At 56.3% G+C, this 139,676-nt stretch overlaps 2 protein-coding genes and 1 long non-coding RNA gene across 8 annotated transcripts in view; 1 reads left to right on the top strand and 2 right to left on the bottom strand.

The window, feature by feature from the left end:
• The window catches only part of SLC9A5 (solute carrier family 9 member A5), a 51,199-nt gene extending 8,716 nt beyond the window's left edge, over positions 1 to 42,483 (bottom strand). For 2 of the 3 annotated variants that reach the window (XM_008175593.4, XM_042852011.2), the window contains exons 1-13: positions 38,987 to 42,483; positions 25,955 to 26,257; positions 20,204 to 20,367; positions 19,969 to 20,047; positions 15,308 to 15,485; positions 12,192 to 12,412; positions 11,801 to 12,003; positions 8,950 to 9,039; positions 8,719 to 8,789; positions 5,688 to 5,817; positions 4,838 to 4,926; positions 3,215 to 3,341; positions 753 to 923 (exon numbers count right to left, since the gene is read on the bottom strand). In XM_008175593.4, the coding sequence (XP_008173815.2) occupies positions 753 to 923; positions 3,215 to 3,341; positions 4,838 to 4,926; positions 5,688 to 5,817; positions 8,719 to 8,789; positions 8,950 to 9,039; positions 11,801 to 12,003; positions 12,192 to 12,412; positions 15,308 to 15,485; positions 19,969 to 20,047; positions 20,204 to 20,367; positions 25,955 to 26,257; positions 38,987 to 39,140 (1,980 nt within the window). In that variant the 5' untranslated portion in view covers positions 39,141 to 42,483. The remainder of the gene's footprint in view (positions 1 to 752; positions 924 to 3,214; positions 3,342 to 4,837; positions 4,927 to 5,687; positions 5,818 to 8,718; positions 8,790 to 8,949; positions 9,040 to 11,800; positions 12,004 to 12,191; positions 12,413 to 15,307; positions 15,486 to 19,968; positions 20,048 to 20,203; positions 20,368 to 25,954; positions 26,258 to 38,986) is intronic. The other variant, XM_042852012.2, reaches the window with a different exon arrangement.
• A 23,777-nt stretch (positions 42,484 to 66,260) lies between these two features.
• On the bottom strand, positions 66,261 to 70,781 carry LOC101949389 (uncharacterized). Its single transcript, XR_255554.4, has 2 exons — positions 70,462 to 70,781; positions 66,261 to 68,909 (listed from the first exon to the last, which is right to left on the bottom strand). It is a non-coding gene; the product is annotated as an uncharacterized LOC101949389 (long non-coding RNA).
• Positions 70,745 to 133,460, top strand: FHOD1 (formin homology 2 domain containing 1). 4 transcript variants are annotated; one of them, XM_065567544.1, is made up of 25 exons: positions 70,745 to 71,010; positions 93,206 to 93,312; positions 94,165 to 94,229; positions 103,790 to 103,857; positions 105,903 to 106,008; positions 107,402 to 107,496; positions 109,754 to 109,865; positions 111,946 to 112,040; positions 112,310 to 112,453; positions 113,114 to 113,343; positions 113,815 to 113,922; positions 115,102 to 115,125; positions 117,503 to 117,556; positions 120,635 to 120,765; positions 121,817 to 121,933; positions 123,205 to 124,061; positions 125,479 to 125,631; positions 127,296 to 127,478; positions 127,958 to 128,077; positions 129,093 to 129,254; positions 129,453 to 129,643; positions 130,046 to 130,238; positions 130,323 to 130,485; positions 131,545 to 131,721; positions 132,438 to 133,460. In XM_065567544.1, exons 1-25 carry the CDS (start codon positions 70,834 to 70,836, stop codon positions 132,518 to 132,520), a joined length of 3,915 nt encoding a protein of 1,304 aa, XP_065423616.1. In that variant the 5' UTR covers positions 70,745 to 70,833; the 3' UTR covers positions 132,521 to 133,460. The 4 variants fall into 4 exon arrangements, with proteins under 4 accessions (XP_065423616.1, XP_065423617.1, XP_065423618.1 ...); XM_065567546.1 differs by lacking the exon at positions 70,745 to 71,010 and adding an exon at positions 91,384 to 91,667; XM_065567545.1 differs by lacking the exons at positions 115,102 to 115,125; positions 117,503 to 117,556 and having other exon boundaries at positions 70,746 to 71,010.
• The last annotated feature ends 6,216 nt before the right edge of the window (positions 133,461 to 139,676 follow it).

Below are 139,676 nucleotides of genomic sequence, written 5' to 3'. Positions count from 1 at the left end.
CATCTCCATCGTGGTTTCTGACAGCAGAGCATGTAATACAAATGCTGGAGAAGACAGCCCTGCTGGGACTGTGCCCCTCACTCCTCCAGGCAGCCCTGAGGCCGAAAGGAAGCCGATGCCATGCTGGAGTTCGCGAAGGGGAGAGGGCAGCAGCTTATCTGTGTCACTGCGAGGGCTGTTTCCGCGGAGGGGATGCGAACAGCCTTGGAGCCTTACAGGAGGGACAGGAATTGCCCCGTACACACACTGCACAGGAGTTTGCTTCAGCGTAACAGCCCCGGGAGGGTGTCTTTCCAGGTGCGGACACTGGCCGGCTTTGTGCGTGGATCTCATTGCCACAGATCCACCATCCGCTTCCTGGCCAATGGGGACAGATTTCCTGGGACTGGGGGCGCGGGACATTTGAAGAAGGGGTCCCATAAGGTCACTAGAACCATAGGAAACCGTTGGTGACACATAACTCTCCTAGTCAAAGGCCAGATTCACGGACGGAGCCGCTCACGCCTGGTACCGACTGAATGCACGGCTTGGCAGACGGGCCAGCCCAGAGCCGCAGGCTCACAGCACCTGAGCCAGGATCCCCAGGGCCTGCAGGCTGCCCGCTGTCCCGTGTGCTCTGGCTAACCCGAGGCTGGTTCCCACTCTGCTGCCAGCCGGGGCACAGTGGCTGGCGGGGCTCCAGTAGCAGAGGGAGGTTGGCCCACGCAAGACGGGTAAGGCAGGTGGGGCGGCGCCACCCCCGGGGAACTCACCTTTTTCCTGCCATCTTTCTTCAGCCTGGCCTTGCTCTTGGCGGAGCAGACGTTGTGCTTCGTGGACTTGAAGGTCTCCAGCCGCCTCTTCATGTTCTGCTGGAAGATCTCCTTGTCCTGCCGCTCTTGGGTACTCGGGGAGATGAAGTGGCGGCTGTAGCTGGCCTTGTACTAGCCGAGGGAGGAGGCAAAGAAACACAGATGGAGCCTCTGGGGAGGTGGGTGAGTGATTCATTCCGGGGCCGTGAACCGCTCGTCCCTCCCCACCCACCCCAAGGTGTCTGCCCGCTGTGGCTGGCTTCTCCACAGGCCTAGCGCTGCGTGCCCCTCGAGCCCGGCCCACGGCCGCACAGCACCGTCCCAGTGACGATGGAGAGGCGAGGACACAAGCTCCTCGGGCTGCCCTGCTCTGGGACTGTCATTCAGCGAGTGTTCACGCCCCACGGGGTGAGATGGCCAAAGACAAACCATCCCCCCCCCCCATTTCAGTGGGTGCCGTGCACCCCTTGGCAGCTTTGAAACACTCAGCTGTTGATGTCATCAGTTCTCAGGCACATTCTTAAAGTTGGGGCAAAGTTCATGCGCTTCGGCTGCAGCGGGACCTAGGCCCAGCAGCCCAGGGAGAGCTTGCGTGGCCGAGAGCGGGCAGGGGCCCCGAGATGCACCACGCTGGTTTTGTGTCCATGATGCAAGAGGTGAGGTGTCGGGCAGTGACACCGGGGAGGGGGGGGGCGTGTACGGGTGCCATAGGCTGCTGGCAGCGGGCGGGGGAGGGGGCCGTGCATGCAGGAACCATCGCCTGCTGGCAGCGGAGGAGCGGGGGGTTTACATCTGTCTGTCTGTGCCTGCGCTTTAGCCCCATGTCCTGTCACGGTGTGGCACTGCCTGCCATACTCTGCGATTCCTAAGGGCTGGCTGCGCTGGGGCATTCCTCCCTCCGGAGCACGGTGACTGTGGGCATCTGTCTACGCGGCATGACTTTGGGGGGGGCGTCTGCACTGCAGTGGGGGCAAGCCCCCCAGCCGGGGTACAAGCACTCACACGAGCTAGCGCACCAAGAGGAGCCGTGTGGACATTGCAGCTCAGGTCGGAGCAGCAGCCGGGACCTGCAGTCACCACACTTGGGGCAGGGCAGGGTGCAGACAGGGCAGCGGTGCCCCTGGGGCAGGGTGCAGACAGGGCAGCGGTGCAGACAGGGCAGTGGTGCCCCTGGGGCAGGGTGCAGACAGGGCAGCGGTGCAGACAGGGCAGCGGTGCCCCTGGGGCAGTGTGCAGACAGGGCAGGGTGCAGACAGGGCAGCGGTGCCCCTGGGGCAGGGTGCAGACAGGGCAGCGGTGCAGACAGGGCAGCGGTGCCCCTGGGGCAGGGTGCAGCCAAGACAGCGGTGCCCCTGGGGCAGGGTGCAGCCAAGACAGCGGTGCCCCTGGGGCAGGGTGCAGACAGGACAGCGGTGCCCCTGGGGCAGGGTGCAGACAGGGCAGCGGTGCAGACAGGACTGCGGTGCCCCTGGGGCGGTGTCCTTGGGCAGATTTCTAGTCAGAGCCAGAGTCTGCAGTGCCAAAAGCGGGAATGCGACGGGACCGGACGGCTCTTTGGAGCCGGGGCCCTGCAGCTGGGAGCAGGCCACCACCCCGACCTCTACCAACGCCCATCAGAGCAGTGGCACCCACGCCCCCGGCTAACGCAGCAGAGGGGAACGTGGGGGAGCGGGGCCAAAGGAGGTCAAACACTGGCTGTAACTTTGAAAAGTGCGGCCCTGACACATGGCTGGCCTAGGCCCCTGGGGAAGGGGCAGCCCCAGCAACCCACATTAGTAGCAGCAAGTTGCTCCCGGGACAAGGAGGAGGCCACAGCTCAGAGGGGTTTGGGAGAAAGCCTCTGGAAAATCGAACCAGGGCCTAGTGACTTGTACTGGGTTCAGAGCCCCTTAAGAACAACCAGCAGGTGGGACTGATGCAACCGCTCCTCCGTAGGATGGGGCCAGCTACGGACAGGCTTCTCCTGCGTCGGTCCCGATCCCTCCCCTTGCCCCAGGCCGATGCGGCTGCTCCGGGCACTACACAGGGCCTCTCCCTGTTTCATGTTTGGCTCTATTCCCCCTGTCCCAGGGATGGCTACTCCGCCTCCCTTGCCCGTTTAACTCTCAATGCCGCACCACCCTCCTGGGCACAGAGACACGAGCTGTGGGCGTGAAGCCCCGTCCAGCTCAGTGTTAAGCAAACTCCCAGGGCTCCGGGACCAGGCGATTCTGACTAGTTCTGCTCACCATGACCCTGGGAAAGGACACGCCCAAGGACCAGACTGGTGCATACAGCGAGTGCTCGCCCAGCACTGGGCCAGCGCCCTGCTCCGGTGAGAGATACCAGGAGTGGGGAGGGCTGGTTTCTATGTCCCCCCCAGTGTTTCCTACGGCTCCTGTCGGTGCTGCAGTGAGGTGGTGACAGGGCCCAGGAACGCTCACCCTCCTGCGCGGTTTGTAGAGGCTCCCGCATAACACATGGTGCATCACAGCATCTTCCTTATCCCTCCTGCTCCTCACGGTGTCGATGACCTGCAGATCCAGACATGCGCCGCTGCCGCTTTCCCTCCTGCGAGGGAGACATGGGCAGAGCTCTCAGCACCCCCGCTGGGGCAGGCGGGGCAGAGCCAGAGCGCGGGCGTCGCACGGTCAGTCTGCCAGCGCCAAGGTAGTGGGCGAGTTCTGTGCGCCTCCGGGCCAGAGCCATCACAGCGCATGGCCTGGGGCATCGGCAGAGCTCGCTAGCTCTCCACACTCTGAGCTCCCTGTTCTCCAGCCCCCCCCCGGCCAGTGCTCAGAGTTCGGCTCGGCCCTTCCGCAGGGAGAAAGCAGGTGTGCGTTTGTGTGCCTGTGCACACAGCCGGGGCACGTCCCGGCTCCTACACACTCAGGGACAGGGCTCATAGCCTGGACACACAGCCCAGAGAGAAGCAATTCCCTGAGTCACGGGTACCTAGCTCAGCTCTGCCAAGGCCAGCCGACACCTGGCCCCATGCGCCAGCTCCTCGCCCTCTCTGCCACCACCCAGCCTGCCCCGTCCCTCGCAGTGCAGGGAGTAGTCCCTGCTGCTGTCCCCCAGCCCCACCCCTCCCCGCCTCCCCCCATGCATACGGGGGCCAGAGAGCGACACTGCTCTGATGAACCTTGTCAGAGCCCAACCTTGCTCCAGCTGGAGCCCTGCTTCTCCCGTGCTCCCCATACCTCCCCAGTCGCCCCTCATCCCCCTGCCCCACACCTCTCCCATTGCCCCACTGAACACATCTCCCCCTGCCCCTTGTCTCGGCCCCTTTTCCAGGGAAAGATCGGTGGAGTGGAGAGGAGCCGGGAATGGGGTGGAGTGGGGGGGAGAACGTGGGAGAGGTGTGCGAGGAGCCGTGGGGGCGTAGCAGATATCAACGCTGGCTGACAGTGTGAACGCACCGTCTACACTTCCTCAAAACACCCTGGGAACTCACACGCCAAAAACGTTGTTAGCTTAATGACGCTCCCATTTTCTACCCTTGCAGCGCACTGAACCACCCGGAAGTCACCAGTTACGGCAGCTTCACCCGTACCAACCTCGGCTCACGGGCCTGACCACACTCACTCGCTGCCAACGTATGGCAGCGGCCACGGGACACAGCGACTGCCCACAAGCGCAGGAGAAACCCAGCCAGAACTCCAGCCCCCCCCCCTCCCGGTACCACTAGTGATGTGTCGGCAGGCGGGGTGCGGGAGGGAGATAGCTGGCGGCGGAGCAGAGCAGACAGAGCGTGTGTGAGCTCCGGGGTTTTTGAGGGTGGAGGCGTCGGAGCAGTAAGGGGGCCCTGCAGTACGCGATGCAGTGAAGAGAACGGCAAATCCCAACGCATGGCCTGCAGTCACCGCAGCACTCGATGCCCCAGAGGCGGCTGCAGATCTGCCACCCGGGGCAGGACACGGCAGCCGCAGCCTGGACTGTTGCAGGCGCATGGGAGGTTAGGGGGGGCTCCATTCCTCCCAGCAGCCACGCCTCTGCAGAGCCGGGGCGGGAGGACCGGGAGCTCCCAGGGCAGCACATAGCCCGGCCGCGGGCAGCGCACTCACAGGAGGTTTGTGACCGACGACTCCGACATGGAGGTCCTGCTGGGCATGGAGGGCAGCGTGAGCCTCGAGGCGGAGAGCACGTGACCACCCTAAAGGGAGCAAGAGACCAGAGCCGCGTCAAAGCCCCCGCCTGCGCTCTGGCAGCCCCCCGCAGAGCCGAGATGGGAGGTACCAGGGTTCTGCTGGCACCTTGTGTCCCTCGCCAGCCACCGAGTCGCCAGCTACCGTCTGCTGGCACCGCCTGCCCCTCTACCTGACCTGGGGGCTGGGCAGAGCTGGCTGCCAGGAGCAATTGCTAGGTGCCCTCAGAGATATTTGGCAGTTTGTGTTTTTTACTATTGATGGGCCACTCGGGGCAGTGCCCGGGGGCCCCGGCTGGGGGGGAGGCAAGCACTCGGGGGGCCCGGCTGGGGGGGGCAGCACTCAGGGGGGCCCGGCCGGGAAAGGGCAGCGCCCAGGGGTGGTTAGCCAGGGGGAAGGGGGCAGCGCTTGTGGGGGCCTGGCTGGGAGGGGCAGCACTCGGGGGGGCCCGGCCGGGAGGGGGGGCAGCACTCGGGGGGGCCCACTGGCCCCGCTTTCTACCCCTGGCCCCAGGCTCACAGGGGCTGCCACCTGCTCTGGCCCGACAAGCTGCGAAGGCCACGGCCCTGGCCGGGCTGCCAGCACGGGAGGACTGGCTGGCCTGGGAGCCGGGGCAGAGCTGGTCCCTGTGCTGGCGGGGAAGTGCCCCCAGCAGGGTTGGTTTATCCAGGAGAGCTGCAGGGGTCAGGCCCCGCCGTTCCCCAGCGGAGCGGCGATCTAGCTGCCGCCGGGCAGGGCGTGCGGTAGCTGCTGGGGGCTGCGCCCGTACCTGATCCACAAAGCTGATGGCATCGCGGATATTCAGCTTGCAGTAAACGTCCCAGATTTCGTCTTTGAGCCGATAGGCCGATTTCCGCATCAGGAGCTGGCTCAGGTACCTCTTGTCGAACTGCTCCCATCTGGCACAAGAGGGAGGAAGAGGTGGTGAGCTCCCCTGTGCAGGACGGCAGCCCCCTCGCCCCGGCACACCTGGGATCCCAGCCCAAGGGGCAGGTTAACAAAGCGTCTCCTCTAACGTTCCGCCACATTCCCCGGAGACAGGTCCAGCAGCAATCGAGCTGCGATTCCCAGTGGCGTGGGGGCGAGACTATTCCATGGGGGTGGGGGCAATGCTCATTCGGGGGCCGTGAGGGGAGGGGGTGGGGCGAGGGCAGCCCTGGCAGTCGCTGGCACGAGGAAACAGCTGTGCAGCCGCTGGGGGAGGAAGATCTGGCCGCTGGCGCGCGAAGCTGGCCAGGAGCGGCCCCCCATGCTGAGAGCACCACGACTCCGTATGGCAGGCAGGGGGCCGAGGGGCGGGAGGGCAGAGACAGAGTCCTGTGGGAGGGGGCAGGCAGCAGGAGGGGACCCCGCAGGGACTGCGGCGGGCGGGCGAGTGGGGCAGGGCAGGCTCTCCCGACCTGGACCCGCCCCCCATCAGGAAATGGACTCAGGGCTGTGGTGCCTCATGGGAACTGTAGCTCCAGAGCCCTCGTGCCCCACGTCATCCAGAGGGCTCGTGCCTGGCTGGACTCCACCTCCCATGGAGCCCCATGGTCTCTCCCCGTGGCCAAGCGCCACGGCACATCGTGGACTCTCACAGAGCATGGCAGAGGCCCAAGACTGGCGTGAGGGTGCACGCCATACGCTTTCTAAAAATATGTTTCTAAGTGTGACTATGATGTAACTGGAATATACTTCATGCAAAAGGTCTCTTGTAAGGTATCATTACAAAGCTTATAATCTACTGAGTGTGATCATCCGATTTGTATAAATGTACCACTCTTGTATCGGAAACTAGAAATATGAAATAGAACTCTGAGGGCCTAGTGTAATTATGCAAAGTGTGGGCCATTAATGGTAGTTTAGAATCTTGATGGCTCCCATTGACTAGAACAATTGACTGTAAATGGCTGTTTACCTGCACACCTGTCTGTACCTGTAGGCCAGCCTGTGGGTAATGAAAAATGGGGTCTTACAGTGACATGTGACCATGTCACCTGACACTGGAATCCATCTTAAACCTGGTGCTTTTCCATTTAGAAGGGGGGTGGGGACCCAGAGAGACAAAGGATTCCCGCCTTGTGCCAAAGCTATAAAAGGGGGTGGAGCAGGACAAGGGGGTTCCAGTCATGAGAAAACCCCTAGTTACCACCTGAGCTGGAACTAACAAGGACTGTACTGGGGAAAGGATTGGGCCCAGACTATGAAGGAATCTAGTCTGTGAAAGAAGCTTATTGGAACATCTCTGAGGGAGAGATATTACCCGTAATCAGTTTCTTAATGTATTAGGCTTAGACTTGCGTGTTTTGTTTTATTTTGCTTGGTAATTTACTTTGTTCTGTCGGATATTACTTGGAACCGTTTAAATCCTACTTTTTATACTTCATAAAATCACTTTTGTTTATTAGTAAACCCAAAGTAAGTGATTAATACCTGGGGGAGCAAACAGATGTGCATCTCTCTATCAGTGTTATAGAGGGCGAACAATGTATGAGTTTACCCTGTATATGCTTTATACAGAATAAAATTGATTTATTTGGGGTTTGGATCCCATTGGGAGCTGGCTGTCTGGGTGCTGGAGATAGGTGACCTGCTGAGCAGTTTTTGGTTAAAGTCAGCAGCTTTGGGGGCATAGACCTGATGCTGGGTCTGTGCTGCAGCAGGCTAGCGTGTCTGGCTCAACAAGGCAGGGCTCTGGAGTCCCATGCTGGCAGGGGAAACGGGCTCAGAGGCACTCAGCACATCAGGTGACAGTCCCAAGGGGCTCTGTGACCGAATCCATCACAATTGGCCCTTCCCAGCGGCCAGGCCTGGCGCTGAGCAGGGGCTGAGAGAGGAGGGCACCATGGATTTAAAAGTGTGCTGAGCAAGCCCATCTTGCATCTTCCTGGCTCCAAGGTCACAGTGCAAGAAGCCGGGAGGTCAGGGCGGGTGTCAGGGTTGGGGGCTGGGTAGGCAGGGTTGAGGCTGGGACCACAGTGGGTGGAGAGATGAGGAAGTTGGGGGATGGGGCGGGGAGAGAAGGTGGTTGGAGCTGGGGTGGGCGGGGAGAGGAGGAGGTTGGAGCTGGGGTGATGAAGAGGTCGGGGCTAGGGCGGGGTGGGTAGAGAGGCAGTTCGGGGTCAGGTTCAGAGCGGATGGGCAGATGAGGGGGTCGGTGTTGGGATGGGGATGGGTGTGGGTGGGGCGATGAGGGTGTCAGGGGTTGGAGCAGGGGTGGGGTGGTCGGGGTGATGAGGGTGGGGAGTTGAGGTTGGCGGGCGTTGGGGTGGGGGTGGTTGGGGAGATGAGGGTGTCAGGGTTGTATGGGGAGAGGAGGAGGTTGGCGTGGGGGTAAGGCAGAGTGATGAAGAGGTCGGGGCCAGGGCGGGGTGGGCAGAGAGGCAGTTTGGGGTCAGGTTCAGAGGGATAGGGAGATGAGGGGGTTGGGTGACATGCCACACGAGGAGGCCGGGGTGGGAGGGGGCGAGCCCCCCCCCGGGCAGGCGCTGTTGGCTCTCAGGATGTGATCGCAGGGACTGGAAGGCCCGAGACCTGCTGGGCTGCACTGTTCCCCTCAGTCCCAGGGAGCAGGGCCGTGGCGGGGCCCTGGGGCAGAGAGCAGCGCTGGGCTGGCCTGCCTCCCACCAGCCTCACGTTGCCCCTCTCAGGCCTGCAGAGCGAGGGGTCCCCACTCAGTGCCCCACAGCTGGCACGTTGCCATGTGCATGGGCCCAGGGAACACACAGGGCCAGAGCACGATGGGGGAGGCAGCCGTGGCGGGGGGCCCAGGAGCAGGCAAGGGGGGGCAGAGGCCTCCAGCACACGTGGGCACTCACCTGTCTCGCCAGTAACGGTAACCATGGTGACCGACCACATCCTCTACCGCTGCCAGAATGTGGTCAAAGGCCTTGGAAAGAAAAAACACAGTGAGTGAGTGCTGGGGGGGGTCCGAACTGGCGCCCCATCCCTGCTGGAAATTGCCCCTGCCAAAAGGAGAGCTGGGGCAGGGCCCGTGGCACGCAGCGCTGGGGAGACGCCGGCCGTCCCGGCTTGGCCCCACTACCTACGTGCTCGTGCAGTTCCTCGTTCAGCGTCGGCTTGTGATGGTCGCTCCGCTTCACCTTCAGCCACTTCACCAGTGGCTTGATGGTCAGACCCTGAAACGGCAGAGCAAGGCTCCATGGGCACCGAGCCAGCCCCAATTCCCCCCAGCCTGGGCGGCAGCTACCCTGGGCCTTTGTCACTCCGCTCTCCCCTCCTCTGAGCGCTTCCCTGGGGGAGCCCGCCGAGCCATCCGCCTCAGTACACAGGCAGACGGGGCTGCTGGGCCAAGAAAGGAGGTGCTGCCCCAAGGCCCTGGCACCAGGAGACACGTGCCTACAGCATACCAGGGCCTCGATGCCTCTCGCACGCCGGTGTCAATCAGAAGTGGCTCCGGTGCCATCCAAGTGACACTGGGGGCAGGGAGAGGAGAATTGGGCCGTATGGCAGGGGCAGGGACCTCAGTATGGGCTGATGTGCTGAGCTCCTTCAGAAGCTGCCGGCTACAAGCAAAGCTGACAGATGCCTGGTTTCTCGGGCAGGGACGAAGCCCTTGTTAGAGTGGCGGCTGGAGCAGAGCAGGGGAGGGGGCGCTTGGGACCGGCAGCCCCCAGGCAGGCAGGCTGTTAGCTACCAGCCGGCGCAGCGAACCACCCAGTCATTCAAAATCCCGGAGAAGTGCAGGGGAAGCAGAGACCAGGGCACAATGCTCGAGGCAAGGGAAGGGGAAACCCCTGCATGGCTAGACATGATGGAACAAACATGCTGGGGCTAAATCCACCCCGGGGCAATTCCAGCAAAGGCAGCGGAGTCACACCGGGGTGGGCTCGACCCACTGACGTCAAGGCGATGAGGACCAGTCTCCACAGGAAACACAGAACTGCGGCAGTGAGCAGCGCGGGTTTACAAAGCACACAAGTCTCGCCAGCCTGGCTCGGTTGCTGGCTTTGGCGCGGGGCTGTCGGAGTTCCGTACTCGTGTTTCACGAGAGCGAGTGAGAACGTGCCTCACTGAACGCTACCTGTACACCATCTCTATTGTCATGGCTAGGACAACCTGTGGCTGAAGATGTACAGCACCTGGCACCGTGGGGTCTAAGCTCAGACAACACTTAGGATGCAGCCTGTGAATTCAGCACCAGAGGGCTTCCCCTCTCCCTTCCTCCACGGGGCGGGAGGCTCCATCCTGCCCTGAGCCGGCTGGTTCTGTAGCATCTGTTGTATTGCATGCTGGAGAGCACCGGTGCCCCATGCCCGTGTCCAGAAGCAGAATGCAGCAGGAGGCTCCCGTCTCCCAGAGGGACTGGCCGCCAAGGACTGGCAGAGTAAAGACCTCCAGCCTCAGAAACTTGCCAGATTTCCAGAGATGCCTCAGCACCTGTCGAGGAGTGGGAGTCTCCCCAGTCGGACCATGGGGGGGGGGCACAGAGCAGGCCTGGCACACCCGGGGCGGGCAGAGAGCAGCACAGGGCAGGGCACACCCGGCCTGGCACGGCCGGGGAGGGGCAGAGAGCAGCGCACACCCGGCCTGGCACACCCAGGGCGGGCAGAGAGCAGCCCAGGGCAGGGCACACACCCGGCCTGACCAGGGACTTCGCCTCGCCAGCATTTTCACAAGGTCACAGTGCCACCTAGTGGCCACGCCTGAGTCTCACCCTGGGGACCGTGGGGGAGAAGCCCAGGGCCCATGTTGCTGTGTCTGCACGTGCAGGTGGATGGGCTCTGGTCTGGCCTGCTCACAACTAACCCAAACGACCTCACACACGTGTGCCGGCGGCACCTGCCCGAGCTGCAGGGTCTGACACCTGACTCCAAGGCCCAGGCCTGAGCAGACCCGCCCACAGCCGGAGAACGAGGGCCGCTCACTAGTACTCACGAGCAGCACAAGGGGAGGCACCGCTGGCACCGTGAGCACTGCTGCCCACCGACCGTCTGGCCTCGCCCTGCACTGCACGGACCAGAGCCTGCGCAGGGAAAGCAGACGGGGGCCTGGCCAGCAGGGGGGCCGGGACTCACAGGTACAGCTCTCCACTCCCCTCCGGCCCCCAGCTCTGTGCAGGCTCTGCCTGGCAGGGCCATGTGGCCCGGAGCTGCCCTGAAGGGGCAGGGGCAGGAAGGGGCTCTGTCTGGCGGGGGGGTCAGCACTTCCAGGGGGTAGCCTCCCCCCTCGCAGTCTCTGCCAACGTCCCCAGCAGCAAGAAATCCCCCTGGCGAATGTAGGGGAGTCCTGCTGCTGCTGATAATACTGGGGGGAGGGAGGGGCGGGGGGGCTAAGAAAACAATCCCCCATTGGCGACCCTGCCTGGCAACCTTGGAGCAGCTTCTCCTTAGGCTGAACTGGGTGGAAGTGCCAGGCAGCAGAGCGAGGGGGGAAACGCGGGGGGGGGGGGGTGTCAGGCACCAGCCAGCTCCCCCTTTAGTAGCCGAATGCCTTTTGCTCCCTCTCCTGCTGCCCCCTGGCTCTGCGCCCCAGGGCTAGTGCGTGTGCCCAGCCTGCGTGCCGGGGCCAGCGAGAGGAGCCGGCTGCTGCCAGGCAGAGCAGGTGGGCGGGGAGCTCCCAGCCCCGTCTCTCTAAGGCAGGTTTTGACTAAGAGGGAGAAGCAGCTGCCCCACTCAGAGAACTGCTCTGGGCCCTGCGATGCCCCAGAGGGGGCAGGGCTATCTGCCCATATCCCAGCAGCCCCCTGCTCCAGTCCTCCGAGTCCTGGAGTGCTACCTCCAGCCTCCTCCACCCCAGGTCTCGTACCTCCCCATGAGCTGCCTCCGATGCCAACCCCCTGCAGCTGGGCAGGAGCACCACCGCTAGCCCTGCTCTCCAGCACAGAGCCAGCCTGGAGGTCTGGTGTGGTTGTGGGCGGCCGGGCCCTGCCTTGCTGACCTGCACGAGGACGGTGAAGAAGACCACCACAATGGTCGTTGCCACGAAGTAGTCCTTGGCTCGCACCTTGTCTCCGTCCAGCAGGATGACCAGGGCAAAGGCGACGGCCCCCCGCAGGCCCCCATACGACATCACCACCTGGTCGATGCGGTCCAGCGGCGTGAGGCGGAAGCGGTTGAGCACCCAGGTCTGGAGGACGACACCTAGGGGCGAAGGGGAGGGATGCGGATGAGGGCCTGGCCCGGGTGCGTGCTCTGCAGGATGCAGCCGGGGACAGGGCTCTTACAAACCCTCTGCAAGCGCCCCCCGGTCCCACCCCTGGCAGATTCCCCCACATCCCGGGGACAGGGGCTGAGAGCTGCAGACAGCACAGGACAGGAGAGCGACTGACCCACGGCCCGGAAGAGCAGGATGAAGAGCAGGGTGCCCAGCACCAGCGCCGTGTCCCACGCCCACTTGGAGGTGTCCACGGCGGAGATGCCCAGGAACATGAAGATGACGGTCTCGGAGCTGCTGGCCAGCGTTTTCATGGTGTACTTGACAGTGGTGCGGGATTTCCGGGAGATGTTGGCTTCCACATATTTCTTACAGCAGATCCCACAGAAGGTGACCCTAGAGGACGGCAAGAGCTCGGGATAGACACAGGCAGGGCCATGCTGCCCCTGGACACAGCTGCCCCCCCCCACTCCCTTTGCACTGGCGGGCGAGTGCCAGGGGCCCTGGACGCTCACTGTGACGAAGTGGGACTGTTCTTAATGTTTCCTCTGAATACTGTGTAGGTGCCTCAGTTTCCCCTATGCATTTCTTAAGTCTCCAGTGTGCATAAATGGCCAACAATCTGTATCCTAGCAACAAATGGCCAGGGCGCTCCCGTCTGACTGCGAAGTGGGGGTGCGGGACCCTCTGGCTTCCCCAGGACCCCCCCTGGGCGGACTCACTGTGGGAAGCGCACAGAGGGGCATATGCTGAATGCTCCAAGGAGAGACCCAGGAAGGTGAAGCTGTGGGAGCTTCTTACCCTGAAGACAGTCTGCTCCATGGGAGAGGAGGCTCCCCAAAGTCCTGACTGGCTTTGTGGGGAGCAGTTCCAGAGCATCGCCCGGGGGCTCCGTGACACTCACCACAGTGGGACCCACCTCTCCCGGGTCCCCCGCCTGCTGCTCTCACTCAACTGAGCCAGAGGGGCCGAGTCTGCGTGTGCAGCAGGGGAACCATCCCTTCCCCACTGGGCGGCCCCAGCCGTTGCTTGGGCGGTGCTCCCGTCCCATGTGGCAGCCTGCAGAGCCCTGTGCCATGCGATAGTCACGCCCGTCTCATGTCCAGCTCCAAGGTGCTGCTGTCCAGCATCGTGTGGCTGCCCACGTGCCCCGGCAGACAAAGGCCTGGCCATGGGATCTAGAGACAGGGCATACAGCACCTGCGGCGTGTCACAGACAGCGTCAGTGACTCACCAGACACCCGGTGCAGAGCTCAGCGGCCCACGCCCAGAGAGGAGGACAGCAGAGCCCACCAGCACACCAGGGTTCGCAAACTGCCCGTGGTTCTCCACATACCGTGCGCCAGGCGTGCCAGCTACCGCGGCTGCTCTGCCCTCTGGGCTCTGAGAATGGACAGAGTCAGCCTCACCCGCCACCACCCTCTGCCCGCCCCCAGCTGCTGGAGCTCCAGCCTCAGGCCCTAAAGCGAGGCTGGGCAGAACTGGCTTCTTCCTAAAGCCCTCCTGCTTCCCCCGGAGCACTGCCTGCCCTCCCCTGCCCTGCCCCGGGGAGAGCCCCTCGAGCCCCCGAAGGGCCAGCTCTTCAGTGGCAGCTACAAATGGCCCTTCCTCATTCAGTTGCAGCTTTCTCCAGGCTCTGCCAGGGCCCTTACGTGGTTCTCACTTACGTGGTTCTCCCTACGCGCGGCCTGGGCCCTGGAGTTCCTGCTCATGGCCAGTGACTGAACAAAGCGAGAGGGAAGCGGCCGGATCAGACCCTGGGGCACTTGGCTCCAGGATGTTCCCAGACATGGGCTGGGCAGAGACCGCCGTACACGGAGCCCCTCGCGGACGGCAGCACCCCGGGCAGTGCCTCCAACAGGCAGGTCTCTGGGTCCAGGGAGGTTCTGAGCTGGTCAATCCGGGGGCGACGCCTGGAGAGCCCCTCACAAGCAATTAACCCGTCTATTGGGTGACTGGGTCAGTGCCATTGTCTGGCCTGGCTGAGCCGGTGGCACAGGCCGGAGTTAACCCTTAGTGCTCCAGAGAGCTGGGCCCACTCCAACAATCAACAGAGATCCAGGATATTCACAGTGCTCAGACTCTGCCCCGCGCTTCACACGAGACCTTAGACGAAGAGCTCAGAGGCTGCAGGTCATGGCGGGGGAGGAAGGGTCACTGGGGTCTGGGCCAGGGCAGCGGGGTGGGGGGGCAGAAGGCGGCTCAGGCTTTGTCTGTCAATGGGGTTAAAATAAAACTGGAGAAACCTCCCCCCTCCTCCCAGCACAAGAATCTCATCTGTCACTGGGGCCCCTGGACTGACTCCGCCGCTGCGAAAATTTCCATCCCGCCCCAGTGCTCAGAGACCCCTCCCCCACCCACGGCACTGGGGCTCCTCCAGCCCCCCACACCTCTGCCTGGCTCTGGCAGGGGCTCAGCTGGGGGCTGGGCAGCGCCTGGCACAACTGCGCCTGCAAGTTGGGATTGAGGAGCAGCGTGAACAGGGTGAGGGTTAGTGTCGGGATTCAGGCGCACCAAGGTTTGGAGGGGGCCACGAGTCAGAGCTGAGAAATACCATGAATAGAGGGGGCTGCGGGGGGGGGGGAAAATCGAGGAGCAGTGTGAATGGGAGGGGGCTGCAGGGGGGGGATCGAGGAGCAGTGTGAACGGGAGGGCTGGGGGGGGGATCGAGGAGCAGTGTGAACGGAAGGGGGCTGCAGGCAGGGATCAAGGAGCAGTGTGAATATGAGGGGGCTACGCGGGGGATTAAGGAGCAGTGTGAACGGGGGGGTGCGGGTCGGGAGTGAGGAGCAGTGTGAAGGGGAGGGGGCTGCGGGCGCAGATCGAGGAGCAGTGTCAAGGGGGGGGCTGCAGGTCGGGAGTGAGGAACGACATGAAGGGGAGGGGGCTGGGGATCGAGGAGCGACGTGGAGGGGAGAGGGCTGCAGGTGAGGAATGAGGAACAGTGTGAACAGGAGGGGGCTGCGGGTCGGGAGTGAGGAACGACGTGGAGGGGAGGGGGCTGGGGATCGAGGAGCGACGTGGAGGGGAGGGGGCTGCGGATCGAGGAGCAGTGTGAACAGGAGGGGACTGCGGGTGGGGAATGAGGAACAGTGTGAATGGGGGGGCTGCGGGTGGGATCCAGGAGCGACGTGAAGGGGAGGGCAGGGGCTGTGGGAATCTGCTCCCACAAGGATGCGCCATGCCCACCCCACGGGGCCCGGCATTCCTCCCGCGCAGGCTGGGGGAGGCCGGCTCTCGCCCGGAGAAGAGCCTGGCGAGGGCTGCGTGCGCCAAGCATGCGGTACTCACGCGAGGATGGAGGAGAGCGAGACCATCTCGGCGGCGAGGTACGCCATGTATGCCAGCAGGAAGACGAAGAGCGGCTCGATGATGCGCACGCGCTTGGTGAACCTGGTGATCAGCGCCAGCAGGAAGGCGAAGAGCAGCCCCACGGCCGCCCCCCCGAGGCTCACCACGAAGAAGGAAGCTGGGGGCACAAGAGCAGAGCCCCATGGAGTGAGTCTTGCTGGCTGCAGCCTTGGCAGAGGGCGGCTTGTACCTACCACCAGAGGGAGCCCGGAGACCTGCCCGCAGAGCCTGCCTTTGGAGCGGCCTCTACTGAACCCAGCTAACTGCAAAGGTCGGGACGCGCTGCACAGGGGCTGCTCGCTGTTCCTTACTGACAAATATGGAGAGATACCTGTCTCATAGAGCTGGAAGGGATCCCGAAAGGTCATCGAGTCCAGCCCCCTGCCTTCACTAGCAGGCCCAAGTACTGATTTTGCCCCAGATCCCTAAGTGGCCCCCTCAAGGATTGAACTCACAACTCTGGGTTTGGCAGGCCAATGCTCAAACCACTGACCCTGCTCCGCCCCCTCCCCAAGGTCCTGCCCTCACTCCGCCTCTGTCACTGCATTTTTAACAGGCACGTCGCTTGTCAAATAAACCCCCTTCGGAGGAAAAGTGATGTGCCCGTTCAAAATGCAGTGACAGAGGCGGAGTGAGGGCGGGGCCTTGGGGAGGGGGCGGAGCAGGGGCAGGAAGAGGCAGAGCCAGGGCGGGGCCTTGGGGAAGGGGGCGGAGCAGGGGCAGGGAGAGGTGAGGCAAGGGCAGGACCTTGAGGGAGGGGGTGGAGCAGGGGTGAGGGCGGGGCCTTAGGGAAGGGGGTGGAGCAGGGGCAGGAAGAGGAGGGGCACAGGCGTTACCCTCAGGGGGGAGCATCCCCGGGAAAAACTAAATGTCAGCACCTGTGTCTCCGACTCTCTCGCACTCTGGCCCGTGCGTGGACCGCGGAGTGCTGGCCTGGCACAGATATGGAAAGCCGGCGCACCCAGCGTAGTGAAATAGGGGACAGGGAGCAGCTCTCTCTTAGGACAGAGAACGAGGCCTGGGCCTCCTCAAGGGACACAGACCTAAGGCACGGCAGCGTCTGATGAGGAGGCCTCCAGCGGAGACAAAGGACCCCCCTGGGAACGTCTCGGTACTGCCTGGCGTGGCAGAGGGGGAGATATTGGACAGTCCACTGGGAATGAGGCGTTCACCTCCCGATTCCAAACGCCGCCTCCTCTGCCCGCCGGGGGAGGCAAAGGGGAGCTGCGGCCCCTCCCCAGGATCAAAGGCAGCCACCAGGCCCCGGGGAACAAAAAGCAAAACCTTCTCCTGTGCTTTTCCTGGGGGCCACCCCCTGCAGCCTCCACCCCCACTCCACCCCCTAGCTGCCAAACCGCCCGCTCACCCCCCAGAGCAGCTACGCAGACAGCCCACAGGGGCAAACCGAACATTTGGGGGCAGCAAAAATCAATGTAATTGAATCTATAAATAAATACCTCAGGAATTACAGGATTGGACAGGGGATCGGCGAGGGACGGGGTAGTCGGTGCTGCATAGGGTCACACACCCACAGATATATCCCAAGGTGCTAAACTATTAATTTTTAAGACTGTAAAAGGCAGCCAGAGACTGAACACCTTTCATAAGCATTTGTAAATATCCAACTCTGACGTTTCACTCCATATTCTTTATGAAAATACACCTATGATATGACGTAACTGAGATGTACTTTATGCAAGATGGGTCTTGTAAGAGATCATTGGAAAGGTTATAATTTACTGAATGCGATTATCCAAGGTGTGTGCCTGTAACATTTCTGTATCTGAAGTTAGGGATATTGACCAAGTATCTGTATTTCAGCTATGCTACTTTGGGTGACGCCACTGCCAACACTTCGGGTACAACAATGGAAAAGCCAGACAGGGCGGATGGCCCATCAGCGAGGACGATGGACTGTGAAAAGCTTGGACTTCCTGGGGACGCTCCACACTGCCCCTGACTCATGGACGCTGTGATCCTACAGAGTCAGGTGGTCTTGTCACCTGACACTAAACATTACCTGGGACTGCTTGTAACTTTCCACTGGAAGGGAAGGGGGGGGCTCAAGTTTGGGGAACAAAGGATTCCCGCCTTGTGTAAATCCTATTGAAGGGTGGGGAGGAAGGCACACGGGTCTCCTCCTCCTCTCCATGGCCTGTCTGCCCAAGAAGAAAGACTGGTAAAGCCGCTTGAAGGGAAGGCGGGGGGGGGGGGGGGGGGGGGCAGAGTCCAGGCTGAGATAGGGTCCAGTCTGAAAAGGAATAGAACTGGAACTCTGAACCACAGAAGCTTTGCAACCTGCCTAAAATAACATTTAGGGTGAGAATTTACGTTGTGTAACCTGTTTCTTAAGTCTATTGAGCTTAGCTTGCGTATTTTGGTTTATTTGGTCAGTTATCTGCTTGGTTCTGTCTGTTCTCTCTTATATTCACTTACAATTCACCTTTTGTCATTACTAAACTTATTTCTTGTTTATAATGTAACCCAGTTTCTGTAATTTCTAACAGGGAGGAGGGGGAGAAGTCGTGCACATCTCTCTTCACATTGAGGGAGGGGGCGAATTTTATGAGCTTGCGCTGTACAAATATTTCTATACAGCGCAAGACAGGGTTATTTCGGGTTTGTCTCCCAAAAGGGGGGTGCACGTGAGGGCTGGGGGAGCCCCTCACACAGAGCTGACTTCAGCAGAGTGTGGGTGTGTCAGTCAAAAGGCCGGCGAGCCTAATCCAGCAAAGCAGGGAGAGGGAGCCCAGGCTAACTGAGCAGGGGAGGCTCAGTGAAACCCCAGCACATTAGATGGCACCAGAAGGGGGGGGTCGAACCCATCACACCAACCAACCAAAACAAGCCCCCACCTATGGCTGGAGACCAGAGGCTGATGTTCGCTGCTGTATGATCTGTGAAATGGAACATGGGCACACGCTACAACAGGGCTGGGCAAACTTTTTGACTCAAGGACCACATTGGGGAATAGAGATTGTATGGCGGGCCATGAATGCTCACAAAATTGGGGTTGCGGTGTGGGAGGGGGTGATGGCTCTGGTTAGGGGAGCAGGCTCTGGGGTGGGTCTGGGGATGAGGAGTTTGGGGTGCAGGAGGGTGCTCTGGGCTGGGATCAAGGGGTTTGGAGAGCAGGAGGGGGATCAGGGCTGGGGCAGGGGTGCGGGAAGGGGTGCAGGCTCTGGGGTGGGGTTGGGAATGAGAGGTTTGGGGTGCAGGAGGGGGATCAGGGCTGGGGCAGGGGGTTGGGGCATGGGGAGAGGCTCAGGGGGTGCAGGCAGGAGTGCTGGAGTGGGGCCAAGCCGTTGGCAGTTTGCCCACCCCTGTGTTACAAGCTGGCCCCTCGCAGCCAGATGCTCGGGGCGGGCTGGGACTGGCCTCGTAACCTCAGCCGGCTCATCTCCTGACCAGAGCTCTGAGCCAGGCAAGCTTGGTTAAGGTGTGTTGGGCTTGTATAAAATCATAGAATCACAGAACTGGAAGGGACCTCGAGAGGTCATCTAGTCCAGTCCCCTGCCCTTCTGTCAGGACTGAGTACTATCTAGACCATCCCTGACAGGAGTTTGTCCAACCGGCTCTTAAAAACCTCCAATGATGGAGATTCCACAACCTCCCTAGGCAATTTATCCCAGTGCTTAACCACCCTGGCAGTTAGGAAGTTTCTCTGGCTTTTGGTCCCCATCCCCTGTCTGTCTCGGTCTGTCCATCCACAGAGCTCCTTGGGGACAGGACTGCCTATGGGGCAAGCGGCCTGGACACCGGGGCGCTGACAGACACAGCCAGCCAGCACGGACATCTGGCCAGGTCTATGCACAAAGCCAACGGTTAGCGGCTGCGCCCTGGCCGTCTCCCACGGAGCTGGCACCTGAGAGCCGCTTCTACAGCCTCCATTTAGGCTCACTTGACTCACCCAGTTTCTGGCTTGCAGCCACGAGAGCTGGGAGAGAGCTCCTGGGTCACATCTCCCCTGTCTGCCAGCCGGCCACGGCTGCTCAGAGTACGCGGTCCTGTCCAGTTTACACATCCCAAGCGATGGGACTTCCAGCACCTCCCCTGGGAAGCCAGTCCACTGCAGTCCCTTCCAATGGCACGGCATCTGCCCGGCTCACCCGCCTGCCTGTCCCCTCTCCTCACAGCCTGCTCCTCCAAGGCGGTTCCCATAAATAGCCCCCCGGACACACAGCGAGCTGGGAATGTCTGGTCCTTTCTAAGCCTGTCATGGTCTCTTAAGGACTTGGGATCTTTAAGCATTTCACCCTGGAGACCAGCTGTGTGCATTGCCCGGCACTCCAGCGAGCTGCCCAGTGGGTTGTACAGGGGCAGGGCAGGCGGGCGAGTCCTTTACAATGCCCTGGAGGGGACGTCGTCCTGTATGGCCCACCATGAACGCGTGACACAGGCTGTCAAAGCAGCCGCCCACCTGTCACCGGCCCCGGGCTGTATGGAGGGCACTTGTCTGCACGCAGTGCTCCCCAGTGCCAGCCAGTCTCGTCTCCCCAGCAGGGGGCGCTGGCAGCCACGCCCGCGCTACACACCCTCCAGCAGAGAAAACAGGCCCGGGCACAGCGTGGCTAACAGAGAGGGGCTGGAGACACACTCACCGACACCCTTCAGGTAGTCTGTGGCCTGGACATGCGCGGGGCCCATCTCCACAAAGGAGTTAAAGACTTTGTACAGCACCTGCAAGGCAAAGCAACGAGGTTAGCCCAACGCCTGGGCCCGATGGACCAACAGCCCCTTCTTGACTCTAGCCTGCGCTGTCCTGGGAAACGTGCGGATGTGTTTCTCCTTTTGGGCATGTGTTGCCTGCCCCTGCAGACCCTGGGCCGTACTCACCACGGTGACGGCGTCATTCAGCAGGGACTCCCCGAACACGATGATGAAGAGGGTCTCGTTGATGTGGACTTCCTCGAAGACGGCCAGCACCGCCACAGGGTCCACGGCCGAGATGAGGCTGCCGAAGAGCAGGAAGTCCATCAGGCCAGCATCCACGCCCGTGTCTGCCAGGACAGAAACACACCGCTCAGGGCACCTCGGGAGGGGGCGTGGACTGGGCCTCAACTTCCTATATCTCCAGCTGCACCCACCTCACGCTGCCCAGGGGAAGCAGACCAGGCTCCACGCCCTAAGGGCCCAGCCAGACACACCAGGGAGCGAGAGAAGCAAAGGAGGGAGCCCACCCGCCCCGCACAGAGCTGGGGGGGGTGCCTGCGCTGGGGAGGCCGCTATCATGGCACACAGAGCAAGGCCAGCCTGGCAGGCCCTGATAAACAGCCAGCCTCGTGTCTGCTCAGTGGTGACCATGGAGTGGGCAGGAGATGCCACGTGTCTGTCTCTGCACATCACGGCAGACAGGGCACAACGCGGGGCCCCTGCTGTCGGCAGCAGCTCTGCCAGAGGGCTCAGAAGGGACCCTCCCCTGTTCCTAGAGAAATTCTCCAGTCTCCATTTTGTCTGCGTGGTCTCAATTCTGAACAAGCAGGAGCCAGGCGACTCCAAGAGGAAATCTGCAGATCTGGAGTACCTCAGTGCTAACACAGGGTGGGTGAAAAGTTCAGTTAATTGGCAGACTGCCCAGGAGTGCTAAGATGGTGCCCTGGCAAAAGGCCCAGTAGGTGAGAGGGTTGGCAGAATCATACCTCTGAAGGCAACAGCAACAGTGAGCATGTGCAGAACGAAAGGGGTGACAGAAAGATTAACAGCCTCATCCTTAACTGACATGGGCCGGTTTGGGGCTGCTTCTTCTGGTAGCTGAAGATGAGGTGACGTGGGTTAGAACAGTATAAATACTGCTGTGCTGACAGGCAGCCAGTCAGTCAGGAGCCGGCGAGGAGAGCGATCGGGAGAAGACGGAGTAAGAGTGAGGAGCCAGCAAGAACTGCTGGAAAGGAGGTCGAAGAGCGGCTGCTGGGAAAGAGAGATCGCAGAGCAGACACAGGAGCAGAGCGAGAGAAGCTGCCGAGAGAACCAAGTGGCAACAACTACGAATGGCGAAACGGAGCTGAGGGAGAGTGAATTTGGAACACGAACAGCAGCTACAAAGTTGTGACGAGAGAGTCAGCGAGGAGTCCGGTGGCTAACACGGCTACCCTCTGATACTTGGAGAGTGACAGCTTAAAATCCTGAGGAGAACCCAGTTGGGAGAAGCTGCTTCAGCAGCAAGTAAAGAAAGATGCCAAAGGATTTACAAAATAAGTTAGTTTTATTATCAGCATAGTGTAGGGTAGTATTTAGTATTAGTGTGCGCACACGCACACTAATAAGAATGCATAAAATATTGTTATTAATTGAAATTTACTTATGTAAAATCTAAAGTATAATTGAAGAACTGCTGTCGATGATTGGTTACAGACTGGCCATTTGTAGAAAAGTGCTTCACTTGGAATCATTTGAACTGTATGCTATTGTGGTTTGAATGCTCTTTTAACTTGCAATAAGGGATGTGTGTCTTAATTAGGACTGTAGATTATATTGTTTTGGGGATTATTAGTTACAAGAATACTCCTGTGCCAGTCACTCTATCGGAAGATTACATCCGTGTCCTTCAAGTGTTTCCTTAACAACCTGGAGACCCAGACCCCAGGAAGAGCAGATTGAGGGGGGAATAGGGTGGTAGTTTTAGGGGCACCCCAGAGTCTAAATTTCAGGGTAACACCCTGGCAGAGCTGCTAGGAGCTGCCCTTGACTGGGGCGCTCCCTCTCTTCCACATCCCCATCCCCCTTGTCTGCCCACCCAAGCTTGCGGAGGTGCTGGAGCCTAGATGGGGTTCTGCTAGCAGTGTTGGGACCCCACCAGCTCCCTGCAGGAGGGCCAGGGCTGGTCCCTTCCCCCCAGCCTGGGGAGGATACCAGAGGAGGGGGTGGTGAGGAGGTTGTGGGCTGAGGGAGAGAGAGAATGAACGTGTGAAAACCTTGCCCTGGGGCCAGGGGGTGGCACTGGCTGGTCCTGAGGGCGCAGCAGCGTCGAGGAGTCACTGAGTAGCCTCTTGGGGAAAGGGGTGAGTGGCAGGGAGTGGGGGAGGACCATCTCTGGGACGGTGATGGCTCAGTCTGAGCAGTGACTGCCAGCCAATGCATCAGCCATGTCTGGGATGTGCTGCAGCTGCCGGTGGCCACCCAGAGCTCAGAGGCACATGGGGATGAGGGGTCGGATAAGAGGAGCTTCTCCACTAAAATCCCTGAGCTCCCCAATGGTGGGTGCGAACCCTCCCTGGACTTCGCGGAGCCTCCGGCTGCAGGGCCATGCTGGGAGTACGCAGCACCCCTGCCCTTGCCCAGTTTTATTCCTTTCTCATTCCCTGGTTTGGTGTTTGATGAACCCCCAGATCATTTCACGGTGTCAGAGGTGCTGAGCGAGAGGGAGCCTGGCGTCAGTCTGAGGTTAACTCCTGGGCTTGAAGTGAAACGCAGAGGCAAGGGGAGCATATAGAGCAGCAAACAGAGAAGAGCAAAGGCCTTTGTATGTATTTTATGAGCACAGTCAAAGCTTGACTAGCTCAAGAAGGGGGAAAAGCCAAACATGGATGACTTGCAAGCTCCATCCAGTCTGCAATTGCCAGGCAACATCGCAGACAACTGGAAAAAATTCCGACAGAGGTTTGAATTGCATTTAGCAGCCACAGGGGAAGAGGAGAAAAATGATAAAGCAAAATCCATCTTTTTGCATATTGTGGGGAGGAAGCATTGGATATTTATAACAACTTTAAATTTGAAGAAGATGAAAGCATGAAGTAAAATACTCACTACTTGAGGAGCACTGTGTGACATACTATACCTTGGGGGAGCACTCTGTAACTCTCCTATTCCTCATTTATAGAATTGTATGCCATGTGAGGAATCAGGGGAAAGTTTATGATCCGCTGAAAGTCATTGTTCTAGCTAAATATGTAGATCATTAGTGCATATAAAGTTATGAGATTGTGTAGTATGGTTGTCACTAAAACATGCTGTAAGTTGGGGAATCGGCAGATATTCGCTCCCCAGAGACAATAGCAAGGAAAGTAACCAGCGCCCGGGGGGGGGGGGATGTCAAACAACCATCAACAGCTATTGTCCAGCAAGGAGCTACAATGCGATGACTCACCTGCATGAGGCCACCCCAGGGGAATCGCTCAACCTTGCCTGGGGACTCAGCAATGCCCCCAGACATGTTTTCCAAGCACATGGACTGAGGGTATAACACAGAACACAGCGGCCCCAGACTGCACCTTTTCTTCTCTCCTCCTCCCACCTATGTGCAAGCAACAAGGATGCTGAGAAGACTGAAGATTCCAACAGAGGAGACTGGCCCAGGTTTCAGGGATGAAATGCAATATCCAGTGGGGTGAGAAAAACTGCATCATCTAAATGTTGCCCAGTCTAATAGGGTTGAGAGTTTAGACTGAGTGCTTCTATTTTGTTTTCTTTTGGTAACCACGCTGACTTTTTGCTTATCACTTATAATCGCTTAAAATCTATCTTTTGTAGTCAATAAATTTGTTTTATTGTTTATCTTTACCAATGAGTAGCCTGAAGTGTTTGGTAAATCTGCTCAGGTTTTTACAAAGACTGGTGTCTGTCCACTTCCTATTGATGAAGTGGTGAACCAAGTAATAAACTAGCACTGCTCGTCTTGAGCAGTGCAAGATGGTACAGCTGGAGGGTGCAAGCCGGGGAGAATTGGGCTGGTGCCTTTCTCTGTGTGATTCATGAGTGGCTCTGGGAGCATTCATGCAATCTAGCTGGGTGTAGGGCTTCACATCCCGCTGTGCTGAGTGATCACAGCGCCTGGAGGAGTTTGCTACTTGTCACTAGCAAAGCATTGTGAGAGACAGCCCAGGCTGGAGAGTTAAGGGGGCACAGCGGTCCCACAGTCCCAGGCTGCACCCCGGGGGTCCTGTCACATGCTGCCTGCCAAAGAGGAATGAGACCGTTGAGACAGACACATTTTGTACATGCATGCAAAACCGATGACACCAGAGAGCAATGTCACAGAATTAAGGAGCATCACTAAGTGAGTTGACAGTGTCTCTGGTCAGAGATAGAATCATTTGTGGCATTACAGACAGTGTGCTAAGAGAGAGACTGCTCTGTGAAGATTTAACTTTAGAAAAAGCAGCTCTCCGGACAGGTAGGGCAGCAGAAACTGTGAAAGCACAAGCCAATGCGCTGAATTCACCAGAAGGGGTTATCTGTGTAGTAAGTACAAAAGAATATAGCCAGAAAAGGTCAAATCAAAGCGTGGAACCACTCACTGTGAACACCACTGCTGGGGGGAGATTGGGTACAGCCAGCTACACATGTGTGTTGTCTTTGGGAAACTCTATCATAAATGTGGGGGAAATAATCATTTTGCAAAATGCTGCAGATCCCCAAAGCAGAAAAGTGACGTGTGTTAAGTTGAAGACAACCTGGTTGAGGACTTTTACACACATGTGCCGGGATGAGAGGGACTGGATACTGCCCATGACAGCGAATGAAACAATTATTCCACCGAAACTGGACACAGGAGCTCAGGTCACTATTCTGTCTGAACAGGATTATGAGAGACTGAAGATAAGACCAAAACTGGGACCAACAAACAAAGTAACTGGTTATTCTGGAACAAATATAGCAGTAAAGGGGAGGTGCATTGCTAGCATCAACCATAAAAACAACATGTATAGGCTCCTGTTCATTGTAGTGCCAAAGGACGCGACATCAATTTTAGGCCTGGCTGCCTCGGAAAAACTCCATCTGGTAAAACGGGTGCTCTCACTATAAGATCATACTGACGCTGGCTATGGGGCACTCTTTTGGGAATATCATGATCTGTTCCAAGGGTTGGATTGTTCCAGGGTGAATATACGATCCGGATGAACAAGCAGGTCCCTCCAGTTTCCATCCATCTAGAAAGGCAGGGCATCGGTGTCCCAGAACATTTTGCACTCTGTGCAAAATGCCATTTGCACTCCGTGATAAACTCAAGGCTGAGAGCAATGCAAGTAATACAAAAAAGGGAGGAGCCAACGGAAAGCGTGAGCTCCCTCGTCATTGTGGAGAAAAGCAACGGCCAGCTCCACATATGCTTAGATCAGCGAGACTTCAACAAGGTGAAAAAAAAGAGAGAACATTTCAAACTGCCAACCAGAGAAGAGATTATGGCTCAATATTTCAGCACGTTGGCTGCCTCCTCGGGATTTTGGCAGCTAAAATTAACTGAAGAAAGATCAAAACTATGCATATTGAATACCCCATTTGGAAGATACGGATTCTTACGCCTACCCATCAGCATAGCTTCAGCACCAGAAGTGGACCACAACCACACATCTGATTCATGAACATATTAGTGGTGTCAACACCTCAGTGGCACGCTTGGGAAGCACGGGGGTCGAGAACGCAGTGTAGGTGTGTGCGCAGCTCACCGCAGACTCGCTTGTGGGGGTTTTTTTTATTCTTTTCTCATCCCGGCATGTTGTTTAATGAACCCCCAGATCATTCCAGGCCTCCCAGGCGTGAGTGGGATGGCCAGTGGCATGGCCAGTTCAGTTACCATCCAACTCCGGCTGCCCTGCCACCGGCCCCACGTGTTACAAGAGAGGCAGATGTCCCGGGGTCCAGCTCACTTACCCATCAGCCCCGCTTGCTTCAGGCCCCAGAGGGCGGCTCCGGTGGCAAAGGAATTCCACAGCGTGCCAATCACCGCGTAGGTCAGGATTGCCCCGAGATTGTCAAAGAACAGCCGGCTAGGCATGAAATAGCCCGAGTCCAGGACGATGGGGGGCAGGAGGAAGAGGAAGAACATGCTGGGCTCCAGCTGGTACTCCGCTCTCTTAGCGATGGCCAGAACAATGCCCCCGAGGCCCAGCCCCAGCAGGATGAGGAGGCAACTCTCTGGGACCACGGACGTCACCTTCCTGGACAGCTGGAACACTGCAGGGCAGACAGGGACCAGGGCATCACTGCGGGGCCCCAAGCCCCAGCTTACAACACTCTGGGAGTGTGCCACCATCCCCAATGCACTGACACTGCAACAGGGCTTCCTCAAAGGACTACGTGGGCTCCAGGGTAATGAGGGATCATCATAGCCTGCCCCATGGCCATGTACGCACAGCCCAGCAGAGCACCAGTGTCCCAGAACATCCCAGCCTGCCCCATGGCCATGTACGCACGGCCCAGCAGAACACCAATGTCCCAGAACATCCCAGCTGCCCCATGGCCACGTACACACGGCCCAGCAGGGCACCGGTGTCCCAGCACATCCCAGCCTGCCCCATGGCCATGTACGCACGGCCCAGCAGGGCACCGGTGTCCCAGCACATCCCAGCCTGCCCCATGGCCATGTACACACGGCCCAGCAGGGCACCAGTGTCCCAGAACATCCCAGAAGCCCCATGGCCATGTACGCACGGCCCAGCTGGGCACCAGTGTCCCAGAACATCCCAGCTGCCCCATGGCCATGTACACACGGCCCAGCAGGGCACCGGTGTCCCAGAACATCCCAGCTGCCCCATGGCCATGTACGCACGGCCCAGCTGGGCACCAGTGTCCCAGGACATCCCAGCCTGCCCCATGGCCATGTACACACGGCCCAGCAGGGCACCGGTGTCCCAGCACATCCCAGCTGCCCCATGGCCATGTACGTACAGCCCAGCAGGGCACCGGTGTCCCAGCACATCCCAGCCTGCCCCATGGCCATGTACGTACAGCCCAGCAGAACACCAATGTCCCAGCACATCCCAGCCTGCCCCATGGCCATGTACGCACAGGCCAGCTGGGCATCAGTGTCCCAGGACATCCAGCTGCCCCATGGCCCAGCTGGGCACCGGTGTCCTGGCACTCTATGCAGCTGGCTATAGGGAACTCCTGGTTCATGCTCTAAAGAAGCAGAGATGTTTAAGTCCCTCTGTTCTTTCAGGCCCTCGTCTGCCGTGCTGAGAGTCAGTGGCGTGTTTATTATCTGACTTCTAGGTTCTTTCCATTTCCTGTTAACACGGAGTAATTCATTTTCCGTTATTTTCTTCCAATTTGTCACCTTTGGTATTGTTTAGAAACTGAAGACTCAATCGAGCAGTCTTCCTTGTTGTCCTGCAGGCAGCCCTCTGTTCACCCCAGTCACTTCCCTGAGGAACGGTCAGCGGGACTAACGCCCCCGTCGCAGAGAACGGACTGGCTCTCCAAGCAGCCGCAAGAGCTTTCTCTGTGGCAGCCTCAGCCAGCAAAGGGGACGCGTCTGACCGATTGCTGCAGAACACACACTATCGAATCCCCAGACAGCGGCGCGTAGCTTTCCCCCCGAGTGACTTCTGTGCAAAAAATACAACATGCAAAAAAGGTGCCAGCGTGGCACTGGATTGAGAGGGTATTTCTAAGTGATTTATTCCATTTAGGGTCTGGGACTGAATCTTAAACGGCTCCCAAACGGGACTGTTGGGCAAACGGCTCCTACTGCAACGCCAATCCGCCAGCTGTGTGACAAAGGCAAACAGTGTGCACGCAGCAAGGCCAGGCAGGATAGCAGGGTCCCCTTGGCGTCCCCTTTCTAGCAGGCCCATCTGGGACCTGCCTACCCTCCGCCGCTGTCAGACCCCAAGCCCAGACTCCTGCTACAGTACACAACGTTGCTGCATGCCGCTGACCTTGTCACACCCTCTGCCACCCAAGATGGTCTCCCAGAGCCTTTGAGCTCCGTGGCCTTTGCTCTGCAGCAGGGCATGGAGCAGGCTGGGATGTTCTGGGACACCGGTGCCCAGCTGGGCCATATGTACGTGGCCAAGGGGCAGGCTGGGATGTTCTGGGACACTGATGCCCTGCTGGCCGCTCGCACTGGCATGAGGATCCCGAGCCCCCAGCTCTGGCCCTGGCTGGGCGCTCGAGAAGGGCTCGCAGCAGTCGGTAGTAACAGGATCACTGAGCGAGCGGAGGCATCGTCAGTGAGCCAGCACTGCCCATCCGGACTCAGCCAGTCTCAGCTGCCTTGGGCCCTGCGGGTGGGATGGGACTTGCTGCCCCTGGCTGGGGCGTCTCTCTGGTAACATGGCACCTCCTCACACACACACACATGCTAACACAGTGGTCTCCCCATTACCAATCACTGCTGGGCAACCGTCTCCTGGCTGCAGGTCGATCACCAGTGCCACCCCAAAATGCAGGCACACAAGCCTGTGCCCCCTGTCTGCTGAGCGCTCACCCCCATGAGATCACGGGAACTCATGGAGAAACACGCTGTGGCCTGGGAAACCAAACGTTCCCAGCACTGAACCACCTCCCATCAGCACGCAGGCTGTGTGATCGTCACTCTCAGATGGGTTCAGGGCACATGGCCTCTTCCCCCTCCCCAGGGCCTCCTGCAGGACCTGCTGGAACCCCAAGGATTTCCCTCCCCACTTGGCAATTGTTGGGGGTTTGGTATTGGTGACTCAGTAGGGAGCGCTCTCCCCTTCAGTCAGTGCTGACCCCAATGCCCCAGCACGGTGCTAGAGGGTGCTATGCTACAGGCAGTCAGACGGGGGCTCAGTAGGGGGTGCTCTGCCCTCAGTCAGTGCTGACCCCAATGCCCCAGCACGGTGCTAGAGGGCGCTATGTTACAGGCTGTAGGTCGGGGGCTCAGCAGGGGGCGCTCTGCCCTCAGTCAGTGCTGACCCCAATGCCCCAGCACGGTGCTAGAGGGCGCTATGTTGCAGGCAGTCAGACGGGGGCTCAGCAGGGGGCGCTCTCCCCTTCAGTCAGTGCTGACCCCAATGCCCCAGCCTGGTGCTAGAGGGTGCTATGTTACAGGCTGTAGGGCGGGGGCTCAGCAGGGGGCGCTCTGCCCTCAGTCAGTGCTGACCCCAATGCCCCAACACATACCTACGGGATTGTGCTGCCAGAGGTGCAGGCTTTTGGAAGAGATGTAAAACTGAGTCATCTTCAGGATCATGTAGCCCGTTTCCTAAGACTGGGGCTACTAACCTCACTGTCTTGGCTAAATTCCAACCTGAGCAATTCAATTCTGTTCATCTGACTTCTCCCTGCAACTTTCATGACAGGCCTTAGTCTTCTTCACTGAATTAATCACAGCAAGAGACGCTTAGACAAAGACTCAGCCTATGCCCCAGACAGCACCCAGGGCCTGTCAGCACGGGGGTGCCTGGGAAAGACACCTCTGCACTGTAAGTGCTGTCAAGGGCTCCGGATGCAAGCTGGGTCCCGAAGGCAAGCAGGACCCGATGCTGAGGGTGATGCAGGCCGCTGCTAGTCACCAGACCTGATTCTGATTATCCATATAAACATCCCAGCTGCGTGAGAATCCTACTACGCTCGTGACCTCACTGACATCTTGTGGCAGTGAGTTCCGCAGGCTGAATGTGTGTTATGTGAAACGGTTACTTCCTTTCATCAGTTTTAAATATGTTTCCTCTCTGTTTCATTGGGTGCCTTTTGTCCACTCTGGGGTCTCTGCAGGGCTCCCTCCTTTTCTCCCCTCACACCTTTTCCCTAGGGGCTCTCACCCCTTCATCCAGCCTCAGCTCCCATGTCCATGCTGATGGCACACACATCTACTTTTCCATTGGTGACCTTTCTCCTTCCACGCAGTCCCACATCTCCCCCGCGGAGGTCTCACCAACTGCTGACTCCTCCCTCTCCCTTGCCCCACACGTCTAGGGCAGGTCAAGAGCTTTACACTTCTTCCTCCGCAATGTGTCTAAGAACTAACTCTCACCCCCACCCCGTGACAACCTGACCCAAATGCAGGTGCTCGGATCCTCCTAGCCTGTCAACCTGACCCCACATTCCCACGTGCTCGGGGCCTGACGCAGGCGCAAGGAGCTGGCTAGCACACATCGGTGCCTCAGTTTACCAATGTGTAACGTGCCTAGAGCAAACTAGCCATGGTGCTGAGGGAGAACCGAGGTGTGAAAAAACCTCACACAAAGTGCTAGCGTATTCATAGTGGGTTGTAGGCGGCCGTGTGCCACGCACTGTCACACAGCTACGCGTTGCACACCCGTTCACGGACGTTTTTATCCCTATCATGCTCACTCACCCAAAAAGTTGAGACTTGCCTCACATGTTCCACTCTAGCTCCTTCTCTACTATCTGGTGAGCCCCAGCCATGTGCTCGGCCTTGTAACAAGCACATAAAGGCGATGGGGAAGATCTAACTCTGCCACAGGCACTCATCCATAGATCTCCGGGCACTTCAAAGGAGGTCAGGCTGATTATCCTCATTTTACAGATGGGGGAAACTGAGGTACGGACAGGCGAAGCTATTTGCCCACGGTCACCCACAGGCCGGTGTAGGGTGACCAGATGTCCCGATATTCTAGGCTTTGTTTTATAAAGGCACCTATTACCTCCCATCCTTTGTCCCGACTTTTCATACTTCCTCTCTGGTCACCCTAGGCTAGTAGCAGAACGGGAAACAGAACTGAGGTCTCCTGAGGCCCAGGACAGTATTCTAGAGGGGCCTTACTCCTCCCCCTTTCATCCAGCTTTATCAACGGATTCCAAACTATAAAGACACATCACCACCACCCACACCGCCCAAACCGTAGCCTTCTCTGAGTGTCTCCTGCCACGCAGAGTAACAGCAACTCCGGGGCCTTCCTTCGGTCTCCCACGCAATTACCGACCCAGCCTAGCCTCATTTAGCTTGTACGGCCCAACCCTACAGGGCCTCTCTCTTCCTCCCGCAGTTCCTCTGCCCCTCTTCCTGGTCACGCTCCACCCTCCCAGAAGCGCAATCCCTCACCTTTGGGGAGATGTTTGGTCCCCGCATCCGCCGACGTCACTCTCCCCTGAGTTGTCGTTTCCTGTCGCAGGGTCTTAGAAACAGGGGCGCTGGCTCACAGTGGGGACGCTGGGTAAGGCGGCACAGCAGCTAAAGCCACCTGGTACCGGCGGGGTGGCTAAAGAAGGGGCAGGGGAGCAAGGGGACAGTTGGAGCCGCTCTCGCCAGCTGCAGTCTGCTGATTTTTTGGAGCCGCCCGGGTGGGTGTGGGGCTGAGGAGGACTGTGATGGAGGAGAGACCTGGGTGCCATGGACTAGCTCGGGGAGGGCGTGGCCTGACCGGGGGGGCGTGAAAGAATGAGCAAAGACATTGTGGGAGAGGTGAACAAATGGGTGTCCGGGGCTAGTATTACTGGACAGGTCCCAGGCCACGTGATAAGAGACAAAGGGGATAAGTAGAGAGGAGCAGAGATGGGCAGGGCCCACCAGGGGAGGATGAAAAGCTTGACCCTGAATCAGAGATGGATTAAGGTCTCCTGGGGCCCCCAGAACAAGAACCATGGCCCTACCCCACCCCTTCCGCCTGCGGCCTGGCCCCATTCCACCCCTTCCCCCGTGTCCCTACCCCTATTCCACCCCTTCCCCCGTGGCCCCTCCCCCGTTCCGCCCCTTCCCCAGTGGCCCTGCCCCCGTTCCCCATGGCCCCACCCCCGTTCCGCCCCTTCCCTTGTGTCCCCGCCCCTGTTCTGCTCATGGCCCCGCCCAGTTCCGCTCCTTCCCTGCAGCCCTGCCCTCCATCTGCTCCTTTCCACACCCCCCCGCCCGCCACTGCTGCAGTCCCAAGACCAGAGAAGCTCTATGCCCCCACCACAGCCCCGGGACCGCGGCAGGGAGTGAGAGCTCCTCCAGCCCAGGGGCTGTGGCAGGCCGAGATTTTTCCAGGGGGCCCAAATTGGCCAGGCCCCCTGATGAGGCCTGGGGGCAGAGACATGGTCAGGTCAGCGGGATGCCCGGAGGGACCGAGGGGGGCGTCCGGAAGGCTGCAGGGGAGGAGGCGGCAGAGGAGCGGTGCATTCTGGACACATTCGAGAGGCACTGGCTCATTCTCCCTAGCTGAGAATAGCTCAGAGAGCAAAGGCCGCCCACTCAACCGGCAGGAGCGTTTCCCGTAGAGCTGCACGGGGGCTGCAGCAGCAGCAACGTGACAGGCGGTGAGGGCACCGGTTATTTGGGGATCGCGCTGACTGGAACATGACCAAACCCACCGCCGGCCTTGTCTTGCTTTTTGGGCCCTTTCTCCCCCACACCCATTTCTCCTGCCCCTGTGTCCATGACTCCTGTTCTCTCTCTCTCCTGCACACAGGGTTCCCAGCCCTCTCTCCATCTCGTCTCCTTCCCTTCCATCCCTGAGCCCCTCCTCTGCCTTCTCCCCTCCTCCATTTCCCCAGGCCAGGGTCAGCGTCCTCGGAAGGTCCAGGAACTCCCTGGCACAAACACGGCACTGGTTGGGCTCTGTGCCGCTGCCCACTGACGTAGGACCCGGAGCAAACGCGCAAGCCAAGTTCATGAGGAGCATATGCCGTTGCTCACCTCCGGCACGGACAAAGCACCAGCCACAGAGCACTCAGGGAGGGGACATGGACAACAACCAGGCTCGCCCCAACTTTTAAAGCCCAGGGGCTTTGCAGTCACACGAGTCAGGCCCAAAGAGTGCCATGGGCTGGGGCTAGGGCGGGTTGTCTCTGGACGGGGGGGTTTAGTCGCAGTGCAGACACAAGCTCAGCTAGACAGGCCCGGAGAAGGCCGCGGCAAGGCAAGAGAGCTGGAAAAGGCCAAGCAAAAAGCTACCAGCATAAAGTGGAAGAATGTGACGGCTCCCTGCAACCCAGGGCACCCGCCCCTCTCTGCCTGGGGGCTCTGCTCTGGGCTCGTGGGAGATCCATTTCTGTATCTGGCTCCCCAGAGAACAGCTCTGGCCAGGAGACAGCCCTTCCTTCTGTGACTGCCGGTGACTGTCACACCGCTGTCGTGGGCTCTCCCTGGCACTAACTAGGGGCCTCACAGCAGCTTCCGCTAATGCAGACTATGGTGCCCACCTCCTGAGTGGGGCTGGCTGCACTGCCAGGGAGCTTGTGGGTGCTGGCTACTACCTACAAAGCCCTAACGTGTGTATGCTCGCCATCCCCCGGAGTAGCCTGCAGGAATCGAGACTAGCTGTGGTGGCAGAACATGTCCTCTTTGTCGCTCTCCTCAGTGGAGGAGGAACTGGGTACCAGCTCCTCAAGCATGTGAATGGTTGTTGCCTTAACACAGGGGTGGGCAAACTACACCCCGGGGGCCACATCCAGCCCTTCAGATGTTTTAATCCGGCCCTCGAGTTCCTGCCGGGGAGCGGGGTCCAGGGCTTGCCCCGCTCTGGCACTCCAGCCGGGGGCTTGCCCCGCTCCGCGTGTGCTGTGACTCCGCGCAGCTCCCGGAAGCAGCGGCATGTCTCCCCTCCGGCTCCTATCCATAGGGTCAGCCAAGGGTCTCTGCAGCTCCCATTGGCCAGGAACCACGGCCAATGGGAGCTGCAGGGGCGGCACCTGCGGACGGGGCAGCGTGCTGAGCACCTGGCTGCGCCTCTGCATAGGAGCCGAAGAGGGGACATGCCGCTGCTTCCGGGAGCTGCTTCAGGTAAGTGTCACCTGGAGCCTGCACCCCTGACCCCCTCCCACACCCCAACCCCCTGCCCTGATCCCCCTCCCGCCCTCCGAACCCCTCGGTCCCAGCCCAGAGCCCCCTCCTGCACCCCCAACTCCACCCCAGAGTCTGTACCCCCAACCAGAGCCCTCACCCCCCCCCCCCCGCACTCCTGCCCCAGCCCAGAGCCCCCTCCCACATCCTGAATTCCTCATTTCTGGCCCCACCCCAGAACCTGCACCTCCAGCCAGAGCCCTCAGCCCCTCCTGCACCCCAACCCCCAATTTCGTGAGCATTCATGGCCTGCCATTGAATTTCCATACCCAGATGTGGCCCTCGGGCCAAAAAGTTTGCCCACCCCTGCTGTGTGCCATGTGGCTGGATACTCCCTCCACGAGTGCCACAAAACCACCCACAACCTGCACAAACCAATGCAGAAATGCAAACTCCTTTGTAGTCATGGTGCAGCGATCGGGGGAGGGCGGAGAGCTCTAATTTTACACACAGAAAGCAGGAATTTGAGAAATTAAGGTTCCCACAGCAACTGTAACTTGGCCACCCGTAAATTAACTTCAGCGCCTAAGCACCATAGACAGCATCCAAAATACCGTGCAGCGAGGCCGATTTGCAGTTGCTATGAGAGCTCTGATACACCGGTGGTTAAAAAGGGAGAACGTTGCTGACATGAAACCACAGAAAAACCTCTGAAAAACTCCTACACCCAGGAAATAAGAAGTGCCAACCTAGTGAGCGACGTGCTCAAATGCCCGTGTGTGAGTGCTTGGCCTTGCACAGAAAGCTGGCCTTCAGAGACGAAGGACAGGACAACCAGGAGACTGTTTATTCATTGTGAAAAACCCTTTGGTTTTGTGCGACCTTGCCACAGAAATAATTCCGATCCGCCACTGTGGACAGACACGACAATTACAGTGCACAAATGCATCATTCCCAGAAAACTTCGGACAAGACAAGGAGCTCCTGCGACTTAAAAGCCTCCGAATGGAGCCCTGGCTTCAGCCTGAGCTCTGGCACCTCCAACGAATGTTGGAACAGGATGAAAATTCTCCACTGGACACAAGGCTGGTTGACAAGGATGACCCTTCTCCTCACAGATTTCAGTCCATTCTTTTGCCTGTACAATGTTAAGCATCCCGCAAGAATGGCAATGAGCACAGGTCCCTGAATGGGCCTCAGAAATTTCCGAAGTGGCCACCAGCGAGGAGCTTGCTCATAGACCGAGAAGTAATAAGACTTCCCCACACAGGCAGGTTCCGTGGCTAGACGCCGGTGTACAAGAGACCGCCTTTCCGTGTATTCCGGTGCTTGCGAAACGGGCCTGCGGCAGGGGAGCGGGGATCCGTGTGGGCTCTACCCACTGCAATAACTGTTTGGGGAGAAGACCTCTCGCTGTCAGTAGCACTTCAGCTATCACACACCAGGCCCGGGGGCCCTTTTACAGTGTCTCGGGTCGGGTACTTCTGAAAACAGCACTCTCTCTCCACCAGCCATGGTGGCGTTGAACCCTCGCGTAGCTAACTTGACATCATCAACTGGGGGACTCAGCTACCCTCTCCCCCCACCAAGGGAAGAGCAGAAGAACGAGTTGGCTGTTTGCTCACACTTCTCACGCAGATTTAACTCCCAGGCACATGCCTGACAAACATGCAGCCAAGGGATTCAGTTCCCGCCCCGGTTAGCAGAGCTGCAATTCTGCGGGGCCCGCGAGAGCCAGCAGCCGGGTAAGAGCGACGCTGGTGCTGCCCTTCAGGGCCCTGCAGCCACTCCTGAGCACCAGGAAGCCTCCCTGCCAGGGGCGGTTCTAGCTTTTTTGCTGCCCCAAGCACGGCAGGCAGGCTGCCTTCAGCGGCGCGTCTGCGGGAGGTCCCCGGTCCCGTGGATTCGGCGGCATGCCTGTGGGTGGTCCCCGGTCCTGCAGCTTCGGCATACCCGCCGCCGAATTGCCGCCGAATCCGCGGGCTGGCGGACCTCCCGCAGGCATGCCGCCGAAGGCTGCCTGACTGCCGCCCTCGCAGGGACCGGCAGGGCCTGCCGCCCCAGGTACGCGCTTGGAGTGCTGGTGCCTGGAGCCGCCGCTGCTCCCTGCTAGCAGAGCTAAGAGCCACCACATAGGCCACAACTGTATCCACCCAGCCGACAAGAGCTGCTAGCACATGCAGGCAGCACCAACCCCCGTCCAGAGGCAGCTGCCCCCAACAGGGAGCACAAGCTGCTCCTATCCAGAGCCACTCGGGCTCCATCTAGCTTCTCTCTCGTTCTACCTCAGTCACACGGAAACAGGACTCAGACCAGGGACAGGGAAGACTCCGTGGAGCCTGGTGTCACAATTCCAGGGCAGCTGCACCTGTATTCCCCATCTGGGGTCCCTTGAGGGCAGCCTCTTAAGGTTTCCAGCCCCCAGCTGCCCCCGCTCTGGGGCAGAGACCCGCAGGGGTTTTAAGGCTGTACAGCTCCCTGCATTACACTGGGCTATCCCCAGCAAGCCAGACTGCCCAAACAGGCGCTTTGCTGTCTCTCGGAGGACTACAAGCAGCATATCGCCAGCCCCTTCTCAGCAAACACGTCTACTCTTAAGGTGAAAGCATTACAGAGAAACCATATACAAAGAATAAAAGAACTCACAAGCATGCTAAAAGCTTACCAGAGGTCACCCTGCAGTCTTGTGGGGTCCTAGTAAGCCAGGGTCTTCCGACCCTTCCCCAAGAGTTGGGGCCCCCTTGGACAGAAGGTCCTGTCCAATCACTGGATCAGACGCAGGCCCTGAGTCAGTTTAAGCTCGGGCTATTGATCCAGAAGTCCTTTCCTTGTCTGGTGGCCTCTGGAGAATCCAGTTTGAACCAGTATGTGAGCCCGTCCAGGAAGGTGGTACCTTACGGGTGGGTTACAACCTGGCTGTTTTGCCTTAATCCCCAGACACAGGGTTTAGTCCCTAGAGGAGCTGTGCAAGCCCTCCCCCATGGAGCATAACACAATCACACAGAAACCATTCATTTTACACAACGGACCCCAGAGATGCAGCAAGGGGTCGCCCTATCTGTCACACCTGTATGGCGACTTCGCCTTCAATAAAGCAATAGCCTGATGAGCTTTTCCCTGGCTAAGTGTGTTTGAGCTCTGCTGGACCAGGGCAGATCTGGGCTCCACCACTGCTGAAGAGAACAGAACCTACTGTCATTTCCCTGGTACCACAAAAATAAAACCACGTCTTTACACATAATCTGGGAGCAACTGATCTAGCAGCCCCACACTTACCCTCCAGATGTGCCCCAGTTCATTGTCACCCTGCCCGAGGCCTGTATCACCAACACCTGCCCCTCCCTTACCATTCCCAAGGGGTTGGGACCCCCAGCTCCTCCTCCTCCTCCTCACCCAGTGCAGCAAGCGCTTCCCCTCAACCAATTCCTCTGTGCATGCCTGGGTCACCTCTTGCCTGGATTATCTTGACCTTTGTCTCTCGGGTCACTCTGCTTCTCACCTCCCCCTCGGTCATTCTGTGCAGAATGTGGCTGTAAGAATCCCCGTCCTCTCCTGCTCTCCAGCCACGTCACCACTACAGCCGCTGGAACGTTTCCAGTAGAACATCTCTCCACAGGAAAACACCCAGGCAATGATCCATATGGATCAATGTTGTCTAATTTTTTGACAAGAACATGTGAAAGGGTTTTCATTTGGTCATTTGAATATTCTGATTCAGGGCAAAAGGAAATTTCAGAATATCAGAACAGAAATTCTGAGCTTCAACCAGCTCTGGTCACCACCTTCTCGTGTCCCTCCATGACCTTCTTGTCTCACACTCACCCTCCTCATCCTCATGGCTCTACAGAATTTTTCTGCTGTGCCAAGGGCTCTAGTCCTCACCCAGGACGAGGTATGTGGTGCTCTCCCTTTCACGCCAGCTAGAGTCCACCGGGGAAGCGTCTTCCTAACCCTCATCAAGCCGAGCCTGCTTTATGGCGTGAGGCAGCATGCCATATATCGCTCAGATATTTCTATCCTATCTCATGTAACTGTGGATGTTCTCATTAACCCTCTTTGAATCCCGCCATGTTCTTGGCCTCAATGACATCTTGTGGCAATGAGTTCCACAGCTGGGAACAGTGTACAAATTTAACAGCTTTAATTTGGTGCCTTTGAATTTCATTGGGTGATTTGTTCTAAGGTGAATAGGAGCACCTGAGAGACTTCCTCTTGGTCAAAAAAAACGAGGAGTCCTTGTGGTACCTTAGAGATACAGACTAACACGGCTACCACTGAAACTCCTCTAGGTCATTCGTGACTCTGAGTATAGACCAGTCATAGGCCCTTTTATTCATCTCTCCTCTAAACTCTATTGCCCTAATCTATTTAACCTCCCTTCCCGCAGAAGTCTTTATATGCCACTAATCGCTAGAGTCCTGCAAATCTGCGGGTATCTGCAGACCATGGATGCGGCTCGGATGCGGATGCAGATTCTGTATCCGCACTGGGTTCTACTAATCACGTTTACTGCCCTTCGCTGGGCCCTTCTAGTCTGCTGTACCCTCTCTGAGGCAAGGTGACCGGAATTGTCGGCGGTTACCGGTGGTGCTCGGGTAGGACCCACAATGTGCTTGGCCCTGACAGGAAGACACAGCCCTGGCCTGACCAGCTCGCAGTCTGAGCACACGCTGTGCCAGGGGAGAGAGAGCAGGGCACTGCCCGGATCACGGCATTATGAGCTAGGCAGGATTATTCTTCAGCTCCTCCTTTTCCAATCCCTCACCCCATGTTACAGGAGAAAACAGGGGGGGCCCTCCCCCCCACAATGGGCAGGAAAGCCCCTGCCCGCTGCGGGTCACCCCGGGTGGGAAGCCCAGCGCCATCCCCTCTTCGTGCATCACCCTTCACACTGCTCAGTGGCCGGGTACCCCTTGGAGGCCTGCCGAGCTCCGCCGGCTGGGGGCGGGGGGGACAGGCACCGGGATGGGGGGGGCGACCCCCCCCTCTCCGGGCTCGGCGAGGGTTACAGGTGCCCGCGCCCCCCGAAAGCCGAACCCGCTGCAGGGCACCTCCCGGGGGGCGCGGCAGCCCGGTGCCCCCTTCCCCGGGACGCCTGGGTCCCTGCTCGGCCCGGCGCGGAGCCCGGGCGCTCCGGAGGGGGGCGGGACCCGGGACGGTGCAGGGGGGTGGCCGGGGCGAGGCCGCAGGAGAGAAGCGGCCGGGATCGCGGGGCGGGCCGGATCCCGGGCTGGGGGGGTGCCCGGGCTGGGGGCGTGCAGGGGGGGACTCACCGATCTTGGCCAGACTCGCCACCAGGATCCAGCCCGCCACCAGGCAGGGCGCCTGCACCTCCCGCCACTGCCAGCGGAGCAGCGGCGAGCCCGGGGCCGCCCCCGGCGGGCTCTCGGGGGCAGAGGCCAGCGCGGGGCCGGTGGGGGGCTGCATCGCGCCCGCTCCGCTCCGCTCGCCGAGCTGCGCCGGGCTGCGGCTTCCCCCGGCCCCGGGAGAGCCGGAGGGAGCGTCACGTGCACGTGGGGCAGGAACGCCCCCGCCCCCAGCCCCCCCAAGCTCCACACCTGCCCCTAAATCCCCCCCTTCCACACCTGCCCCTAAATCCCCCCAGCTCCACACTTGCCCCTGAACCGCCCCCCAGTTCCACACCCGCCCCCGAGCCCCCCCCCCGCGTTCCACACCTGCCCCCGAGCCCCCCCCCGTTCCACACCTTCCCCCGAAACCCCCAGACACCCCACCTGCCCCCGAACAACCCCCCAGTTCCACAGCCGCCCCCGAGCCCCCCCGCGTTCCACACCTGCCCCTAAATCCCCCCAACTCCACAGCCGCCCCCGAACCCCCCCGTTCCACACCTGCCCCTAAATCCCCCCAGCTCCACACTTGCCCCCGAAACCCCCAGACACCCCACCTGCTCCTGAACCCCCTGTCTCCACACCTGCCCCTGAGCCCCCCCCCGCTCCACACCTGCCCCCGAACCGCCCCCCAGTTCCACACCCGCCCCCGAGTCCCCCCCGTTCCACACCTGCCCCTAAATCCCCCCAGCCCCACACCCGCCCCCGAACGCCCCCCAGCTCCACACCTGCTCCCAAACCCCCCCAGCTCCACACCTGCCCCTAAATCCCCCCAGCCCCACACACACCCCTGAACCCCCTCTGCCCCCAGCTCCACACTTGCCCCCGAAACCCCCAGACACCCCACCTGCTCCTGAACCCCCTGTCTCCACACCTGCCCCTGAGCCCCCCCGCTCCACACCTGCCCCTAAATCCCCCCAGCCCCACACCCACCCCCGAACCCCCCCCAGCTCCACACCCGCCCCCGAACCCTCCTGTCTCCACACCTGCCCCCGAACCTCCCCCCAGCTCCACACCTGCTCCCAAACCCCCCCAGCTCCACACCTGCCCCTAAATCCCCCCAGCCCTACACCCGCCCCTGAACCCCCCCCAGCTCCACACCTGCTCCCAAACCCCCCCAACTCCACACCTGCCCCTAAATCCCCCGAACCCCCCCAGATCCACACCTGCCCCTGAACCCCCTGGCCCCAGCCCCACACCTGCCCCTGAACCCCCTGTCTCCACACCTGCCCCCAACCCCCCCAGCTCCACACCTGCTCCCAACCCCCCCCAGCTCCACACCTGCCCCTAAATCCCCCCAGCCCCACATTTGCCCCCGAACCCCCCCCCAGATCCACACCTGCCCCTGAACCCCCCGGCCCCAGCCCCACACCTGCCCCTAAACCCCCCTGGCTCCACACCTGCCCCTCAGCCTCTCCAATTCCCAGACCCCTGCCGGCCTTGGACCCCCACCTGCCCCTGAACCACCCCTTCAGCTCCACCCTGCCCCCTGAACCACTCCTGCCCCCGAATCCCCATCTGGTCCCCTGAATTCCCATCTCCTGACCTTTCCTAACCCCCCCACATCTGCTCCCTGTTAATCCCCACACCCGCCCCCAGTGACAAAGGTATCACTGGCCCCTTTCCCAGGCAGTGTGGTCAAGCGCTGCTATCCGGCCTTTCTCAGCATGTGCCTTTCAGAACCATTCCAGTGCCTTAGAGTAGCAGAGCATGGTGCTACACACCGCCCGCCCTATCACTCCTCCTCACCCCCTTTCGCCCTACAACTCGCCACGTCTGTCCATCTTCTCCCCGGCTCAACCTTCTTCCTCTTGGACCTATGGCCAGGGCTCTCAGGAACATAAAAATATAAGAACAGCCACACTGGGTCAGACCAAAGGTCCATCTAGCCCAATATCCTGTCTTCTGACAGTGGCCAATGAACAGAACAGGGAATCATTAAGTGATCCTTTCCCTGTTGCTCATTCCCAGCTTCTGGCAAACAGAGACTGGGGACACTGTCCCTGCCCATCCTGGCTAATAGCCATTGATGGATCCATCCTCCATGAACTTATCAAGCTTTTTTTTGAATTATGTTATAGTCTTGGCCTTCACAGCGTCCTCTGGCAAAGAGTTCCATGGACGGACTGTGCGTTGTGTGAAAAAATACTTCCTTTTGTTTGTTTTAAACCTGCTGCTTGTTAGTTTATTTGGTGACCCCTAGTTCTTGTGTTATGAGAAGGAGTAAATAACACTTCCTCAATTACTTTCTCCACACCAGTCATGATTTTATAGACCTCTCTCATATCCTCCCTTAGTCGTCTCTTTTCCAAGCTGAAAAGTCCCAGTCTTATTAATCTCTCCTCATACAGAAGCTGTTCTATACCCCTCATCATTTTTGTTGCCCTTTTCTGAACCTTTTCCAATTCCAATATATCTTTTTTGAGACCGGGCAACCACATCTGCACACACTGTTCAAGAAGTGGGCGTACCGTGGATTTATATAGAGGCAATATAGGGTGACCAGAAGTCCCGATATTATTGGGACAGTCCCAATTTTAAGACATTTGTCCCGCGTCCCGACTGCACATCGGTCTGGACACCCTTTGTCCCGATATCGGGGACCGCTCACCATGAATCACCGCCAAAGTCCCGGGGCTGGCGTGGCCGTGCTTCCTGGGACAGCTCCCAGCGGTGCTTCCTGGGACTTCCTGGCACCGAGGCGGAGGGGGTCTCCGCGTGTTGCACCAGCTCCCTCCTGCCCAATCAGAGGTGCAGGGGCGGGGCTTGCAGGCGCCAACAGCGGGCAGAGAGCTCTCTGCCCCCCACAACCCAACCTGACGATCCAGAGGGACCTGCCGGATGCTTCCCGGGAGCCGCCCCAGGTAAGCACCACCGGGACTCCCCACCTCGCCCCACGGCAGGTCCCTCTGGCTCTTAGGGTCAGGGCGGAGGGGCAGGTGGCTGTGTGCTGCCGGCACCTGCAAGTCCCAGTCCGCGGCTCCGGCAGTTCCCATTGGTGCCACAGAGCTCACGCTTGTCACGGACGCAGCACGTGGAGAGTCTGGAGACCCCCCTCACCGCTCTGACCCTAGGAGCCAGAGACCTCCCAGCAGGGCTGGTGAGTGCGGCCAGGGAAGGGGGCAGAGTGTGATGGAGTGCGTGTCTGGGAGGTGTGTGGGGGCTGCTGGGCTGTGAGGGTGTGGAGGGCGCTGGGCAGTGGGGAAGGTTTGTGTGTTTTGGGGTGCTAGACAGTGGGGGCCTGTTGGGGGGTGCTGGGCAGTGGGGGAGATCTGTGTGTGTCAGGGCACTGGGGGTCTGTGTGGGGCATTGTGTAGTGGTGGTGGGGGTGTGGGGAAAGGCACTGGGAGGCAGGGAGGAGAAATCTGTGCGTATTGGGAAACTAGCGAGTGGGGGGTTCTGTGTGGGGTGCTGGGCAGCTGTGGTGGGGCTGTGGGCGGGGGGGCGCTGGGCAGAGGTGGTGGTGTGCACAGCAATGTGCATTTGGGGTGGAAATGTGGGGAGGTTGTGGGGGGGCGCTGGGCATAGTGGATCCAGAGGGCGCTAGGCAGGGGAGCTGTGTGTCGCAGCATGGGCCCACCCCCAGCAGAGTGTGTGCAGACTGGTCCACCTAGCTCATGGCAGAGCCAAGGAAAGGAGGCACCTGCCTTCCACCCAGGGCAGGCCGGGGCTGAGCACGGCGAAGCTGCTGCCCAGGTCACTTACCCACACTGGCAAGCAGGGATCGCACCTGGCGTCGTACATCTGCCCAATGTACAGTCGGGCGCTATTTGTCCGGATAGTCTGGTAAAATTTAAAATTTGGTAGTGAAATAGAAAATGAGTCGATTGGGACTGTCCCATTAAACCCGATTGGGATCTGTTCTCTACTGGCAATTTTGGTTTTTCAGGTTGTTTTGAGGTGTAACACAATTTACAGGAGGGATTTGTAGTTTACAGTTCTGAACCACAGTGCATACCGTAGGACAAACTACAGTGGGCCCGTAATAACACGTAAGAAGCACAGAGACTGCGCGGTTCTTTTCAGTGGCTGGCTAGCTAACGGTCTTCAGCCGAAAACCTCAGCTGAAATGGCAACGGCAAGGGAGGAGCCAGCTACCAAAAAACAAAAAAGATACAGGACAGAATGGGAAGCCACTTACACCTGGATTCGGAAATCCTATGAGGGTGATTCAAAAGCCTTTGGTGAAGCATGCAGGAAGGAATTTACCATTTGCCATGGCGGTGAGTCTGATGTTAAGCATCATGCGGATTCAAAAAATCATGAACAAAACGCCAAGACTCACAAGAGCAATACCCTGGTCTCACATTTTTTCAGCAAGCCAAATGAATCCTTCAATAACAAAGTTATCGCTGTGGAGCTATCTCAAGTTTACCACACAGTAGTCCACCAGCACTCCTATCGCTCGTGTGACTGTGAACTTAAACTGGCACCTACTTAGTATCCAGATTCAACGATTGCGAAGCACGTCAGCTGTGGCCGGACTAAAGCGGAGGCATTGATGAAAAATGTGCTGTCGCCGCTCTCAACAGAATTTTTAAAAGACCTCAGCAAGCCAGACGGTCCCTATTTCTCAGTTGCCACAGATGGATCTAACAAGGGCAATGTGAAAACTTTCCCCTTATCGCTGAGATACTGGGCACCCGAACATGGGGTCCGAGATAAACTGTTAGATTTCTATGAGCAAAGCGAAGAAACTGCAGAGGCAATAAGCAACACTAGGGTTACCATATTTTAATTTTTAAAAAGGAGGACATTCCGTGGGCCCCGGCCCCGCCCCAACTCCGCCCCTTCCCCGCCCCCAGCCCTGCCCCAACTCTGCCCCCTCCCCTGAACACTCCGCCCCCTGCTCCTCCCCCTCCCCTGCTTCCCGTGAATCAAATGTTCGCGGGAAGCCTGAAACAGGGAGGCAGCAGGTAAGCTGGGGCGGGGGCTGGGGCTGGGGCGGGGTGTGGCGCGGCCCAGTCCGGCCCCCCTGGCCGAGCGGTTCCCTCTGCCGGCTGGCCAGCCCAGGCCAAGAGGCTCTGGCCCCGGCGTCTCCCGCCCAGCTCGGCTCGGGCCCTGGGGCGCCGGTCCCCGGCCAAGTGCCCGTGCCCCCGGCCAAGCACCGCGCCGGCCCCCGGCCCAGCACCGCGCTGGTCCCGCACCACCGGCCCCAGCCCCAGCAGCCCCGGCCAAGCACCGCCGGGCCCTCCCTCCCTCCCTTCCTATTTTTCCGGACATGTCCGGCTTTTTGGGATTTCCCCCCGGACGGGGATTTGAGGCCCAAAAAGCTGGACATGTCCGGGAAAATCCGGACGTTTGGTAACCCTAAGCAACACGTTATTTGAAAAACTTGCAACACACAAACTAGACCTAAACAAAATGTCTTCCTACAGTGCTGATAATGCAAACATGAATTATGGAAAGCGACAATCAGTGTACCAGAATTTAAAATAACAAAACGAAAATATCTTTCCTGCAAACTGCCCTGCCCATGTTGTGCACAATGCCGTGAAGCATGCTAGCAATACCCTACACGTTGACATTGACTCTGGTGATTAAGACGTTCAGTTATTTCAGCAGTTCTGCTAAGAGAGTAGCAGCATTGAAGGATATGTTTGACTTTGTGGATATGGAGTGCGCCACTTTACTGCGCCACGTTCCGACGCGCTGCTTGAGTCTTTTCCCAGCTGTAACCAGGCTTGTAAATACATGGCAGGCTGTGAAGTATCTCTACTTTGTATCTCTAGGCAGTGAGAAGTGCCCAAAATCTCTATGGATGCTGTTCTCGGACAGGGAAAATGGTGAACAAGGTGACGGGCCAAGCAAAGTTGAGGCTCATCTGTTTTTCCTCCAGAATGTCCTGAAAATCTTCAGTGATACTGTGCTCTGTTTGGAAAATGAGAGTATGACAGCATGTGAAGTGTACGCCATAATGAATACTCTGAGAATTCAACTTCAGCAACAGAAGAATGACAAATTCTTTGGCTCCAAAGCTGAAAATGCATTAACTGAGATGCTGCCTGTCACTGCTGCATGTCTCCAGAAAGACTTCATGACATTTTATGATGTGTCGATCCTATATTTGGAGAAATGGTTTGATTTTTCAACAACTGGCTACTTGTTCAAAACCCAGTGTTTGAACATCAAAGTTAATAGGGCATTTGAATACAAGGCTCTGTCTGCGGCTGTGACAGCTGTAAACCTCCAGAAAACAGTGGATCTCGATCAGCTCTATGATGAGTACTGTATCATCAGACATCAACTCCAAGTTGGAGCCTGGAAACTACCCAGTTGGGGAACTCTGGTCTCAAGTGCTGAGAAACAAGGACGGTAGCACTGAATTCCTGAACGTGACAAAGCTGGTGTCATACGTGCTCAGTATACCAGTCCGCAACGCATACACAGCGTGTGTATTTTCAATCCTGAAAGGTGCATGGACTGATGTCCGGAATCGAAGCAGCACAGACTTGGTGCGGAGTGAAACCCTTGTCAAAATGAATTTCCGGATGAGTTGCAAGGACTTCTCCAGCTTTGTGATTGCCCAGAAGCAAGTCAGGACTATGGCAAAGTCATCCAAGAAGTACTAGACGTCTGGCATGTCTGAGAGGTATACAAATTGGAAAGTTGATTTATTGACTGAATAAAAAACCCGGCCCTTTACCCCTGTTGTTTGTTTAGTGTATAAATAAATCTGTATGTTTAAATATGGATTACAGCTAAGTCTATAATTTAGTCGGGGGGGAGAAGGGGGGGTGACACTCACTGATTCGAGACCGCTGTGACTTAGTTTGCTTCAGCTGTGAGTGGCTGAAGCTGGGGCTGAAGGCGGGACTGGGGGGCCTCCCCTCTGTGACTGCGGCTGGGGCTGGAGCCAGGGCTAGAACTGCGACCCTTTGTTCCCTGCCCTGCAACTGGGTCTGACTTTGCAACCAGGATTCTTGCGCCCCTGTCCTGCGGCTTCAGCCGGGGGCTGGAGCCGGAGCCCTGTGCCCCTGGCCCCGTGGCTGCTGCTGGGGTCTGGGACTGGAGCTCGAGCCTGAGCCCTGTGCCCCTGGCCTTCTGCTGGGATCTAGAGCTGGGGCCACGGGTCTTTGCCCTGTGGCTTGTGGTGCAGGCTGCAGCAGGGGCCGTACACCCCTCTTGCAGCTTCCTAGGGCGGTGCGCCCCCTGTCATGGCTCCAGTCGGGGCTGTGCACCTGTGGCTCCCCCGCCCCCCGCTCGCCCAATGCGTCCTGATATTTCACTCTTGCAATCTGGTCACCCTAAGGCAATAGGATATTTTCTGTCGTCTTATCTATCCCTTTCTTAATGAGGCCCAACATTCTGTTCGCTTTTTTGACTGCCGCTGCACATTGAGTGGATGTTTTCAGAGAACTATCCACAATGACTCCAAGATCTCTTTCTTGAGTAATAACAGCTACTTCAGACCCCATCATTTTATATGTATAGTTGGGATTATGTTTTCCAATGTGCATTACTTGGCATTTATCAACATTGAATTTCATCTGCCATTTTGTGGCCCAGTCACGTAGTTTTGAGAGATCCTTTTGTAGCTCTTCGCAGTCTGCCTGGGACTTAACTATCTTGAGTAGTTTTGTATCATTTGCAAATTTTGCCACCTCACTGTTTACCCCTTTTTCCAGATCATTTATGAATATGTTGAATAGGACTGGTCCCAGTACAGACCCCCAGGGAACACCACTATTTACCTCTCTCCATTCTGAAAACTGACCATTTATACCTACCCTTTGTTTTCTATCTTTTAACCAGTTACCAATCCATAAGAGCATCTTCCCTCTTATCCCGTGGCAGCTTACGAAAAAGCATAAGAGCCTTTGGTGAGGAACTTTGTCAAAGGCTTTCTGAAAATCTAAGTACACTATATCCACTGGATCCCCCTTGTCCACATGCTTGTTGACCCCCTCAAAGAATTCTAGTAGATTGGTGAGGCATGATTTCCCTTTACAAAAACCATGTTGACTCTTCCTCAGCAAATTATCTTCATCTATATGTCTGACAATTTTGTTCTTTATTATAGTTTCAATCAGTTTGCCCGGTACTGAAGTCAGGCTTACCTGCCTGTAGTTGCCGAGATCACCTCTGGAGCCCTTTTTAAATTGTGGCGTCACATTAGCTATTATCCAGTCATCTGGTACAGAAGCTGATTTAAATGATAGGTTACAGACTACAGTTAGTAGTTCTGCAATTTCACATTAACTCTTGGGTGAATCCCATCTGATCCTGGTGACTTATTACTGTTTAGTTTATCAATTTGTTCCAAAATCTCCTCTAATGACACCTTAATCTGGGACAGTTCCTCAGATTTATCACCTAAAAAGAATGGCTCAGGTTTGAGAATCTCCCTCACATTCTCAGCCATGAAGGCTGATGCAGAGAATTCATGTAGTTTCTCCGCAATGGCCTTATTGTCCTTGAGTGCTCCTTTAGCACCTCTATCGTCCAGCGGCCCCACTGGTTGTTTAGCAGCTTCCTGCTTCTGATGTACTTAAAAATGTTTTTGCTATTACTTTTTGAGTCTTTGGCTAGCGGTTCTGCACATTCTTTTTTGGCCTTCCTAATGATAATTTTTACACTTCATTTGCCAGAGTTTCTGCTCCTTTCTATTTGCCTCACTAGGATTTAACTTCCACCTTTTAAAGGATGCCTTTTTGCCTCTCACTGCTTCTTTTACTTTGTTGTTTAGCCACGGTGGCACTTTTTTTGTTTCTCTATGTTTTTTAATTTGGGGTATACATTTAAGTTGAGCCTCTATTACGGTGTCTTTAAAAAGTTTCCATGCCGCTTGCAGAGATTTCACTTTTGGCACTGTACCTTTTAATTTCTGTTTAACTAACTTCCTCATTTTTGTGTAGTTCCCCCTTCTGAAATTAAATACTACAGTGTTGGGCTGCTGTGGTGTTTTCCCCACCACAGGGATGTTAAATTTAATTATATTATGGTCACTATAACCAAGCGGCCCAGCTATATTCACCTCTTGGACCTGATCCTGTGCTCCACATAGGACTAAATCAAGAATTGCCTCTCCTCTTGTGGATTCCAGGACCAGCTGCTCTAAGAAGCAGTCATTTAAGGTGTCAAGAAACGTTATCTCTGCATCCCATCCTGAGGTGACATGTACCCAGCCAATATGGGGATAGTTGAAATCCCCCACTATTATTGAATTTTTATTTTAATAGCCTCTCTAATCTCCCTGAGCATTTCACAGTCACTATCACCATCCTGGTCAGGTGGTCGGTAATATATCCCTACTGCTATATTCTTATTATTAGAGCATGGAATTACGATCCATAGAGATGCTATGGTACAGTTTGGTTCACTGAAGAGTTTTACTTCATTTGATTCTGCGCTTTCTTTCACATCTAGTGCCACTCCCCCATCAGCATGACCTGTTCTGTCCTTCCGATATATTTTGTACCCTGGTATTACTGTGTCCCATTGATTATCCTCATTCCACCAAGGTTCTGTGATGCCTATTATATCAACATCCTCATTTAATACTAGGCACGCTAGTTCACCCATCTTATTATTTAGACTCCTAGCACTGGTATATAAACACTTTAAAAACTTGTCACTTTTTTAGCTGTCTGCCATTACATGATGTAATTGAATGGGCCTTTTTTCATTTGACTGTTTCTCATCAGATCCTACCCATATTTTATCATCTTCTATCCTCTCCTCCTTACTAGGACATGGAGAATCTCCATTAGTAGATCCTCCCCTAAGGGATGTCTCTGACTGAACCACGTGCTCCCCTCCACCTGTCGGCTTCCCCCCAGCCCTTAGTTTAAAAACTGCTCTATGGCCTTTTTAATGTTAAGTGCCAGCAATCTGGATCCATTTTGGATTAGGTGGAGCCCATCCTTCCTGTACAGGCTCCCCCTTCCCCAAAAGTTTCTCCAGTTCCTAATAAATGTAAACCCCTCCTCCCTACACCATTGTCTCATCCACACATTGAGACCCTGCAGTTCTGCCTGTCTAACTGGCCCTGTGCGTGGAACTGGAAGCATGTCAGAGAATGCCACCATAAAGGTCCTGGATTTCAATCTCTTACCTAGCAGCCTAAATTTGGCTCCAGGACCTCTCTCCCATCCTTCCTTATGTCACTGGTACCTACATGTAACACGACCACCAGCTCTTTCCCAGCACTACACATAAGTCTAGCTAGATGTCTCGAGAGATCCACAACCTTCGCACCAGGCAGGCAAGTCGCCATGCGGTTCTCCCGGTCATCGCAAACCCAACTATCTAGGTTTCTAATGATCAAATTGCCCAATACTAATACCTGTCTCTTACTAATAACTGGAGTTCCCTCCCCCGGAGAGGTATCCTCTGTGTGAGAGGATACCACATCATCATCTGGAAGGAGGGTCCTAACTATGGGATCATTTCCCTCTGCTCCAGTTGGATGTTCTCCTTCCCTGGGACTTTCATCCTCCTCAACAGCACAGAGGCTGTCAGACCGGAGGTGGGACGTTCTACTGTGTCCCAGAAAGTCTCATCTGTGTACCTTTCTGTCTCCCTTAGCTCTCCAGCTCAGCCACTCTGGTCTCCAAAGCCCGTACATGGTCTGTGAGGGCCAGGGGCTCCTTGCACCGAATGCACACATACGCCACCTGCCCACAGCAATACATGCTGCATTGGGTGCAATAAACTGCATAGCCCCGACTCTGTCACTGGACTTCTGCCAGCATTCTCTTCTCATTCCTGCAGCTTGTTCCGTTGTTGTTCTTGTGTTTTTATCAGGGGGTGGTTTTGGCTTTAAGTTTACGGCTAGCCCCTTCTCAGACTTCCCCTCTGAACTCCCTTGCAAAACTCCTGTTAGCTGCTCCTGTTCGCTAGGCCACCCACATACCAGGCCCCAGCATAGAGGGCATAACTGGGGCTGGGGAAGAAGAGGGAAGGGGCATAGCCAGGGTGCACTGCACTCCAAATATTCACAGCTACCCACGGCTCCTAGACCAAGACAGAAATTTAAGCAGCCCTAAGGCTGCTCTAACTTACCCCGAGGCCCAGCAAACCCCAAGTGCCCCTGGGATATGGGGAGCACGTGCCCAGAGGTGGCTTAAAGCTGGGTGCTGGGAGAGAAGAGCTGAGAATCAGGGCCCAGGTCACTATAGCTTTCAGACAGGCTTTGTGAGTGCCAGTTGCTGACTCCACAAGGTGCTTTATCTCCTCTTGTGTCTGGGGCTTGGTCTACACTACCCCCCTAATTCGAACTAAGGTACGCAACTTCAGCTACGTGAATAACGTAGCTGAAGTTCGAAGTACCTTAGTTCGAATTAGTTCGAACTTACCTTGGTCCACACTCGGCAGGCAGGCTCCCCCGTCGACTCCGCGGTACTCCTCTCGGCGAGATGGAGTACCGCAGTCGACGGCGAGCACTTCCGGGTTCGACTTATCGCGTCCAGACTAGACGCGATAAGTCGAACCCAGAAGTTCGATTTCCAGCCGTCGAACTAGCGGGTAAGTGTAGCCAAGGCCTGGGAACGGGGCCCTTTGGAGGAGAGCAAGAGAGGACAACTCTCTCCTCCGGCTTGCTACCCTCAGCCTGTCAAGCTGGTCATTGGCATTGGTGATGTGCCAGACAGCTTAGCAGTGTGACAAGACCCACAGTGGGTGACACTCTTCGGATGGGCTGCTGCTCAGGGGCCCTTCCCCTGGGAAGTTCCTGGGTTCTCTTTGCTCCCTGATCTGGCCCAATTCACTCCACTGAGCAGAGGGAGCAGCAGAAATTTAACAGAAGCTGCCACCTCCCTGCCGGTTTACTCTTTTCAGGAAAGGGAAGTGTTACCCCGCAGAAGAGCCACTGAACCGCAGTACCTCTTCCTGTGCAACGCGGCGTGAACCATACCACAGCTGGCTGGGGCCAGGGGGAACAAAAATCCCATCCAACTGCAGTGCAACGCTGCCTGTTGCAAGGGCACAAGTAAGACTCACCCCTTGGTGGCTAGAATCACTCTTACAAAATGCATTGTCAGTTGCTGCAGCCTGACCTTACACCTCGTGACCTCGGGCCCGGGCAGCGTCGCCTTCACCAGGGAGTGTCGGGATTTGGATCCATTTTTCTACCTTTTTAATTGTTTCAAACATCAAACGTGAGCCATGGCAAGAATCTTTGCTGAAGACCTGGCTTGCCAGCGTGATGCATGGTGCTTCCCTGCTCACAGCGGCTCCAGCCGCCGGGGGCCCCTCGACCAGTTCTGAAAAAGAAAAGGTCGGCAGACCCCCCACCCGTTTATTACTGTGTCATTTTAATATGTGCTCACAACTCATCCCCATGCCATGACCAATCACAGCTGAAGTAGTACTAATGCAGCACTTAGATTGTCAAATACAGCCGTCACTGCTTCAAGTGATCAGTTTGGTGCAAGACCGATGCCTTGCTAGCATGAGTTAGCATCTTCCCATCCCTCCGTGGAGGTGCCAGGGTACACCTTGTTTCTTGCCTTCTCAAGCCAATGGAAAAGAGTCTCTTAACATCCTCACTTTTCCCATCTCTTTTCGTTTTGGATGTTCCACAGGCTTCAACAGACTTCCCGGATTGTTCAAGAGTTTACAGAGAAATGGCTGCGAGATGCTGTGATGGGGTGTTCACCCTGTACTTGCCCTGAAAGGGTTAAGGCAGATTGATAAGAGGGGGTGGGGGGTAATTAACCCAACAGGCCACAGTTGAGAGGAATCGGGGGCTAAGTAATCCCCTGACTGAGGGAGGCAGCCCAGCTGGAGAGGAATGAGCCGGGTTGGGTTTATAAGAACAGGACACGGGGGCAGAAGGGGGCAGCTGGGAAAGGCTGCAGTCACTCCTTAGGCGAAGGGAGGTGTGTTTGGCGGTTACAGGACAAGTAGTCCTTGGTTGTACCCTGGGAGTGGGGAGTTAGAAGGCTGGCAAACCTGGAGAGGGCTCAGGGAAAAGTGGTGAGTTAGTCCCCAGAATGGCCAGGAGGAGGCGCTATCCTACCAGTGAGTGGTGTACTCTTGTCACAGACACCATGTCTTGCAGCAGCTTCTCGTTAATGACTCCATGGATTACAAGAGCCGGTGATGCTGATAAACAGTAACAGGAGAAAACTGTGTGTGGTGTAGTAGTTTGCCATGTTTTTGAATGGAATAGTTGAGGCTGTTTTGCAGAGGGTATGTTGAAATGGGAAGAGTGACTGATAACAGTTTGAACCATAGGTGTGATTGGCCTGTATCTTTATTTGGTTTGGATGGCAACCAGTTCAGAGTATCCCTTGCACTCAAGCAACGACAGTGAGGGGGGGCTCCAGCACAGCATGCCCAGTCAACGCCGCACTTCTCAACAGACTGTTTTCAAAGTTTTAAACATCTGCAGAGATTCAAGTGGCAAAGATTCCCCAATAAGAAATCGACTACACACTGTCACATTCATACTTTCCATACGTCAACCACTTAGCAACGTTCCGCACCCCGGGCACTCATCTAACGGCAGAGCAAAGAAGTGGCTACAGCTTGTTCTAGCCTTGAATGGTTTGTTGTTGTCTAATGTTCTTTTGTGTTCTGCGAGAAGCCCCATTATTAATAAAGGAAGAAGGTCAAATTATTGTTGCCTTTTCTCTCAGCATTGCTGACATCATGTCCTAAGCCGGCAAAGTCTGCTTTCACAGGCTAGATAAGTCGCTTACAAAGCTTTTGAATGGTCATTGCCAAAAATACAGGCAGATTTTACAGTGTGTTTTATACACCCAGCACGGCACGTTTCCTCCGTAGCAGTTGCACAGCTGCCTGCCGCTCCGTGGTAGTGCTGAAGCCCATAGCACTGCACATTTTTTCTGCAGAAGTGGTCGGTGGCTCTCTGGTAGCACTGAAAGGATTCTGCTGCGAGCTTCCTCTGCAGCAGTGACAGACGTGCCTCCCTGCTCGACGGACTCACCAGAGCTATAGCGCTGAGAGCTTCCTCTGCAGCAGTGACAGACGTGCCTCCCTGCTCTACGGACTCACCAGAGCTATAACGCTGCAAGCTTCCTCTGCAGCAGTGACAGACGTGCCTCCCTGCTCTACAGACTCACCAGAGCCATGGCGCTGCGAGCGTCCTCTGCAGCAGTGACAGACGTGCCTCCCTGCTCTACAGACTCACCAGAGCTATAGTGCTGCGAGCGTCCTCTGCAGCAGTGACAGACGTGCCTCCCTGCTCTATGGACTCACCAGAGCCATGGCGCTGCGAGCTTCCTCTGCAGCAGTGACAGACGTGTCTCGCTGCTCTACGGAATCACCAGAGCCATGGCACTGCGAGCTTCCTCTGCAGCAGTGACAGACGTGCCTCCCTGCTCTACGGAATCACCAGAGCTATAGCGCTGCGAGCTTCCTCTGCAGCAGTGACAGACTTGCCTCCCTGCTCTATGGACTCACCAGAGCTATAGTGCTGTGAGCTTCCTCTGCAGCAGTGACAGACGTGCCTCGCTGCTCTATGGACTCACCAGAGCTATAGCGCTGTGAGCTTCCTCTGCAGCAGTGACAGACGTGCTCAGCAGCTGTGGAGTAGTGCCAGGGTGCCTGTCATGGGATGGGCAGGTTTCAATATTTCACCTTTTCTGGCCTGGGGGGGAGGGGGGATACTAATTGGCTGCTCTCTACTTTTAACAAAGCAGCAGCAGCCCTCATTCTTTAGACTTGCTTGGTTAATTTTCAGCCAACTGACTGGCAGATCAGCCAATACTGATCTGCCAGCTGCTGGTGGCCGTGGACCATGACGTGGAGAGCACTGGCCGAGGAGGGATTTTCCTCTGAAATCCTGACAGCAGTTCAGGGGAAGGTAGCTTTGCCCTGTGACATGCTAGTGCTAATGAGCTTGCACACTGGGCCCCATACAGGGCATGGCCACGTCTCCAGAGAGGCTGAGTGGCCAGTGTCATCAACAGGAGCTGTGGGCAGCTGCAGCTCTGAAAATCAGACTCTGGGTCTTCCCCAGCCAGGCGCCACCAAACCTCTCCCCTAGTTGGTCTCTGCAGCTGGCCTGTGTGACGAACTGGGCCTGTTCTTACTGTGGTCTGTGAATGCTGACAGGGGAGTGTGGCTAGGATAGTCTGCATTGGGGGATGGGAGTCTGCCCGAAGGCGAATACCTGAGCGTGTAACATGAGAACCCAGGAAGGGGTTGGAGGCCAGGTGACACCTTGGCCTGGGAAACTGAACAAAGGCGGTGGGAGGGGTCGCTGAAGGCAGAGTGCTGGAAGCGGGCTGGAGAGATGGCTCTGACCCCCCAAAGGGGGGTGGGCTGGGATGCCCTGGGACCCCAAGCTGGACCTAACTGAGGGGGGGCCCTGTTGTCTGTGCCTGCAAGACCTGTCTTGGACTGTATTCCTGTCATCCAAATAAACCTTCTGCTTTACTGGCTGGCTGAGAGTCATGGTGAATCGCAAGAAGCCGGGGGTGCAGGGCCCTGAGTCCCCCAATACTCCGTGACAACTGGTGGCAGCGGTGGGATCTACTGCACCCCGTGGACGGCGCTTCCTGCAGTAAGTGACTGGGGAGCAGTAAAACGAAGGGGGATTGACGGGGACCAGGCGTGCTGAAGAGTGAGAGAGAGACGGTTATTACCCCTGGGAGTGTGTGACCAGGGAGAAGGACTTTTGCAGTAACAGGGTCCCCCGGGGGGATCGCAGCGAGTGGTCCCAGGGGCGGAGGAGTCTGCAGCTCGACCCTGGCAGAGAGGTGGTGACCTCGAGAAGGGCTGGCACACTAGGGGTCTCCCTGGGAACTGTGGGGAGCTGTGAGCACACAGGCCAGTGAGTGGCCAGCAGGAAGATGTATGCCAAGCGGCTTAAGAGCGACCTGGTGGAGCTGTGCAAGCAGAGGGGGCTGCACATTGGGAGGCTCACCAAAGAACAGCTCATTGCCCGGCTGGAGGCGGAAGATCGCGCGAATGAACTGATCCCCGTGTCTCAGGGAAGCAGCCTGGCAAATGCAGCGCAGGCACCAGTGTCTGTCCCAGCTGGGAGTGGTCAGCCGGCTGCTGAGGGCTTCCCGAGACCCCTCCTTCCTATGCCTAGGGGAAGGGTGGGGAGGAGCCCAGCAAATACCGAGGGCGCCGTGACCCCCCCGGCCAGCAGGGGATCCTCCCGGCGACGTTCGGCATCCGTGGAGCGGAATTGGCTGGAATGGGAGAAAGAGCTAAAACTGAGAGAGCTGGAGGATCGTGAACAACAGAGACAGCATGAACGGGAGGAGAAAGAGAAACGGAGACAGCATGAAGAGAGACAGCGTCAGCATGAACGGGAGGAGAATGAGAGACAGCGTCAGCATGAACTGGAACTGGCGAGATTGAAGGGCAGCGAACCCCCGGCTGCGGTGAGTGAGGGGGGACCCAGGACTGCACGGAGCTTTGATAAGTGCATCCTGGCCCCACGCAAGGAGGGGGAGGACATGGATGACTTCCTGGAGGCCCTTGAGACGGCCTGCGAGCTGCACCGGGTTGATCTCGCGGACAGACTCTGGGTCCTTACCCCCTTACTGGACCCCAAAGCCGTGGCATTGTACCGCCAACTGGAAGAGGCAGAGAAAGGGGACTACGAACTGTTCAAAAAGGCCCTGCTACGAGAGTTTGGGCTGACTCCTGAGATGTACCGGGAAAGGTTCCGGAGTCAGGGTAAAACCCCTGAGATCTCATATCTGCAACTAGCCGTCCGCATGGAAAGATACGCCAGCAAGTGGGCTGATGGGGCCCAGACGAAGGAGGACCTGGTCAAACTGCTGGTACTGGAGCAACTGTATGAGCGGTGCCCATCCGACCTGAGGCTGTGGTTGGTGGACAGAAAGCCAGAGAACCCGCGACATGCAGGCCGGCTGGCCGATGAGTTTGTAAAGAGCCGGTCAGGAGATAACAGGGAGGAGTCCCAAAGGAACAGTCCCACCACAACGCAGGGAGAGAGTCACCATGGAACCTCCCCATGGGAAAATACAGAAAAACCCCATCAAAGGGGAACATCTGGCGTCAGGACCATCCGACCCACTCAAGGGGACCCATGGGACATGGGCTGCTACCACTGTGGCCAAAAGGGCCACATACGGGCCCAGTGCCCCAGGCTCAGGGACAGACTGAACAGACCGAACCCACAGAGGGTTGACTGGGTAGAGACCCAGCCCGGCGAGGGGCAGCATTCCCAGGGAAGGGGGGCTGGCAGAGTACCACCTGCTAAGGAGGGAGGAGAGCTCCAGGCCAGCTCCTCTAGGGGGCTGGATGCTCCAGACTCAGGGTTTTTGGTTTATACGGTGGGCGCGGGGCTGTCCCTCCGGAGAGAGTACCTTGTTCCCCTGGAGGTGGATGGGAGGAAGGTCAATGGATACTGGGATACGGGTGCAGAGGTGACGCTGGCCCGGCCCGAGGTGGTGGCCCCAGATCAGGTGGTGCCCAACACCTACCTGACCCTGACGGGGGTGGGCGGAACACCAGTCAAAGTGCCCGTGGCAAGGGTACACCTGAAGTGGGGGGCCAAGGAGGGCCCCAAGGATGTGGGGGTACACCCGTATTTGCCCACTGAGGTATTGATGGGGGGGGACCTGGAGAATTGGCCAAGCAACCCCCAAAGGGCACTGGTTGTGACCCGCAGTCAGAGACGGCGAGGGGCACTGCGCCCTGGCCTTGGGGGGGGTGCCTTGCCTGAGGCGCAGGACCCTAACCTGGTGGGGAGGGAACGCCCAGGGACACGGCTCAGGGAGGCTGCAGCTTCAGACCCAGCGGGCGAGAAAAAGCAGGTGGCCATCCCTGTCCCAGCTGCTGAGTTTCAGGCCGAGTTACAGAGAGATCCCTCCTTGCGGAAGATAAGGGACCTGGCCGACCTCAATGCGGTACAGACCATGGGACGAGGTGGCCGGAAAAGGTTCCTGTGGGAGAAGGGGTTCCTGTACCGAGAATGGGCTCCCCCAGGGAAAATGGAGTCAGGGGGGATCAGGAGGCAGCTGGTGGTACCCCAGAAGTATCGCCGCCAGCTGCTGTGCCGGGCCCATGACATTCCCCTCTCAGGGCACCAGGGAGCCTGGCGTACCCAGCAGAGGCTGCTACGGAGCTTTTACTGGCCTGGGGTCTTTGTTACTGTCCGACAGTACTGCGGATCCTGTGACCCCTGTCAGAGGGGGAGGAAGGCCTGGGACAAGGGGAAAACGGCTTTAGGACCCTTGCCCAGGATAAAGGATCCTTTCCGGAGGGTGGCCAAGGTTAAAAGGGCGGCTTTAAACCAAGAGAGCCCAAAGCACAGACCTCCAGACTGGAGCGCTGGGAGAAGACCACAGCCCAGTTGGAACCCCAGAGGTATGGGGGTGGGAAAAGGGCACAGGCCGCATAAACCTTCCCACATGCGAACTGCGAGGGCCATCAAGCACCCCCGACCTAAGGGGGGGCCTGAAACTGGAGGGGCCTGGTGTAATTCTCACCAAGGAATGGGAGGGATGCGGGGGCATCCATGGGAACGGGGGTAGGTTCAAACTTCCCCGGATCACTGGCTAAAGTGACCCTGCTCAGTTCGGTCTCGAAGGGGGGAGATGTGACGAACTGGGACTGTTCTTACTGTGGTGTGTGAATGCTGACAGGGTGTGTGAGTGCGGCTAGGATAGTCTGCATTGGTGGATGGGAGTCTGCCCGAAGGCGAATACCTGAGCGTGTAACATGAGAACCCAGGAAGGGGTTGGAGGCCAGTGTGACACCTTGGCCCGGGAAACTGAACAAAGGCGGTGGGAGGGGTCGCTGAAGGCAGAGTGCTGGAAGCGGGCTGGAGAGATGGCTCTGACCCCCCAAAGGGGGGTGGGCTGGGATGCCCTGGGACCCCAAGCTGGACCTAACTGAGGGGGGGCCCTGTTGTCTGTGCCTGCAAGACCTGTCTTGGACTGTATTCCTGTCATCCAAATAAACCTTCTGCTTTACTGGCTGGCTGAGAGTCATGGTGAATCGCAGGAAGCCGGGGGTGCAGGGCCCTGAGTCCCCCAATACTCCGTGACAGCCTGAAAGAGAGGTGGCTTATTCTTAGTGAGGGGCTCTGGTGTGAATATCTTGCAGGAAGGAAGTGGTTCTAATCTGGGGAAGGGAGGTGGGCAGTGGTGACCAAGCAGCCACGGCAGTACTTTGGGTAACACCAGGAGAGCAGAGGATGCTACTGTTTGACACTCCATGGAATGGCGGATTACAAAACAAAGCCTGTGAGGGCCCTGCGGCAGGACGACAACTCACTGGCGCGGCGCCTCCTGCTGGTCGTCCAGGGAATTAGCTCTTCTCCAGCTCGGGAGCGCCCTCTGCCGGCTGATGTCCCTCCTGGACCCCGGTGCCCTTTCTCTCGGGGTTCTGCCCTCTGCAGTATCCCCACAGATTCTGGGTCTCCCCACCCAGGGGAGCCCCCAACCCTCTATCCTCCCCTTGCCTCAGTGGCTACTGCCAGTCACCATCGAGCCCCCGCTCCCTGGGAGAGACGGCCGTCTATAAACCACTCAGCATCGGCAACGAGGGTTGGACCAACTGCCTCTGCTTATCTCTGGGCTGTCCCTCTGCAGCCCTAGTACCTTTCTGTGGGCCCTGAACTCGGCCTGCAGCCTGGGGCTTTGCTAAGCTGGAGCTCCCCAGCTCCCTCTGCCGTTCCCCAGCCCTGCTCCACCCTAGGAACCCTCCTCAGCTTCCCAGACAGCCAGGGTCTTCTCTCTCAATGAAGCTAGAGAGTGTCTCCTCTTGAGCTCCTGGCTCACAGCCCTTGTATAGGGCCAGCTGTGGCCTGATTGGGGTATGGCCTCAGCTGTGGCTGCTTCCCCAATCTGTCTTTCCCCAGCCACAGCCCTCTCCAGGGCTGCTTTTAATCCCTCTGGGCAGGAGTGGGATGATCACCCCGCTACAGGCCCCAAGGAATGACCACTGCAGCCAGGCTAACCTAATTCGGACCAGAGTGAAGGGGGCCTGTCACAGGGTAGCTGAGAGGGGGTCAGGCACACAGCCAAACTGTGACAGGGCCCCAGCAACCTCAGAGTGAGGGAGACGCCGGCTGACTCAGTAACCGGCTCTGCACTGGCCTGAGGGTGAATCAGGCCCACAGACCCCAATCTGAGTTTGCAGGGCTGGTTGTCAGACCCCCATCTTCCCACGGGCACACCGAGCACAGGAGACCCCGAAAAGCAAGAGTTCCACAGGGCCACTGCTACAAAGACCCTTCTTGGAGTAGAAGTAGGAACTCTGCTCAGGCAGCACCCAAGCCCAACCCTCAGGCACAAGGAAGATGAGCGCTGGGATATGGAGTTTGCTTAAAGTGTGGCCCCCCCTATTGCCCTGTATGGGGCTAGGCAGCCCTCCAGAGTATGCGAGATACAACCTCACAACGCTCTGCCCTCAGTCTTCAGGCTACTCTCACCTAAACTGTAGCTGCTCCATTTCCCAGACCTGAAGAAGAGCTCTGTGTAAGCCCCAAAGCTTGTTCTCTCACCAACAGAATTTGGTCCAATAGAAGATATCTCCTTCCCCACTTTGTCTCTCCAATAACCTGGGACCAACCCAGCTACAACACAACTGCACGGCTCATTAGTTAACAGAGACAGCTCAAGGAGGAAGAGCTGTTTGGGGATGAACAGGCCAAGGCTGAATGACGAACACTGCAGATGAATGGATAGTAGGACTGTGCGCGCTGAGCTGTGGAATGCAGCCACTCCTCTCTGCTGTCACACTATTACCGCAGTCATCTGTACGACAGGACCCTCCTCCTGGGCTGGGCTGGGGAGCCTCGCAATAAGTCTTGTGAGACTTTCCAGTGGCATGTCACAGCCCCCCAGTGACCAGCCAGCCAGTTACAGGATCCCAGCAAGGCCGGGGGGTGTGTGTGTGTGTTTCCTGTGCCAAGCAGCAAGGATTTGCAGAGGATTCTTTGCAGGGGGAGAAGGGCAGCCGCTGAACTCCATTCTCTGTCTCCGAGGCTGTTGTGTTGCCTACTCGCCCAAGGCTGTTGGCTCCCTGCCCAGCCGCAGCAACACACACCTGGTCTCCGCAGACAAGACGGGACACAAAGCTGCGTGGAAGCATCTAGTTACCTTTGTAATGTGCAAAGGTGCAGGGCTGTGCTTGTTCACCTGCCACAGGCCTTGGTTGATAGGTCCTTTATCTCCTCTGCTCCTTGTCCCTAGCAATGAGGGGCTGCTTCATTCCCCCGTATTCAGTCGCACTGGCCACTATAATCATCCCTACATCTTTCGAGGCTGCTCCTGGAGCTGCCCTGGGGGCCATTAACTCCCCTGTGCTTTTCCCCGGTCTCCCCTCGCCATAGACGTGCCTGCCTTGCAGTGAAACCCATCACTGCCTCACCTCAGTCCCCTCAGCCTTCCCCCCGCAGGCTGGAGCTGATGCCCTGGCCAGGGATGTGGTTAGTGTAAGCCCATGGGTGCAACTGCACCCACAGAAATCAGACCCCGATTAACCAGTGTGCACTTGCGCAGGGCCCCCCTCTCAGGTTTGGCCCAGCTGTCCCTCTGTCATGATGGAGGGGCGTCCGGGCCAAACTTGAGCGAGTGGCACCGGAACCTGGCGCACAGGGTCACAGCACTGCTCAGGTTTGGCACCTGCCATCGATAGGATGGGAAGCAACTGAACCAGGCCCAGATCCCACCCTCACCATCGCCGGTATCATCACACCAGGCCCAAGGTGCCCCGCCAGGCTGAGAGCCAGGAGGTCGGAGTGGGACCAGAGCGACCCCTTCCATTGGCAGCAGGGCTAGAGCTCAGGGAGAGGCAGCACCGGGCACAGGCCCCACCCGCAGTTCTGCACAGGGCAAATCCCCCTCATCACTGCAGGGAGGGCAGCAATCCCACAGGCCTGGGCCTGCTCTGCCTGTAAGGGGCCAGGACATAGGCAGTTTGGCCTCGCAGTCACCACTGGGCTAAGGTCTGCCCACTGGGGACAAGAGTCACGGGGCCAGAGAAGAAGGAATCGCCAGGCCAGGTCCCATAAACAAGGGTCGGAGTCAGGCTGGGGTCAGAGATCAGAGGCAGTATTGGGCTAGAATCGAGGTTGAAGTCAGGCTGGGAAGTCTGGCATTGCAGCAGGGCACGTCTGTGTGGCTGCCCAGACAACTTCCTTGGGCAGCCCCTGGGGTTAAGTAGGGGCACTTGGCCAATCGGAGGGCTGCAGGATACTGTCACTCTGGGTCTCTTGGCAGGTACTTCCTGTGGCACCTACTCTCCACAGTGCTCCCTGGGTGTGCCGCTGCATAGCCTCCTGGTAGCACTGTTGCCCCAAGCTCTGTACACCTGGGTTCCAGTCCTTGGGTCCTTATCCTGACCTCTAACGTGGCACCCATTGACTCAGGAGGCTATGTGCCTTAGCCTTCCAGCTAAGTCAATAATTAAAACTTCCCCCCATCTGGAATAACAAAAGTCTAACCCCACAAAGAGTTCTTTCATCCCACTTGGGCTCCTCTACAGCCCACCTTCGGGGCCCCTATGATGACTGTACCCCTGCAGTCACATGCTACTGTAATAATCTCAGTACAAAGTATGCCTTGGGAGGTTTCATTTGAAAACGAATAACTTGCTGGTCAGTGACATCATGGTGAAATGTATCTAACAACATTATATGCGAAGCTATGAACATAAGCTGAAACCATGGCTGACGTGTGTCTAGGAAGTAGGCGAACCTGTTTCTCAGAGACAAAGGACAAGTCCAGCCAGGTGTTATCAAAGCTGATGGGCAATTGTTTATCCCAGGGATCGGCAACTTTGGCCCGCCGCCCGCCAGGGAAAGCGGCTGGTGGACTGGGCCGGTTTGTTTACCTGCAGCGTCTGCAGGTTTGGCCGATCGCAGTTCCCACTGCCCGCGGTTCGCCGTCCCAGGCCAATGGGGGCTGCGGGAATGGTGGCCAGCACATCCCTCGGCCCACGCTGCTCCCCGCAGCCCCCCTTGGCCTGGAGTGGTGAACCACAGCCAGTGGGAGCTGCGATCGGCCGAACCTGCAGGTAAACAAACCAGCCCAGCCCACCAGCAGCTTTCCCTGGCGGGCCGCAGGACAAAGGTTGCCGATCCCTGGTCTATCCAGTGGCTATTCTTTGACAAGGAAAGGGGGCAGGAACAAAGAGATGTGACCTTAGCAAACATCAGCATAACACCTCTTCCCCACCAGACTCCATGTTTCCTTGCTCTCTGCTGGAGAGAACTTTTTCTAGGGGTCACTCTCAGGAAAATGCATTTCAAAGGGTGACTGAACTATAAAAGTGAGTGGCAAAAACATCCCAAGTTCTCTCTCCCTGCCCGTCTCTCTTTCATCCAAAACCAGCTGTTGGACATTGGGAACAGATCCTGGCCTGAGAGCTTAGACAGCAGTATTACTGGAACATGTGCTAAGGGACTTCACCTTGAATCAAGTCTAGGATGTTAAGTTTAGAAAGCCTTTTATCTTTGTTTTTCTTGTAACCATTTCTGATTTCAATGTCTCATTACTTGTACTCACTTAAAACCTCTCTCTTTGTAGTTCAATAAACTTGTTTTATGTTTTAATCAAAACTCAGCATTGTGAACTGTATGGGCAACTCCATTTAAAATGGCAAGCTGTTGTTTCTTGATTCCCTTAGACGGGCAACAGACCAAATATATCTCAGCTGTCCAGGAGAGGGCTGGGAGTGTGTTGGGGTCACTCTACAAGTAGTAACCAAGGCTGGTGGAAGCCAGAGCGTGACTGGTGTGTGCTGACAGGTTGCTGGGGTCAGAGATGCTGGACCAGGCTGTGGCTAGACACAGATGCTCAGGGTGTGACTTGCTTGCTGGAAGGCTTTTTGAGAGCGACTCAAGCTGGAAACTACACCAGCAAAGCATTGTGAGGCACCCAAGGTTACAGGGCACGGCTTACACCCCAGAATGTCATAGTTCCCTTTAAGTCTCTTTGCGTTGGGATTGAACGCTGACTACTAGGCTACTTCCCTGGAGTTTCCTGCTTGTTCTAGACCCAACTTCAGGGTTTTCCACAGAAGCCCAGCTCAGTCCTTGCTATTTCCCCCTCAATCTGATTTTTCTCAGTGCTTTTAAAAGGCCCAGCTGTTTTATCAGGCTGTCACCTGACCCCAGTTAGACTGGGACGATGCCAATTATGCCACAGGTGGGGCTGATGGAACAAGGATGGTTAGTCCAGGCCTCCTGGCCCTGCACTGGTAAAATAAGCACATCACACTGGGTACTGTTTCCCCATGTCCCATACTCACCTAGCAGCTGTGAAGAAGGGGATGCAGAGTGTTCTTCATTTTTTCTTTGGTAGATCGTGTGTTGTGCTCAGTATAGACACTGTTAGGAATTCATTGACAAAAACAGCGTTACTGCAGAGTTAAATTTGTCCAGTGGCATCTCGTGCCCTTCCAGAACATTGAGCTACTAGGATGATCAGGGGAATGAAAGGCCTGTCTTATGAAAGGAGACTGGAAGAGCTTGGCTTGTTCAGCCTAGCCAAAGGAAGGCTGAGAGGGGATCGGATTGCTCTCGGTGAATACGTCAGGGAGTAAACACCAGGGAGGGAGAAGAACTATTGAAGCTAAAGGACAATGCTGGCACAAGAACAAATGGATATAAACTGGCCATGACCAAATTCAGGCTGGGAATTAGAAGATTTCTAACCATCAGAGGAGTGCAGTTCTGGAATTGCCTGCCCACAGGAGTTTTGGGGGCAAACAACGTAATTCGTTTTAAGAGGAAGCAGGACAAATTTAGGAGTGTGATTGAATGACAGGGTTGCTTGTGATGGGAGGGGAGGGGCAGTCAGGGTCTGGTTTAGATCTTATGTTCCTAAAAGCTCATGCTTCAGGGTTCCAGCTGGCCACTGGCAGGAGACCGGAAGGGATTCCCCATCCAATGTAATATGGGGTGCGGGGGAGTTGATCTACTTTCCCTGAAGCCTATGACATAGATGAGACATTGGACAGCGTGGGCCAGGCTCTGAGGCAGCACCAAACATTCTCTCTCTCAGGTGCTTGGCTGGCTGGTTCTTCTTCACATGCACAAGGTCTAACTGCCATATTATCCCCGTACACTTTGTTATAGGGGGAGGGGAATAACGATCATGCTTTGAAGTTTTTGGCATGCGTAGTTACCAACAGGACCGGTGAAAGAAACCTCAGCTGTGGTCTATGTCCCAAACACTTAAGCATGTGAGAGAAGACTGGTGTGACTCTCTCCTTCTCCACCCCTCCCTCACCAACCCCTGCAACATATAGCCCCCCTTCCCTCCCACACCATGTCCCGTTCACCCTCCCCTTTCCGTCCCATTCAGTAGTTAGCAATTTGGTAGAATTTGTGAATGTTAAGAAAAGCTGTTTTATTTAGGGGGCTATATTCTGGGAACATCTCACTCAAATAGCCCCAAATTTGGATCACTAACCCTACCCTGTACCCCTGGGAACCACAGCAGATTTCAAGCTAAGCTGAGGAAGCATGCCAATTTTAGAACAATTAGAAGAATCGACCTTTAAACAGAAAAGTCTTCTCAGTCTTAACTGTATCAGAGCTGGTGTTCCACTATAATATTGTATTAAATTAATCATCAGCAAGGGCTGTGCTATATAGGGGGGGGATAGCTCAGTGGTTTGAGCATTGGCCTGCTAAACCCAGGGTTGTGAGTTCAACCCTTGGGGGGCCATTTAGGGAACTGGGGTAAAAATCTATCTGGGGATTGGTCCTGCTTTGAGCAGGGGGTTGGACTAAATGACCTCCTGAGGTCCCTTCCAGCCCTGATAGTCTATGATTCTATATCCAGATCCCCAGCACAGGCCAATCCTGAAAGCATAGGAGGCTCAGGGAGGCGTGAAGTGGCCTATTCATCTCAATGGCATGGTCTCCCTTGAATGAGAACAGGTGGAGAGGAATACAGCCTGAAAGAGAGCTCGGAGATAGGTGAGCTGCTCCATCAATCTCAGTGGGTGTCCTTATTGACTCCACCTCCTGGGAACGCCTGTGATATGCTTGTCCTCATCTTCTGACCTCAGTCTCAGCAGTGCGTTCTTGGTGCATGTTCCCAGCATGCCTGTTCTCAGCTCCCCATGCAGAGAGGAAGGGCTTCCCCCTTTGCCAGATCACATAGGGGACAGGGAGATGGGCTCAGACGCTTTCAGAAGGAAGAGGGCCCTCAAATCCTGGCTCACAGAGAGAGAAGGGCTTATACACCCCCTGGGGGACAGGGGATCAGATCCCACATTGAGGGGTGGTCAGGGAAAGTGGCTTAGACACTCCTAGGGGGACAGGAGTCCCTAGGCCCATCTAGGGGGAAGGGAGAGGGCTCAGACAATCGCAGAATGACAGGGACCCACTGATACCTTCTCATATGAGGGGGGGAAAGGGAGAGGGGAACAGACCATGAGAATGGCAAGGCCCCCAGATCCCTGATGGTGGGCGGGGTATAGAAAGGTGCTTAGAAACCTACATGGGAGGAATACAGCTGCTCTGCTTTAATACCCAAACACTGAATCTTTTCAAATATTTCTAGACTATTCCAAGTGAATACTTCAGCTGAATAGTACACCCTCTGCACACCCTACTGCCTGCGTTAGCAGGGGACTGAATGTGTAAGAACTGCTGCAGTGGAACAGACCAATAGCTCACAGGGTTAGGTCTCTTGTTGCCCGTGTTGGAAGTGCTGGGGGAAAGTGAAAACCTCTCTCTAATGAATCCGTTCAGTATCAGACAGTTTGGGGAGATTTCCTCCTGCGGCTGGTGCTGAGCAACTCACGTCCTGACTCAGGAAGGTTTAGAAGAGATACGACTATATTATTTCCTTACATTTTGGAGGCAGAACTCCAGGCATCCTTCCAGAAAGGCCCAACAGGCTCCTTGTCATCCCTTAGTCCAACCAACCTCAGCATTTTCTCATAGATCCTGATTCTCTAGCAGCTCTATTTACCCAGCACCCTTCGGTTTTCCTTGATCACTAGGGTGACCAGATGTCCCGATTTTATAGGGACAGTCTGGATTTTGGGGTCCTATTACCTCCCACCCCCATCCCAATTTCTCACATTTGCTGTCTGGTCACCCTATTGCTCACTCTGCTTTTGAGGGCTGCTTGCTACTTCTGTTCCACTTTGAGTTGTCCAAGCAGACTCTAGCATTCCATTACAGCGGCTAAGCCAGGGGTAGGCAACCTATGGCACGCATGCCGAAGGCGGCACACAAACTGATTTTCAGTGGCACTCACACTGCCCAGGTCCTGCCCACGGCTCCGGGGGGCTCTGTATTTTAATTTTAAATGAAGCTTCTTAAATATTTTGAAACCTTATTTACTTTACATACAACAATAGTTTAGTTCTATATTATAGGTTATATAAAGAGACCTTCTAAAAAGGTTAAAATGTATTACTGGCACGTGAAACCTTAAATTAGAGTGAATAAATGAAGACTTGGCACAACACTTCTGAAAGGTTGCCAACCCCTGGGCTAAGCCAATCTGTATTACACTATTCAGCCACTAGGTAGCACTTTGTGCACAATATCTGATTTAAACAAACCTCACCCAACCAGGCAGAACATTAAAGGAATGTATGAACACAGGTGGAGTGTATAAGCAAGCTCCGTAGCCAGTCTACAGCCGGTAGAGGAGCATGACAGGTGTCAGAAGTGAACTAAGAACAGAAACAGATGGAAAACAGCAAAGATTACAGACAGAAGGAACAGGATGCAGGATCTCATCAACATGCCACTCTTCAATGCCCCAGAGAATGTCACCTTCACAACAGACAAGCTGGAAGCAGTATTTTGCAAGATTTTGAATTGCAATCAAATTACACACACACAAAAAAAACACACACCACCCTGGAGATATACAGGTATCTACTGTATGCTATGGGGAAGCAAGGCAGAGAATATCTTTAAATCCTTTGACTTTACTGAAGACAGCCAAAAAGACAACTATGAAAGGGCTCTGGCGATGTTTGATGCATACTTTATACCTCAGAGAAATGGGGTTTATGAAAGAGCGTGTTTTCACCAAAGAATGCAAGAACCGGGAGGAAACGGTGAATGTTTTATAAGAGCTCTGCATGCATTGGCTTACAAAGACAAAAGCTTTGCATTCAGATTGTACGTGAGCAAAGGACCATAGACCAACACCCTATGATGGGCCTAGAAAGGTGGAAGAACTCGATGGAATATTTGGTGATATTGAACTTTTGACAGGAGATCCAGTACAACTAACCTTGAGACAATGCTGCACCATGTAGCGTACGTACACCTCACATGATTCCTATCCCACTGCTTCATAACGTGCAAACTGCGTTAAAGAGAATAGAATGATTGGCTACTGAGCCAAAAGCACGATGTGTCCCAGGGGTACCAGTTATAACGAAAAATGGAAAACTATGAATCCATGTGGCTCTTAAAAAGACAATGAAGTAGTTGGGGGGGGGGGGGGGAATGCTCCTAACACTGGCTGACTTGCTCCCCAAAGTGAAAAGAGATACAGTATGCTCCAAGCTGGATGCCTCAAAGGGATTCTGGCAAATTCCTTTAAACCACAGAAAGTGCTAAACTAATTCAATTTATCACACCCTTGGGGAGATTTTACTTTTGAGGATTACCAGTGCACCTGAAATTTTCCAAAGTAAGATGGCAGAACTACTAATGATCGCAGGAAGCCACAGAATCTCCTTCAGACCCTCATGCACCATCCAGACTTCTGTGATAAATGATTATTAAACCAAGAATCACAGACATTAGGTTCTTCCAGTTCCAAAGAACCAGACACACACTCCAGGTCATTTAGATTTCACCCAAACCCATGCTGGTAGCCAATCCTTTAGTAACTAAAATCTAAAAGTTTATTAATATACAAAAAAGGAAGAGAGTTATTAGAGGTTAAAATGAATCATATGCATTACAGGTGGTTTCAGAGGTTGTAGATCAGGTTAATAGCAGTGATGTTAAATCTGCCAGTTTGTAATAAGTGGCTCTGGTTCATCCCAAATATTGGGGTCCTCAGTCCATTGTTTTAAACTCTTCTTTGTTAGAAATCATAATCCAGAGATGTGGAGCAGGAAAGAGGCTAAGAAGTGACGTCACAGTCTCCACTTTTAGATCCTGAACCTATGTGCATGGAAAGTTACTGGCACAAACATGAAATCTTGGATCATCTGACCTTACATGCCATTGCTGAGTCATGGGTCACCCAGTGTCAGCATGCCTTCTCAGAGTACCTACTCAGGGGGGCTCACTGAAGAGCTGATTCTCCTTATGGGTCATAAACACATGGCTGACTAGCCTTGATGCAAATCTGTCTTGTGGGTGATATCCAGGAACAGAACACATTTGAGATACAAACACATAGCAAAACTTCATAACTTCAGATACAATGATGATATATGGATTTAAATAGGAAAATAATACTTAGCAGCCCATAACATTTTCATGGATACCTTACAACACATACTTGTATAAGATTTATCACAATTGTGCACCAATGGTGATACCTTTGTATAAAAAGAAAGACGACCATATGTCACAACCATCTCAGACAAGCCCACGCAAAGCCTGGAGGTTATGGGATGGAAGCCCTTGATGCACAGAGATTTCTTATGTTGATGTCAGAAGGAAGATCTGAACAGCTGGTTCTGAGACAAGCTTTGTCTGTATAGGCAAGTGTGTAACGAACAGGCTGGTGTGTGTATGCATGTACCTCTCATCGTTCCCCGGGCTGTCATGGGCCCTGCACTGCTAACAGATAGCAGAGATTCTCCATTAGCTCAGGCATCGGGGCCCTGTGCTTTGGTGCAGGTGATGGGGATTCTGCCCCAGCCACAGCTGTGAAGCTCTCCAAGTCGGTTGTGTGCAGCACAGAGGCACATGGCAGTTCCAAGTGGCTGTGGAACTGGCACAAGAGAGCTGTACCTCCCTGAGTTACTCCTTCGCCATCCCAGTGATCTGTTCAATGCAGAGAAAAGGTTGTTACAGAATAGAACAGGGTCAAATAAAAGTTGGCCACTGTAATTTGCATGTGTGAGTGACAGGGGTCAGACCCCGCCGCTGGAATTCCAGCCTGGGATTCCCCAGGTCCATGGAGCTGAACACAGGTGAGTGCTGGGGTACGCTTGCTGCCATGTGGGGCTCTAGGAGGCCTTTCCTCCTTGCCACCGCCATGCAGTTGTGTCAGGGTCAAAGGCTGGCAACAGCCAAGGGGCAGAAATCAGCCCTGTGTGCGCCAAAGGCCCCAGGACAGCACCGAGCATGTGAGTGGCCTGAGCAGTGCCCCATGGGGGTGTCAGTGCCATGTTCAGCCAGGCCTCACAAGAGCCACAGCTGTGCAGCTAGCACGCTGGCTTGTCAACAGAGAACTGCGGGCCAGGAAGGAGTCTGTTCAAATTCCAACACCCTCTAGTGGGCACATCTGGTGAGTAGCAACTTTAATGAGAGTCTTAGCCCCGGTGTCCTTTCTCTCCTAGCGCTGGGAAGGGCCAGGCCCCAGGCTGGCAACACGGTTCTGCCAGGGCTCAGCCCTGCACACAGGTGAGGGGACCTGAGCAGAGCCAGTGGCGCATGGCCAGACAAGGGGTCTGGGGAAGGCAACAGGTCCATCCTGAGCTAACCGCCCACAGTCCTGTACAGCAGCCCAGCTAGCACGTTTCGTGTACGCTCCATCACATGACCCCACTTGTGCACCCCTTACCCGCCTAGTGCCTATGGGGATGCTCACGTATCCCCTTCTCTGCTAACACCTGTGCCTCCCTCCTGCGCCCCTTCTCCTCCCCTTCCCCCTGCACCCCCTTAAACTCCCTCCCCCCTGCACCCCCTCAAACCCCCTCCTCCCCTTACCCCTACACCCCTTCCTCCCCATGCACCCCCTCAAACCCCTCCTCCCCTTCCCCCTGCACCCCTTCCTCCCCATGCCCCTTCTCCCTGCACCCCTTCCCCAGCCCCCTGCACCCCCTCAAACCCCCTCCTCCCTGCACCCCTTCCTCCTCATACCCCCCTCAAACCCCCTCCTCCCCTTCCCCCCATGCCCCCCTCAAACCCCCTCCTCCCCTTACCCCTACACCCCTTCCTCCCCATGCACCCCCTCAAACCCCTCCTCCCCTTCTCCCTGCATCCCTTCGAACTCCCTCCTCCCCTTCCCCCTGCATCCCTTCCTCCCCATGCCCCTTCTCCCTGCACCCCTTCCTCCCCATGCCCCCCTCAAACCCCCTCCTCCCCTTCCCCCCATGCCCCCCTCAAACCCCCTCCTCCCCTCATGCCCCCTTCCCCCTGCACCCCCTCCTCCCTGCACCCCTTCCCCTCCTCCTGTGCCCCTTCTCCTCTCTCCCCCTTGCAACCCCTCCTCCCCTTCCCCCTGCGTCCCCTCCTCCCCGCACCCCTTCTCCGCTGCCCCCCCTCCTCCCCATGCCCCTTCCCCAGCCCCCTGCTGCGCCCCTAACACTGCGCCCCTTCTCCTCTCCCCCCCGCCGCGCGCCCCAGGCACTTGGTGCAGCTGGTCCCCTACCTCCAGCAGCCGCACGTAGCTGGCCCGGCCCGGCCCGGCCCGGCCCCCGAGCCCTGCCCGCGGCGGGGACAGCCTGCTCCGGCCGCTGGGGAGCGCTGGGCCCCCGGGCGGGCTGCGCCGGACCCTGCGGGAGGGGGCGGCTGCTCCTCGGCGCGGGGCCCGTTAGCCGCAGCCAGACACCGCCTGCCCGGCAGCGCTGGCCAATCGGCTGCTCTGTAGTGGCCGGTTGTCCCGGTTACCGGCGAGCGATTGGCTGGGGGCCGTAGCCCCGCCCCAGGCCGGACGGCGGGGCGGGGCGCGGTCCCGGCCTTGCCCCGAGGCCGGCGGCGCGCGGGCAGTTGCGCCGGGTGGGCGCGCGGGGAGGTTGTGCCCATGGCGGCCGGGCCCGGCGCCGCGCTCTGCCGCCTGCAGTACCTGGACGACAGCGACCCCTTCTCGTGCGCCAGCTTCCCGGAGCCGCGCCGCCCGCCCGTGCACCCGCTGCCGGAGGCGCTGCCGCTGGGCGCGCAGCTGCCCGCCCTGCACCGCCTGCTGGGCGCGCCCCTGCCGGTGAGCGACGGCCGCGGGCCCCCGGCCTGGGGCGGGGCGGGGCGAGCGCTGGGTGGGGGCCATGCGGCGGCGGGGCTGGGGGAAGCTGCGTTGGGGGTGGGGCCTGTACAGAGGAGGGGCGGGGCTGGAGGAAGTGGGGTGGTGAGGGGGGCCTGCAATGGGTCGCGGGGGGCTGGGCTGGGGGGATGGGGCCCGCATGAGGTTGGGGGGCTGGGCTGGAGGAAGTGGGGTGGTGGCAGGGGTGTGGGCTCGGTGAGGAGGGCAGGGCTGGGCAGGGCAGGAGGAAGTGAGATGGTGTGGGGGGCCTGCATGAGGTTGGGGGGCTGGGCTGGAGGAAGCGGGGTGGTGGCAGCAGTGTGGGCTCGGTGGGGAGGGCTGGGCAGGAGGAAGTGGGGTGGTGAGGGGGCCTGCAATGGGTCTCGGGGGGCTGGGCTGGGGTGCGTGGAGCCTGCACTGGGGGTGGGGCCTGCACAGAGCACAGGCTGGGGCCCACATGAGGTTGGGGGGCTGGGCTGGAGGAAGCGGGGTGGGGGCAGGGGTGTGGGCTCGGTGAGGAGGGCTGGGCAGGGCAGGGCAGGAGGAAGTGAGAAGGTGTGGGGGGCCTGCAATGGGTCGAGGGGGTGCTGGGCTGGAGGAAGCGGGCTGGTGACGGGTCCTGCATGGTTGGGGGGGTTCTGTGCAGGGGGGGAAGGAAATGGGGTTAGGGCAGGGCCTATGTATGGGCTGGGCTTGTTGGGTGTGGACATCCCGATCTTGTGCAGCCCCCTAGCTTTCTCGGCACCTGAAGAAGTGGGTTTTTTACCCACGAAAGTTTATGCCCAAATAAATCTGTTAATCTTTAAGGTGCCACCGGACTCCTCGTTGTGTTTGTGGATACAGACGAACACGGCTACCCCCTGATACTTTACAGAGTGTGTAGAACTTCCCCATTTTCCCCATCCCTGCTTCACTAGGCTGGTGCAGGTTTGTGCCTTGGGCATAGGCTTTTGGTAGGAGCAGGCCTTGGAGCTGAGCCATTACAGCAAATTGTTTGGGCAGAACCGAGGAGGGACCAGGGGCTGGGCCAGTGAGGATGAGGTGGAGGGATTTGTGCCCTGACCTCTAGTAGCTGTTTCATAATTCATGGAGGAGTTGGTTGGCTTGTCCTTTGGTTGGTTCGAAACCTTTAGTCAGGTGAAATCAATTCAGACTGGATTTCTCATTTCCCATGGAGACCTGGTAGCATCAGACAACTGTACTGGGAGACATCGCTCCACAGCATCCAAGCTTAAATCCATTCGATAAACCCCCCATGCACACAAAGAATGGAAACGGTCAGCATAGGGTCTTGTATTTAAACATAGCCTATAGCTTGCCGGTTAGGGCCTGTGCCCGCTATTCCTGTGTAGCATAAACATTCCTCTAGCAGCGTATTCCTGGTTTAACCACCACAGTTTTAGCTGTATTCTGAAATGTCATCTCCAGTAGCACAGGGCCCCAACACCAAACGGATGCATTGACTGAGAACTGACTTGAAGGAAACAGTGATGTCTTCTGAGTCACCAGCACTGTTTCCTGCGCCATCTGGAGTTTATATAATGTTTCTGGTACGCTGAGGGTTCTGTTAACTGTGACTGAACAGGCAAAAGTGTCAGCCATTCAGGGTGCCACAATAGCTCTTACCCAGTCTGAAAAATCAGAGCTGGTTTAATGAAGAGTGAGGTCGAGCAGGACTTCTGGGCTGTCTTCACACTCTTGAATAGTGGCCTGCAACTTTTAGCTTTCCCCCTGGGCACAAGTGGGAGGAAACTCCTCGGAATGATCCTACTTCTCATAGTGCAGCACCCTTTGACTGCTCTTCAGTGTCAGCTGTGAGGATGAGCATCAGCTCCTCTTTTTTTTTTCCCATATGCAACCTTGGACACTTGGTGCGTTAGCTGCCTCATCTGGCGTTTCTATCCTGTTGATGGGGTGACAAAACCCCTGAACTACTGGCTAATGGGGCATGAGTGTTAACTCTCCACATGTAAATAGCTTGACAAAGGATTGCATTTTTCTTTGGAGAACCTATGTATTCTATGGTATGTTTCCTACAAAGTGCATCCCAAAATGATCCAGAGCTAGATGAGACAAGAAATTAAGAGGATAGGCAAAAAGTAGAGTCACAGCTTCAAAAATGGCAGAGGGATACAGTCGGAGCAGACGGGAGCTGCAAAGGAGGAGGCTCTTGGACCAGCATTGACAAGGTTGTGTGTGGTCACAGAGCAGGCTGATGCAAAGGGGAAAGGATCTGGGGTGGAGAGAAGAGAGGAGGTTTATGAAGTCTCCAAGCCAGCATGGATTTGTAAAGAACAAATCATGTCAAACCAATCTGATAGCTTTCTTCGATAGGATAACGAGTCTTGTGGATAAGGGAGAAGCGATGGATGTGGTATACCTCGACTTTAGTAAGGCATTTGATATGGTCTCGCATGATATTCTTATCGATTAAACTAGGCAAATTCAGCTTAGATGGGGCTACTATAAGGTGGGTGCATAACTGGCTGGATAACCGTACTCAGAGAGGAGTTGTTAATGGTTCCCAATCCTGCTGGAAAGGCATAACGAGTGGGGTTCCGCAGGGGTCTGTTTTGGGACCGGCCCTGTTCAATATCTTCATTAACGACTTAGATATTGGCATAGAAAGTACACTTATTAAGTTTGCGGATGATACCAAACTGGGAGGGATTGCAACTGCTTTGGAGGACAGGGTCATAATTCAAAATGATCTGGACAAATTGGAGAAATGGTCTGAATTAAACAGGATGAAGTTTAAAAAGACAAATGCAAAATGCTCCACTTAGGAAGAAAAAATCAGTTTCACACATGCAGAATGGGAAAAGACTGTCTAGGAAGGAGTACGGCAGAAAGGGATCTAGGGGTTATAGTGGACCACAAGCTAAATATGAGTCAACAGTGTGATGCTGTTGCAAAAAAAGCAAACATGAGTCTGGGATGTATTAACAGGTGTGTTGTGAGCAAGACGAGAAGTCATTCTTCCGCTCTACTCTGCGCTGGTTAGGCCTCAGCTGGAGTATTGTGTCCAGTTCTGGGCACCACATTTCAAGAAAGATGCGGAGAAATTGGAAAGGGTCCAGAGAAGAGCAACAAGAATGATTAAAGGTCTTGAGAACATGACCTATGAAGGAAGGCTGAAAGAATTGGGTTTGTTTAGTTTGGAAAAGAGAAGACTGAGAGGGGACATGATAGCAGTTTTCAGGTATCTAAAAGGGTGTCATAAGGAGGAGGGAGAAAACTTGTTCACCTTAGCCTCTAAGGATAGAACCAGAAGCAATGGGCTTAAACTGCAGCAAAGGAGGTCTAGGTTGGACATTAGGAAAAAGTTCCTAACTGTCAGGGTGGTTAAACACTGGAATAAATTGCCTAGGGAGGTTGTGGAATCTCCGTCTCTGGAGATATTTAAGAGTAGGTTAGATAAATGTCTATCAGGGATGGTCTAGACAGTATTTGGTCCTGCCATGCGGGCAGGGGACTGGACTCGATGACCTCTCGAGGTCCCTTCCAGTCCTAGAATCTATGAATAAATCAAGGCAAACTTTGACTTGGACTGGTCCCTGTAAGGAATGGGAACCAGCAGAAGTGTCTGAGGATGGGGTTGATGTGGTCATGCTTTGAATGTATGAGGAAATAGCAGCGTTCTGGAGAGCTGGAACGCTATGTGGGGGAGTGGCAGTAAGTAGATAAGGCAAGAGGTGCTGAAGGTCTGGTTGTGCGTGTTGTCAGAGGTGGAGTTGGGGATAAGCAGATCTGCAAGATAACAGTGACTGGCATATGTGTGCACATTGAGGCTTCAGAGGTTTCTGGAATGATTATCTGGGCCCTTCTGCAACGCAGGCTAAAATTAACTGGAAATTGTCTGGTTTCCTTCCCGGCACTCTTAAGTGGGTTATCTGGGAGGAAGCGGACAGGCGCTTGGAATGTTCTCTACTTTAGTGGGAGCAGGGCCCTGAACATGGCAGAAGGCTTTGTGTTCTTAGTGTGCAGTTATTTAGTCCGGCACTATTCAGAGATTCCAAGGCCAGAAGGAATCATTCTAGTCATCTAGTCTGACCTTCTGTAAACAGGCCTACGGCTGGTCTATGGGAATGAGCTGCTGGAATCTCAAATTGTCCAGCACACCATCGTTTCCATGTCCCATGGTATCTGTATAATTTGACTAATTCTGATCTTTGGTCTGCCTCGTCTGGGTCTGGATGCTGTAGCAGTCTTCTACTGGGGCACATCTGGCATGTGACGTGGTATGCTACCCGGCCTTGGGGGCCTAGATTAGTGAGCTACTGTCTCCTTCCAAAGTGGGGAGCTGGATTTGGGGAGTTCAGGCACTTTGTTTTGTATTTAAGTGGTTCAAAATTCCAGTGAAAATCAGTAAAAACCGAATTATAGCCTTTGTAAAACCTGGGACATTTTTGGTAAATGCCTTCCACATAGGGCATGGAAGGGGGTTAACATGCAGGTTGGGGTAGTGTGAATAGAGAACTCTGTAACTCAAAATGGAGACCACTTACGCTGTCCTATTCTGTGCTGCCCCACTTGGCAGCAGGGAGCTGTTTACCTTCTGTTAACAAAGAAACTACTTTGTGAGGCCAGCAGAAATAGCTATCCAGGTGAAACTTATTAACCAACAACCTGCTTTTCCTAGGGCAGTGAACAGCTAAGCGGGGAGTGCCTCGCCTCGCCTTTACTTGTTGGGGAGACGCGTGCAGTTGTCTGATCCAGAGCACAGAAAGGCAGAGATGGCATTAAGTGTCTGCTGGCTTTAAGGTGTCCCATCCGCAGTGGTACCACCATGCTTTTGTGAGGAACCCTTCCTTGGGATGCATGATTGTACCATGTCTTCTAAATGTCATTGTGTCTTCCCAATGTATTCAAAACTCTGGGGTGAAGATGAAAAAACACATTCAGTAAAACATCCCATAGATCTTCGTGAAATCTGAGAGGTGAACTAAAGAAATAAAACTGGGAAGAGTAAATAAGTGAGAGATGGAAAACAGGGGAGTTCAGTGGGGAGCACAAAATGATACACGGCTCGTTTACTGGTGATTCTAAACTTGCAAAGGTGCGATGGGCAACGAGAACAGCTTTCTGCTCCCATAACTAGCAGTGAATTGGCCTCCCAGTTAGAGGCTGGAGGGAGATCTCCGTCCTCTTTTTCTGGACACCACCCATTTTATTTGTGGGAAATGGTTCATGACTGGAGATGAGAGCGACGTGACATTGGGTAAGTACAAGGGAATGCATCTTAATGCTGCATTGTTCAAAACCCAGCCAAACGCTCAAGCAGCGGGAGGATAGCAAAATGCACAGAAAGGCCAGTGGAGGGGGAGGGGGAGGGGAACCTTGCAAGGTGCAGATTTTGGGATCCATTCAGATAAACACCCAGGGTTTAAATACTTATCTGAACTGTATTTGAAGCTCCATCCCTCAGTCAAGCTGGATGGCCATTCCTCCTCTTTCCCCATAATGCCTGGAACTATTCCAGCGGAGTTTGGCTTCCCCCACACTTTTTACCTTGGGGTGAGGGGCGAGCATTGGGTTTTCACTCATCTCCACTCTCATGTGAGCGGACAGCAAGCCTACTCTCCTCTCCTCTCCACTGTTTTTGTGGCACTTCCACCATCTCTTCCCTTCAAAGGTTTCCTTTTCTCTCTCCTTCCACTCAAATTCCTATTGCTGTTGTTTTTGTTTCCCCTGGAGGACCGGATTGCTTTCCCCCTGTGGCTCTAGGGGGCCAGATGATACTCCTCTCCCACCCCGTGATGGAGCAGTGCTTCTCTGGCTTCAGCCTGCCTTGCAGACAGGCCTTGTGTGGAGGAGTGCCAGGGACTGGGAGGAGCAGAGGCAGAGCAGGATGCGCTCAGTCAGTCGCTCCAAAGGAGAAGAGGACTCTGCCTGCTGCCCACCACTGCAGCAGTCAGCAGTAGAGGCAAGGGGAGCGTCTCAATGCAGGAGGGCGGGGTAGGCAGGCAGGAAGCACGGGCCAGATACATTTGACTCCCACATGAGCTTGGGAGCCTTGGCATGTGTGGATAACAGAACTTGTTGTTAAACCTTCCTCTGACCCAGACACGTGCCCTTTCATCCACATCTTCATTTTTCTTGGACTGAACCGATGTCATGTCATGAGACATTTTTTCAAGGGTGACTAAGTGGAGTTAATTTGGGAACAAACAACAAAAGCAATGCCTTACGAAGCAAACAGATCTCTGGCAAGGGTTTTCCTCTCTGAGCCGGACTCTGTGTGTAATAAGATCTTTTCTGTTGGACTGGAGGGGATGTTATAACGAGTGTGGCAGGAGAGATTTCGAGAAGGGATGTACATCTAAGTGGGGTAAGGAAGACTTGGAAGTCTGTCAAGGCTCATTAGGCTTTTTTAGAAAAATATCCCACAAGACCCTGGCAGTGATACTCTTCCCTTTGTCACATAACCTGAAATGTTGTCACTGTTGAGCTGTCTTCCAGGGTTTTCAGTTTCATGTGCAATAGTCCATTGTCCTTAGCAAACTCTGTGAAGGGCGGTAGGACTCTGCTCCATGATTGCATGAAGGGGTCAACTCGCTGGCGCTGCCTCATGGCCAGGCGTGGCAGCTCGCTCTCTGTTGGGGTCTCCTGCAGGTGGCTGCTCCATCTCTGCGGCAGCCTGCCTCTTCCTGTGCCATGGCTCTCCAGCCAGGTCACTTTAAAGCCTTTCCCCTTCTGGGCAGCGTCTGATCAAAAAGCAATTAACCCAAATAATTTGAGTTAGCAAGGGAGAGAGGGGTACGCCTCCCTCTCGGGGCGTGTGGGGATCTGGCCCTCCCTCCCAGGCAGTAGTTGTCTGGGAAGTTCCTGCCTTCCCTCAGCCTTTCCTCAAGGGCTAACGGTCTGTTCTTTCTCTGCTCTGCCCATGTCGGCTGTTCTGCTCCCCTTTTACTTCCCCCGCCCCCCCCAGCCTGTGCCTGCCCGGCAGGTGTGGCGGGGTGGGCCTGGCTCAGCCCAGAGCAGCTCCTTAACCCCTTGTTGACCAGTGTGGGGTTTCCATGCCCCATCACAGATTGCAACCCCCCTTTTTACCATATGCTGCCTTCATGTACTCCAGTCTTCTAGGTGTGCCTGCTGGAGTTTGTAAGCCCAGGGTGGACTCTTGAGCCCTACTAGCTGCCAGTATTCTGTCATTTGAGATCTTTGAGTTCTTATAGGGCCACAGGCTTGGCCTGGAAGAGCCATAATTTGTAGAGTGGCATCTTTTGGCAAGAAAGCAGCAGGGAGAGGGTGGCCCTGGGGCACCCTCCACCTTCCCTTGGAGGACAACCAGCGTTCTAAAGTGCTGGTTTTGGTCTTCTCTTTAATACCATTCTGGGTGCAACACATCCTCTCTGAGCAAGCAGTAGTGAAACCTCCAGTAGACTAAGCCTGTTTAACTTATTCACCGTCCGGGGAGGCAGTTAGGGGACAAGGAGCAGGGGGGGTTGGGGTCCCCGGGGGGGGGATTGGGGCAGGGATCTCAGGAGGGGGCAGTTAGGGGACAAGGAGCGGGGGGGGGGGGTTGATGGGTCGGGGGTTCTGAGGAGGGCAATCAGGGAGCAGGAAGTGGGAGGGGCCGGATAGGGGGCAGAGACCAGGCTGTTTGGGGGGTACAGCCTTCCCTACCCGGCCCTCCATACAGTTTTGGAACCCCAATGTGGCCCTCGGTCCAAAAAGTTTGCCCACCCCTGATTTAGACTGAAGTATGCAAGCAGGTCTGTCATTCTGATTCAGCAAATGCAAGCAAGTTGTCAACACCACCACTTGTTTCCATCTGTCAGTCAGCAAAGGATAAGTTACAATAACTAGTGACGCCAGAAAAAAAATACCGTGGAGATGCACCAGTGTGACAATCTTAGGAGCTCTCTACTGTTGTCTGGTATTTCCAGCCTTCATTTTAAAAAACAAACGGCTAGCCTTTCTGCTTGGGTAGAAAACCACTGTGACATAAAGCAATGCAGGGCCTTCTGACTCTGCAGGTGCACAGAATCAAACAAAGCCGCAGCCGTCCCATTCATCTCAGCAGGGAGTGAATTCTGAAACCCAATAATGACAGTTTAAATGTCAATATTTTAAACTATTTAGTGTTGATGGCCATAGCAGAAACATCCCCTTGGGTGCAGGGATTTCTTCAGAACCAGCTGGGGTGGCCAGGCGTGGAGCAAAGGTTGTGTTCTTTGTCTCTGTCCTGCGAGCCAAGTGCCTGTGGGCACTTGGGCATCTTGGGCATTGCTACTCGGCAATCACGGCATGGCAAACTTTGGGGATATATCTATATATATATCAAATGATAGGTCAGAGTTTCTTTAAATGCACTGCGGGGGTTGAAAAATAAGAGCATTGGTGGGGTCATTAATAGCACAGAAGAGCTGGAAATTATTGCTAGTTACTGAAACAAATCACAGGAGGTGGAAGTGACTTCTTCACACCTGTGCTGGATAAAAAGAATATTAATGGCATGTCCATGCAGTGTGCCTTTGTGTGATAGAGGACAAGCCAAAGGAGACTGGAATTATGGTGGAAAGCCAGTATCTAGACAGAAGTGAGACAGGTAGAGGGTAAAGTCAAGGTGATGCTCTTGGTGCTAGGAGGAGTAAATGGGTGAACCTTTAATAAGTTTTGGTAATGGAAAAGTACCCGGTGCTCAGAAAACAGTGACTCTTGTTCCAGTGTTCAGGAGGAGGCTGTAGGAACACCTGTATTAGGAAAGGGTTTTTAAATACTTGGGATATTGTAGCTTGCAGCTACATTTGGAAAAGTACAGGCTAATAGGTATGAGTCAGCTTGGATTTGTGAAAGGCAAATCATGTCCCAGATTTCTGTCTAAAATAACTATCCCATGAGGTTTCTGTTCCTAGATTCCACTATATACCCCTGATACTTGTAAGAAGCTTAGTCAGGTCCCTTACACGCATGGTTCCAGGTTTATTTGGGGAAAGGAAAAAGAGCAGAATTAGGCACACATTACATCAGGACCGCATCCAGCCTGGAACACGGGGGTCTGCCCTGTGCACTGCAGTCACTGTACACGCACCGTCGTTAGGCATGAATAGTTAGCCTTTTCTCCTGGGCCACCGAAATAGGGTAAAGAGCAAACACGGGGGCTAAAACCACCCTTGTTGTTTGGGCCTGCGTAGAGAAGTTATACCTCAATTTCTGTGTCCCAGATAACTCTCCCCTTCACAGCACTGATTAACTGGGGAGAGAATAAAATGATGTTTTTCCAGATTTGGGGCCAGTTTAACTAAACGTGTGTGTGTGTGGGGGGGGGTGTTGGTTTTTTTAAACTGATTTAGTTTAAAGTGGTGCTAGCCCCTGAATGGTCACTCTTAATTCACTTTAAGAGTGGCTGATTTTAGTTTAGCTTATGTCTATTCAATATTTCCTGTCAGAGTTTTACAGTTAGCAAAAGCGTGCGTGGAAATGCCTGCTCCAGCCACTTAGAGCTTCCTGATGGGAGAAGGCAACACCATTGTCCACCATGGAGTTTCCAGGGACAATTGGGGACACTTGAACCCCATAATCCAGGAGTTCTCAAACTGGGAGTCAGGACCCCTTGGTTATTACATGGGGGGTCGCGAGCTGTCAACCTCCACCCCAAACCCCGCTTTGCCTCCAGCATTTATAATGGTGTTAAATATATTAAAAAGTGTTTGTAATGTATAAGGGGGGTCGCACTCAGAGGCTTGCTATGTGAAGGGGTCACCAGTACAAAAGTTTGAGAGCCACTGCCATAATCTCTACTATCGCTCTCCCTAGTAAGACACCTGTGTGCTTGCAAAGCGTTAGCCTCCTTCCCAAATGGATATTATCACTTTAAACTACCCAGGCCATCCTGTCAGACTGGTAAAAGGGCCATGGTCAGAGCTTCGGCCCTAGGATTGACCTTCCCGTTTGCATCACTTGGCAGAGTCTGTGTGGTCCCCACACCCTAAGTGTCAGGTTTCAGTTATAGGGGTGGAGAACGGGGGTTTAAAACAAGCAGGGAAGTTCTTGTATTCCCTGTAGCTTGGCTGTGTTCAATATGCAGCATCCGTCTGTGCTCACGCTGGAGTGAGGTCTGCGTTCGTCTCTGCAGCAATAACAGGCAGGGCGAGTAGCTTCATGAAGTTCTGAAACCTTCCACTCGTGGCCGACTGGAAACTTGGAGTTCCATCTGCAGCTGCTGTGGGAAGACAGGGCGTGTGGGCTGGCTGGGAGAGGAGGCCTCACCATCCTGCTCTGAGCTGCTTCGAGCTCCATCTCTGTTGCAGCTGACTGTAACCTTTGGTCTCCCAGCTCTCATGATCACGCACCCCCAGCTGTTCCCAGGCCCCTGCTGACTGTAGCCTGTATCTGGGGGTGCGTGAACATCTTTGGATATCACCTTAGCCTATCAGAGGGGTAGCCGTGTTAGTCTGAATCTGTAAAAAGCAACAGAGGGTCCTGTGGCACCTTTGAGACTAACAGAAGTATAGAGAGCATAAGCTTTCGTGACCCACGAAAGCTTATGCTCTCTATACTTCTGTTAGTCTCAAAGGTGCCACAGGACCCTCTGTTGCTTCACACCTTAGCCTAGTGTGCCAGATCAGTGACCCCGTCGCTCCCTATCTGCCTCCTAGAAGAGGTTAGCAGGTAATTCCCCTGCCAGGATGTGTGACAGTGAGTGTGCCTCAAAAGCAATGTAAGACTTAGGCTGTGTTAAAAACAAGGTTTGTGAAGAATGAGAGAGTCCTATTACCAAAGAGAGTCCCCATCACAGAGCTAGTCTGATGCACCTTGGAAGCTAACCTACGTCGATACCAGTGTGGGATTGCTCCAGCCGGTCCTGGCCTCCCCAAGCCCTTAGCAGGGCAGTTTGTCAGAGATCCTTCATGGTATCAGGTGCCTGCTGCCAAATCCCCCTGGAGCTGGCCCAGTGGCACTTTCTCGGTTACTTTGCAGTCATGTGCAATCCTGCTCACGGCCTTTCCAGGCCTCTCCCCCGGGTCTGTTTCGTGTATGTTTTCTGTAGTCCTTTCCTATTGGAATCAGTGCCTTAGATGAAACATTTCCCGTGTTCTTCTGGATGTCTATCCACATAGTTGGTGCAAGGACGTGTCTTCGTACACCGGGATTGGATGTCCCATCCCTGCCACCCCTTCATGGCTGTTTCCTGTTCTAGTTTGCAGCAGCTCTTTGGGATGTTAATTGTTCCTGGCTTTAGGTGTTAATCTGAAGCCAGTTCAGTATCCCCTTGAATCCACGGTTAAAGTGACAGGCCATTTTAAGATTATTTCACAGGTGAGTTCTTGACAGATTTAAACTGAGCTCTCACACTGACTCGAAGTAGAGACATGGTTCTGTCCCCCGGATGCCTCTCCCCATTACAGCAGTGGGTGGCCCTCACCTGACTGCTTCCAGCAGTGTTACAACAGCATCTGGACTTCAGTATTTCTGGTCAGGGCTTTTGCTGCGAGTGTGTCCCAGAGCCTTGTCTGGGTGAAGGAAAGGAACCAAACCTAGACCCTGCCGTTTTCCCTGCCCTCTCGTGCAGGAATTCCCTGTCATGGGAACTGCCTGTAAAGGGTTCCCAGGACAGTGCGGCTCGTGAGCCGACTGGAACAGCATGTCTCTGTCCCCAAGGGTTAGCACTAGGAGACATGTGCCTGGGGTAGAATCCAAACCACGAACGCTGCGGGTGGGGCTGCATTCCTGCCACGCTCACATGAGAAACTGGCATCCGAGTTCCTGCAGCAGCTAGTAGGCTGGCTTGTGTAATTAGGCCCCCTGAAGCAGGCATGGACATTGATGTTAACGCACTGCGGGGTTGCTAGCGAGGCTTCCTGGGAAAAGCGGGGGGGGGGGCCTCCCCTGCTTACTCTGGGTCAGACGGGTGAGTTCCGTGTTTAGTTTACAGCCCAGGGGCTGGGATGCGAACCTGGAGCCGCTTACACCCCACAGTCTCCAGCACAACTCCCATAGTGACAGGGAGAGGTTTGCACAGAGATCGAGAGTCGAATATGGCCTTTATGTAGGAAATAAATCTCTTCATCGGCACCTCATTGTCACGTTCTGCATGGGTCAGTGGGAAATGCTTGGCTTAGGGTGACCCGCTATTTCTGTGCTCTGTTTCTCTTCGGCCCTCCTCCCCATCCTGCCTTTCTCAGTTACCCTCCCTCTGACCTGACTTTGTGTCTGCAGCAGCTCCCAATTTCCACCCCTCCCTTCTTCCCTGGGTTTCACTCCCAACCCCTTCTCCATTCCCTTCTCCGCTACCTTGATCAGCAAAGAACTAATTATTGCAGACATTTAATGGGTCCTCTCTACACATCAGAGTTAACACCCTAGTGAGAAGCTGGAGAGTTTGTACCGCTCAGGCAGACAGTACGGCATTGGCTTCGCTGGGTTCCCATTTGAATGAGTCTATACGCTTTCTGCAGAACCAGGAAGGGATAGAAACGTGCCTCGTTAAGTGAAAGCTGAGGTTCTGCAGAATCTGCATGTCGCGTGAGCCATACCAGTATTTCAGTGCGTCAGGTGACCCATGGGTTCGATACCCGCCGCAGAGTAAAGCCAAGGCTACATGGTTAATAGTAACACTCTTATAGCACGTTGTAAATGATTTGGGGACCCCAGGGATGCAAAATGGCATACAAACCACATAAGAATCCCATCAGCACCCAAGAGTGACGCAGCAGCATTGCCAGCCCCACATATTCACAGACCATTTGTCAGGCCTTAGAAATTATGAGATTGGCTTAAAAGTCACAAGACCTTTAAAAAAATGATACATTTGGGGCTTGCTTTGGCCTCTGGTTTTGAACCTTTGGGTTGCGCTGGAGTCACATTTTCAAGCTTTTCTCTGCAAAGAGGAGGGCTAGGAACTTACTTGCATTTTTAAATGAAAACTAAGATTGTCATGTCATCATCTGTAATCACTCCTGGAGCTGGGGCTTAATTAAAACAACAAATATTACACGGATCGCGACAAAATAGCTAGAGTTGGCAGCACTGCAGTTTAGGTTGGAACAAATCAGTTGAACTGACTGGTGGAATTGAAGTTGGCAGAAGGCCCCATCGCTTGCAGTGGAATTTGAGAAGTACCAGGGGAACACCCCCGAAGTGTTCAGTGGTTAGCTTTTATATCCCTCTAGCACTACATGAGTACATCAGTTGACAGGAGAGGAGAACAACTCCTCTTGAATCTCCACCACCACTTCCTTCCGCACCCACATGATCCTTGGCATTGCCTCCCCAAGTACAGGTCTGTCTCATCTTACGCTGGGGTTACGTTCCGCGGTCAGCGCATAAAGCGAAAGCCGCGTATAGTCAAAATTACTGAATGGCGTGCGGAATCGCCCGCACTACAGGTACAGTATTAAAATTGGTATTTTTCTCTCTTTTTTGGTTTTTGCCGACCGCGTAAAGCTGAAATCGCGCATGTTAAATACGCGTAAGATGCGACAGACCTGTACTGATCCAGCCTGATTCCTTTCAGCCGCATCACAGCTTGCAGCCAGTGGCAGCTGTTGACAGGTTACCAGATGCGACTCTTAGCCAAGAGGGGAATGATGGTCCCCGTGTGCAGATATTGTTGGGGGTCTGCCAGTTAGAACTTAGTCTCCAAAGAAGAACAACAAGGAGTCTGGTGGCACCTTAAAGACTAACAGATTTATTTGGGCATAAGCTTTTGTGGGTAAAAACCTCACTTCTTCGGATGCATAGAGTGAAAGTTACAGATGCAGGCATTATATACTGACACATGGAGAGCAGGGAGTTACTTCGCAAGTGGAGAACCAGTGTTGACGGGGCCAATTCAATCAGGGTGGATGTAGTCCACTCCCAATAATAGATGAGGAGGTGTCAATTCCAGGAGAGGAAAAGCTGCTTCTGTAATGAGCCAGCCACTCCCAGTCCCTATTCAAGCCCAGATTAATGGTGTTAAATTTGCAAATGAATTTTAGTTCTGCTGTTTCTCTTTGAAGTCTGTTTCTGAAGTTTTTTTGTTCAAAGATAGTGACTTTCAAATCTGTAATAGAATGACCAGGGAGATTGAAGTGTTCACTTACTGGCTTATGTATGTTACCATTCCTGATGTCCGATTTGTTCCATTTATTCTTTTGCGGAGGGACTGTCCGGTTTGGCAAATGTACATGGCAGAGGGGCATTGCTGGCACATGATGGCATATATAACATTAGTAGATGTGCAGGTGAGTGAGCCCTTGATGGTGTGGCTGATGTGGTTGGGTCCTCTGATGGTGTCGCCAGAGTAGATATGGGGACAGAGTAGGCAACGAGGTTTGCTACAGGGATTGGTTCCTGGGTTGGTGTTACTGTGTTGTAGTGTGTAGTTGCTGGTGAGTATTTGCTTCAGGTTGGGGGGTTGTCTGTAAGCGAGGACTGGCCTGCCTCCCAAGGTCTGTGAGAGTGAGGGATCATTTTCCAGGATAGGTTGTAGATCGTGGATAATGCGCTGGAGAGGTTTTAGCTGGGGGCTGTATGTGATGGCCAGTGGTGTTCTGTTATTGTCCGTGTAGGGCCTGTCCTGTAGTAGGTGATTTCTGGGTACCCGTCTTGCTCTGTCAATCTGTTTCCTCACTTCCCCAGGTGGGTATTGTAGTTTTACAAATGCTTGATAAAGACCTTGTAGGTGTTTGTCTCTGAGGGGTTGGAGCAAATTCGGTTGTATCTTAGGGCTTGGCTGTAGACAATGGATTGTGTGATGTGTCTTGGATGGAAGCTGGAGGCATGTAGGTACGTATAGCGGTCAGTAGGTTTCCAGTATAGGGTGGTGTTTATGTGACCATCACTTATTTGCACTCTAGTGTCCAGGAAGTGGATCTCTTGTGTGGACTGGTCCAGGCTGAGGTTGATGGTGGGGTGGAAATTGTTGAAGTCCAGGTGGAATTCTTCAAGGGCCTCCTTTCTGTGGGTCCATATGATGAAGATGTCATCAATGTAGCGCAAGTAGAGGAGGGGCACTAGGGGACGAGAGCTGAGGAAGCGTTGTTCTAAGTCAGCCATAAAAATGTTGGCATATTGTGGGGCCATGCGGGTATCAGTACTCATGAGTTCCAGGCTCCTAGTCTTGTGCCCCATCCACTAGGCCATGCTTCTTCCCCCCCCCCCCCGGCTATGGGAGGCACATTTTGGCAGAGGGCTTGTGATCCCAACTCTAGCTACATACTTCAGGCAGAGTGGTGAAAAGAACAGCCATTGTTGATGGAATCAGAGAGAGCGGGCTGAATGAGATCTTGAGAGGTCATCTAGTCCAGCCCCCTGCGATGAGACAGGACCAAGTAAACTTAGACCATCCCTGACAGGTTTTTTCCAACCAGTTCTTGAAAGCCTCCAATGACAAGGACTCCACAACCTCCCTTGGAAGCCTATTCCAGCGCTTAATTGCCCTTAGAGTTAGATGGTTGTTCCTAGTATCTAACCCTGCCTGCAAATTAAGCCCATTACTTCTTGTCCTACCTTCAGTGGACATGGAGAACAATTGATCACCGTCCTCTTTGTAACAGTTCTTAACATACTGTTATTAGGTCCCTTCTCAGTCGTCTTTTCTCAAGACTAAACATGTCCAGTGTCTTTAACTTTTCCTCATAGGTTTGGTTACCTAAACATTTTATCGTTTTTGTTGCTCTCATCTGGACTCTCTCCATTTTCTTTCCTAAAGCACGGTGCCCAGAATTGGATGCAGTACTCCAGCTGAGGCCTCTCAGTGCCGCATAGAGCAGGACAATTACCTCTCATGTCTCACATACGAGACTCCTGTTAATACTCCTCAGAATGATGTTAGCCTTTTTTGTAACTGCATCATATTGTTGACTCGTTCAATTTGTGATCCACTCTTACTAAGGCTATGATTATGTCATGGAGGCCACGGAAGTCACGGAATTTGTGACATTCTCTGTCCTGGGGCTGGAGCTCCCAGCCAGCACCACCCACACAGCTCTCAACCCCTGCCCCGGTGGGCAGCTGGGGGGATCCAGGAGCCCGAGCAGCAGTGGGTGCTGAACCCACCTACCCCTTTTGCCAGGGATATTTTTAGTGAAAGTCAGGGACAGGTCACGGGCTTCTGTGAATTTTTGTTTATTGCCTGTGACCTGTCCATGACTTTTACTAAAAATATCCGTGATAAAAACTTAGCCTTAACTATGACCCTTAGATCCTTTTAAGCAGTACTACCACCAAGTTTCAGAGTAGCAGCCGTGTTAGTCTGTATCCGCAAAAAGAACAGGAGTCAGGCAAATACTCACCAGCAACCACACACCACGGAACAAAAACACTAACCCAGGAACCTATCCTTGCAACAAAGCCCAATGCCAACTGTGACGGTGCTGCCCATGGGAGCCAGCTGAGATCACTCAATCAGGGTGAACTGCAAACAAAACGGGGCAGACAAACCCCAAACGCTGGCGGATATTCTAATACTTGGGTTTACCAAGCCAGCACAAAACAGCTTCTGTAGTACCTCACTGGTTACTCAGAAGTTCAAACAACACAGTTCCCTTAAAGTGCCCCGCCTCAGGCCTCCGTCCAGACACACATGTCAGATATGATGATGATGATGATAACTGAAAATCTTACTTCATCATATAAAAGAAAAGGTTCTTCCAATCCCAAAGGATCAGCCATATACCCAGGTTCAATTATAACTTAGATCTTACCCAGAATACACACTATAGTCAATTCTTATTGACTAAGCTAAAATTTATTAAAAAAGAAAAGAGAGAGTGTGTTGGTCAAAAGATCAATATACAGACAGACTTGAATTCAATTCTTGAGGTTCAGATGCATAGCAGAGGTGAGCTTGTAGTTGTCAAAAGTCCTTTTAGAAATAGTCCATAGGTTATAGTCCAATATCCATAGTCAGGGTGGCTCCAGTCAATGACTGGGGATCTCAATCCTTGTGGCTTAGGGTTTCCCCCTCTTGAAACCCAAAGCAGATCTGAGATCATATAGCATCATGTCCCAGGGTGGTTCTACATTTCCAGCAGCCTTTCCGCCTGAGAAAACAATAGGCTTAATTCTCCTTCTCTCAACCATCCTGGCAATTAACATTCATTAAACAGTTCGGATACAGGTTACCACAACCTTCAAAGAGACTTATAGACAATAATACTATTTCACTCAAGTATCATCATAAATGTTAATATTCCTTTTTGATCTTTGAATTAAAGTTATAGCAATAGCCGAGACTTGTTTGCTCACATCACAAGACCTGAGCAAACATGAGATCTCGTCTATTGCTATAACTTTAATACCCTTGAGATCTCTAACAATGCAGACTTGCATTTCAAAGCTCTATTCATTTACATATCTTCCTAACCAGTTTCTACAGTTCACCCCTGGGTCAGGTCAGTCTGAGTTAATTAACTCTTTCTGGCCCTGTCATCTTTCAATGAAATATTATTTTACACTCATAATGTCACACCAACTCTGTGTATTTTTCCTTCCTAAGTGTAGTACTTTGTACTTGTCTTTATTAACTTGTTGAATTCAGACCAATTCTCCCATTTGTCAGGGTCATTTTGATTTCTAATCCTGTCCTCCAAAGTGCAAGCGGCCTTCCCCAGCTCAGTGTCATCTGCAGATTTTATAAACACACTCTCCACTCCATTGTCCAAGTCATAAATGAAAATATTGCCTAGTACTGCACCCTGGATGTACCCCTGCAGGACCCCACTAGATAGAGCCTCCTAGTTTGACAGTGAACCATTGCTAACTACCCTTTGGGTACGGTCTTTCAACCAGCTGTGCACCCGTTACTAGGCCACATTTCCCTAGTTGGCTTATGAGAATGTCATGTGGGACTGCATCACAAGTGTCACTAAAATCAAAATATACCCTGTCTACAGCTTCCCAGGCCCACTAGGCCAGTGACCCTGTCAAAGAAGAAAATTAGGTTGATTTGACATCTGCCGCTGAGTTCCAGAGTGTGAACAGGCCCCTCATGTGGCTATCCTTGGTGCTCACCAATCATGCTGCAGCTATGGGCTTACTGGCAGTAGCTTGATGCCTTTGGCAGATAAGATCCGTTTGGGTCCGACAGCTTTCTATAGTGGCACGACAAGGCCTTGCCGTTCCTTGCCGAAGAGTGCTAGGCAAGTGCGCCCCGGTGTTGGCCTGTGGGCTGCATCCTGATGTTTCTGTGCTGCTTGGCACCTGGCAGAAAGAACAGTAGGTATGTCTCGGCACCGACCAGCCTCCTTAAAATCCAGTTGTACGGGTAGCAATAAGTCCAGATACTGCCATGAGGCAGTGAACGGTTTTAGTTTAGTGAACTTGGACTGTTCAGTGTTCAACTGAGATGCAGCCACAGATTTGCCAGTCTTATGTAGGGTCATACAGCTCACCCCTATAGATAATAGGTGTGAGGGACCAATGTGATCAACGAGTCTGACCTCCTATATAGCACAGGCCAGAGAATGTCACCCAATGTTCCTGCAACCAGTCCATAATGTGCAGCTGATCAAGGGCAGGTTATGTTCAGAGAGGCAGCCAGTCGTGACTGAAATACCGATAGAACCACTGAGCTAGCCTGTGTCTTTTTTTGCTCTTTTTGCCACACTGCCAATAGGAAGGAAGAAGGTGAGCGTGACTGGGTTCCAAATAAGCATGTAGAGCAAACATGCCAGGCCTAGCTCTATGCTTAGGGTATGTCTACACTGACAGAGTGTTTGCGCTGTAAGTGTCACCGGTGACAGGGAACCGGTGAAAGTAAAGCGCTGGTTTCTCCCCTCACTCAATTCCTCAGGTGCCAGAGAGTGTTGACACTACCAGCACTTCCATCGCGGATGAGAGCAGCGCTGTAGGGCACAGTGTCCCACACTGTCCCATAGTGCAGCTCTCTCGATAGGTCCTGTGGGAAGGGGGGGGTGAGCGGAAGGCATTCTGGGTCCTTGCTTAATGCCCCATGTTGCCCTGCTTCATGTCCCAGCAGCCCCATTACTTCCTTGTTTCTTTCGTGGCATTCCTCCCCCCCCCGCTGTCTGGCTGCTTTCCCTGCCACATCTACAAGCAAAGGGAAAGGGAGTTTCAGCTTCCCGGGGCTTACAGGGGGAGGGGCGGACGTCCGTTTACTTGGCGTCAGAGCAGCAGAGATGCTGGCCAGAGTGGTCACTTTTGGAACTGTGGGATATCCTTCGGAGGCCAAAAGGTGTTTACGCTGGTAGAACATGTCTTCATTTTCACAACAGCACAAAGGACTGTAGGCCTCTCGTGAAGGTGGTTTTCTTTTTGAAACTCAGAAGTTTCACCGCAAAAAGTCATTAACAAGTGTAGAGGCTCCCGCGGTTTTAGCACAAAACATGGACTTTTTGTGCTTTAAATGGTAAGTGTAGACACAGCCTTAGAGTTGCTCTGGCTAGGTTCTGGCGGTGTGTGCTGCCCACCACACACAGCACCGCTGAAGGGCTCTCGGAGCATTTAAAGAGATACCTACCTCATTCCTGTATACTGCTGGCTAGAAAAGATGCATTAAAATGTCCGCTTTTTTAGCGGGACCAGTGAACTCGACTGACAGGTCCTTCTCATAGTGACGACACTAACAAAGAATCAAACAGACGTAAATTGGCTTGTGACTTGCCATAGCAAGATACCAAGGCCAGTTAGGCCCTACCTTCCAAAGGCCGAGCGCGAGGGCACGTAGTTTGATCTGCAGCATGTGGGGCCGGACTTGCAAAGTATCCACTCCCTGATGTCAGTGCAGAGTGAACCTTCCAGACCACGAGAAGGAGCTGTGATGTGGGATTTCCTGTCCGGAAAGAGCTGACACCCAATCCCTTCAGGCTCCCCTTTTACCCATGGATTGATTTCGGTGTGTCAGCTGAAATGGATGTTTGCCGCCGGTTACTGGTTGAAATCGAATGCTGCCAAGTCTATCTGTTTTCCGGAGCCAGATCCCAGGGTGTTCTACCTCCTGCTTCCCCTCGGTCTCCTGACGGTATCCCAGAAGGAAGTGCCTTGTCTGTCACAATGTGGAGAGCTGGGGTTGGGCCCCTGCCCTTTCCACGGAGGGTGCTTTGCCCCCCCGCGAGGGTCTCTGTGACAATCCCTGACCCCAGAGCAAGAGTTCCTGTCAGACATATTAGTACAGAATTCAGAACACCAGCGTGAGATAAGCTGGGCCAAGGGTGAAGCTGGTTCCAGCTACGTGTCTGAGGGAGGTGGGCTGTGGGAGTCGGAGGAAGAGGCAGCGTTTGGGCAAGCGGCTCCAATTCTAGGCTGAACTGGCCGGGAGCTGCCCTTTCCCCTCGTGCTGTTCAGGAAGGGAGCCTCCTTACGGTGGCTTTTCTGACTTTCCTCCACAGAGCTGAGATCACCAGTCCCTGCTTGGCACTCTCCCCATCGCCCTGCTGGAAGGGGGCATCCTCTCTTGTAGGAGAGAGGGAGGGGTCTTACCGCTGTCCACCACAGAGATGGCAGGCAGAGCCTACCTGGCTTGAGGCCAGGGCCACGTGGCCGATCCCCTGGAGTGGTTGCATTGTGACTCAGGAGTGGCTGAACTTGTTGGTGTTGTGCTCCCCTGCTCGGAGCCCTGTATTTTGGGATGTGAATGCTGCACAGCCTGGAGGCTGTGATTTTCATGACAGGAAGCGGCCAAGCAGCGATGAGTCAGCGTGCAGGCTTTGTCAGGATCATGGTGATGGGTGAGTCACCAGTGCCTGTGTGTACTGGGGGTGTTTGCACATGTCCCTCTGCCATGACACCCTAGAGATGCAGCTGGCTGCGTCTCTAGGGTGTGTGTTGGAGGGATGGGTGGGGGAGAACTGCTAGCACCTAGTCGCTATTTAGGGGCTGGTACGGTGTCCTCTCCTCTCACCCCACTGCTGAATTGTCCCTGCCCCACGCTCCCCTCTATGGGTTGTCTTTATTCCCCTCCCCCTTTCTTTGGGGGCTCCTTTTGGGCCTCTTTCCTCACCTGCTGTCAGCTCCGTCACTGGGCTCCGTAGCTCCGTGCTCAAGCGCTGTAGAGATGAGGGGACCAGTGCATTTCACCTAGCTGCCTGCACAGGACCGTGAGCTAGCAACGGAAGCAGTGACTCCGAAATAGATTCGGGGGGAGGGTGGATAATCAGCTGAACGTGAGCTCCCAGTGGGATGCTGTCACCAAAAGAGGTAATGTGATCCTGGGGAATGGTGAGTAGGAGCAGAGAGGTTATTTTACCTCTGTATTTGGTGCTGGTGCCACCACTGCTGGAATCCTGTGTCCAGTTCTGGGGTCCATAATTCAAGACACATGTTGATAAATTGAAGGGGGTTCAAAGAAGAGCTCCAAGAATGATTAAAGGATTAGAAAACCTGCCTTCTAGTGATAGACTCAAGGAGCTCAAGCTATGTAGCTTAACAAAGAGAAGGTTAAGGGGTGACTTGATCCCAGTCTGAGTTGCTACATAGGGAACAAATAGTTAATAATGGGCTCTTCAGTCTAGCAGGGAAAGGTCTAACGCGATCCAATGGCTGGGTGTTGAATCTAGACAAATTCAGACTGGAAATAGGGCATACGTTTTTAAGCGTGAGGGCAATTAACTATTGGAACAATTTACCAAGGGCCCTGGTGGATTCTCTATCACTGACCATTTTTAAATCAGGACTGGTGGTTTTTCTAAAGGATCTGCTCTAGGAATGGTTTCGGGGCAGGTCTCTGGCCTGTGCATACAGGAGGGCAGACTAGATGGTCACAATGGTCCCTTCTGGCCTTGGAATCTCTGACTCTGGTGAGGGGAAGAGAAGACAGGCATGTGGAGAAATGGCCTGTGAAACCCCGAGCCCGGGGGATGGGATGGGACAGAATGCTGCTGCTGAGGGGACACGGAATAGGAGGTTCTGGACTCGTGAGTGACTTACACTCTGGCCCCCTAGGGCTGAACTAAAGTGCCTCCGTTAAATCCTCAGTGAGCTGTTTTCAAGGCGCCGCACGGCTGTGCAACCCCAGCAGCTGGGCGTGAGGGAATGGCTAGGGAGTCGCATGGTTGAGAGGCGGGGGCAGGTGGTCTGGGAGTCAGGACTCCTGGGTTCTACTCCTAGCCCTGCTGCTGATTGGCTACTTGTCCTCTACAAGTGCAGAGTGGCAGTATAGTTCTTGGGGTGCCTCACACAGACTCTGCTCCCCACGACCTCGCTATGCATTCCTCCCTCCCGGTAGCAAGCACCATCACTGATCTGTGGGGGGGCCTTGTGTTTGCAGCTGGCGGACTGTACACTGCAAGTCTCACCATCTGGCCAGTACCTGGATCTTGATCTGTCCCTGCTGGAGCAGAAAGATGAGCTGGAAGGATTCTACGAGGAGATCGGGTGAGTTGCTGGAGTCGCAGATCTACCTGTCTGAACTGAGCGAGTGGGACATGAGTCACTGTCTCCACTCAGGAGGCTGCCCAGCCAGACGACGTGACCCTGCTTCCCCCACCTTTGCCTTCTCCAGACGCCCCCATGGAGTGAGACGCTGATGCATGTTGCTCTTCCGCCTGCTCAGCAGGATGGAGCAGACAGTGAGAGGCCTGCGGGGGAGCAAGAATGGCTGGAATTGGGGCTGGGGCTGGTAGAGTCACTTGGGGGATTCACTCCTTTGCCAGCTACTTCCTGGATGTTAAACTGAGCCCCTGGGCCGAGAGCCTGGTGACAGGCCAGTTTTGGTCAAACTCTAGGGCAGTCTGTGGGGAGTGAGGGACCTTGGACTTGAGGTGCCTCAGCAGAGCTGTGGGGAGAGGTCAGGCCTGGAAAGCAGGAGCGGCCACAGATCAGGACAGAAGTACGCTGGAGGGGTGCGTGGAGGCCCCAGGACAGTGCTCCAAAGAGCTGCCCGTCCCCCCCAGTGTAACTGCGTAGAATTGGTTTCCTGTGGGTGGTTGTGATGATCTGGCAGGCCCCAGCAATAGCTGGGTGCTGCTGCTGTCAGTAACCTGTGGAAGTGGGGCATGGCGGGGGGAGGGTAGGAGCTGTTCTGGGGGAGAGGTGGCTGGCAGATCATTAGGGGATCTGGCTCTGGTGCTGAGTATGGAGGCAGGCTGGTGCCCATTGGTCGGCATGGGTCTGGGCCTTGCTGACTTGTAGGTTCCCGATGGCGGTGCTGTGAGCAGGCCCTGGCTGTCCGCGAGCGAGGCTATTGGTGACATTTGTGGTGACTTACCTGCATTCCTCTCGTTCCAGCAAAGGGCGGCGGCCAACTCTGATCCTGCGCACGCAGCTCTCCGTCCGAGTCCATGTCATCCTCGGTGAGTCCCTGATAGCCAAGGGCTCTGGGCCCAGTCCCTTCTGTATTCCCCAGGGCCTTTGCCTTTAACTGGCCCAAGGCCACTCGAGCCAGGAGCACGGTGACACAGGGCTGTGTGGGGCCTGGCTAATCTGGCCCGTGGGTTAATTGCTGAGTGCTCCTGGGGGCTGGCTCCCGGCTCCCTTTCACATGATCCTCTGAGCTCCAATGTTCTCTCTGGCTTCATGTCTCTGTCTGCCATGCCTGGGTTTTCCCAGCCCCTGTCACTGCCATGGCTGGAGATGAGCAACTGGGCAAGGAGGGGGGCAGGCTCTGAGGTGGCACGGAGCATTCTCTCTCGAGTGCTTGTCTGACTGGTTCCTGCTCACATACTCAGCATCTAGCTGGTTGCTACCACGTGGGGGGTCGGGAAGGAATTTCCCCCGGGTCAGACTGGCAGTGACCTGGGGAGGTTTCACCTTCCCCTGCGGCGTGGGGTGCGGGTCACTTGCCAGGATCATCTGGGATATCTCCCTTCATCCTTTCCCTGCCATGGCAGGGGCCTTGGGCACCTAGGTCCTTCCTGTTCTCTCCGTGTGGTGCGTAATAACCCGGTCTCCTGTGGGCTGTGATACTTGGGGGTTGAGTTCCGTGTGGGGGTGCTGGTGGGCTGTGCTGTGTAGGAGATCAGACTGGAAGACCTGGCCTTAAACTCTGACTCGGGTCATTGTTCCTCACTTGTCTCTTGGGGCTGAAGGGGTTAATTGTTTTCAGCACAAAGAGCCCAAGTACAACAATATTTTTGCCTGTGATACTGAAAACATGCCGCATGCTACAAATATTCCGGGTCGCTTAGGCAAGCTCTAAATATAGACTTGGAAAGTACAAACAACTGTCTCTCATGGCCAAGAACCCCGATGGAGGGTCAGGCATCCAGCATGGGAACCAGCATGGCTCCTCGGAACTGGGTGTCTCCCCGTTCCTGAGCTTGGTGCGGGGATCACGAGTATTGCACAGGGGGTGCTGTATTAATGAGATCTAGAGCGGCCGCCCCTTTGCTGCAGCCTGGGGCCCTCCTGCTGGCAGCCCGCGGGGAGCTGACATGGGGGGTGCTGCTCACTCGGCATGGGTCCAGCTACTAAAATGCATTCAGTCCTTTCCTTGCATCGCTCTTCCATGTGGCCAACGGCGGGAGGTAGGCCCGCACTGAGAAGACTTGCGCCCCTGCTGTTCTGTGCAATAGGAACCCAGGTGATACTGCTGAGTAGGTTACCGAGGAGCTCTGTCGGCCTAGACCAGCCTTTCCCAAACGGTGGGTCTCAATCCATTGGTGGATCCCAGAAGGGTTGAGTGGGGCTGCACATACCCTGGAGGCGCTGTCACTGCCCCTGGAGGAGTCTTTACCGGGACAGTGGGCCCAGGCTGGGAAGGTGGAGCATCCCCCTCTGTCTTTGTGCCTGTAGTGTCTAGCCTTTCCCTTCCCGTGTGCCTGCAGGTGTCTTAGGGACAGCCCCGCCCTGGGCTGCAGTGCCCTGTCAGCTAATTGTGCAGAGCCGCTGAGGTCAGGGCTCTGCTGTCTGTTGGGGCTTCCCAGGCTCTGGCCGGGTTAGGGTCCGCTCTGCTGTGTGTCTCTGGTGCTGGGACATTCCAGCAGCTGGAGGGGGCAAAGGTCACCTGAACGGCAAGTTAACCAAAAGTCCTAGTCAGCGGGGAAGGCTGCTGCTTGCCTCGTTAGAGCGTCTGACTGAGCCACCTCGGGATGCTGTGGAGATCAGCTGGACTGTGCTTTTAATAACTGCCTGTCAGACAGCAGGAATCAAGAGGCAACCAACATAGAAACTAACCCTAAACTAAACACCAAACAGCAGAAACTTGCCAGCAAGTTACAAAACTATGGATTGGATGAATGGACTATAAGGTGGATAGAAAGCTGGCTAGATCATTGGGCTCAACGGGTAGTGATCAACGGCTCAATGTCTAGTTGGCAGCCGGTATCAAGCGGAGTGCCCCAGGGGTCGGTCTTGAGGCCGGTTTTGTTCAACGTCTTTATCAATGATCTGGATGATGGGATTAATTGCACCCTCAGCAACTTTGCTGAAAGCAATGAACCCCTTCAGCCACTAAGCTGCGGGGAGAGGTAGATATGCTGGAGGGTAGGGATAGGGTCCAGAGTGACCTAGACAAATTGGAGGATTGGGCCAGAAGAAATCAGATGAGGTTCAACAAGGACAAGTGCAGTGTCCTGTACTTAGGACGGAAGAATCCCATGCATCGCTATAGGCTGGGGACTGTCTGGCTAAGCGTCAGTTCCCCAGAAAAGGACCTAGGCATTACAGTGGACGAGAAGCTGGATAGGAGTCAGCAGTGTACCCTCGTTGCCAAGAAGGCCAACGGCATATTGGGCTGTATAAGTAGGGGCATTGCCAGCAGATCGAGGGAAGTGATTATTCCCCTCTATTCGGCACTGGTGAGGCCACACCTGGAGTATTGTGTCCAATTTTAGTCCCCCCACTACAGAAAGGATGTGGACAAATTGGAGAGAGTCCAGCGGAGGGCAACGAAAATGATTAGGGGGCTGGAGCACATGACTTAGGAGGAGAGGCTGAGGGAACTGGGCTTATTTAGTCTGCAGAAGAGAAGAGTGAGGGGGGATTCGATAGCAGCCTTCAACTACCCGAAGGGGGGGTTCCAAAGAGGATGGATCTCAGCTGTTCTAGGTGGTAGCAGATGACAGAACAAGGAGCAATGGTCTCAAGTTGCAGTGGGGGAGGTCTAGGTTGGATATTAGGAAACACTATTTCACTAGGAGGTGGTGAAGCACTGGAATGGGTTACCTAGGGAGGTGGTGGAATCTTCTTCCTTAGAGGTGTTTAAGGCCCAGCTTGACAAAGCCCTGGCTGGGATGATTTAGTTGGGGTTGGTCCTGCTTTAAGCAGGGGTTGGACTAGATGACTCCTGAGGTCTCTTCCAACCCCAGTCTTGTATGATTCTACGAGTACAGCTATAAACCCCGCAGCTGCAGACACTGTACTGCAGGACATCAGCCCGACACCATGTCATGGGTGCATTGAAACAGCAGCGTTCACCAGTCAGCTCTGACAGCGATCAAGTGCAGGATTCCAGTCTGCGCTGGGCAAAGGCGTTGGTCTTGGCCAAACCAAACACATGAGCTGCACTGCTCTGGTGCAGCCATCCCTGTGGTCAGCGGGAGAGGAGCGTTAGCTAGAACCCTTGCTCCCTCCAGCCCCTGTTTGCAGAGGAACCTTCAGGGTCAGGGAGGGCATCAGGATCTTCCTTTCTTTAGCTGGAAACTGGACTTGTGACCCAGGTGTGTCAGGCATGCAACGTGCAAACCAGGCTGCTTACAGAGCAAAAGCTAGGCTGGCTGCTGTCTTTGCACACAGACTTGTCGGGGGGCTGGCTGCTGGAGCCTGCTGCAGGCAGACCGTGCCTGGCCGCTGCAGGGCTCCTAAACCACTTTCTGACTGTGATTCAGTCACACACTCTTGCCCTCTTCCTGACTCGCCTTTGCAGCACTTCCGCTGTAATCAGATTGCTGATGAAACCTTATTTACCTGGATACATCATGGTGTGTTTGTTGCTCTTTGGGGGATGCCTGTGAAACCCAAACTTTCTCCCAGACCTACCAGACGGGCTCTGGGGGAGACACCACTGAATGGGCCTTCTCTGGCTGCTGCTAGCAATGGTTATTTGCGTGGGGTCTGCAGCAGGCTTGGCGCTGCTGGCACAGGAAGTCGCGTTCGTTTTTCCTGTCCCTGACACATGCGGAAGGATGTGTCTGAACACCAAGTGCCTCCTTCACGTTCCTGCAGAGAGAGGAGATTTGCCTACCGCTCTAACCCAGGAGGCCTGGCGAGAGAACAGGCTAACTCTTAGATTAGTGGGGCGGGGGGGCTGAAATTTGGTTAACTTTTATTTTGCCAGCTTGGTCAGCAGCATGACCTGACTGTCTTCTCGGTGTCTCCAGACCTTCGCCCCTGGCATCTGCCTTGCTTCCAAGTTTTCCATTAGATCAGCAGGCACGGCAGGGCCCTCACCTCCTCAGAGTGCTGGGAATGCAGCATTTCTATTAGCTCCTGGCCTGCTGGAGATAGGTAGGGGATGGGGGAGAACCTCTCGGTCAGTCCCCTCGGACGCCACTCATGTCAAGCCCGACAGGCCGAGCAGTTTAGCAGTTGCTGCTTCAAGATGTATGTAAACCCCGTCCAGATCTCTAACCCCTCTCCCGCTCTGCTGGGTGTGTGAGGGAAGCAGGCCTGGCTCTACAGAGCACGGGGGTGAGGCTGTTTCTCAGTATCAACAGATGTGGGCTGTTTTCTGTTCCCCTTTATTGCTCCCCCTGTGCTGTTTGACTCCTCCTGTGCCCCAGGGCAGTGCCGCTCCCCTATCCCTGGAGGCCACTGCAAGTTGAGCCCATCTGTGCACAGGGTGAGGTCAGGGCCGTCCTTAGGATTTATGGGGCCCACTGCAGTATTGTTAAACTGGTGCCCCTGTGCTGAAGGCAGCCCGGGCTCGCATGTGTATTTTAGAGAAGGGGGGGGGGGGTGTCTTTTTGAAGGATGTCTGAAGGTCCAAGCATTTAAGACTAAAGATGAATCCTCAGATTGTGCATCTAAATATGCGAGGGTTTTTTCGAGATGTGATTTTATCATCTTCACCATCACGCTAATGAAATATTTTTAAAGCAGATTTTAAACTAAGGTCCTGTAGACTGACATGTTCTGAGTAAACAAGACCGTGATGCACAACTGTTTCCAGTCAGTAAATTCAGACAGTCTATGGGGGGGGGGGAGGGTTGGCAAATGCCTGTTCAATGGCTCCATTACCCCGTGAATGGCTCGCTAACAGTTTCAGTGTTGTGCTAATAGGTCTGGCAGGCTGGAGGCTTTTTCACTTTTAAGTACTAGATCCCCTCTGGAGGAAGACTGGGGAGGCTGCAGCAGCCAGCCGTGGTGGGAGCCTGCAGGAAGGGTCAGAACAGGGATAGGAAAAGGCAGAAGGGTGGACACTAAGACCCAATAGTGCCCCAAATTTTCGGGTGCCCAACACCAGGGGTTCTCAAACTGGGGATCGGGACCCCTCAGGGGGTCACGAGGTTATTACATGGGGGGTCATGAGCTGTCAGCCTCCACCCCAAACCCTGTTTTGCCTCCAGCATTTATAATAGTGTTAAATATATAAAAAGTGTTTTTAATTGATAAAGGGGGGTCGCACTCAGAGGTTTGCTATGTGAAAGGGGTCACCAATACGAAAGTTTGAGAACCACTGCCCTACGCAGCCTTATATGACTAAGGCCGGCCCTGGGGGTGGTGCAGGGGGGAGGTAGATGCTTTCTGCCAGTGCATGTTACCTTGAACATACCTGTCAGCCATCACCTGGCCCAACCTCCAGTGTGTCCAGGGCTAGCTGGGGTTCCTCCCACTCTGACTGACTGACTGCAGGGAGGAGACATTTCACCTACCCCCCCTAGTTTGTGTCTCAGCTGTGTAATGACAGCAGCAGGGCTCAGAGGGAGAAGGGGCCAGGGGCAGGAAAGCCGCCTCTTGGGTGTGAAAATCTGAGTGCTCTTGCTTGGGAAGGGCTATCCAGGGGCGCTCTCTTGCGGGGACTCCAGAAGAGGGGGGTGAAGGGGAGTGCGCCTTCCTCTTGGAGCATAGAAAGGGCTGTCTGGGGACTCGCTCCATAGGGCATGCAGATCTGCACCTCTTGTTCCTGTGCTCTGGTCTCCATAAGGCAGTGAGCCTTGTGCCGCTGATCCATCGCTCTGGGAGCTAAGAGGGATAATCAGATCTCATGTGGCAGGACATCAGCTGATTGTGCCAAGGGCCATGTACAGAATTGTACAGCTTGTCAGACGCGGCAGGAGAGGTTTTCACCTTTCTCGGACGCGTGAGTCTCTGAGCGCTCTAGGAGGTGGGATAGCAGACCAGCCGGAGCAGTGTCGGACGTGATGTGGTGGGTCCTGTGGTGCCTGGCTTTAGGTGTCTGCACTGTCCATCTGTGTCCCGCAACAATGACGTGGACCCTCTGTGCTGAGAGCAGACGGGCTTGATTTTCTGCAGTGCCTTCCGTCCCCGGGAGTGGGCGCCCAGCAGAGACTGTGCTGGCGAAGCGCTAGTGCTACTGTGCTGGGCCGCCGGGCCCCTGGCACAGCCTGAGACACTTAGCCCTGATGGGCTGTCAGCCGGGATTCTGCCATTGTGTCCTAGGAGTGTCACCGTCCGCCTGGCTGGAAAGAGCCCGCCCTCTCGGACTGCGGGGGAGAGCCAGCAGGGGCGAGCTACCTTGGGCTCCGGGCCAGGGGAGAGCAGGAGGCCATGCTTCTCATTGGAGTTCCTGTTTCTTCTCTGCGTAGGAAGCCAGGGGAGATATTTATAGCATTGTTCTGCAAAAAGAAAAAAACGAAAGAAAACAGGAAATTGGCAAGTTCTAGATAACCCACCATTGCCAGGCCGTAGCTGCTCCCTGGCTGCCAGGCCACGTGTCTGCTTCCCCCAGACCCCAAGGCTGACAGCAGGCCCCGGGGGCCACGGGCGCCTCTTAGTGCTCGAGGGAGGAGCCACGGCAGGGCCTGTCTGCAGCCAGGGGCTCCAGGAGCTTCGCGGGACCTTCCCAAACGGGCTGAGACTGAGCAGGGGCCCACACCTACTCCGAGCTGAAAGTAGCGGTTGAGAATGGAGGGAGGGAGCTCTTGTCTTAGCACCCTGCAGGTCCCGGGTTGGGAGCCGAGGTGGAGGGGAGGATGTGCCCCCCTGCGGGGGAGATTCGTAGCTCAAGTGCAGCTTGCTGCTGGGGGAAGGATCTTGCACTCTGGCTTAGAGCCCTGCGCGGGACTATTGTTTTTAATCCCACTACCACCTGCTCCCGGGTTGTTTCTTGCATTTTTATCCCGCTCCCACCTGCAAAAATCTTAGATCCCGCACAAGAGACAGATTCCCCCATTCCCCCCGAAGTTCATTAACATATTACAGGAGGCCAAACTGTGGCTTGCGAGCTGCATGCAGCTCTTTTACAGTTAAAGTGCAGGGCCCCCTGTTCTCTCCCCCTGTGTTCTCCACCTACCAGACTGCGGGGAGGCTCGGGACTTCTGCCCTGCAGCTGGGTGGTGGAGTTAGGGGCTTCTGCCAGAGATGACTGGTGCCTGCTGAGAGTGGGGGTACAATTTAAAGGTTTGGGGCCCCAAATAGCTTGAGTCACACCCCCCCCAGGCTGCAGGGCGGGGCCGCTGCTTTAGCTCCATGGGGAGAGCAGTGGCTCTCCCTGCAGCTTCCAGCTGTTGCCACTGTCTCTCCCCATGACCCCAGCAGCGGCCGTGCAAGGAGGAGGCCTGGTGACGCCATGTGACCAAGTAGGACCAGCAAACCTTGGCAAAAATCTGGGGAGGCACATGACTCCACATGCCCCTCCAATGTGTGTTGCCTCCAGCTTCTGTCCCGCGGCTTTAGGCCTGCAGGGAGCTGAAGCCCTGAGCCCTGGCTGGCACTTCCCATGGGGCTGAAGCCCTGAGACCCCCCTCCCTGTGTGGCTGGAGCCCCGGCAGGCGCCTCCCACAGGGCTGAAGTCCCAAGTCCCGGCAGGCGGGCCCCAGCTTTTTGTCATATGCGGCTCGGGCGGTCAGTAAGTTTGGCCACCCCTGGCATATTGTCTATATAAACGGAATTCAGACACAATTTTTACCACTAAAAGAATATAACAAATTTGGCTTTAAACCATGTTAAAAAAATACTTCAACTCCTGTTATTATAGACATCAAATCTCTTTCTATCCCTCACTTAAATTTAAGTATTAAAACCTTTATTTAAAAAAAGAAAAGAAAAAAGAAAAACTTGCTTTACATTGCTGCAATTCTATGTATGACAAACTGCTGTTGTGTGTATATCCCACGGAATGTCAAAACAAATTGCACCACAGTTTTGCCTTAAAGGCGCAGATGTTTCTAAAGATTATAATCATTAAGTTGTTTAAAAAATGTTGTAAACGGCTTAAGCATCGCTTTTAGAACTTTGAAACGTACCTTTCAAGTTATTTATCTGTCAGGGCTATTACTGCTTTTTGGGAAACGTTGAATTGAAAAGCTGCTCACAGCCTAGGTTTTTGAGAGAAATGCATTTTAAAAAGAGGCTCAAACTAAGTAATCAATAATAAGGTCGAATTATACAGCAGGCGTCTGGGGGTGCAGTCTGTGGGTCTGGAGCCCAGGGGGTAGGTACAGGGAACGCTGGGCTGGGGGGAGGTGGTGGCTTATGGGGACAATTCAATTCTTAGGTTGTTCTGATGTCGGGCGCTTTCTGGCCGCCGTTGCCAGGGCGAGAGCACGGCGTAGCTTCTCCTTGCACACCCTCTCAGCTGGGGGGCGCAGGGCGCTGTCCATGCTAGCCGCGCTGTAAGCTGTCTGGGGGCACGGTCGGGCTCCAGCAGGAGCGCGGTGTCTGCATCAGTCTCCTCGAAGCATCCACTGCAGCTGGCGGGCTCAGGAAGTGTTTGTTAGCCCTGGTTTCACGATTGGGTCATTTCCTACGTACAGGGTCTAGCTCGGCCCCGGGCTGGCATCCCGTCCGTGTCTGGGTGGTCTCGTGGTGGTGGTTGGCCTAAGTGTGTGTCATTCTGCAGGGGTTCTCGCTTGGCAGGTGCCGCCCTGACTCCCGAGGGCTGCAGTCTACAGAGAGCCGAGCACCTCCCTCGTGGGGGGTGGGGAACTGACTGGCTCGGGGGGTGGGACACAGGCCTTGCGCTGTGGGGCGGAGAATGGGATCCGGAGCCTTCCCCTGGCGGGAACTGGTTCCAAGCCGGCCCCAGCTCGGTCACTTGAAGGTTCTTGAGCCCTGTGCTAATCCCTCCTGGAGCGCACGGCACTGCCTAGCATTCAGGCTCAGCGCAAACCCGCTGGGCCGCGAGATGAGGGGTTACCACAGCATGCAGTCCTCAGCACGGGGAGGCCAAGAAACCTCACCCCATCTCCTCCCCTCCCCATCTCCTCCCTGCTGCAGCACCCCGGGGTCCCAGCAGGCGGGCTTCTCTTGCCACCACCCCGAGGGGAGGAGATGGGTGCCTGGGACCCCTTGGGAGTCAGCTGAGTTGGGCCGAGTTGGCCATCGTGGTAGGTGGCAGGCGTGGGGCTAGGCCAGGAAGCAGAGCTGTCCTGCTGGGCAGAGCCGGGCAGCCCTCGAAGCCTCATTCCAGCACGGGCGCCCCTCGGCCCCTGGGTGGTTCAGTCCCGAGCACAGCGGCCTCTGGCCCGCACGTCGGTATGGGCAGCCAGCCTGGCAGGCCCAATGCCCCAGCCCGTCTGTGTCACACCCCTTCCTTCCAGGAGGGGGTGTCCCCAGCTTCGATCCCTGCCCCGAAGTGAAAGTCACGTCAGTGGCACCAACCCCCCTCCGTCCCCTCTGCAAAGGGAGAGAGCCCAGCTGAGCCCTGGCACTGAGCATGGGCCCTGGCCAGCGTGCGCTCTGTTCCGGCTGCAGAGGTGAGGGTTCGTGGCTTTCCCCATTGCTGGGGGATGCTCCTGGGTCCGTGTCCCCCACCCCGCTAATGCAGTGGCTGTGTTTCCTTCCCTTCCAGAGAAACTGTACAACTCCCAGGGGCCGGAGCTGAGGCGCTCCCTCTTCTCCCTCAAGCAGCTCTTTCAGGTACGTTTCCCCAACCCCTCTGTGGGGCACTGTTCCACCCTGCAGCCCAGTGACCTCAGGCCCTGTGGGCCTGTGCCCAGGGCCATGAGCTGTGCAGGGCTCCGCAGGGGCAGCTGGTCATGGGGGGCCTGTGGCGTTAAGTGATGCTGGGGGATCCCATCAGCCCAGCCCCCCAGCTGCTGCTTTGGGTGATAAATTCCCCCGTGTATCCTGCCTTTCCCCCATGCCCGATTCCTGCTGCCCCCAGTTCGGCGCCGAGGGAGCTGCCCCCAGTTCGGCGCCGAGGGAGCTGCCCCCAGTTCGGCGCCGAGGGAGCTGCCCCCAGTTCGGCGCCGAGGGAGCTGCAGGGCTTAGCGCCTGGGGTGCGGGGGCTCTGGCCCAAAGCCGGGAGAGGTAGTATGGGGTTTGTTAACCCAGCCCCTGCCCCCTGGGGGGCTGCAGATTTGGGCTGGCGCCTTGAGCCTCACCTATCAATCCCTGCAGCACCCCGCTGTGCCACGGCTTCTCACCCAGCAGTAACCAGTGGGGTACAGCACAGGCACCGCTACCTTCCCCCTGCTGCTCTCCCTCCTTTCCCCATGGGGTAAAGCACAGGCCAGCCAGCATGGTCCTTCTCCCCTCTCCCCCACACACTCACCGGGTATCGCTAAGCCCCTTCGTTTTCAGTTTAAATCGATTTTTATTGAAAAATTCCTGCGTTTTACAAAAAGTATTATTCATTTTTTTCTGATTTTCACCCTACTTTTGTGTCATTCAAATATATAAAAAATAACTTGCTTTATTAGGAAAATACAAACACATATCTTATGAAATGTAATTACGATAATACATTAGTCTGTGGGTCTATGCAAAGCTGCCTGGTGAAGTAAGGCTCTGTATTGTGTGTCTCTTCTAGAGACACACAATAAACAAACAAGCACACAGGGAAGCTCGGAAGTGCGTGCGCATCTGAATGTCCTGAGGAATCTCACGCCCACCACAGACATATTTCAGGCTGTTAGCAGATAATGGTTTAAAGATTTGACCCACTAAAATGGGAAGAAAACACAAATCTGTGTCAGAATACGTTTCAGAACACAAGGAAGCATTTGAAAATAATAAATCAATTTAAAAAAAAAACAGGAGAAAAGGATGAAGTTGAGCGTATGTGCTGCAAATGGTGTGGCCTAATTACTAAATGAGAACGATTAGCCTATAAATATTTAAATTCTCCACCAGTAAACTATTTATTCAGATGAAAAGTTTTATTTAGAGAGATTGTTTTCTTAAACTCAGAAGCGGCAGCATGTGTTCCGAGTTCTGTCTTAGTTCTGCAGCAAACCACACTGATGAATGGAATTCAGAGCATTAATTTACTGAAGACTTTTTTCCCGTCTTTCCATCCACCAAAATAACCCCCTGATGTTTACCCAGAACAATGAATCGGTTTCTTTTGCACTGATGTCCCCCTGTTCTTGTTGTTGTTGTGGTAATAACCACGGATCAATTCCTGAGAAAAATTAAATAAAATCAAAACTGAAAATGAAGGGGCCTAAGTACACCACAGGCACAGCCGGCTCCGGTCCCTTCACCCCCCCGCCGGCTCACCCTCCCCCCCCCCCCCCCCCGGTATGGCACAGGCACAGCCGGCACTGGTCCCTTCACCCCTCCCCCCCGCCAGCTCCCCCCCTCGGGTACAGCACAGGCACAGCCGGCTCCGGTCCCTTCACCCCCCCACCGACTCCCCCCCGGGTACGGCACAGGCACAGCCGGCACTGATCCCTTCACACACACACCCCCGGTTCACCCCCCCTCGGTTACGGCAAAGGCCCAGCCGGCACTGGCCCCTTGTCGGACCGCACCTCCCCTAGCTGTGGGGTATGGGCAGCCCTTGGGCTCTCCTGACCCCCAGCACCCTTCTCTATCAGTCTTGCCCTGTCTGCCCCATCCCTGCCTTAGTGGGGGTACGACTAGGACCTGTTTGGGCCTCCTGTCCCCTTGGAGCCGTGACTAGGGGGTCTGGACCCCTGCGGGTGGATCAGTGTGGTCTCTGGTTTGTGCTGCAGGAGGATAAAGACCTGGTGCCAGAGTTCGTGAACTTGGAGGGGCTGACATGCTTGATCAAAGTGGGAGCCGAGGCCGACCAGAACTACCAGAACTATATCCTGCGAGGTTGGTGACAGGACTGGCCCTCTGGCCTGCCCCGCGGCAGGCCCCAGAGCCACTTGTCTGCCTGTCTGGAGCCCCCTGGTTGGGGTGGGGGGGAGATTTTGGGCCTAGAGCCCCCAATGGTGCAGACACACACACACTGGGTGTGGGAGTCCCTGCTGGAGGGGGAGGACTGCTTGGGAGAGGTGGCAGGCATCGTAGGCTCTGCCCCTCTCTGAGCAGCGCCTCTGCGCCGGGCCCTGCCTGCGGGTGAGCTCTGAGCACGGGCTGTGCGGGACGGGCCCCTGCACCGCGGGGCACGGCGGGTGCTGAGCTCTGCTGAGTCTTGGCTCTGACTGCTTGTGACCGGGGTCCTAGTGGGGGCCAGCTGTGGTCACTCAATTAGGGTGAACTGCAAAGAATGGAGCAGCCAAACCCCAAAACGCTGGTGGAGATTCCAATACTTCGATTCACCAAGCCAGCATCAAACAGCTTCTTTATTACCTCCCTGGTTACTCAGAAATCCAAACAACACCGTTCTCTTCAAGTGATCCAGCCTCAGGTCTCCATCCAGGTACCCACATCAAATATGATGAAAATGTCTGTAAATCTTATTTCATCCTATAAAAGAAAAGGTTCTACCAATCCCGAAGGATCGGACACATTACCTCCCAGGTTAATGCATGTTTCAGATCTTACCCAAATACACGCTACAGCCAGTTCTTATTAACTAAACTAACATTTATTAAAAAGCAAAAGAGAGAGAGTATGGTTTAAAAGATCAATATACATACAGATTTGAGTTCAATTCATTTAGATGCAGATTCATAGCAGAGAAGGTGAGCTTTGTAGTTGCAAAGAGTTCCTTTAGAATTCAGTTCATAGGTCATAGTTCAATGTCCAAATCTCAGATTCAGGGCGTACCAGCATAACTGGGACCGCAGTTTTGCGACTCAAACTTCCCCTGATGAAGTCTAAGCAGAACTGAGATGACAGAATCAGGAACCAAGGCTCTTTTATACAATTTCATGTCCTCTTTGACAAGTTGGGAGTTCCTCAGGAACAAACGGTCATTAGGATGACTTTGAAGGAGGTCCATCACCGGTACTTAGCTGTACAAATTAACATAAGGCCATTTGCTTGTTCCTCCACCATTCACAGTACATTTCAAAGAGAGATGAATACGAGATATCCCGTATTTACAATTCATTTAAATGCTAGGATCTTCTTTTGACTGTCTGAATTATCAGAATACAGCACAGACAGGGACTGTCAATTATGTTGTGGACCCTATTCATACATATGTAAATACACAAAAACACAAACATGATCTCCCCATGGGTCTTTTGAGGGTTATTTATTTTGTAGGATGTTTAACCCTTTCTAGCCATGCGTCACACTGCTCTTTCCCTCCCAGCGCTGAGCCAGATCATGCTGTTCGTGGACGGGATGTTGGGCGTGATCGCGCACAACGAGACCGTGCAGTGGCTCTACACGCTCTGCGGGAGCATGGTGAGTTTAACAGAGAGCACGCCCCCGCCGCACCCCTTTGCACCGGGCCATTGCTGCCTGCTCCCGGCCTCCACTCCCTGCTGCTTTATTGCAGCTGGGATTTGTCAAGGGCAGGGCTTTCCGTGCACTGGCATTGCACTTTCCACGAGGAGCGTGCTGGGGGTGAGGCTGCTGAGTGCTCCTGCACTCCCTGCTCTGAATTCTCGCTCACCCCCGGTGCCAGGCCTGGGCCTCGCTCCCCGTCCAGCTGGGCTCTGCACATGTTCGCCGTGGGCAGGTTAAGCAATGCTCTGCTCCGAGCCATGTTTGGGGGCTTATTATCTGTATACCTGTAGGGCTCAGACCTCACGCTGTGGCAGCTGTGCACACGTATTCTAGAGCAATCCTCCTCTGAGCACTGGTCCCTAGGTGTGTTCCCCACATGGGCACGCGTGCGCCATGCACCCGAGTCCGGTATTTCTTCAAAGCGGTGTCCGTAGACTCGCCTCGTGCTCCCGACCGATTGTACCAGAGGCCAGTTCCTTCTTACCGCCGCAGGCCTGAGTCCTGGGATTCAAGAACTGCGTCTCCTGCCCTCGCTCCTTCTTCATCAGTGACGAGCATCACTGGTGCCTGTGCTGTCTGGGTGAGGCACGTCTCCCTGCCAAGTGCAGGGTGTGTAAATCCTTCCTGCCCAGAACTGGAGCTCCGACTGAAAAAGCCCCTGATCGAGGAGGCTATGCCCAGGCCCAGGAGACGTTGTCGGTATCACCTCGTCTATGTAAAGACCGTCTGGCTGTGTCAGACAAGCCGGGCCCTTCAGGCATTTCTGCTGGAACTCCTTGGATTCCGGGTCCTACGGTGACCTTTGTGACATGGGAGGATCTCTTCCTCCCCTACCTGCAGTCTCCACTCCTGACCCAAAGCAGGAAGGATTCGACTAGACTCTGCTACCTGGCTAAATGGTGGCAGTTTTCGGCCTGGACGCGTCCCCACCAGCATGCGCTTGATACTGTGGACATGCCATTTATCCATGGCAGAAAGGTGGTGGGGACAAGCCATATCCTCACAAGGGTTTCTAAGTCCGTTTCAGGAGGCATCTTAGAATGCTACAAAACCGCAAAGCTTCCCCGTCGTGGGCGTATCACAGCTCGCGCTGTGTGGGCACCAGCTGCCTCCCCGGCATGCTTCTGGGACGTCTGCAGGGCGGCGACGTGGAGTTCCCTCTGTGGTTTCACAGCGCACTGTGCTCCAACGGTCAGCAAGAGCGGAGGCCGCCACAGGGACGGCAGCACCTCTGCTGCCAGCTTCCTCGCACCCTCCTCCGGCCTGAGCCCTGCTTGTGCAATACACCCAGGGGCCAGCCCTCGAAGTAGTGGTGGTGGTTACTCACTGTAACTGGCGCTTCTTTGAGAAGTGTGGTCCCCATCTGTATTCCACCAGCCCACTCCGTCCCCTCTGCTTCGCATCCGGCCAGAGCAGCATCGACCTGCCCTGCCTCTTACACCCTCGGTCGGGAGCGCGAGGAGAATTACTGCACACGTGGGGGTTGATGGCCATGGCTTTGAAGACATTCCGGACTCGGGTGCGTGGCGCTCGCGTACCCACGTGTAGGATACTGATAGGGACGCCGAGTCTCGAAGAACTTCCATTACCCCACTCAGTGCGTTTGAACAGCATGCCCAGGAGGGCTCATTTCCTACCTACCCAAAGGGATCCTGGTAAAGGGGGTCCCTTTACGGGCCTTTCTCATTGAACCAGAAGCTGTAGAGATGCCCCCATTTCCTGCTGCGAGTGGAGTTTGACACTGCAGGGACAAAATGTGCCCAACCGCAGGCCAAGGGGGGCTGTGAACAAGGCCGGCCTCTCTCAGGGCACTTGGCAGAGCTGCCTGGCAGGTTTCAGAGTGGTGGTAGCCGTTTTAGTCTGTATCAGCAAAACAACGAGGAGTCCCTGGGGCACCTTAGAGACTAACAGATGACAGAGACACAGCAAGGACTAGAAGTGCTAGCTCGGTCTGGGGGCTGCCTCTGCTCCGGCCGGCACCAGGCCTCGGAGTTTGTTCTCTGTGCGTCACAGCTTGCTGGCTGAAGTGTGGCCCTGATCCTGACCAGCAGCGGCCTGTCTGGCACCCAGAGCATTGTGTGCTGGGACCTGACCTCTCCCCTCTGCACTGAGGACCCGGGCAGCTGCTGTTGGCTCTGCTGTCTGTGAATCGAGTGCGGAACAGTGAGCTCCTCACGCGCCAGCCCTCTAATACGCCCCTCTGCCTCCCCAGTACCGCCTGGTGGTGAAAATGGCGCTGAAGCTGCTGCTGGTGTTTGTTGAGTACACGGAGTCCAATGCCCAGCTCCTCATCCAGGCTGTCAACACGGTGGAGCAGGCTAGAGGTGAGCGCGGCAACCCCCCGGTGCCTGGGGGAAGCCGCCTGGCAGGCTGTGAGCTGCAGTGTGCAAACACTCGGGATTGAAATAGGGGTGCCCTGGCTGGGTCCCCTCAGGGAGTCCCCCCCGCAGGCCCCCGCCGCCACAGTAACAGCGCACACTCACGTCAGAGAGACTCAGTCGCACTCAGGCCCTGCACGCTGCCCGGGCCAGCACTGGAGGGCAGGCCGGGGGCACGGGGCGTTGCTGGTAACCAAACCCTCATGCTCCTGGGGCAGGGACTTGGGTGCATGCGATTCAGACGGCTCGGCTATAAACATCCCATCGGGCTGCACGCTGGCTGAGCCGGTAGAGGAGCACGGCGCCCCCAGGAGGCCCAGCGGCTGCGTGGCGCTGTGATGTTCTGGAAGCTCAGCAGTAGCTCTGTGCTTCAGATGGGAACTTGCTGCCCTCCCACCATGCCCTCCCCAGCCTCAGCCCGCTCTGCCACCCTGTCTCGGTGTGCTCTCTGCCCAGAGCCGGCCCTTGGGGCAGCCGTCCTCTCTCCTGGCAGCCCCCCGCTGCAAGACAGGAAACCTGCCACCATAACTCTGCAGCCTCCTGCCTGCGCGCCATGAGAGCCAGGTCTGTTCCCGGGGCACCCCACCTCCGCAGCAACGCGCACCCATGCTGCTGCAGCAGCTGGCCCCCAACCTGGCGAGCCGGGGCCAGGCTCTGGGTGGGACTGTGAGCCCCAAGGAGAGCGGGATGGTCCTGGGGGCTGCCCAGCCGCATCCTGCAGAGGGGGACTAGCCAGGGATGCCCCAGGCTAGGGGCAGGGTCTCAGGCTGGAAAGGAAGCTGCCAGTGCTCTGTGGGATTTCCAGGAGACCCACTGTACTGGGAGGAAGAGGGGGTGCCGGTGTCTCTGGGCCCTGCGTGAGCCCGGGGCTCTGTCTGGGAGAGCAGCTGGGCGTGCTGGCCTGCATGTGGTGCTACAGCGACCTCTGCTGGCAGGTCAGGGTATTGACGTGTCTGTCCCAGTGGTGAGTGTGCCCTGTGCTCAGGGCAGGGTGGGAGCCACCACACTGCACCACCAGGCTCCAGTTACCTGGTCCGCACTGGTGCCGCACTCACCTGTGTGGCGCTGGGACTTCTGGGGTAAGTGCCAGGCTGCTTTGCACTGCAGTGGGTGAGATGTTCCCTCCCAGGGAATTGTGGGGAACGTGTCTGTCCGGGCCACGCGGGGGGAATTGTGGGAAAGGTGGAGGACTGTCAGCAGTCGCGTGGCTTAGCCTGGGTCCTCTCTGTGAAGTGGGCCTGTGACCAGCCCCAGCGAAGGCAGAATTTGAGCTCTAGCTACAGCCAGGCCAGGCCAGCTAGCCTGGGGTTAAAGCAGCAGCACACGGGAGTGAGAGGAGGATGGGAGGGGGCGACACCCTGGTCAGAGTCCGGGTTAGACAGAGGAGGAGGGGAATAAAGCTCGTGTAGGGATCTTCCTTCTGCATGTGGTATCTACATGGTGCAGGCTGTGCTGGGCCTCTGGTAACAGATGGTGCTCGGGCGCCTCCGTCACACCAGGGCCGTGCATGCCCTGAGGGGGGCAGATGGGGTGCAGGGCCATCCCAGAGAACACCTCGGTCTGAACTGGCTGGCAGAGAGCCAGGTTCCAGCCTGGTGCGGCATGCTGCAGGGGCTGGCAGCTCTGGAATTCCCACATTCGTCGTCTCCCCAGCACTTGGTGCGCGGCGTGCTGGCTGGCCCAGTGGGCCCGGCTACTGTCCTCACATGGCAGTAAGCCCCACTCGGAGGCTCTCGGTGGATCTGTTAACACAGGATCCCCTTTCGGAGCTCCCACCTCCCTGGGCGCAAGCAGGCTGCAGCTCTGAGTCCTGGGTCTCAGGTGCAAAGCTCTCCACAGGACGCACAGTGTAACGAACTGGTGGGGGCTCTGCCCCCTGGTGCTTCCTCGGGGGGGAGGGAAGGAAGGGAGTCCGGAAGTGGGCCGATCTGCCTGGCTGCTGCCTGATGGGGGGGCACCAGTCACGAGGAGGAAGCCTGCCCTGCTCAGGGACCCTGTTTGCCAGGCTTGTGGTGCTGTTTCCTAGGGGCGTATCCATGGTCCAACCTGGTTGCAATCTTAGAGGAGCGCAATGGGGCCGACACGGAGCTGCTGGTGTTTGCGATGACACTTATCAACAAGGTCAGTACCGCGAGGCAGAGCGGCCGCAGCCCGGCCCATCCCGCCCACCCCCTGGCTGCTCAGAGGACAAAGAACAAGCAGCTGGCGGCTGTGGTTTGGAGCATGTTTCGTGCGTTCCTGGGAGTGGCTCCCATGTTGCTCCTTCCTCCCACCCCTGCCCTTCACCTGTGCAGTCCTGCTCTGGCGCCTGGGCTGGGAGGTGTGGGCAAGAGGCCTGCTAGCCCCTGTGCCGCGGGCTGGCCTGACTGCGTCTCCTTGGTGTTGCTCAGACGCTGGCGGCCCTCCCGGACCAGGACTCGTTCTACGACGTGACAGACTGCCTGGAGCAGCAGGGGATGGAGCGCATTGTGCAGCGCCACATGCACAACAAAGGCCTGGATCCTGACGTGAAGCAGCAGTTTGCAATCTACGAAGTGAGTGCATTTCCTCTCCATGGGCTGCAGCCCCCTGCCCCTCCATCTCCCCTGCCCTCGGGTGCAGGCCAGAGGCTTGGAAGGACTCACCCCTCCCCCCCCCTTACGCAGGGGGTTCTGGGATTGTCCTGGCCACACCTACGGGAGCATCCTGCCTGCAGGGAGGTGCCCTGGAGGTTGGACAGGAAGCTGAGGACCTGCCAGGTACTGACAGATGCTCCAGCCTCCATGGGGCTGGGCAGGTCACTGGGGTGTTGGGACAGGCCTAGCGCTGCCGACCCCCAGAGCCTGGGGTCGCTGCCCCACACAGCCATGTTGTATCTCCCCCCAGCCAGGCCTGATCTCAGCTCCCCTCCCCAGCCTGCAGAGGGGATGGAGACGATCTCTGGCTCGCAGAGGGGTTGTGCCGAGTAGCTGCACTCTCCCCTGTTGTCACACTCGGCACCCCGTGGCTAGACGTTAGTTGCTCCACGGTGAGGCCGATGGGTGCTGGGGGCGTTCACGCCTCTTGGAGCCGTTGGTTTAGGCTGTCAGCAGGCTTAGGCAGAGGAGGCAGCCTTGGTTCACGCTGAGCCCGGTGGGCATAGGAGCCCCATGACAGCAGCTGGGAGGCAGCCCAGCGTATCCTGGCACGCTCTGCCCGTGTGCTGCTCTCCGCAGACCTCGCTCAGACACGAAGACGGAGTGGAAGAGCTGCCGCCGGGGGCGCGCAAGGAGCGGCGGAAAACAGACGAGAACCGGCGGGGCCGGCGCTCCCTGGGTGGCAACGTAGATGCCGGAGCCGGTGCAGGCTCCCCAAGCCCAGCCGTGGAGGACAACAAGCTGCCTGAGCCCTCCAGCCCCGCGAGGGAACCCACTGCCGAGACGGGGACGGAGAGCAGCCCAGCTCCGTGAGTACTGGGCGTTCGGCAGGGACAGGCAGGCTGGCCAGTAGCTGTGTGCAGGAACAGAGCTGGGTTCTGGGGGTTTGGGGCAGGACTGTTCAAAGGGTTTGGGTGGTACTGCAGAGGCTGGGGCAGACCTGAGGCCGTGGGCTGGGCATGCCCAGCCAGGGATCTGCATGTTGCGAGCTGTGATCTGCTCCATCTCCAACTCCTCAGGGCTGTCTTAGCCACGCTGGACCTGCAGGGCTCCTGTCCGGGCGCTTGGCCCGGGTGGGCACCCTGAATGAAGTGTCTGCGGCCAGGCCCCGAGTCTCCGTGTGCGCCCCCTGCAGGTGAATGATGGGGTGCTGTGTGTGATCCATTGAAACGTCACAGCAAGGGCCCCTCCCGGTGCATGCCAGGCCCTGCTGGCCGCACGGCTGCAAAGAGGGGCTGGCTCGTGGGGCGTAGGCTGAGTCTGCGCTGCTGCCGTTTCAGGCCCTGCTTCGAGAGTGTTTACAACAGCACGTCCAACGTGCGGCTCTCTGCGCCGGCCTCCCCGGAGGAGAGGGAGCACCCCGGCCTGGGGGAGAGGAGCGTTTTCAAGTGAGTTGCCTCAACTTGGCGGGAACTGAGGAGTGTGTGCTGGCCCTGCTGGGGCAAGGCGCGAGACAGGCCTGGGGGAGGCTCTGGGCAGGACACTGAGGGAGCGTGAGTCTGAGGGGGGGCACTGCGAGGTCAGAGGGACTGTGAGGCAGAGACACCCCTGCCCCCCCCACGTCCCTGTCCCATCCCCTCTCAGCAGAGATACCCCAGAGTGTGTCTACGCAGCAGAATAAATAAATAAATAAACCACCTGAGAGCCCAGGTCAAGTAACTCAGGCTGGCGCTGTGGGGCTGAAAACAGCAGTGTGGATGTTCCTGCGCGGGCTCTGAGACCCTCCCCCCCTCAGACTTGGCGCCAGGGGTTTCCTTTGCAGTGTAGATGTCCCCACACTGACCTGAGCTGGGGCCTGTCCATGGTCTCAGGCGCTCTGGGTGTGTTCCGGCAGTGGGTCGGTGGCGCTGTGTAGCCCCAGGGCCCTTCCTGTGGGGGATCGGGGGGAGCCCATCGACAGCCCATCCTCCTGGGGATGCCTGGGCCCCTGGCCTGCGCAAGAAGGACTGCGTGCGACAGGGAAGGCCGGTTGTGGATCCGGAATGGTTCCTAGAGCTCGGGAGCCAGCCCCCCCTGTGGAGGAGCAGGGCTCCTTGGGAGCTCCAGGTGGTGATGGGAAGGGAGCTGTGTGGAGGGAAGCTGTCCAGGTGTGCAGGAGGGGTGTGTAGCGGATGGGCCAGCAGGAGGGGGCAGCACTGCGTGAGAGGGACCCAGTCTACACTGTCCACACTCGCGGGGCGCTCTGGAGTCAGCATGCTGACGTACCCCGTGGAGACAGCACACTGCGGGGGCGGGGTTCCCAGCTGTTGCCTCTGGGCCCTGCTCAGCTGGGTGGAGGCGTCTAGTGGGTGATCAGTACCCTCCCAAAGGGGGAAAAGGGGAAGGCCCTCCAGCATCCAGCCAGCGTGCTCCCCCCCGCAGAGTGGGGTCTCTGCGAATACCGGGATCCCAGCCAGCGCCATGGGAATGGCCTGCCCGCCTGCCCACTCCTCTGCTGGCGGTGCCCCCTCAGCTCAGGCAGGCTGTCCCCAAGTGGATGGGTGGCATCTCTAGCTCCGGCTCTCACACTCTCTGCTCCTTCTCTCGGCACTGATTCTCCTCTGCCTCAACTTTCTTTCCTTTTTCAGACTTCACCAAACTGCCCCTGTTTGGTAAGTGACACGGAGGCTGCGTGCGTGTGCATGTGACCCTTCCCGGCATGCTCCTCCCGCGTGCTGTGGCTAGTTTCCTCTCCCTGCCTGCGGCTGGTCTGTCTAGGCCGCCTCTCCCTGCGCTCCATTAGGCTGGAGCATGGGCGCTGCACTGGGGTTTGCTTGCATGAGGCTGCATCTGCTGCTTCCAGGCCTGGGTCTCCTCTGAGTGCTGGCCACACGAGTCTGTCCCCATTACGTGCTTTGCGTTGCCGGGCAGCACTTCCTGAAACTCCTTCGCTGGGCTGGGAGCTACGTTCCACTCAGCAATCGAGGTCCCATCTTTCCTGATCACTGACCACTGAGCCAGCCACACGAGGCTTTCTCCTAGGCTGGGGCCAGAGACCTCCTCTTGGTGCTGAGCTTGTCCAGCCACCTCCACAACGACGTAGGAAACCCCCCTGCTTGTCTCTGCAGCACTTCCCCCCCTCCGTCCCCCATCCCCTCTCTGTAATCTTGAGGGCCAGCAGAGCACCATGCAGCCTGCCCCACTGCCCCTCGCCAGCATGTTGGTTCTTAGTCAGCCATAACCCCAGACATGGTGCGCAGAGCACGCAGCGAGCGACCGGCTAGCCCACTGCTGGGGCGTGTGGAGCGGCCTGGTGCAGGCCCATGTCTGAGTGAGGCCTGAGCCGCTGCACTCTGACTGCTGGGCTGGCGGTGCCATCCTCGGGGTTGGGGTCTCTGTGTGAGTCCCTCGTGCTGTTCATTTGGGCTGGCCCCTTGTTCTGTGCCTGGATGGAGGGGAGCGGGGAGCTGCCTGGTTATGGCCGGGTCCCCTTGGGGGTTCCAGCATCAGGTTCAGCAGCTGGGCCTGCCCCGGGGCGTCACTAGAACCCGCGTTCCGGCGGCTGCTGTGTGTGGCTGGAGGCCGGCTGTGTTAACTGACAGCTCGTGTGCTGTGGGCGCTGAACTGGGTGTGAAAATGGCTGCCCTCCAAAATGGCTGCCGGGATGCCCTCTGGAGGCATGGTGGGTATGGGAAGGGTGGCAGTCCCCCACCCCTCTACGAGCCCTTGCAAAGGACTGGCCAGTGTGTGGAACCCCATTCCTTGCCCCAGGGACCTTCGCCACGGCTGCTCCTGTAACGGTCGTGGGGGAGGGAGCACCTCTGCTGAGGGAGGGGACGACCAGACTGATGGTGGCAGCCTGTCGAGTGACCAGCGTGCGCTATGCCCAGGGGGCTGTCGGCTGGCCTGGGGGGCAGGAGGATCACACACGGGGTGCTGAGCCCCTCGTCTCTGAGCCCATAGTTAGCGGATCTCGCTTCTCCAGACATGGCTGTCGGTTGGACAGGGCTGCTGCATGGCAGGGATTTTCCCAGTCTGGTGCGCAGCGGGCACTCTCAGCAGAGGTGGGCCCAATGCAGCGGCTGGGGGATGTCCCTGGGCTGGACAAGAGGCTCAGAGCGGCACAGGGAAGCTCCGATTGTGGTGGCAGATGTAGGATATGTCGACACTGCGAGTTAGCCCAGAGTCAGTAGAACACAACGTAGCAGAGCTGGGGTTTGCTAACCTCAGGCTTCAGCGTCTACTCTCATTTGTAACCCCAGGTTAGGAGAGGTTAGGTCCCAAGCTGGGGCTCCAGCATCTTGACTACATTATGCAGGCCCGTGTCCAACCACCCGTATCCCAGGCTTCCCAGCATGTGACTGCTCTAGCCCTTTGCGGGGAAGACGTGACCATCCACCAAACGTGACTGCCAAGCAGACAAGGGAAGTCGGGCCATGGGATATTTTTGGCAGATGCCCAGAGCACGAGACCAGTGGAGCTGCGTCTACCCTGCAAAGCAATAGGGGTCGGACCCTGGGTCCTGGCTTGGACTCTGCCCCCTTATGGGACCCTGGGCTTGCCTTGCAGTGTAGACATTCCCTTAGGGTGCGTCCACACTGGAGCTGGGGGTGTGATTCCCTGGTCCCCGTGCTAGCTCTGATCACGCTAGCCTGATCAAATAGTGTCGCCGGGAGGGGCTGTCTGCCCCCAGTACAGTGCCAGCCCAGATACTCTACACGTACCTGAGCAGCTAGCCCCCCACGCTGCTCCTAGCGCACTAGCTCGGTCAGAACTGGTGCTGTATGTCGCCCTGAGGTGGAGCTGACGCCTGCAGCCCAGACGTGCCCTTAGATGGATTGGCCTGGAGAGCAGGGGCTGGCAGCACAGGGGGCAGTGCCGTTCGCTCTGGGGCGTGCCGTGCCGTTTCTGCTCGGGCTGGAGACCATGGGGCTGCCCTGACGCTGAGAGGTGGCTGCCGTGTGGAGCTGAGAGGCGGTTGCCGTGTGGAAAGCATGCGGAAAGCATGGGCCGCGCCGGGCAGCGGTGCTAACTGCTCTTTTCTCTCAGGCGAGAGGAGAGTCCCCCTTTGCGTGGGGACAAGCCCGTTCTGAGGAAGTTTGAGTAAGTACAGATGTGGGCGCATCTTCAGATGTGCCCTCGGTCCCGCTGGAGCCAGGCCTGGGCGCCCCCGGAGCAGAGCAGGTGTAACGATGCAGTTCTGGTGGGACTGAGAGTGCCAATTCAGGACAAATTGCTCAAACAGGGCAGTTACAGCCCAAGGCTGGGGTTTTTCCACCTCTAAGGCAAACCAAACCAGCCAGACAGTGAAGACTTTGGTCTCCCCCCACTGGCTAACCACAAGTCACACAAGCAATTCCCTTAGACACTCCAGTTTCCCAGTATCACCACCAGTGCCACTCGTTATGGGGACAAATGGTTATGAAAACCAATACCCCAGTAAAAGAAAAAAGGTTCTTTCGATCCCAAAGGACCAAGCCCCAGACCCAGGTCAATATACAAATCAGATCTTACCCACAAATCACGCTGCTGCCAATCCTTTAGAATCTAAAATCTAAAGGTTTATTCATAAAAGGAAAAAGATATAGATGAGAGCTAGAACTGGTTAAATGGAATCAATTACATACAGTAATGGCAAAGTTCTTGGTTCAGGCTTGTAGCAGTGATGAAATAAACTGCAGGTTCAAAATCAAGTCTCTGAAACATCCCCAGCTGGGATGGGTCGTTCAGTCCTTTGTTCAGAGCTTCAGTTTGTAGCAAAGTTCCTCCAGAGGTAAGAAGCAGGATTGAAGACAAGATGGAGACGAGGCATCCGCCTTTTATAGTCTTTTCCAGGTGTAAGAACACCTCTTTGTTCTTACTGTGGAAAATTACAGCAAAATGGAGTCTGGAGTCACATGGGCCGGTTCCTGCATACTTTGCTGAGTTGCAAGGCGTATCTGCCTTCTCTCAATGGGTCAATTGTATAGCTGATGGTCCTTAATGGGCCATCAAGCAGGCTAGGCAGAGCTAACACCAACTTGCCTGGGATGTCTCCCAGAAGCATAGCATAAGTTTGAAATACAGACCGTATAGAGCCAATATTCATAACTTCAACTACAAAATTGTTACACACATATAGACAGCATAATCATAACCAGCAAACCATAACCTTGTCTTAGATACCTCATTTGACCCCCTTTATACAAGATTTGGTGCCACTACAGGTCCTTGGTTGCAACCATGTTCTATATGGTCCCAGATTATATCAATAACGTCACAGCAGGGCTCGGGTGTTGTTCTCTAGGGTAAATGTCACATGGGTCGTGGGGGCTGATTGGCTCCCACACATCTGCCTCCCCAAGGTGTGTGTGGTTGCACTTCCCTCAGCCGAGCTGGGGGACAGCGCCCGTCCGAGCCTGGCTTGGGCTGTATCCTCCAGGGCAGAGAGGTTGGGCTGTGGAAAGAGGGGAGATTGGTTTCCTTGACTCCCTCCAGCGTGCTTTGTGGGTAACTCAGCCCCCACAGCGAGCGATAGACACACATTGGTCCCAGCCCTAGCAGGACCCTCCAGCCCTGCCTAGCTCCTTAGAGCGCTCTAGCTTGGGAAGCCGCGAGCTTCAAGCCGTGTGCTGGAAGATTTTTAGTGTTTCAGCCTTTCCGGGTGTCTGGGCTCCCTGAGCAGTGCCACAAGCTCTGCGGCAGGGCCCCTGGGTCCTTCAGTGCTGCTGTGCCGCCAGCTGCAGCGTTGCGGTGGGTCCCTTTCCGTGGCAGACGTCCGAGTGTCGTGAATTACATCGGGCAGGGAGTTGGTTGGGCAGACCAGGATGAGATTGCTCGTTTTGCCTGGCCACCCCGTTTTCCATTCCGACTGTGCTGCAGAGGTGTGCCCAAACAGCACAGGACCCAGACGTTGTCAGGGAAGCTGGAGACGATGGTTGCTGGCGCTTTTGGCACCAGCGAGTCAGTTTGGGACTGAGAGATGCACACATTAGCTGGGTTAACTCTGAGCCCTAATGATGACGGTTTAATTGTTACCCCTTCCATTCACTGCAGAGCTATCTCCCCAGGCTGAGCGGCTGTTTCAGGCTGAAGGCAGCCTGGGGAGACAGCAATGGAGCGGCACCTGTTTCCCAGATCTCAGGGTGATATCACGGCCACTAGTGCTGGGGGCAGCTTCTTCCTCTAAATAAAAGCTGGGTTCCTGGAGCGTAATTTTACGGCGAGCGGCACATTTCGCAGCGAGTTCTGAGGCTGCAGGATCCCCCAGGCCCTATGGGAACTGGCTCCCTTGTTTTCAGTTAGCCCGTGTCCTGGGTTTTGTTACATTCCTAGCTACCCCCAAGGCTGAGATTTAAAGCAAGCTCATGTAATGTCCAGGGAGCCCCGGAAACCTGAGAGGAGCCATTTTTGACATCTTTGAACTGCCCCCGTTGAACATTTTCCTGGGGAACTTCCCCAGCCTGCCCGGAGAAGGAGGGGCTGTCGATCCAGGACACCAGGCGAAGGGAGAGTCCCTGCTCTGTTAAACTACCTTCAACGCACTCGGCCACTCTAACTCTGGAGCCCTTCCCATCTCCCCACTGGCCTCTCACATGCCTGCTTTCCCCACAGCCAGAATGCGTCCGCCTCTGGGCTGTGGGTGGCAGCCTGGCACAGTGCTGCACATGAGGGTGGGGAGCGAAGGCAGCAGGATCCTAGCTGGGAACTGCAGTGTGACCCCGGCCCCGGGGACCACTCGAATCCCTAGGCAGGAAGACTGCACCATGCGTGTTGGCAGCTTTCGGGGGGGCTGCCCATCGCGTAAGGGGGCCGGGAGTGTCAGAGGGGGCAGTGAGGTGATTTACAGGGTGTGTCAGAGCTGAGCGGATGCCTGGGTTTTCTCTGCCCCAGTGTGGGACGGAGGAGCTGGGGACACCAGGGCTCCCTCATGCGCAGGTGCTCGGCTGTCTGGCCAGGCCGTCCCGGCGGCGGGAGGGGAAGGCTGCTGGACCTGGGTGGCTGTAGGCGTGTGCTGGCCTGACACACACATGGCTCTGCGTACTGTGTGGTGGGGTGTGTGCTCTGACCCGAGAGGCGGAGGGTGTCAGGCATGCCAGCAGTGCTGTCCCGGGACACGGCTGCCTCTGCTAGACACGTGCACCTTGGCCCTGTGCCCTGCCTGCATGCGGCTGGTCGCAGACATTCAACTCCCTTTTGCAGAGCTCGCTTCTTGGAAAACCTGGTTTCATCCCAAAAGGAGAAGCTGTCTGCGATGTCCAAGGGACGGCTTGACGTCCTCGCCGAAGCCATTCCAGGGGGCGGCCAGCTCAGCCCAGAGCCACCCCCAGCAGGTACGCAGGTCTCGTGTGCCTGGTGCGTGCCATGCAGCCCAGAGGGGCGGCGTGCCACCCCCAGCAGGTACGCAGGTCCCGTGTGCCCGGTGCGTGCCATGCAGCCCAGAGGGGCGGCGTGCCACCCCCAGCAGGTACGCAGGTCCCGTGTGCCCGGTGTGTGCCATGCAGCCCAGCGGGGCGGCGTGCCACCCCCAGCAGGTACGCAAGTCCCGTGTGCCCGGTGCGTGCCATGCAGCCCAGAGGGGCGGCGTGCCACCCCCAGCAGGTATGCAGGTCCCGTGTGCCCGGTGCGTGCCATGCAGCCCAGCGGGGCGGCGTGCCACCCCCAGCAGGTACGCAGGTCCCGTGTGCCCGGTGCGTGCCATGCAGCCCAGCGGGGCAGCGTGCCACCCCCAGCAGGTACGCAGGTCCCGTGTGCCCGGTGCGTGCCATGCAGCCCAGAGGGGCGGCGTGCCACCCCCAGCAGGTACGCAGGTCCCGTGTGCCCGGTGCGTGCCATGCAGCCCAGAGGGGCGGTGTGCCCCCCCTCAGCAGGTACGCAGGTCCCGTGTGCCTGGTGTGTGCCACCCTGCCGCTGCCTGTCATTTCCAGCCCCTCCCTTCCCAAGTGACCAGGAGCCAGGCTGCAAGGTCTCATCACAGCCCCCTCCCTTCTAGGGCCCAAGAGCACCTGGGGGCAGGGATCCAGCTCCAATCCTGCTGCAGGCCTTGGCCCACTGGGCGTGTGCTCCGGACAGCTGGCAGGACCATGGGGCTCTGCCTGGCTCCGGTGGGAGCGCGCACAGACGCTGCGCATGGGATGTGGGGCTGGCTGTGCAGGTACCAGCCAGGCCAGTGTCTGTGTGAGCAGCCGCCAGATGCCGGGAGCCCCCTCTCCCCCGGAGGAGTGGGACCCGCCCACTAGGGAAACTCCCCACCATTGCAGGGACTGCGCACACGCCCTGGGGGTGGCAGGGTGATGCCCCAGGGGCCAGCCCGCACTCCCCACCTTGCCCCTGCCCTGCCTAGCGGCACCAGGCTGCCTAACGACTGCTGTGTCCGGGCTGCAGGGAGGCTGGCGCTGAGCGAGGAGAAGGAGCAGAATGAGACGGCGAACGAGCAGGAGCCGCGCCTGCCGTCAGTCGGGATCGCTCCAGGGAGGGACGAGAAAGGAGACGGCACATCAGGCAAGGACCCGCCCTGGGACACCCTGTGGCCAGATGCTCCTGCAACCTGAGTGACCCTCTGCTCCCCTCCCCCAAACGCGCCTGCTTCAGTCACTAGGGACCCAAACCCCCACCACCTTGAACCGCCTGGCGCTTCCCGGAGCCCCCTGCTGCTTGCCAGGCTCTAGCATTCCCGCCCAGTTGTGCCAAGCGGCCGCCTGTCCTGCCACCCCAGAGAGGTGCATCTAGTGCTGGGGGTGGCCTTTGCTGCAGCGGGAGAGTCACTGACCTGGGGGGCCCTGGGCAAAGGGGCTGTGGCAGTCAGTGAGAGCGGGGGGGCACGGTGGGCAAAGGGGCTGTGGCAGTGAGAGCGGGGGGGGCACGGTGGGCAAAGGGGCTGTGGCAGTGAGAGCGGGGGGGGCACGGTGGGCAAAGGGGCTGTGGCAATCAGTGAAAGTGGGGGGGGCACGGTGGGCAAAGGGGCTGTGGCAGTCAGTGAGAGCGGGGAGGGGGGGCCCTGGGCAAAGGGGCTGTGGCAGTCAGTGGGGGGGCATGGTGGGCGAAGGGGCTGTGGCAGTGAGAGCGGGGGGGAGCATGGTGGGCAAAGGGGCTGTGGCAGTGAGAACGGGGGGGCTGGGTATAGGGGCTGTGGCAGTCAGTGGAGGGGGGGCACAGTGGGCGAAGGGGCTTTGGCAGTCAGTGGAGGGGGGGCATGGTGGGCGAAGGGGCTGTGGCAGTCAGTGGAGGGAGGGCACGGTGGGCGAAGGGGCTGTGGCAGTCAGTGGGGGGGGGGCATGGTGGGCAAAGGGGCTGTGGCAGTCAGTGGGGGGGCACAGTGGGCAAAGGGGCTGTGGCAGTCAGTGGAGGGGGGGGCACGGTGGGCAAAAGGGGCTGTGGCAGTCAGTGTCAGGGGGACTGGGCAAAGGGGCTGTGGCTGTCAATGAGAGCGGGGGGGGCATGGTGGGCAAAGGGGCTGTGGCTGTCAGTGAGAGCGGGGTGGGGGGGGAGTGTAATGGACCTCCTGGATGCCGGGTTGAGCTCGCAAACTCAGAACGGCATGCCATGGAGGTGCCTGGTCTCTGCCCCCGCCCCATGTCCAGCACTGGGCCTTGCAGTGCAGGAGACCTGGGCCTCGGAGCCAGGACAGCCTGCAGGGAAAGGCGCCAGGCCAGCTCTAGCCTGACGTCTAGGGAAGCGCAGGTGAAGCGTGCTGGGGTGCAGGGATGCAGTGGCACTGTGCCCGTGGGAAGGTGAATGCCCTGGACACGCTCTGTCCTTTGGTTCCTCCACAGGGCGCTGTGTCCCCCCGCAGGAGAGCGCCGATCCCTGCCGCTCCATCTCCTCGGACAAGAAGCTGATGCGCGACATGCTGTTTGCCAAAAGCCACGTGGAGCCGGAGCAGGACCTGCTCGTCCCTGAGGCGTCAGCCTCTGCCCAGCGCCCCCGAGCGGCTGGGGACCAGCTGAGCCAGGCAGAGCTGCAAGGCAGTCAGGACCTGGAGAACGCCAGGCCCCATGGCAAGGCCCCTGACGGGCAGGTCTCTGGCGCCCGGACCCGGCTCCCGCGCACCCAGTCCAGTGTCGAGGCAGAAGCCAACGCTCAGAACGTGGAGCGGGCCCTCCTGACCCCATTTAAAAAGGACTTTGAGTTCATGTGGGATCGTCCGGAGGCCGGCCCCATGCTGCTGAAGATCAAAGACCTGGACTTCTCAGACCTGGGTGAAGAGGAAGATTTTGATGCCTTAGAGCAAGGGGCAGTAGGAAATGACTCTTTCCATGTGCCTCCTCCACCACCTCCTGGCACTGGGGCACTGACTGCAGGAGGCCTCCTGGCTCCCCCACCACCACCACCCCCTCCTCCTAGCTGTCCCCCACCCCCCGGCTGTCCTCCGCCCCCACCACCCCCTGTTCCTGGCTGCCCACCCCCTCCTGCGTTGCTGGGCCCCCCTGCGCCAGATGGCCGTTCCCCTGCCAAGAAGAAGAAGACTGTGAAGCTCTTCTGGAAGGAGCTGAAACACCCCAGTTCCCGTGCTGGGGCTGGCCGGTTTGGCCGGGGCACCGTGTGGGCGTCCCTGGAGAGAGTGGAGATTGACGCGGACAAGCTGGAGCATCTCTTTGAGTCCAGAGCGAAGGAAGTGCTGAGTTCCAAGGTATGCCGCAGGTCGGGGGCCAGCGGGCCAGTCCTGACAGCCTGCAGTGGGTGTTGGGGCACTGTGGGGTGTGGCCCGAGCGCTGGCTGCCGTGGCATGCAGGGCTCCCTGGGACTGGCAGGTGTCTCAGGCTCATAGAGGAATATTGCTGGTGCGTGGGAGAGGCCCAGTGTGGAGCAAAGGCCTGGATTAGCTAGGTTTTCCTTGTCCCTCCCTTTCTCGTAGCGTCAAGAGGAGGATGGTCCTGCTGGACTTCCCGGAGCCTGGGGGGGTCACAGTCCCGGGCCCACAGTCCGAGCGATGCTCAGACACTGCACCCTTGGAGTGGTTCCTTTGGTTTGGTGCGTCGAACGTCGTAGGAAAGCGCCCTCCTGGGTCATGGATCCCGTCCCTGCTGGCACACGCAGCCTGTGGACTAGTAGCCCTTTGCGGGGAAAGTGGAGTGAATTCAGTTTGTCAGTTCCACTGGAAGGTCTCACCAAACCCGCCTGTCTGTGACTGGTCCCCTGCTGGTAGCATCCCAGCTGCCTTCCCAGGGCCGTGCCGGTCTGCACTGCTAAGGCAGCCCAGGCTTGAGGGTGGGAGACGGGGTGGAGGGTAGGGCAAAATCCAGGTTTGCCACATGCAAAAAGATAAACCCAGGAGCAGACCGATTTCACGCTTTCTCCCAGGGTGTAACAGCCGCCCCAGCCGAGTGTGCGGTCCGGGGAGGGAGGATTGTGTGGCTTCTCAGAGGAGCGTAATATACCACGAGAGTGGAGAATGAAATTCAGCTCTGTTGGAAGTGAGCTAGTGGATCCAGGCTGCCCTGCACAGCCCGATCCTGGCTCTACAGGGCCCATTACAAGGGACGTTTCTGTAGCAGACGATCTGTCTCAACAGCTGGTTCCCAGTTTGGGGCGCATGCCGCTATTTCTTGGTAACTGACCCCAGAGAGAGGGTCCACTCTTCCTTGGGGCCAGTCGAGCCCGGGCGCGTTAGTGTCCCCTCACTGGAGGGAGAAGGGGCCCAGTCTCTCCAGGCGCAGCTCGTCTTGCACCTGGCATGGCCAGTGGCATCTCTGACAACCCGAGCCCAAGGAGGTGCTGGAGACGCTGGCTGTAGTGAAGGTGCAATAGCTCTGCTGTGACCCCTACCAGCGTGCCAGGCCGTGCTCTGAAATTGCAAGTTCTGTGGGGTAATCTCCTCACCCACGGGGGTCAGGAAGGACCTTCCTTCTGGGGACAGCACTGCACCATGGTGCATGGGAGGGTGGTGAGGTGGAGCTGCCTTCACCGGATCCTCTGTGTTGGTGCTGATTTGAATAGCTCAATGGCCTGCCGGGGAAATGTGGCTGTGTTTCAGGGGAGCCCGTGCGCTCCTAACCTGCCTTTTGGCCCCTTTTTTCCATTTCCCATTCCCCCCCCCTCCCCCAAAGAAAGCTGCTGACGGGAAGAAGTGCACGGTGATCCTCGACCCCAAGAGGAGCAATGCCATTAACATCGGCCTGACGGTGCTGCCGCCCGCTCACATCATCAAGACGGCCATTCTCAACTTCGACGAGTTCGCCATTAACAAAGAAGGGATTGAGGTGAGGCTGCAGCGATTCCTCCCACGAGCCGTTGCTGGTAGTAAATCTTTCCGAGTAAAGAGCAGATGAGCTCCAGCCCTGGAGGGTCACCCTGCCCAAAGCGCGTCTCAATCCGTACTGGGTTTCTCCTCTCTCTTGTCCCTGCCGTGCACAGGGAGGCTAAGGGACTGGTCCAAGGCTGTCTGTGGCAGAGCAGGGCATTGAACCATGTCCACTAAATCCTAGACTAGTGCCCGGACACTGGACTGGCTCCTGGAGAGGCCAGCCGTCCTCCCTAGCCTGCAGTGTTCTCCGACAGCACTCCAGCTCCAGGGCTGCACATGCCACGTGGGTTTTCATAGACCTGCACCGCCCAGGCCAGAGCATTTCACTGTGTGGTTCTGCCTCGACTCAGCCCCCTCTGGAGCACAGCTCTTAGAAAGAGAGGCCCAGGTTTGATGTAAAGGCTGCAAGGGACAGGGAATCTGCCCCAGCGCTAGGTCACCTGTTCCAAAGCTTCATTATCTTCACTGCTAAAAAGGTGCACCCGATTCCGGTTTGAATTCTGTTGGCCAGCTTCCAACCACTGGAAGTTTTTATCTGCTCGGCTGAAGAGCCCTCGGGTGTCAAAGTCTTCTCCCCATTGGCCCAGGAAGCCGCCCATCCAGTATTCTGCTAGAGGAGCCTTAAATACCTTAAATAATTATCCTGTCATTCCTTTGGGACGTGGGCAGGGTGACTCCCAGGCCCAGTCCCCAGCTCGGCTTCCCCGTAGTGCATTTCCGACACGGGAAGGGAGTACTGGGGAGAAGCAGCTGCTGTTAGTAGCGTGGGAGCTGGCGCATTGTCTTCCCCAGCCTGTGAATGTTGCTGTGTTGGAGAGTGAGATTCCGGCACAGGCCCTGCGTTGTTCTTTCCTGACATCCCTGTGTGACAGTCGCTGCATCTAGATGCTGGGTGGGCAGTCCCCGCACATAGCTGGGTATTTGTGGGTTCCTTGCAAACAGCATCTACCCCAGGCTGGCTGACCAGTCTCTCCCGGCCCTTCTCCAGCTCCAGAGTTCATCTGATCTCATTGCATTTTGGTTTTGCCCTGGGCTTGGCCCGTGGATGCCTGTGGTTTGGGGAGGATGAGTGGTTCCCCCACCCGCTCTGTCCTTTGCTGCCATGTGGCTTAGCTTTGCAGGAGGGGTGCTTGACTGATTGCTCCTGGGTCCCCACTAACAACGAACAGTCCCTTGAAGGAGAGCCCCGCGTGCAAGCCCTTGTGAAGGCAGGCTGGAGAGTGCTGTAAGATTGCATCCCCGTCCCCATCCCCTTTGCTCACAGCACAGCTCACTCCCGGCTTCTCTGGTCCTTGTGTTCTCTTCTAGCCAGAGCGAGGAGAAAAGCACTCGTGCACCCCCAGGATATCGGCACTCCGGAGAGTTACTCTGCTGAGGCCAAGAGCGCGCAGGCCTGAAGGCTGTTTGGTTGCCCCGTGCCCTGTCGATGCTAGTCCCGGGTTGGGGTGGGGGAGGTGTCAGTACTCGCCCAGGTGGGCATAGCCAGTCCAATGAACCATGATGTGTGACCCTTCAAGGCTACCACTGAGGCCAGCTTGACACAGTACGGCCGGTACTACTCTGTTTGGGCAGCTAGACCTGACCTGCTGCCTCAGACGTGTGGCTCCTTGTGTCTTACAGAAAATCCTGACCATGGTTCCCACCGACGAAGAGAAGCAGAAGATCCAGGAGGCGCAGCTCGCCAATCCCGATGTCCCCCTGGGCTCAGCCGAGCAGTTCCTGCTCACCCTCTCCTCCATTAGCGAGCTCACGGCTCGCCTCCAGCTGTGGGCGTTCAAGCTGGACTATGAGAGCATGGAGCAGGTAATGGCGCAAACCCAGCCCACTGGCCGTTTCCCCAGCAAACCAGACCACGAACATCCCTGACCTTTGGGTTTGGTAGTGCAGATTCCCCTGGGCATTCCCCTGGATCTCTGCGCCCCCTGCCGTGCCTGGGGACCCTGTGGCAAGTCAGTCCCTGCCTGCTGTTTGCTTTGGATAGGGGCATGGTACAGCCGCGCTCAGCAGCTGTGGGCCAAGGGCCCGGGCCCGCTCTGCAGGGGCCGGCAGCCCAGCCTCCCAGGTGCAGGAATTTCCCTGGCTCGGGTGAGTTCCGCGGCCCTCATGCTGAATCCGAGGTCAATGAGCCCACGCGGCGCTGCCCCCTGTCGCAGGGCGGAGCGGGACCCGGGCTGGCTGCGGCAAGGTCCCTGGCTCCCCAGCGGAGCGGTGAGTGCGTGCGGGGGCTGGAGCTGGGCGTCGCTGATGTACCAGTCACAGCAGCTGCACCTTTCCCTGTTCAGGAGATCGCGGAGCCTCTGTTTGACCTGAAATTGGGGATGGAACAGCTGGCCAAAAACCAGACCTTCAGGTGTATCCTGGCTACTCTGTTGGCCATGGGGAACGTCCTCAACGGCTCCCAGGTGAGGGGTAGAGGGAGGGACCTGGGGTCTCCTGCAGCTGCCAGCGCTGAGTTCCTGGGGGACGAGGTGGCTGCCAGCCGGGGCTTAGAAAGGGATGCAAAGTCCCCGGGGGGAACGGGGCCGGGCCGCCGTCGAAGCTGAGCGCCCAGACCTGCAGATGTGCATTAGAGAGCAGGCAATGCATGCAACAAGGAACTCAGCACCTGGGGCTAAGGTGCCAAGCTAGGTGGGAAATGCTGGGGGGGAGGGGGACTGGCTGCTGAGGGGGCCAGTGCCTAGTAGCAGGGGGACCTGTAGGGTCGCGCCAGGTGGGCTGACAGGGCTTAGTGCTGGAGGCTGGTCTGTTGTGTTGCTGCAGAACACACCGAGATCTTGTCAAGTGAAAATCCATGCAGGGAAGTGTAAGGGAGAGCAGAGCGGAGGATGGAGTCCGCTCAGTCGGACTGGAAGAAACTACTAAGGGGAATGGCTATCTGTGGAATTATGGTGTTAGGGCCCGCCTGGGATTGCGCCAGGTGCTGTACAAACACATTGTGAGAGGCAACCCTGCCCCCAAGAACTCATGGGCTAAACAGACAAGCCGTGGGAGGGGAAACTGAGGCAGAGAGGTGACGTCCACACAGCAGATTGGCGGCTGTGCTCCCGGGTCAGCACTCTGCCCACTGCACTACGCACTGGTGTCCAGGGAAAACAAAGTGGGAGTCGACGGTGTGCAAGGCGGCAGTGCCAAGCGCCAGAGCTATCTAGAGCAGCCCCAGTGAGACGCTGGGCCATAGCTGAGCTGAGTGGAAGGATGGGGGGGAGGGGCTAATTGGATCAAATACCTTCAGCCTCCAGAGGAATAGATGGGGTGGAAACGGTGCTGGTGCATACCCCTGCCAGGGAGGGCCACGGGCCTGGGATTGCAGCTGTGAAATTCAGCCAGATCACGTGGGAGCCTGGCTGGAGAGGCACGGGGCAGTTGACTCCGGGAAGCGGGGAGGGGTGTCTGGCTGAGCCTGCGTTTGGGTTTCAGAGCCGGGGCTTCGAGCTCAGTTACCTGGAGAAGGTCTCGGAGGTGAAGGACACCGTGCACCGGCAGTCTCTGCTGCACCACCTGTGCCACGCGGTGGTGGAGAGGTTCCCCCAAACCAGCGACCTCTACTCGGAGATCGCCGCCATCACCCGCTCAGCCAAGGTAAGACGCGTGTCGGCACCGGCAGATATTCCAGCTCCCCCCCGCTGCCCCGCGGACCCGGGGAGCGACACCTGAGCCTGGCGAGCTGCGTGGCTTCTGCAGGCCTGGGGGCGGAACACGGGGTCGTGTGGGGACGCAGGGCAGCGAGGGGACCCCGAGCGAAGCACAGCCACGGGTGTATCTTCACTCCTTCCTCAGGTTGACTTTGACGAGCTGGCGGAAAGCCTGAGCCAGCTGGAGCGACGGTGCAAAGCATCATGGGACAGCCTGAAGGCCATCGCCAAGCACGAGACCAAACCGGGCCTGAAGAGCAAGCTGATGGACTTCCTGAAGGACAGCTCCCGGAAGATCCACGTTCTGAAGGTGGTGCACAGACGCATACTCCACAGGTCGGTCTGCCTGCTGGGCACGGACCCCCCAGGGCTTGCTATGGCTGCCCTCGCGGGGCAGGGGGCGAATGGGGGCGGGGGGGAGCATTTGGCTGGGGGGAAGGGGTGAATGGGGGTGACAGGGTAGAAGGCTGTGGGGGGGGAGCATTTGACTGGGGGGAGGGGAAATGTTCCTTATTCCCAGTGGAGTTGAGAGTGTTCCCAGCTCTGCGGGGGCAGGGAACTGGAGTGGGGGGGGGAGGCTGGCAGAGGGGGAAGGGGGGAATCCGGGCTGATTCAAGGACTCCCCCGTCCCTTCTGGCAGTGATTGTCAGGGCGGCCTGAGGCGGCTCCAGGTGCAGGAGGGATCATGGGGGCCCCCCGTGTCCTCCCCTCGCCCCCAGCTGCTCCGTCTCTCGGCAGGTTCCGCTCCTTCCTGCTGTTCCTGGGCTACCCGCCGGCGGCCGCGCGGGACATGAAGGTGACGGGGTTCTGCCGGCTCCTGCGGGAGTTCGCCCTGGAGTACCGCACGTGCCGAGAGCGCGTCCTGCAGCAGCAGCGCAAACGGGCCGCATACCGCGAGAGGAACAAGACCCGGGGCCGGATGATCACGGAGGTACGGGGCTGCCCTGGGGGCTGGGGGCCTGCTGAGCCCGATGCCTCCCCTTCCCCTCATGCTGGCCGTCTCCTCTCTCCGCAGATGGAGCGATTCTCCGGCATGGCCGACAGCCCTGAGGCAAGCTCCTCTCCAGCCGTGGGGTCGGCCTGCCCAGAGAAGCAGGCGGATGCAGGCCACGAGACCATGAAGAGTGTGTTGAGCTCGGCTGTGGAGCCCCACAGCCGGCGCAGCAGGGCCAGCCGAGGTAGGGGTCCGCGGCCAGCTCGGTGATTGCACTTGCCCCAGGGCACGCCGGGCAGCAGCTGGCATCACCCTGACTGCATCTCCATGTGTGGCTCTGCGCAGGCCCCAGGCTCAGCTGGGCGCATGCCAGGGCCCCGCACTGTACGGAGCAGAGCCCGGCTCTCCCAGCGCACTGGGCTGTGGGCACGGATCCCAGCACTGTCTGTGCTGCAGCTGCTCCGGGGCCCTGCTGTATTTGTGGGACCGCAGGCTCATTCCTGCCCATGCCCCAGTGCCTCGGTGCTGGTCTGTGAGCAGCCAGGGCCCCCGGAGGCCCTGCGACACGAACTGCCCAAATGCCCCCCTCTAATGGAGGACGTGACACTGGGGGTCCTGCCATATCGCACCCCCCACACACATCTTCTAGAGGACAGGATGCTGCGGGCCCGGCCGGCCCGGCCCTTCCTCTCTGGGTCCCGAGTCCGGGGTCCTGGCTCGCTGCCCAGCTCAGCGCTGCTGGGCTGCCCCATTCGTGGGGCCCTTTGGGATCAGGGAGATGGAGCTCGATTACTGCTGGGCCAGTTCCCTCAGCCTGCAGCGGGGCTCGCTCAGGGGCAGGCGGGGTGCAGCACTGCTCCCCAGCCAGGTACGGCCCCACACCCCATGGGCTCCAGAGCGCTGGCCTGAACTGGGGGACACCACATGGCCCACTCCCCAGCTGCAGGGCATTTGGGGGGAGCATGGGGTGTGGGAGGGATTGCTGGGGTGCAGAGGAGAAGCTGTTGGACTCTTGGGGATGACAAGCATTCAGCAGTGGTGGGAGGAGGTGCTTGCTGCGGGGTTAGCTGATGGGTTTGGCAGTGGGAGGTGGGTTTGGCAGGGGGCCAGTAGGGCAGCCGCGGCGGGAGGTGGGAGCTGGCAGCTGAGGGATGGGAAGCAGCCGAGTGGCGTGGGGGCTGTGGCAGCAGGGTGTGGCAGCCGGAGGTGTTGGCTGGGAGGGGACTGAGCTTGGCAGGGAGACTGGCTGCCGCACACCAGCTGCTCCGGTCCCTTGGCCGACGTTCCTGTGCTCTCCGGGCAGGCGTGGGTCGGTCAAGCCCCTCCAGCGGCTCCGTGCCCCAGGACGACAGCTCCGGCTCCCCGGCCGACGCCTCGGATGAAATCATGGATCGCCTTGTGCAGTCCGTCACCCACAGCGCCGGCCCGCGGCCGGGCGCCGCCAAGGAGCGCAAGAGGTCACGTGTCAGCAGGAAATCCAGTAAGTGCCATCCCCGGCCATGGGGCCAGGGCCGAGCCGTGCCATGGGGCCAGGGCCGAGCCGTGCCATGGCATTGCTGGGCAGGAGGGGCTCTGCCTCTGCCAGCCAGGGTGACTGCTGGGAAACTGGCGTCATGGTGTCCGGTCTGACCCGCTGGGCAAGAGTCTTCGTGTGCAAAGCCTGTGGGAGGCGGAGCCAGGAGCTGTGCAGGCCCTGGTGTGGGCACTGCCCTGGTGCTGCTGCCAGCCCATGGGGGGAGCGGGCAGGGGGCAGACCCCAGGGCTCCCACCATTGCCCCAGCTGGCTGGTGCTGAGGGGCCGCGCAGGCTGGAGGCTGTCCCACTCCTGCAGAGCCCGCAGAGCAGGCATGGGCCCCTCCGGCCTGGCGGCTGGGCTGAGCGTGTGGCCGTGTCCCGGTTTGGGTGGGCTCACTGGAGTCTCCCCCGTGGCTGCTCAGAGCAGGCGTGATGGCAGGGGCGGAGAGGGAAGGCCACCCCCTAGGCAGGGTCCTAGAGCCGTTTGCCACCCAGCAGACCTGAGCTGTGCCCTGCCTGCCGCCCCGCCCTCCGTGTGACGCCGGCAGCAGACCTGGGCTGTGCCCTGCCTGCCGACCTGCCCCCGTGTGACGCCGGCAGCAGACCTGGGCTGTGCCCTGCCTGCCGCCCTGCCCCCGTGTGACGCCGGCAGCAGGGCCCTAATTCTGCCTTTCTCCCCAGTGCGGCGGACTCTGAAGAGCGGCCTGAGCGATGACTTGGTGCAGGCCCTGGGCCTGGCGCAAGCTCCCAGCGTGCAAGTGTGACGGTGGCCGTGGCCAGCAGAGCCGCTGCGGAAGGAGCCTGCCTAGAGCCCGCGATGCCCCACTCCCCGGAGCGAGCGGGGCCATGAACGCGCTGAGCGGGAGCCCGGCCGGCCCAGCCCAGCGCTCTGCGGCCTGGAGGAAGGGAATCGCTGGGCAGGGCCGGTGTTTGGGGAGCACCGAGCCCCTGCTCCGGGAACGCAGCCCAGCATGCCTGGCACCACTGGAGCCTCTCTGAAGCGTCGCCTGCTGGTGCCACAGGATGGGCACTCACGCTACAGTGGCTACTGCTTCTTCCCACCCCCACCATGGGCCTCCCTGCGTCCTGTCCCCCCCACACACCCTGCCCTATAGGCCCCCCCCCGCATCCTGCCGTCCGTCCGGCCCGTGCTTTCCTGCAGTGGGGCCGTGCGCCAAGTGGATTTGCTCTGGGGACACTATAGTATTTGAGCCCTTTGTGGGTAGCTGGCGAGTGCGACGTGTGCTGTGGATTAGTTTGGCTGGGCCCTGCAAAGAGAAGCGCTGGCTGCGGCATGGATGGGCTGCATAGCACTGCCACCGCACTCCATCTCCTTGGGTTTGCCTCCTGCCTTTCCCCTTCAGGTCGCTGGATTCCAGGGCTTCTCCGAGACTTCCCAGGGTCCCGCTAGGAAGCGAGTAGCATTTCCCTGGTGGCTGGCACTGGCTGGCACCCGCATCCTCCCAGGGCTCCTGGTGATGGGCGGGGTCTGCGTGTGCACTAGCTGAGCAGTGCGTGGAAGCCCCCCTCCCCTGGGGGAGCACAGGGCTGGCTGGTCGCCCGGGATGTGCAGTCTGACCCCCGTTATGGTGAGTCGGGTTGTGTGCACTGCAGCCACCCTCCAGCAGCACCTGGGGTGGGAAGGTCCCAGGGCAGTCGCTGGGGCCGGTGCCAATTGGACTGAATAAAGACACCTGCTGTTGATTGCTGTTCTGCGGTTCTCTGTTCAATACAGCCGGGCAGGAGCCCGGCTCTCCTCTTCCCTGCCCATCCCAGCTGCGTCTAAGGCCACTTGGTCACATCACTGAGCTCTGATCACCCCCATGGTGTGCAGGGAGCTCCTCATCCCACCCCTCTGAGCCGTGGGTCGCTGGCTGTGCTCCCATCCCCGAGGGGCTGTGTTTGGGGCCCACCAGTGGCACCTACCCTCTCCCTGAGCTCAGCTGCGTTTCGGCCCCTGGGGTCGTTGGCGCCAGGGCCGGCTCCAGCATTTCTGCCGCCCCAAGCAAAAAAAAAAAGCTGCGATCGGCAGTTCAGCAGCAGGTCCTTCTGCCCCCAAATTGCCACAGGTGCTTGTTGAGCTGGTGCCTGGAGCCGGCCCTGGTTGGCGCGGGCACTGTGCTGGGGTGCGGGGAGGGCGGGTGCTGAGATGAAGGGCGTGGAGAGGCCAGGGCGAGGGGGGATGTACTCCAGTGGTGCCTGCTTCAAGCAAGGGGGTGTGCTGTGTGGCACTATCCCCTGCCCCCAGGAAAAGCCGCCCCCATTCCCTGCAGAGCCCGGCCTGGCACGGCAGAGGGGCTCGAGGTGAGTTCTGGGGGCAAGGCTCATAGCCTGACTCCTGGGCTTGTTTGAATGGTTCTGTCAGGCCCCAGAGAGAGGGTCTGTCCTGGCCTCGCTGTCTGCTGGGCCCGGGGGCCAGTGGTGCTAGGGAAGTGCGGTCGTTACCCCAGCAAGGCCAGGTGCTCGTCCCGTTCCCCACGGCCAGCCGGGGCAGCGTGTGCAGCCCTCCGCTAGATTGCACATGGAGCTCAGAGCCCAGCTGGAAACCATGGGGGGCTGAAGTCTGGTGAAGAGTTCGGGTCCTCCAATGCGCCTGTCTGGGCCAGGCTGTGCTGCTGAGCGGGGCCGGGGATCCTTCCTGACCCTTCTCCCACTGGTGACCAGCTGTGCACTGAAGTCCAAGATGGGGAGACCCTTTCAGTTTTTACCTGAGTGCCGCACTTGGGCAGGAGGCACCCATTGCGCAGCACTGCAAAATACAGAGGGAAACTGAGGCACGCATAGAACTTATAAAAATATTTCAGAAGATTCCCCATGGCATACAGAGCAGGCCGAGTGTTCAGTCGTAGGAGACCGCAGAGGGCGCTCGCAGACATGGAGCATAACTAGCAGTTCCAGGACAGTGACACAATTCTCAGGAAAGCGTCCACAGGCTATTTAATGCTCACAAGTGAGGCCCTCAGTGCTACATCTCAGCTCCATCCCTGCTCGGACATCACGGAGGGGACCGTTGTCTCTGGGAGAAAAGTAAAGGGGTTTGGCTGGGTGGCCGAGTGGGTCATCTCCCGGGGGTAAAAACACTGCATGTAGTAAGGCAGTGGAGTGTACAGGGGAGGCACGCTTCAGTGCTGGAAGCCGGGTAAGAAACAAGGAATTAGGCTCAGTTATGAAAAGAGATCGGCTATGATTTTGACCCCTGCCCCTGGTGGGAGGAGTCAAACGACAGGGATGTTACAGTCACTGGATACCCCCTGGTCAGGAAGGACAGAGTGAGCCGAAGGGGCGTGGCCTGGACATCACAGATCCTGCCCCCTGCACTAGTGACTGACAGCTCAGTTCAGAGGGGCAGGAGTATTAACTGGGTCAGTGTATTAACGACGTGTCACAAGGCAGGATACTGGGCGGCGTCTGTTACAGAGACCAGTCGGACAAGGGAGCAGGATGAGCAGCTGCTTAAACATCCATCCCTAATGTGTAGAGAGAAAGACAGTGTTATCGGGGGGGGGGGGTGGTTCATTGTCTGTGGAGGGGGAGACATGCTGGAGCTTTCATGCTGCCACTAGTAAGATATGCTTGAAAGGTTCTAAAAATTATAGATGACTTTCTGACACAAGAATTGGGGTCATTCCTCATTCTGACAGATACAGCTGAATTGATCATAGAACTAAATTTGATGGTTGCGTAGGCATAAGCCATCATGACAATTTCATTTACTAGGTGCAAACAGAATATAGTCAAGTCCAGGCATGTAGATACTTGATGCTTTAAAAGGGCCAACTTCCCCAAAGTGAAAACAACCATGAGCAAAACTGAGGGGGAGGAAATATTTAAACATGCAAATGTGGATGATGATTGGGAATGGTTTAAGAATGCTTTATTAGATGCAAAACCAAACAACAGACACTCACTGTTCTGCAATCACAAAAGAAGGCTTTTTAATTAATAAAAAAAATCCTAGTGAAGAGGAGAGGTGAAAGAAGCAACAAAAATGTACGTATAAAAATGGGGAAGCTGATACCATGGAATACGTATCAGCAGGTAAGAAATGCAGACAATTGAAAAGGGAAGCTAAAAGTATCCGTGAAAAATCTAATTTTCAAAAGTGCCTAAATGACTTAGGAGCCTGAATCCCGTTTTCAAAAGTGACTTAGGTTATTAGGGTCCTGAAAAGGTGTGTGATCTGGAAAGCTCTTCAGCTGCACCATACCATGAGAGCCAGCAGGCAGGAGAAAAAGGCCAGCTCAGGGATGGGGCTGGGGTCTCTACAGACACCCAGCATTTAACGGTGCCATAAAACAACCCTTGTGGCAGCTTGGCACACCTAAGTCCAGCAGGACCCCTCACTCCTCGGAGTCTCTGGGGTGCCTGCTGGGGAGTTGCCCTCTGGCCCACTCATCCTTGTTGCTGTGACACTTCCCCCAGTATCTAGTCTGTTCCCTGCCACAGCTCGGTGCCATTGCAGCATGTTGCCTGAGCCTGTGCCAGTTCAGACAAAGCCCTGGCTGGGATGATTTAGTTGGGGTTGGTCCTGCTTTGAGCAGGGGGTTGGACTAGATACCTCCTGAGGTCCCTTCCAACCCTGATAGTCTATGATTCTATGATTCTTAGAGTGCTGGGAAGCCACGTAACACCACCGTTCCCCCCAAACGGTCAGTAATTACCATCTTTAACACGGGGAGGGGAGGGGAGGACACTTTCTAAAGACCCTCTCTAGCTAACAGGAAAGGGAACGAGGCCTGTTGTTACAAGGAAAACCTGACATTGCAAATGCTTCAACTCTTTTAATAAAAGGTGAAGAGGATTGTCAATGGTGTGTTTGCCGTGGGACTAAGCAGGCTGAGGTCTGTGTGCCAAGCCCCAGACGGGGACATGTTAACACTTTGACTCTCGGGGACCATGTATTCCATTGAAATTAACACAGCAGGGCCCTGCAGCTGCTCAGGAGGGTAACGCAGGGTCCTATGCTGCTTTCCTAGTGTCTCAGGGAAAAGAAGGGGAGCCTCAGTCTCATGGGGACGTGTTAAAAGAGCGGCCACACTGGGTCAGACCAATGGTCCATCTAGCCCAGCAGCCTGTCTTCTGACAGCGGCAATGCCAGGTGCTTCCGAGGGAACGAACAGAACAGGCAGTCACTGAGCGATCCATCTCCTGTCAGCCAGACCTGGCTTCTGGCAGTCAGAGGCTTGGGGACACCCAGAGCACGGGGTTGCATACATTCCTGACCATCTTGGCTAATGGCCATTGCTGGACCTGTCCTCCAGGAACTTATCTAGTTCTTTTTTCAATCCAGTTATAGTTTGGGCCTTCACAACAAGTTCCACAGGTTGACTGTGCATTGTGTGAAGAAATACTTCCTTTTGTTTGTTTTTAATCCTGCTGCCTGTTAATTTTACTGGCTGACCCCTGGTTCTTGTGTTATGAGAAGGAGTAAATAACACTTCCTTATGTACTTCTGCCACACCAGTCATGATTTTATAGACCTCTTCATATCCCCTCTTAGTCATCTCTTTTACAAGCTGAAAAGTTCCAGTCTTATTAATCTCTTCTCATACTGAAGCTGTTCCATACCCTTCATCTTTTGTTGCCCTTCTCTGCACCTTTTCCATGTCTGATGTATCTTTTTTGAGATGGGCAAACAGAACTGCATGCAGTATTCAAGCTGTGGGCGTACCATGGATTTATATAGTGATGATATGATATTTTCTGCCTTACTATCTATCCCTTTCTTAATGGTTCCTAACAATCCCTTAGCTTTTTTGACTGCCGCTGCACATTGAGTGGATGTTTTCAGAGAACTATCCACAATGACTCCAAGATCTTTCTTGAGTGGCAATAGCTAATTTAAACCCCATCACTTTGTATGTATAGTTGGGATTATGTTTTCCAATGTGCATTACTTTGCACTTACCAACATTGAGTTTCATTTGCCATTTTGTTGCCCAGTTTGGGGAGATCCCTTTGTAGCTCTTCGCAGTCTGCCTCGGACTTAACTATCTTGAGTAATTTTGTATCTTTTCCAAACTTTGCCAACTAAGTGTTTACCCCTTTTTCCAGATCATTTATAAATATGTTGAATAGGACTGGTCCCAGTACAGACCCCCGGGGGACACCACTATTTACCTCTCTCCGTTCTGAAAACTGACCATTTATTCCTACCTTTGTTTCCTGTCTTTTAACCAGTTACTGATCCATCTTATGCCATGACTGCTTAGTTTGCTTAATGGCCATTGGTGACAGACCATGTCCAAGGCTTTCTGAAAGTCCAAGTACACTATGACAGGTTTCAGAGTAACAGCCGTGTTAGTCTGTATCCGCAAAAAGAAGAACAGGAGTACTTGTGGCACCTTAGAGACTAACAAATTTATTAGAGCATAAGCTTTCGTGGACTACAGCCCACTTCTTCGGATGCATATGCATCCGAAGAAGTGGGCTGTAGTCCACGAAAGCTTATGCTCTAATAAATTTGTTAGTCTCTAAGGTGCCACAAGTACTCCTGTTCTTCTTTTTGCAAGTACACTATATCCACTGGATCCCCCTTGTCCACATGCTTGTTGATGATCTCCAAGAATTTAATAGATTGGTGAGACATAATTTCCCTTTATAAATACTGTGTTTTCTCTTCCTCAACAGATCATGTTCAGTCTGTGTGTCTGATCATTCTGACCAATTTGCCTGGTCCTGAAGTTGGCCTGTAATTGCCAGGATCGCCTCTGGTGCCTTTTGTCACGGAGCCCCCGGGCGATGCTCTGGAACTGCTCCCCACAAAGCCAGTCAGGACTTTGGGGAGCCTCCTCTCCCATGGAGCAGACTGTCTTCAGGGCAAGACGCTCACACGGCTTCACCTCCTGGGTCTCTCCTTGGAGCTTTCAGCATATGCCCCTCCATGCGCTTCCCACAGTGAGTCCACCCAGGCGGGGTCCTGGGGAAGCCAGAGGGTCCTGCACACACCCCCACTTCTCAGACAGATGTGACTCTCAGCCAGCAGGTAAAACAGGTTTATTAGATGACAGGAACACGGTCTAAAACAGAGCTTGTAGGTACAAAGAACCGACCCCTCAGCCGGATCCATCCTGGGGTCCCGCAAGCCAGACACCCCAGACTTTTGCCCTCACTCCTAGTCCCAGCCAGTTCCAAACTGAAGTGCCCTCCAGTCCCTCCTTCTCTGCTGAGTTCCTTTCCCGGGCCAGGAGGTCACCTGATCTTTGTTCTCCCACACCTTTAGCATCCCCTTGCAGTGTAGATCAATCTCTGATAATTTTCATATGACTTTACATTGTGCCTCTTCATATAACCTTGTGGTGGGTCTACCCACGTGTGACCTCTGTTTTCATGGAACTTTGTATCAAAGCCTCATTTAGAAACTTTGCATTGCCCTTGGTATAATATTATAGCCCCTAAGGATAGAATAAGATAGAAGAAAAATTTCTTTTTGCTAGCAGTAGAACAAGAGCTTCCCCCCCCCACTCTTAATCAATTGCCCTGTTGAATGAATGAGGTGTGGATGAGCAAGGCATGGAAGGCAGCACCTCCAGACAGCCTCAACTGTTGGAGAGGGGCTGGGAGCCAGACCCAAGGACAATAAAACGTGTCAAGTGGGCTCATTAAAGACAAGCAGACATACCGACAGCCTCGGGGGTTAGAAGCAAGCACCTTCTTTTGGAAACACCCTCTTTGCAGCATTGGGACAACACTCAAAAGAAAGCAGCACAAAGGACCAATGGACACAGACACAGAGTTTAAATCTGGTATAGATTTGCATAAGAGGAAAGCTGCTATAAAAGTGAGCCAATGCTCAAACCACTGAGTGAGGTGTCTTGCAGAGGACCCTGGGTCTCGTCTTGTCAACATGGGAGCATCGATCCGGATCGGCAGAAGCCCGGCTCCACCCCCTCCCCCATCTAACTCACCTGGCCAGTGAAG

This window comes from Chrysemys picta, chromosome 14, assembly GCF_011386835.1.
Source record: "Chrysemys picta bellii isolate R12L10 chromosome 14, ASM1138683v2, whole genome shotgun sequence".
Taxonomy (NCBI): Eukaryota; Metazoa; Chordata; order Testudines; family Emydidae; genus Chrysemys; species Chrysemys picta.
Note: the sequence above shows the minus strand (reverse complement) of the source record. Positions and strands in the feature narration are given on the sequence as shown.

Coding starts and splice junctions, on each gene's coding strand:
- FHOD1 (XM_065567544.1), top strand. CDS start 70,834: ATGGCGGCCGGGCCCGGCGCCGCGCTCTGCCGCCTGCAGTACCTGGAC. Junction 106,009..107,401: donor CCAGAACTATATCCTGCGAG/GTTGGTGACAGG, acceptor TTTCCCTCCCAG/CGCTGAGCCAGATCATGCTG. Junction 121,934..123,204: donor GAAAGGAGACGGCACATCAG/GCAAGGACCCGC, acceptor GTTCCTCCACAG/GGCGCTGTGTCCCCCCGCAG.